Genomic DNA, 120,641 nt, shown 5'->3' with positions numbered 1-120,641 from the left:
CAGTTATTTCTTTATACCCTTACAAAAAATATTGCCTTTTTGAAAATGCAGTAAAAGTGCAGTAACTGCAGTCGACTGTGGTATTTTGGATACAGTGAACTGCAGTTACACTGCAACACTACTGCAGTAAAAAACGGTGTTATTTTGGACGCAGTATTTACAGCATACTGCAGTTATATTACACCCTAACTACAGTAATAATGCAGTTATACTGCACACTGACTGCAATCTTTTTTCGTAAGGGCATTTAGTCAACGGAAGTAGTACATTTTGTTTGGTTTGTTACAGGTTTGTTGTAATAGAGTACCACAGTATGAGTCATGATACCCATAAACCTAGCAGTCTAGCAGGGAAATGGTTCCGGAAGAGCACAAGGTTACAATCTAGGTGCTCTGGAACGCACACTAGGACAGGGAGTCGGAAAGGAGCGGAAGTCTATGGTGGTGTGTTTGTAACTAAGAACAGCTGATACAAGCGTAGTCAAGTTTCAGTTTTTTTTCTATCAAGATATCATTTTGCAGGTCTTGTCAGAGGAGAGTAGTGATGAGGTTCGGTTCGGATCGCAGTGTTGTACTGAGAGAAGTGGAGTTCAAGGTGTTGGTGAAAATAAATGAACAATGTGGAGTCACGGCGGTGAATCCGAATGCGTATTTGTAGAGTAAAGTAGGAGAAGTTGTGTCTGCTAAAGTTCTTTGGGATGGAAGTTTGGTGGTGTGTTTCAGTGCTAAACAGTATGAGAAGGCGCTCAAACTCAAGTAGGTATGTAAACATGTGGCTGATAGTAGCATGCCGGATCAAACAGGACAGAAGTGGGTGAAGGGAGTTATTACAGGAGTTCCAGAAATTGTTAACATAAAAGAAATGAAGGACCACTTGAAAGGAGGCTCTCTTATTGAGGCAAAGTGCCTCCAGATGACACGAGATGGGAAGAAGGTGGATAGCTTGTCAGTGCTACTAAACTTTGATGATCTGGTACTGCCAGAAAAGTTAGTATTGGGTATATGAGTTACTATGTGTGAGCATAAGTTCCGAAGCCATTGCGTTGCTATAACTGTCAAAGGTTTGGGCCTGTGTGTAAAGGCAAAGGGAGATGTGCGGAGATGTGGGGGAGCACGTGGAGAAGGGGTACAGTTAAAGTGTTGTAACTGTAGGGGGCGTATGGGGGTTGTTCAGTGATGAAAAGACAGGTGGAAGTGCAGCAGGTGAGGAGTGAGCGAAAAATCTTGTATGCAGAAGCAGTGAAGGTAGTTCACACAGAAACAATCGGGGCACCTAGAAGAACAGGTATTCCAGGGCAGATCAGTATGCAGGTTGGGCATGATATAGGGAGCTTAATGGGGGAGAACACAAAGAATGGTAGTAGACATGAGGAAGGTTGTTACATTTGTGACAGCAGCAATCAAATGCACAGAAAAATTACAATCAAAGACTAAGAAGATACAGATCATAGTGGAGCAAGCAGTGAGGTATCTTGCGATCACAGGACTGACATGGAAAAATGTACAGGATGACCTCAATAAGATTGAGAATCAGTCCAGCCAGGAATCATATATTGGTTAATTTTCATTATGGTGTTAATCCTTCAATGGAATGCCAGAAGTTTGATGGCTAATGGGCAACAGTTCAAACCGTTTCTTGAGTAGATACCAGCCAAACCTGATTTGATATGTCTCCGCGAGAAATAGCTTAAACTTACTCGACATTTTGTATTACAAGGTGACAAGGCAGTCTGTAGAGATAGGGGGGCAGGGGGAGGGGGAGGGGGAGGAGGGTGTGCTACCTCCATAAAGCAGGGGATCCCATATAGGTGTGTGGGAGAGGGAGTTGAACAGGAATATGTAGTGGTAGAGGTGTGTTTGGGGGGGTACGGTAATAGGGAACTTTTGCAACCCGTGTAAGAGAATAGAGTTGATGGCCCTTGGGAATGTAGAAGGTCAAGATAGGAGACAGGTAATGTTGTTGGGTGATTTTAATGCTCATTGTACTCTCTGGGAAGGGTTACAGACTGATGTAAATGGACAAGTGTTGGAGGAACTCCTGAATGAGAAAGGGCTTGTGAGTCTTAATGACGGCCAGGGAACCAGGATTGACCAGTAACTGGAAATGAATCTGCTCTGGATCTTACTTTGATCTCATGTTCAATGGCAGGCACATATAGTTGGTATGTTTTGGAGGAATCACTATTCAGTAGGAAAATGGATTGAGGAGATGGATATTTAGGAAAGCGGAGTGGGGTAAGTTTCAGGAGTTGAGTGAACAGGAGCTGTCTCAGGTTGATCTCAATTCAGATATAGAAACAGTGAATGAAGAATTAAGAGGAGCAATAGTAGGGGCCGCAAGGAAGGTGATTCCTATGGATACAGGGGGGAGAAAGAGTTACGCAGTTCCCTGGTGGACAATACTATTTATTAAATGTCTATTTTAAGTTTCATATGTAATGCTTTGGAGGGATCGATACGTATTAACTGGGTTGACATTGTCTTAGTCCCCAGTAGATGGCGCGCTCCATCCATAATAAGACTGGCACCTGAGACAGCAAAGACAGGGAAACAGATGCAGTCTCCATTTTGCCTACTCACAAATTGGTTAAGAACGTCATCGTTTGGGATATCAACAAAAACTCCACTGGGAGTACAATAAATTGTCGCCTTTTAAGTTTAGTTAACAGAAAATCATGTTCAACATTCATTAGTTCAGGGTATGAGGTTTATTTCAAAATGCATTACCAGGGTGGAGGAAATCTTCTAAGTGTTTATAGTTTTATTGGTTAGGGGTAAGTCAAGTCCCATACAATGCTCTAACCTTAACATACCTCAAATGATCCATAAAGGAACCACTCTGAACATTTCTCAGAATACTTTTTACACCACTTACGTACGTCTACGTGTGGGTGTGCAAGTTGTATATTATTATATTTTTTCTATTCTTACTTCATCAGATCATCATAATAACCCATGATACTCAATATTATGTTACTTTATCTCTAGTAACCCATTATACATTTGTGTTACATCACAAATTCCTCCTTTAGACTTGTGTTCTATTCATACAGGGGTTTAGATATTTACACTAGTTCTATTTGACAGCATATTCGGAAATAGTTCTCTCTTCTTTGATATCTCTATACATAATAACGTTATACATCAAACTCCACTGTTGAGACATGTTATCGTCATATAATCAAAATGAGCCATGTTACCCTCAGAGATGTTATCTTTGCTATTAATCGAGACATGTAATCTGAACATGTTTTCCTCATTATTAATCGAGACATTCCCTGAGACATCCCCTAAAAAAGTGGTCAGCTACAGGACTATTTTGCTAGCACAGACTGGAATATATTCCGGGATTCTTCCGATGGCATTGAGGAGTACACCACATCAGTCACTGGCTTCATCAATAAGTGCATCGATGATGTCGTCCCCAGAGTGACTGTACGTACATACCCCAACCAGAAGCCATGGATTACAGACAACATCCGCACTGAGCTAATGGTTAGAGCTGCCGCTTTCAAGGAGCAGGACTTAAGCTTATACCCTTAACCCTTAAGCTTATAAGAAATCCCGCTTATGCCCTCCGACGAACCATCAAACAGGCAAAGCATCAATACAGGACTAAGATCGAATCATACTACACTGGCTCAGACGCTCATCGGATGTGGCAGGGCTTGCAAAAAAATTACAGACTACAAAGGGAAGCACAGCCACAAGCTGCACAGTGACACGAGCCTACCAGACGAGCTAAATTACTTCTATGCTCACTTCGAGGCAAGTAACACTGAAACATGCATGAGAGCATCAGCTGTTCCAGATGACCGTGTGATCACGCTCACCATAGCCGATGTGAGTAAAACCTTTAAACAGGTCAACATTCACAAGGCCGCAGGGCCAGACAGATTACCAGGACGTGTACTCAGAGCATGCGCTGACCAACTGGCAAGTGTCTTCACTGACATTTTCAATCTGTCCCTGACTGAGTCTATAATACCAACATGTTTCAAGGAGACCACCATAGTCCCTGTGCCCAAGAACACTAAGGTGTTCAACGATGAGACAGCCTATAGGGAGGAGGTCAGAGACCTGTGGTGCCAGGACAACAACCGCTCCCTCAACGTGATCAAGACAAAGGAGATGATTGTGGACTACAGGAAAAGGTGGACCGAGCACGCACCATTCTCATCATCAGAGCTGTAGTGGAGCAGGTTGAGAGCTTCAAGTTCCTTGGTGTCCACATCAACAACAAACTAACATGGTCCAAACACACCAAGACAGTCGTGAAGAGGGCACAACAAAGCCTATTCCCCCTCAGGAGACTGAAAATATTTGGCATGGGTCCTCAGATCCTCAAAAGGTTCTACAGCTGCACCATCGAGAGCATCCTGACAGGTTGCATCACTACCTGGTATGGCAACTGCTCGGCCTCCGATCGCAAGGCACTACAGAGGGTGGTGCGTACGGCCCAGTACATCACCAGGGCCAAGCTTCCTGCCATCCAGGACCTCTATACCAGACGGTGTCAGAGGAAGGCCATAAAAACAGTGAAAGACTCCAGCCATCTTAGTCATAAACTGTTCTCTCTGCTACCGCACGGCAAGAGGTACCGGATTGCCAAGTCTAGGTCCAAAATACTTCTTAACAGCTTCTACCCCCAAGCCATAAGACTCCTGAACAACCATTCAAATGGCTACTCAGACTATTAGCATAGCCCCCTGTAGCGGGAGAATCAGAATGAGCTTGGTAACGTAGATAATTAAGATGTCTTATCTGTTCAATATGCGTATATGATTAAAACTGTTGAACTCTTGTTATTAGAATATATCCCTTCGGACTCTGGTGTTGACAGATGCACTTCCTCCCTCATATGGGCCTCAGTCACCTGGGGCCCGGAGAGGGGAGAAGTCAGGTTTGTCTATCACATGTCTCTGTTGCTATGCAGAATGTCAGAAAGAAAAGTGGACAGGAGGACCTTTACACATGATGAAACGATAATGTTGAGCAACCTGTCGGTTTCGAGTGGAACAACATCTACTTTATTTTTTCCGATGTAAATAACACCCTTCTCCATGCACTGTAATTTACAAATTTATAAGAGCTATTCATAAGAGCCAGGTAAATGAGTTAGCCGTTTGGATAAGGGGATTGCAAATATAAATGACAATTATTTTAGATCTATTTTACTTTATGATCGCCGGAGACAAATGTGAAAAGTCATACGGCAGCAAACTGAAGCATATCAACATACAGTGGGGCAAAAACGTATTTAGTCAGCCACCAATTGTGCAAGTTCTCCCACTTAAAAAGATGAGAGAGGCCTGTAATTTGCATCATAGGTACACTTCAACTATGACAGACAAAATGAGAAAAGAAAATCCAGAAAATGACATTGTAGGATTTTTAATGGATTTATTTGCAAATTATGGTGGAAAATAAGTATTTGGTCACCTACAAACAAGCAAGATTTCTGGCTCTCACAGACCTGTAACTTCTTCTTTAAGAGGCTCCTCTGTCCTCCACTCGTTACCTGTATTAATGGCACCTGTTTGAACTTGTTATCAGTATAAAAGACACCTGTCCACAACCTCAAACAGTCACACTCCAAACTCCACTATGGCCAAGTCCAAAGAGCTGTCAAAGGACACCAGAAACAAAATTGTAGACCTGCACCAGGCTGGGAAGACTGAATCTGCAATAGGTAAGCAGCTTGGTTTGAAGAAATCAACTGTGGGAGCAATTATTAGGAAATGGAAACGTGGCTGGGTCTTTCAGCATGACAATGATCCCAAACACACCGCCCGGGCAACGAAGGAGTGGCTTCGTAAGAAGCATTTCAAGGTCCTGGAGTGGCCTAGCCAGTCTCCAGATCTCAACCCCATAGAAAATCTTTGGAGGGAGTTGAAAGTCCGTGTTGCCCAGCAACAGCCCCAAAACATCACTGCTCTAGAGGAGATCTGCATGGAGGAATGGGCCAAAATACCAGCAACAGTGTGTGAAAACCTTGTGAAGACTTACAGAAAACGTTTGACCTCTGTCATTGCCAACAAAGGGTATATAACAAAGTATTGAGAAACTTTTGTTATTGACCAAATACTTATTTTCCACCATAATTTGCAAATAAATTCATTAAAAATCCTACAATGTGATTTTCTGGATTTTTTTTTCTCATTTTGTCTGTCATAGTTGAAGTGTACCTATGATGCAAATTACAGGCCTCTCTCATCTTTTTAAGTGGGAGAACTTGCACAATTGGTGGCTGACTAAATACTTTTTTGCCCCACTGTATCATAGTGGAATGCTCTGCCACCAGAGGTTATGCAGACTTAAAGCAAGTTTAGCTTTAAAAAACGATTTAAAAACATATTGTATCACAGCGCCTCTCCTTTCTCTAAAGATATAATTTAACTGTACTGTATATAAGAATATGAATATGTACAGTGCCTTCAGAAAGTATTCACACTTGTTGTTACAAATTGGCATTAAAATGGATTTAATTGAATTGTTTTGTCAACGATCTACACAAAATACTGTAATGTCAAAGCGGCAGAAAAATTCTAACATTTGTAAAAAAAAAAATAATAATAATAATAATAATTTAAAAATAACGAATATCTTGATTATATACTGTAGGTATCAAACCCCTTAAGTTAATACATGTTAGAATCACCTTTGGCAGCGATTGGGATCAGTGCGAGAGAGAGTGGGATCAGAGCGAGAGAGAGACACAGCTGCATGTGAGCACCCACATTTTTCAGCATTTTTTACAAAAATATCAATTTAGGGTTATATGAACTTGGATTTTTCGGCAAGGACATATGGAGGGTATACATATGTATACATATACCCTCCACAACATAACCTACACTCCAAATCAAAACTCCCACCCTACAACCTGATTTTGGATAAAATTACCTGGAAGGATTCCTACTACCAAAGATTCCTATTAGATTCCTATGCTCTGGCAAACAAACAACAGGAACCTGAAAACACCATCCAACCTGGAAGTGAGTGAGCAATGTTTAGTCTGAAGCTATTTTGAAAGCCAAGAAGAAAAATACATTACAATGATATATTTAACTTTATAAGGCTTATAAAGTTAAGGCTACCAAGCTTGCTAGGACAGAACAAATAAAACTTCAATTAGAACTGAGAGGTGTTAAAGCCTTTGAGTCCAACAATGGAAGAGTCTCACAGCCTACCCCATCCAAATCCAGAGGGCTTTGAAGCCCCCTCCCCATGTGTTCAGAGACCATCCCCTGGTATTTTCTACAGGGAATCTGCCTCCAGAAAAAAGCTTCTCCCAAGTGGGTGAGACACCTACTCCCGTTGCCTGCTGCACTGCTGCTTGGATTCCACCTGGCGATCTGTTCACCGTCTCCCCTGTCTGGTACAGGTACCCCCGCCACACTCCCCCCTCTCTCCCGAGCATTCGTTCGCCTCCAGCACACACGCACTGTTGGGGCAAGTGACTCTGAACAAGTCGTTAGATTTTTTTCTGGGTTTTCTGCACGTTAACATTGGAAGCTTATTACCTAAAATGGATCAATTGAAAGTGTGGGTTCACAGCTCCAATTCAGATGTGTTGGTCATTACTGAGACGTGGTTAAGTAAGAGTGTTTTGAACACTGATGTTAACCTTTCTGGTTATAATCCTTTTTGGCAAGACAGATCTTCCAAAGGTGGTGGAGTGACAATCTTTACCAAGGATCACCATCAGTCTGTCCCCAAACAATTTGATTTGCTGGTTTTAAGCATTCAACTTTGAAATAGCTCTTTGTTGACTGTTGCTGGGTGTTATCGTCCTCCATCAGCACCAGCCTAACCCTACCTGCCCTAAGCTCAGTCCTAGCCCCTTACACTAGGTCTGAATTGTCCTGCTAGGTGACCTAAACTGGGACATACTTTAACCACCTGACCAAGTCCTAAAGCAATGGGACTCCCTAAATCTTTCTCAGATTATTACCAATTCCACAAGGTATGACTCCAAACACCCAGAAAAGGCTACTCTAGTTGATGTTATCCTCACAAATAATCCTGATAGGTATCAGTCTGGTGTTTTCTGTAATGACCTTAGTGATCACTGTTTTACAGCCTGTGCTCGTAATGTCTGCTCAATGAAACGACCTATCCTGATTTGTCATAGACACTTGCTAAAAAACTTGAATGAGCATGCCTTCCTTCATGACCTGGCCTCTGTAAATTGGTATAGAATCAGCTTGATCCCCTCTGTCGAATACGCTTGGACCTTCTTTTTTGATATTTTCAGTGGTATTGTTAACAAACACTCCCCATAAAGAAAATGAGAATTGAAAACCGGTTCAGCCCCTGGTTCGATTGTGATCTTGCAGAGTTACTTCACCTAAAGAATATCATTTGGCGAAAGGCTCAGCACACGCATACTCAGGCTGACTGGCTCCCGTTAAGGAAAATTAAAAATAAGTGCACTATCCGGAAGGCCAAAGTTAGTTACTTCAAGGAGCAGTTTTCTCTCTCTGTGTCTAACCCCAAGAGGTTCTGGAAAACGATTAAAGACCTGGAGAAGAAACCCTCTTCCTCACAGCTGCCCATGTCCCTTAATGTTGATGATGTTGTTGTTACTGATAAGGAGCACATGGCTGAGCTCTTTAATCACCTCTTCATTAAGTCAGGATTCCTATTTGACTCAGCCATGCCTCCTTGCCCATCCAACATTTCCTCATCTCCCACCTCTTCTAATGCTCCTCCCTTTTTTTGCCCTGCCCCACTACAAAGTTTCTCCCTGCATGCGGTCACTGAGTCCGAGGTGCTAAAGGAGCTCCTTAAACTTGACGCCAAAATAACATCTGGGTCGATGGTTTAGACCCGCCGGGCACTTCAATCCGGCCAGCGAGACATTTTTTAAATGTATTAAATATTATTATATTTAAGTTATGATTTTTGGCCTAAAATTACTAATTCCATGATATACAAACAACCTCCAATAGATGGCGCTGTAGCCTGGCAGCGCGCTCTGTATTTGGGCCTACTGTCAGATTCAGAATGTGCTGTCATCATAGCCACTTCATTGCTTGACGACTTTTGACGTGAAAAATTAGTGCTGCGAAAATGAGAAAAGTGAACTCTGAATGTTATGTGTTTAAAGAAGAATACTTTTTTACTAATATTGGACATAAGGCGGTATGTCTGATATGCCATGAAAGTGTTGCTGTTTTTAAGGAATGTAATCTCAATTGTAATTTTCCAAGCAAGCATGCTAACTACGTTAGCAATCTGTCCTCTCAGAAAAAGGCAAGGAAGGCCTCAAAAGTTGCCACAAACTTAAAAGCCCAACAAAATACGTTTACTAAATGGTGCTCTACTCAAGACTCTGTAACTAAGGCAAGCTACGTAGTGGCACATAAAATTGCAAAGCATAGCAAGCCCTTTGCTGAAGAGGAGTTTGTGAAAGAGTGTATGGTGGAGACTGCTGGTATACTTTGTCCTGAGAGTAAAAACCAAATTGAGAAAATTTGCTTATCAAGTAGAACCATCACCAGGCGTGTGGAAGTGATAGGTGAGGAGCTAATCTCAGAGTTGAAGTAAAAAGCAGATGGCTTCTATCTTTTTTTCCTATAGCACTGGATGAGAGTACTGACATCAGAGACACCGCTCAACTTTTCATTTTTGTCAGAGGAATAAATGAGAACTTTGAAATAACAGAGCAACTTCTTGCGATGGAATCAATGACGGGAACAACCAGTGGCTCTGACTTATATGACAGGGTGTCTGCCTGCTTGAAAAAAATGAATCTACCGTGGAGCAAACTGACAAACGCCACAACAGATGGATCACCAACGATAAAGTAAAAGAAGACAGCCCTAAGGAATTGATATTTCTTCACTGTATTATTCATCAGGAAGCCCTGTGTAAAAGTGTGTTAAAGCTGGAAAATGTTGTAAAAGTGGTTGTAAAACGTGTCAAATTTATGCAGGCAAGGGGGCTTAACCATCTTCAGTTCATTCAGCTGCTCAATGACAGAGGCAGAGCACCAGGACTTGTTGTACCATTCAAATGTGTGCTGGCTAAGCCTGGGGAAAGTATTTTGCTGTGTGTGGGAACAGAGGGGAGATAGGTATGTTCCTTGATACGGTAGGTAAAGCTGATGACATCTCCGAGTTGAAAGACAGACTGGCTGGGCGACTTTGCTTTCGGTGTGGACATATTGGGGCATCTGAACGATTTAACTGTGAAACTGCAGGAAAATTGTGTATTTGTGCATGAACTGTACTCCAACATAAAAGCATTCAAGGCCAAACTTATGTTGCTCTCCAGACAAATGAGCAGCTGGTCTCACTCCTTTTCTGACTGGCTGCACTGAACGCGCCCACGTCGTAGTGCCGCACTGAGACATACAGTAGCACTTTGATCGACCTGCATGCTGAGTTTTCCCGCCACTTCTTCACCAAGATTGAGACTGAGCTGGAGCTTGTATCCCCCTGCCTTTCAACAGTGAGAAAGCACCACCAGACACACAATTGGAGCTCATCAACATCAAATGTGAGAGTGCTTTGAAGGAGAAGTACAAAACAGCAACAATAGACCAGTTCTATGGCTTACTGAATTCCCAAACATTAAAAAGCACGCCCAAAAGGATGCTTGTTTTATTCGGGTCCACATACGTGTGTGAACAAACGTTCTCAGTCATGAATTACAACAAATCCCATCACGGTTCAAATTTAACAAATGTCAGCTGTTCTGAGAATCTCTACATCAAAGATGACACCAGACTTTGATGCCCTTGCCAAGAGAGGTGACCAGAACCATTGTTCACATTAAGACTCAAATAACCGTGACTGGGGTAAGCAAGAATTATGCTTTTTCATGGTGATGGTTATGCAGTGAGAATTATCCAGCAATGCACTTGGATACAGGTAATTTGTCCCCATACATCTGACAATGAACACTTATTCAGTTAGATTTGGGCTGAGGTGATTGGATAACTGTAAATATTGCTCACAATGGAGATGAGAATGATCCCTTTAATATGCTTTAAGAAACAGACCATTCCAAATTAAACGGATGCTCTTGCCATATGTTTCACTCAAATTTTAGAATAGTTTTTTTTACACATCTGCTCTTACATTTGGCATGTCTCCAGTCATCTAATATATATATATATATATTTTTTTTTAAGTTGGCATATTGTGACTAAGTTTGATTGTACTTTGCAAGGGTAGAGATGCAGGATCTGTGTGTGTGTTTGATTGTGTCTGTGATGTTATAAATTATATCAATTTTGTGACAGTTTTGTGAAACATCTGTTCACAAAAAACAAGGGTAGAGATGGTACAAGGATAGAATTGTTCTGCAAGCATATGTACACCTACAGTACACAAGTAGTTGCATGTCAATGTGAAAATGAATAAAGGCTTCACATATTTGTCACGCATATAGTATGTGGCCCTTCACTTGGTTTCAATAACTCAATGTGGCCCCTGAGCCAAAAGGTTTTCCCACCCCTGGTTTAGACCCTTTCTTCTTTAAGGTTGCTGCCCCTATCATCGCCAAGCTTATCTCTGACATTTTTAACCTGTCTCTCCTCTCTGGGGAGGTTCCCATTGCTTTGAAGGCAGCCACGGGTCTTCCTTTATTTAAAGGGGGAGATCAAGCTGATTTTTAAAATGATTTTTCATTTCACCTTTATTTAACCAGGTAGGCTAGTTGAGAACAAGTTCTCATTTGCAACTGCGACCTGGCCAAGATAAAGCAAAGCAGTTCGACACATACAACAACACAGAGTTACACGTGGAATAAACAAACATACAATCAATAATACAGTAGAAAACTCTATTTACAGCATGCGAAAATGAGGTGGGATAAGGGAAGTAAGGCAATAAATAGGTCATGGTGGCGAAGTAATTACAATATAGCAATTAAACACTGGAATGGTAGAATGTGCAGAAGATGAATGTGCAAGTAGAGATACTGGGATGCAAAGGAGCAAGATAAATAAAAAAATACAGTATGGGGATGAGGTAGATTGGATGGGCTATTTACAGATGGGCTATTTACAGGTGCTGTGAGCTGCTCTGACAGCTGGTGCTTTAAGCTAGTGAGGGAGGTAAGAGTCTCCAGCTTTAGTGATTTTTGCAGTTCGTACAAGTCATTGGCAGCAGAGAACTGGAAGGTGAGGCGGCCAAAGGAAGAATTAGCTTTGGGGGTGACCAGTGAGAAATACCTGCTGGAGCGCGTAATACGGGTCTGTATCATCTCTGTATACCGGTCGCAAGACCCACTGGTTGATGCTTATTTACAAAACCCTCTTAGGCCTCACTCCCCCCTATCTGAGATACCGTTGAAATCAGAAGTTTACATACACCTTAGCCAAATACATTTAAACTACGTTTTTCACAATTCCTGACATTTAACCCTAATAAAAATTCCCTGTCAGTTATGATCCCAACTTTATTTTAAGAATGGGAAATGTCAGAATAATAGTAGAGACAATGATTTATTTCAGCTATTATTTCTTTCATCACATTCCCAGTGGGTCAGAAGTTTACATACATTCAATTAGTATTTGGTAGCATTGCTTTTAAATTGTTTAACTTGGGTCAAACATTTCGAGTAGCCTTCCACAAGCTTCCCACAATAAGGGGTGAATTTTGGCCCATTCCTCCTGACAGAGCTGATGTAACTGAGTCAGGTTTGTAGTCCTCCTTGCTCACACACGCTTTTTCAAATTTTCTATAGGATTGAGGTCAGGGCTTTGTGATGGCCACTCCAATAACTTGACTTTGTTGTCCTTAAGCAATTTTGCCACAACTTTGGAAGTATGCTTGGGGTCATTGTCCATTTGGAAGACCCATTTGTGACCAAGCATTAACTTCCTGACTGATGTCTTGAGATGTTGCTTCAATATATCCACATCATTTTCCTGCCTCATGATATCATCTATTTTGTGAAGTGCACCAGTCCCTCCTGCAGCAAAGCACCCCTACAACATGATGTTGCCACCCCAGTGCTTCACGGTTGGGATGGTGTTCTTCGGCTTGCAAGCCTTGCCCCTTTTCCCTCCAAACATAACGATGGTCCTTATGGCCATTTTTGTTTCATCAGACCAGAGGACATTTCTCCAAAAAGTACAAACTTTGTCCCCATGTGCAGTTGCAAACCACATTCTGGCTTTTTATGGAGGTTTTGGAGCAGTGGCTTCTTCCTTGCTGAGTGGCCTTTCAGGTTGTGTCGATATCGGACTTGCTTTACTGTGGATATAGATACTTTAGTACCTGTTTCCTCCAGCATCTTCACAAGGTCCTTTGCTGTTGCTCTGGGATTGAGTTGCACTTTTTGCACCAAAATACGTTCATCTCTAGGAGACAGAACGCGTCTCCTTCCTGAGCGGTATGATGGCTGCGTGGTCCCATGGTGTTTATACTTGCGTACTATTGTTTGTACAGATGAACAAGGTACCTTGGCTGATTTCTTTTGATTTACCCATGATGTCAAGCAAAGAGGCACTGAGTTTGAAGGTAGGCTTTGAAATACATCCACATGTATACCTCCAATTGACTCAAATGATGTCAATTAGCCTCTCAGAAGCTTCTAAAGCCATGACATCATTTTCTGGACATTTCCATGCTGTTTAAAGGCACAGTCAACTTAGTGTATGTTAACTTCTGACCCACTGGAATTGTGATACAGTGAATTATAAGTGAAATAATCTGTCTGTAAACAATTGTTGAAAAATGACTTAGGACATCTACTTTGTACATGACACAACCCGACTTGCCAAAACTATAGTTAAACAAGAAATTTGTGGAGTGGTTGAAAAACGTGTTTTAATGACTCCAACCTAAGTGTATGTAAACTTCCGACTTCAACTGTACCTACTGCAGCCCTCATCCTCCAACCGTTCTGCCAGTCACATTCTGTTAATGGTCCCCAAAGCAGACACATCCCTGGGTCATTCCTCTTTTCAGTGTGCTGCAGCTGGCAACTGGAACGAGCTGCTACAAACACTCAAACTGGACAGTTTTATCTCCATCTCTTCATTCAAAGACTCAACCAAGGACACTCTTACTGACAGTTGTGGCTGCGTCGCGTGATGTATTGTTGTCTCTACCTTCTTTCCCTTTGTACTGTGTCTGTGCCCAATAATGTTTGTACCGGCGCCCCTGCCCAGTATGGCGCCACTGTGCAGTCATGTAAAATCCATCGATTAGGGCCCAATTGATTTATTTCAATTGACTAATTTCCTTATATGAACTGTAACTCTAAAATCGTTGAAATTGTTTCATGTTGCGTTTATTTTTGTTCAGTATATATGTATCAAAGGTATCAAAACTTTAAAAACTGTCCAGCTGATCAGGAAGGTAAAACCAGAATTTTACAGTAGTTTGGGAGATGCTGGCTGATGGCTCTCCCCTTTGGTACACTACAGTAAATGCTACAGTAAAGGGTTCTACACACACTTCGCAAATAGAGCGTCGGAGCAGATTCAGCCGTACAGATGTACATAGAAATACGCAGAGAGTGACGCAAACGGAGGTCCGTCGCTCAGTTGGCCCCATGCAGTCACATCCATACACTGATTGACATACTGATTACACCATGGCCATGCTTTCTGCAGCACCGGTTGTGTAAAACAGGGATGGTGTTTTTGGACAGCTAACCCTAACAGGATTTTCACTAGCAAAAGAATTGTACGAATGTCCTACGTCTGACTAATTGACCTTGATTAACCTTTTTCATGAGGGTTGAAAAGGAAAACGTCACTAAATGTTAATGTAATTGAACCTTCAAAAATCAAAATGTAGGTTATATGACTAGATTTCCTTAGAATCATGTAAGGACTGACATTTTAATCCAGCACTTAATTACTTGCTCTCCCCTTTGATATACAGGTAGATTTAATTTACCTGGAGAAGCAGCTAGCATCGCTCAGAACAGAGTCTACCGCCACTAACGTGCCCCCGCAGACGTGTGCCCCGTTCTTCTGTAGGGTGGCTATCCAGGGCCACAAGCCTGCTGTCGCCAACGAGCTTCCCCCACCAATACGGGAGTTCAAAGAGGCGCTGACGCTGCCACACACCACAGCTGCAGAGGGAGAGACAGATAAAAGTTTGAGAGACAAATCAAAAAGGGGAGTAATCCAGTAGTCAGATTTGCTACAGAGGTAGAGAGATTCACATCAAGGTTTAGCCATATGCACAAGTTAGACTATAGGTACGTACGTGCGGGTGTGGTAGTAGGGGTGGTGGTGGTTCTGACTGATGACAGACTAGTGCAGGTGACAGAGGTCAGAGTCAGTCCCACTGGATGAGAAAGTGGTGAAGCCGGTCACTGGTGATCTGGCTGTTGATCCAGGTCTGGTACTGGTAAACTCTGGCGTACACACCTGGGAAATTTGCCAGAGCACAGCAGTGGCCAAAACTCACAACGCCAGACTGGATCCAGCGACTACCCTGTTTGCTAACCATCGGACCTCCTGAGTCCCCCTATGCATAGACAGATTTACAGTGTCACTGAGATTTAATTTTCACAGGATTATGAAATATAGTGGGACGGTTTCCCAGATGAAACCATAGTCTGAGAAGAAGAAGCATTTTCAATGGGGAATCTCTATTGAAAATGCTTTTTAGTCTAGGATTAGTTATAACCTGTGTTCGGAGAATCGGCCCAATGTGTAACTGACCGACACAGTAATAAACAAAAAGGATACCCAAGAGATTTTACCTGACAGGAATCCTTTCCTCCTGCTGATAAACCAGCACAGATCATGTTTTCAGTGATGGAGCCAACTCCATAGTTACAGTTACACTGCCTGTTTCCCACTACTGGCACATCCACCTCCTGTAGGATCTGTGATAGAGATGGGATGATAAACCGAAAAATGATCAACACTGACCATACCAATCACTTATCACAGGCATTGCTGGTATTCTTCATTACGATAAGTAGCCTATACTAGACAAATGTAAAGTTTGAAGTTAAATAAGTTTGTTAATATGGGTGATGGTTAATGGTCCCATTAATTGATGGCTATAAAAATCAAACTAGTAGTAGTAGTTTAAAGGGTAATAAAAAAAACGGTGGTGCACACGAATGTTATAAACTTATCGTTCTATTTATCGTTATCGCATCAATTCAGGTAACTTATTGCGGTATACATTTTTGTCTATAATCGCCCAGCTCAGGACACTCAGGAGAGACATTCAACCCATAAAAAAAAGGTCTTCCTCAACATACACAAGACCTCTCAGAATTCCGATCCATCATATGTTGTACTTAAAGCAAGCTATATCTGTGTACTCACTTCCTCCACTGCTGATGGTGCCCCAGCCTGTGACCCAGCTAGTAGTGCCAGCATAGAAGGAGCAACCTGGTGCAGCTAGGCAGACTGGCCAGATGTAGTTGGTAAAATTCACGGGGGAGGAGAGCTTCAGCAGACAGATGTCGTTGTTACTGGTACTACTGATGTAGTTGGGGTGGCAGACGATCTGAGTAACCGTACGGCTCACCTCGTTGAGGTTGGAGCCATGCTAGCTCTGACAACCCACATAGACCACATTTGATGTACTGGTGCTTAGCGAGAGTTTCAAGTTAGAATTGTATTAAATGTTTTGACTGTCTTTATTGGCTATGCCTGTATTCTATAAATAGTCCATTTGGCCCACCACCACCACCACCATTCCATAACCTTACCAACTCCTTGACTCCATTCATCAGTCAATAGAAGAAAAGCAGTGGAATAATGGGAATCTCATCTCTTACCTTTTGAAAGGAGGGCAACTAGTAGTCACCAAACAGAGTGCTTTGTAGACTTCCATCATTTTAATGCCCGCCACAACAGCCTGTCCTGTTTAGTGTTTTTACTCCACCTTGTCTTCACTCCTCCCCTTTATCTACACTGCTCAAAAAAATAAAGGGAACACTTAAACAACACAGAAACATGCACATTTGTGGCCTGCTGGAGGTCATTTTGCAGGGCTCTGGCAGTGCTCCTCCTGCTCAAAGGCGGAGGTAGCGGTCCTGCTGCTGGGTTGTTGCCCTCCTACGGCCTCCTCCACGTCTCCTGATGTACTGGCCTGTCTCCTGGTAGCGCCTCCATGCTCTGGACACTACGCTGACAGACACAGCAAACCTTCTTGCCACAGCTCGCATTGATGTGCCATCCTGGATGAGCTGCACTACCTGAGCCACTTGTGTGGGTTGTAGACTCCGTCTCATGCTACCATTAGAGTGAGAGCACCGCCAGCATTCAAAAGTGACCAAAACATCAGCCAGGAAGCATAGGAACTGAGAAGTGGTCTGTGGTCACCACCTGCAGAATCACTCCTTTATTGGGGGTGTCTTGCTAATTGCCTATAATTTCCACCTTTTGTCTATTCCATTTGCACAACAGCATGTGAAATTTATTGTCAATCAGTGTTGCTTCCTACGTGGACAGTTTGATTTAACAGAAGTGTGATTGACTTGGAGTTACATTGTGTTGTTTAAGTGTTCCCTTTATTTTTTTGAGCAGTGTATATTTCTCCCTCAAACTGAAACAAACCCATACCCTGATACACCTGTTCTCTCTCCTCCCTCTTTCCATGTCAAAAACTCTAGAGCCGCTGAGGAATGTCTTGGTTGTCACAAGGGCAAGGCCATTGGTTTTCCATTGCTGTAATCTGTGATAATTTCTCCCGTCTATCTATAGATATATATCTACACCTATCTAATCTGTAATTTATCCTGTGTATAAGAGAGTCAAAGCCAATAGGTTGCACTGTTAAGTTGAAAGGGCTGTGTGTGAGTTTAGTGTGTGGGAGGAGAAGATTACTGTACAGTAACCTATTCAATAACAGAAATGTATTTGTTTAAAATCTATCACTTGATGGTTTCATTTCAGAGACAAATTAACATGTGAAAAAATATTTGTAAAAAGTATTCAATACAGTAATATGAGATCTGTATGTAAAACATTTACATCTGAAATTGTCATTTAATCACATGCTCTTAACCAGACCCACTTACAGTGAGAGCATTCATCTTAAGATAGCTAGGTTTTGGGCCTCCCGGGTGGCGCAGTGGTCTAGGGCACTGCATCGCAGTGCTAACTGCGCCACCAGAGTCTCTGGGTTCGCGCCCAGGCTCTGTCGCAGCCGGCCGCGACCGGGAGGTCCGTGGGGCGACGCACAATAGCGTCGTCCGGGTTAGGGTGGGTTTGGCCGGTAGGGATATCCTTGTCTCATCGCGCTCCAGCGACTCCTGTGGCGGGCCGGGCGCAGTGCGCGCTAACCAAGGGGGCCAGGTGCACGGTGTTTCCTCCGACACATTGGTGCGGCTGGCTTCCGGGTTGGAGGCGCGCTGTGTTAAAGAAGCAGTGCGGCTTGGTTGGGTTGTGCTTCGGAGGACGCATGGCTTTCGACCTTCGTCTCTCCCGAGCCCGTACGGGAGTTGTAGCGATGAGACAAGATAGTAATTACTAGCGATTGGATACCACGAAAATTGGGGAGAAAAGGGGATAAAATTTTAAAAAAATAAATAAATAAAAAGATAGCTAGGTTTTGCAACAACAACAAAAAACATATATCTAAAATGTATGAATTGAAAATATGAGATAAGTAATAAATTAAACACAAAGTACACATAACCAATGATTTCTGATAAATAAACAATGTTCATTTTTTGGGGATATAGCCTTTTGGAAAAACTCTTCATACACTATACACACACACAAAGTATGTGGACAACCCTTCAAATTAGTGTGTTTGGCTATTTCAGCCACACCCGTTGCTGAAAGGTGTATAAAATCGTAGACACAGCCATGCAAACTCCATAGACAAACATTGGCAGTAGAATGGCCTTCCTGAAGACCTCAGTAACTTTCAACATGGTACTTTCATAGGAGGCCACCTTTCTAACAAGTCAGTTCGTCAAATTTCTGCCCTGCTAGAAGTGCCCGGGTGAACTGTAAGTGCTGTTATTGTGAAGTGGAAAGTCTAAGAGCCACAACGGCTCAGCCACAAAGTGGTAGGCCACACAATCTCACAGAACGGGAGAAGCACTCCTAGGTTGCAACACTCACTACCGAGTTCCAAACTACCTCCGGAAGTAACATCAGCACAAGAACTGTTAGTTGGGAGCTTCATGAAATGGGTTTCCAGGATCGAGCAGCCTCACCCAAGCCTAAGATCACCATGCGCAATGCCAAGCATCGGCTGGAGTGATGTAAAGCTCCATTGGACTCTAAAGCAGTGGAAATGCGTTCTCTGGAATGATGAATCACGTTTCACCATCTGGCAGTCCAACGGACGAATCTGGGTTTGGCAGATGCCAGGAGAACGCTAGTGAAGGGAATACTACAATTACATTCTAGACGATTCTGTGCATCCAACTTTGTGGGGAAAGCTCTTTCCTGTTTCAGCATGACAATGCCCCCCGTGTACAAAGCGAGGTCCATACAGAAATGGTTTGTCGAGATCGGTGTGGAAGAACTTGACTGGCCTGCACAGAGCCCTGACCTCAACCCTATCGAACACCTTTGGGATGAATTGGAACGCCGACTGCGAGCAAAACCTAAAATCGCCCAACATCCGTGCCCAACCTCACTAATGTGCGTAGCTGAATCGAAGCAAGTAGAGGCTGTTATAGCGGCAAAAGGGGGGCCAACTCCATATTAATGCCCATGAATTTGGAATGAGATGTTCGATGAGCAGGTGTCCACCGGCCCCCCATCTGAATGTCCACCTGCCATGGCCATGCTCCTTCTCGAGCTGTGCTTCCTCCCACAATGCGATTCCCCAGGGGAGGCTGTCCACACGCTGAAGGGGACAGAACTTTGGTACAAGGGGTAGGGTGGGATTAGGGGTAACATACCTCTCCCCGCTTGCCCCCCTTTTGTCAAACACAAATACCAATATTCCTTCAACACAGTTTACACAAATGCTAAGAGGAGCCTATAATTTACAAACAGATCAGGGCCGGCTGAGGGTGTACTTCACTCCTCACAACACACCAGTTGCAGTCATAGCACAGTCTGCATACATTATTCAACAGTAATAACAAAGCAACGCCCAGACAGCATTAAGCATAGGGTAACCTGTTCACCTTACTTTGAGCTTTACCTGTCCTCAAACCTGTGGAAGAAAGCAAATGTGAATTTCCCGATGATCACCTCTGTAGTAAAGGGGTTCTTTACCAAGAGACCTTGAAAAAGTAGAACCTTCTTTGATCTTTTTTTATGTGGTTTTAGAGTTGAAGGTGAGGGGATATATAACAGATCAACCTTGCTATTGCACATCAAATAAATGTGTTACAAAATGTATTAGCCCAGCGTTTATCACTTTTTTTTTATATCAAAATGGGGTCACAGGCAAGAAAAGTTTGGGAACCCCTGTATGAGCCTACTGTAATAGCCTATCAGCATCAACAAGCTTAAAAGGCAGTGAAAAAGAATAGGCTTACTGGTGGGTGACAAAACAATCTAGAAATGGTTGCCTGGATTCACCATCCCATTTCAAAATCATTACATTGTTAGGAAAAAACGTTAGGAAAATAGAATTGAGTAAAAGCCTATTCAAATTCCAACTCCGTGATGTTCACATCAAGTCATTGTTCTTCAAAGCGAGCGGAACGGAAGCATTGGTCTTTTGCTGGGTGTATAAAAAGGAAAAATCTGCTGAAAAACAACATATTGGGATAAAAAAATGTTTTAGCTTCTTATAACTAATGCAATACAGTCATAACCGGCACCAACTGAGAAGAGCTGTTGAGGGAATGCGTTGACACCAACAAACGTGAATTATTTCAGAATAACTGAGCACTATCCGTGCCCGGTAGTTGAGTCCGTTTCAGGGTGAATCTCAGAAGAATGTGGTTGAATCAGTACAGGAGGCAGGAAAGGAAGGGATAAAGGGGGAGCATGTGTAATTACCTGCATATTCTAACTGAGCAGAGTTAGCCAATCAGAACGTGCTGCCTCTTAGCTAAGAGCAGAGGTTATCGATAAAACTTGGCCAAAATACAGGCCTAAGGACAACGAAACATGTCATGAAATTTAACTAGTCTCCCTATGTCATCTTCACTTTGATTCTGTGCTAGAGGCTTCTAAATGATGTGCTTTTCCTTTAGGCTGGGAGAGTTGTGTGCAGGCCACACCCGGTTAAAGGGATACTTCGGATAGCGCAATGAGAGGTCTATGGGTAACACTGCCTTCAGAAAGTATTCACACCCCTTAACTTTTTTCCCCACATTGCTGTTACAGCCTGAAAATAAAATGGATTCATTGAGATTGTGTCCCTGGCCTACATACAATACTCCATAATGTCAAATTAATTAAAATTAAAATCTAAAAAAGTCTTGAGTCAATATTTCTTCAACCCTGTCTTATGGCAAGCCTAAAGTTCAGGAGTAAACATGGACTCACTCTGTGTGCAATAATAGGGATTAACATGATTTTTCAATGACTACATCATCTCTGTGCCCCACACAATAGAGATAATTGTAAGGTCCTGCAGTTGAGCAGTGAATTTCAAACACGGATTCAACCACAAAGGTCAGGGAGGTTTGCCAATGCCCCGCAAAGAGCACCTATTGGTAGATAGGGAAAAAAAGCAGACACATCCCTTTGAGCATGGTGACGTTATTCATTACACTTTATCAATACACCCAGTCACTACAAAAGATACAGGTGTCCTTTCTAACTTAAGTTGCCGGAGAGGAAGGAAACCACTCAGAGATTTCACCATGACATTAAAACAATTAGAGTTTAATGGCTCTGATATGAGAACGTCTCAACAACATTGTAGTTACTCCACAATACTAACCTTAAATGACTGAGTGAAAACAAGAAAGCCTGTATAGAATATAAATAATCCAAAACATGCATCTTGTTTGCAATAAGGCACTAAAGTAAAACTGCAAAAAAATGAGGAAAATAAATTAACTTTATGTCCTGAATACAAAGCGTTGTTTGGGGAAAATCCAACACAACACCACTTGGTACCACTCTTCATATTTTCAAGGATGGTGGTGGTTGCATCATGTTATGGGTTTGCTTGTCATCAGCAAGGACTACAGAGTTTTTTTTTTTTAGGGTAAAAATAACAGAAGAGCTAAGTACAGGCAAAATCCTAGAGGAAAACCTAGTGTAGTCTGCTTTCCAACAGACACTGGGAGACAAATTCACCTTTCAGCAGAACAATAACCTAAAACACAAGGCCAAATATACCCTTGAGATGCAAACCAAGATGACATTGAATGTTCTCGAGTGGTCTAGTTACAGTTTCGACTTAAATCAGCGTGAATATATGGCAAGACTTGAAAATATCGTGTGCAAAGCTCTTAAAGACATACCCAGAAATACTAATTGCCAATGGTGATTCTAACATGTATTGACTCAGGGGTGTGTATACTTAAGTAAATTAGATATTTCTGGATATCATTTTTTAATAAATGTACACATTTCTAAAATCATGTTTTCACTTTGTCATTAAAAGGGTAGTGTGTAAATGCGTAAAAACATATATATATTTGGCCGGTAATAAGTCAAGGGGTATGAATACATTGAGGGCAATGTAGTTAGCATTGGCTGCGAAACTACCTCTTAACTTCCTTCATGCTGGACAGAGAAATAAAAATGGTATCCATGAATTCATCTGACTCTGGGGAAGTTGCTAAAGGGCCTCATTGCCAAAATCACTAAGTATTCCTTTAAGACGGTCCTGAAACAGTGCAGCTCAGCTGACTAGTAAGTGTTTGCCTGACGAATCACTCAGACTTAAATTCTGATGCTCTATAGATCGCTACATACATTCAGTCAATCTGAAACAGACTTCAAAATGAGGGGTGGTATACAAAACAAATTCATCAGCTATTGGATCATCTAACAAATCTAACCAATAAGAGTATCAAAGTTGAAAACATCATCATGTAGGCCTGCTTTGGCCAAACCCATCGGTTTCTGGGACCAATCAGAATGTGCTCGCATTCTAGAAATCGTCAAGGAGGCAAATCCAGACTCATCGTGGAGAAGTGTCAGTTGGCCAGAGCGATATGGATGAGTAGCCAGGCAAAGTAAGTCTACCGGTATTCAGGTAGGTGTGCAAGCTTTTGCTCTAACACAAGTTGTACACCCCTGCCTTCCCATTCAATTCCTTTAAAATGTCTTATTATCACCATGACAATATAGACAAAGTCGTCAAGGCAAGAGCCTTATGGAAATTTGTTGAGAAAATACCTAAAGCCGCCATGTGAAATCTAATACCAACTGCCTTCTCTCACTTCATGTCATATCACTTTACACAATTGAGTAACAACTGTGCGCCATATAATACCATTGTTACTTTATTTTTTTAAATCAATAACAATACTGACCGTTTTTTTATTGCATCCCTGATTGTTATTACCAGTATTTTCAAAGCATATAGGAGTAGTCTTCACTCAGTCTTCATAGTAGTTGCTTCAGGTGCCTTTGCACCCCACCAAGGGAAAAATATATCTAGGAGAAACACTGCTATTGAGTCAAGTAGAAATTGTCAGTACAAATCACAAAGTTAAAGGAAAGAAACAAGACCACCCAAGTGAATATCACTATTCTTGTTTATTTAAAAAACAGAAAAAAAGACGCTAGTAATGTACATATTGGTTCCTCTTCACAACAAATAGTATAAACTGGGGACAAAGAACAAGTTGAGGGAAGACGGGAATTGGAGAACAAATACCATGCGTGTGTGGGTTGGGTGGTCTGGCATGATGTCACTAGCACCTTCCCTCACTTCTTGGAGAACTTGGCTTGCTTATGTTTGGGCGGGGCCCACTTCAGACACACGGTGTCAACTGAGGAGACAGAAACATTCTGGTCAGGGTCTCACTCACACACACAAAAGAAAACATACATGTGACGCACATGGACGAGCCCCTCATACACACACACATATTAGTAACACTATGATATCCTCAAGAGCCCACACATGCTGATGTTCCAGATACTCAACTAGTCTAAAGAAGGCCAGTTTTATTGCTTTAATCAGAACAAGTTTTCAGCTGTGCTAACATAATTGCAAAAGGGTTTTCTAATGATCAATTAGCCTTTTAAAATGATTAACTTGGATTAGCTAACATAACATGCCATTGGAACACAGGAGTGATGGTTGCTGATAATGGGCATCTGTACGCCTATGTATATATTCCATTAAAAATCTGCCGTTTCCAGCTACAATAGTCATTTACAACATTAACAATGTCTACACTGTATTTCTGATCAATTTTATGTTATTTTAATGGACACATTTGTTTGCTTTTCTTTCAGAAACAAGGACATTTCTAAGTGACCGCAAACTTTTGAACAGTAGTGTAGGGAATAAGGTGTCATTTGGGATGGAGCCTATGAGACGTCAATAGGAAACATGTCTACCTGTAATTGGCGGCTTCTTGTACTGGGCGCTCTTGAGGTGTTCCTCAACCAGTTTGGGCGTGACACAGATGACGTGCTGGCCTTTCCAGTATTTCACCATGTTGAGGGACTGCAGCGTACTGATGATGTCACCCTGGGTAATACTGGTCATCTGACTGTGGAGGGGGGAGAGCAATGAGAATCTGGGGCTGAGTCTGTGTGAGGTCATATGTGTACAGTTATGATGTGGGAGTACTTGACATATGTACAAGTGAATGCAGGTGTACCTATGTTGTGGATGTGCAAGTGGATGGATATTCACATACAGTACCAGTCAAAAGTTTGGACACATACTCATTTAAGTTTAAAAAAAAATAAAGAATATATAGAATAAATACATTGTAGAATTGTAGAATAAAGACATCAAAACTATGAAATAACACATATGGAATCAGGTAGTAACCAAAGAAAAGTGTTAAACAAATCAAAATATATTTTATACTTGAGATTCTTCAAAGTAGCCACCCTTTTCCTTGACGGCTTTGCACACTGTGGCATTCTCTCAACCAGCTTCACGAGGTAGTCTCCTGGAATGCTTTTCCAACAATCTTGAAGGAATTCCCACAGAGTGGTTCGTCCTTTAAAAGTTGCAGCGTACTGCAGCACAGCACGTTATTTAAGTGCCAGCCACTGGTACCATTAATGCTAGTGTCATGACGTCACCTGCTTGGGTAGTGCAAAACCCATCCCCCTCTCCCTGCCTCTCCCTTTCCTACCACAACCCCTGCGGTGATCACAGAGAGATGTCGTAAATTCCTGAGAATCTCCTCATGGCCAACAGTATTATAGACAGAGGGTAAACTTTCAGGACAAAGGAATTCTCTTCCACCTCACAGAACTTGAGGTACGAACATATTTCATGTTCCTGCAAAAGTAGGAAAGATCGGTGAAGATCCTAGCTATTAACATGTCCATTTGTCCCCATGTGGGAAACTCAGGAGAGACTGTGGGACCACATTACCATACCGCTGTTTATATAATAACCTCAGATATGAGGTTTACACCTGTTTGTTGTATAAAATGAATGAGTGAGTATGATACTGTTTGTATAATTGTGTAATATGATTTTGAACTGTTTAATGAAGGAAAATACAACTCCCTGTTGTATTTGAACTAAATCCAAGGACCGCCCTGAGCCAGTTGGGTCAGAGACCATGGGACCACCCCTCTCTGCTATCTGAATAAAAGCCCACTCTAAGAAATTACCATTTAGACCATGCTTTTCTCCATTAGGAGGAGAACGAAGGTTAAAGTACCATTGCTGAATCTTTAACCATACCACGTGGTTAAACTCTTAAGACGAATGAGAACAAGTCTTTGATATTGACTACTAGTCTGCAGCTAGGAATTCGGTATCATTGAACGCGAAGAAAGACAACCGCCGAAACAATCATTCTATAACGAATGTCACTCTGAACTATCCACAATAGCCAAGACAGAGACCGACGAATCTCCAACAGAAACTAACTTCACTCCAACAGAAACTAACTTCTCTCCAACGATCAAGACACACACACACCGAGCGTAACTATATATATATTGATTGCAATTGTTCCCGAATGAGTGAGCGTTCATGTGTAAGGATTAGCATGTCAATTGTTATAATTATGGACTCTGTAGTGAATTCTTAGTCGAACGCCATTTCCCCTTTGTCTAACAAGCAATGCCGGTTCAGCCCACTAGGGCATATTTCTCCCATCATTTCATGTAACTATTTTAAGTTTGTTTGTTTGTTTATGCATTTCTGTGAATTAATTAGTTAGTAATAAATAAATGATTTAAGACAATTGATGTATGGATGACTCATAGTGAAGACTGGGTTCGTGCAGATAATCAACAATTTATGACGTTTGGAATGAGACTAACGTGAGGTACAGTAAATAAATCATTAATCAGAAGACTATTGACCAGATATGAAAATAATCTGAAAGGTTATATTGGGAAATTATAACTTTGTAATCTAATAACTTTCCCTGGTGCCCTCGAATTCATAGTTAATTAGTTACGTTATTACTCAAGTGATCGCGTAATCCCTAATTACAGGAATCTTTTATAAAAACTATAAGTCTTCAATTTAACGATAGCAAAGACACGACACTAGTTTGACCACAAGAGGGCATCTTTGACTAGCATTTGATGGCCTTCAGTAGTGCCTGTACTAGAGAATATAAAACTTTTTTATTTTATAAGACCATAGTATTTGGGACTGATTTTAAGAAATGTTGCTTAATATTATGGTGTTTTTATTCCAAGAAAAACCCTCTGGGTTTCCGTTGGGATGGAACGGAAAATATGGCGCTGTACAACGTGACGGTCGGGAGTAGACTACAGTACTTGGCTATTTAGCTAAAGAATCCTGTGTCATGCGGGCACGCGGAAGACTGGGACTCAATTCCCCGACGGGGAGGAAGGAGTAGGCCGTCTTTGTAAATAAGAATTTCTTCTTAACGGACTTGCCTTGTTAAATAAAAAGGTTACACTGAGAGCATAACATTTCTACACCATAATTGTAGTCTAACCAATACCCAAACGGAAATGCAGTCAAAATAAAAATCGCATTGATTTATCAAGACCAGTCCCCATGCTTGTCTCAAAGCAGCGTGAAACTGTGCTAAAATAGTTGTAGGCTATTGCTTCAAATCCTATTGCTTCTAACTTCAATATGCTCTTTAAATAAATAAGACCTACACCACTTTTAACAGTACATTTCTCAACACTAGTGAGACTCATATCGTCTACGGTAGGCCTACAGTATATTGAAAAATATGACCTGACTCTCTGCCAATAATTACATATAGAGGATTGGAGGATTCTAAATTTAAACCAAAAGCCACCTCATGGGTCTACCGGTGGCGGCCGGCATGGGTATCTGTAGCAATGCATTTTGCATTGTGATGCGGTGACTGGGGCCACTGGGGAGGGGCCACTGGGGAGGCCCCATCCACAAAGTATCAAAATACAAGAAGCGTTGGTAAAGGTATATTGTCCTGCTAATAGCCCATAATGGGCTGTTATAATACTGTACATGGTGTCCAGGTCAGGATAACCCCCCCAAAAAATTATGAGAAGACTATCAGAAAGAATGTTGGTATTTATTTATTTTGATCCAAAGCCATGAATGAGTGAGTCACTCAGCTTTATGTAGGTGCCGGCTATATGACTATCAACTTGATAATATATAACGATAGTTTTTTTTTAATGAAAGAGCGATTGTAATCTGAATAAAGGCCAAAATAATATTTGTAAAGGCCAAAATATATATTTCTGTTTTAAGAGGGAGAGAAACACTGAGCCAATTGTGCGCCGCCCTATGGGACTCCCAATCACGGTCGGATGTGATAAATAATAATAATACTTTGTTGTATTATTTGTCTCGTCTTTTCTGGTAGATTAAACTGAAATTGCAACCAATCCCGGCCGGTTGTGATACAGCCAACCTAACTAAGAAATACATTTCCCACCTTCTAGGCAAGTCTATTGTCCAGCTACCTGCTAATAGCCATAATGGTGCGGTACAACGTGACCGTGTGTTTTTGAAAGAGTATTTTCCAGTAAGCAACAATTTGTTTAATTTCATTAGACAACTTTGTTCCAATATTTCTGTAATTCAATGATATTTATTCCCATAGTAATTCGTTATGGATCCATAACTAAATAAACATTGGCATTTTGAAAGAGTATTTTTATAATTATTTTATTAACGAAAGCATAAAGATGTCATTATTAGTTACATTGTTTTAGTTTGAACGTGCAGACTGGCACTAAGAACAGAGGGAACGTTTCCCTAGTCAGCGCCATTATTAGTGCAATGCCCCTTAAAGTGTTCCTCTGTGCTACCCAGTGTGGCGGAGTGGGGGTTTACCCCCACTCCCTCCTCCTCCTTTCCCCATGGGCTAGGTCAGTCTCTGTGCGCAGCTCTGCGGCCCATCCCGTGCCCCCTGCCCTCGTGCCTTGAACGCTTTCAGTGGATATAGCTGAAGAACTGCAGGCCAATACACTACTACAGTAAGAGCAAAATAATCCTAACAAAATAAAAACCTTAGTGTGAAGTCGTGCACAATTACACAGTTTCTATTTAGGTTTATGTCACCCATTCATTGTCAGACACAGTAGGACCCAAAAGCATAATCAGTGCTCTAACTCCCCCTTGCGCTGGTCTGGAGCAATGACGTAGGGTACCGTACTAAACCACAAATTACCTCTAAGTACCACAGCATAATCGCAAAACTTTTAGTGGAGCAACCACTGTATGCTGAGCACTTGTTGGCTGCTTTTACTTCACTACGCGGTCCTACTCATCCCAAACCATCTCAATTGAGTTGAGGTTCGGGTGATTGTGGAGGCCAGGTCATCTGATGCAGCACTCCATCCCTCTCCTAACTTGGTCAAATAGCCCTTACTCAGCCTGGAGGTGTGATTTCGGTCATTCTCCCGTTGAAAAACAAATGATAGCGGAACTAAGTGCAAACCAGATGGGATGGCGTATCACTGCAGAATGCTATTGTAGCCATGCAGGTTCAGTGTGCCTTGAATTCAAAATAAATCACTGACAGTTTCACCAGCAAATCACCCCCACACATCCTCCAAGCTTCACGGTGGGAACCACACATACTGAGATCATCGGTTCACCTACTATGCGTCTCACAAAGACACGGTGGTTGGAACCAAAAATCTCAAATTTGGACTCATCAGACCAAAGGACAGATTTCTACCGGTTTAATGTCCATTGCTTGTGTTTCTTGGCCCAAGCAAGTCTCTTCTTTCTATTGGTCTCCTTTAGTAGTGGTTTCTTTGCAGCAATTCGACCATGAAGGCCCGATTCACACAGTCTCCTTTGAACAGTTGATGTTGAGATGTGTCTGTTACTTGAACTCTGAAGCATTTATTTGGGCTGCAATTTATGACGTGGATAACTCTCATGAACTTATCCTCTGCAGCAGAGGTAACTCTGGATCTTCCTTTCCTGTGGCAGTCCTCGTGAGAGCCAGTTTCATCAAAGCGCTTGATGGCTTCTTGAAATTTTCCAAATTGACTGAACTTCATGTCTTAAAGTAATGATGGACTGTCATTTCTTTTTGCTTATTTTAGCCGTTCTTGTCATAATATGGACTTGGTCTTTTATCAAATAGGGCTATCTTCTGTATACCACCCCTACCTTGTCACAACACAACTGATTGGCTCAAACGCATTAAGAATGAAAGAAATTCCACAAAATAACTTTTAACATGATTACATATGTGTTATTTCATAGTTTTGATGTATTCACTGCTAGTCTACAATGTAGAAAATAGTAAAAAACAAAAAACCCTGGAATGAGTAGGTGTGTCCAAACTTTTGACTGGTACTGTACATGAGAATGTATTTATGGTGAGGTGAAAATAGTCACTTGTCTGTGTGTACCTGAGGTCCTTGATGGAGAGTGTGCCCCTGAAGTCCCTGAGGATCTCTAGCAACACCCAGGACCAGTAGCTCCTGTAGCTCAGCTTGCCCAGGTCTGACAGGGGCTTCTCTGGAGAACCCACCGTACTCTCCAATTTAGACAGCTCATAACCTGGGGGGGGAGAGAAAGAGAGAACATGTGTGATAGTGTGTGTTAGAGCTGGGACGATAAACCAAAAATGATTGTCACCAACCAAACCGGCCATTTATAAACAACATTTTACTGATATTGACAATAATGATAAGTAGCCTTTACTAGAAATGTGAAGTTTGAAATGGAATAGGCCTAAGCCGGCTAATATGAGCTATTGCTAACGGGAAAATTGGTAACATTCAAAGTAGAAGTTTAAGGGGTATAATAAAATAAATGGTGCTTAATAATTGTATTAACTTAACGCACAATTTATCGTTGACCTGATAATTGTCAATTTAGCATAATATTTGTCCATATTTCCCAGCTCTAGTGTGTGTGTGTGTGTGTGTGTGTAACCCACTCACTGAAGGCTATGAGGAACTTTCCGTATCCTCTGCGCTGGTAGGGTGGGAGGGTGAGGATACACGCCACGTTATTCCCATCTGGAGACTCTTTCTCCTGTGGAACACACAACAAGATCAGTTTTTATAGGCCTACACTATACCAGTTATCCGTTCACCTAAAACAATGAACAATTTCCTTCAGATTTGGGACTTTCCTCAAGACATGAGACATTTTTAGGTCCAAAAGGATTCTTAACAGCTTCTACCCTCAAGCCATAAGACTTCTGAACAGATAACCAAATGGCTACCCGGACTATTTGAATTACATGTACACATTACCTCAATTACCTCGACTAACCCTTAGCACATTGATTCTGTACCGGTACCCCCTGTATATAGCCTCGTTACTGTTATTTTATTGCTGCTCTTTAAATTGTTATTTTCTATTTTCAAATTGTTTTTTTTTATTGTTTACTTCAGTTTATTTAATAAATATTTTCTTTGCATGTATTTTTTTCTTAAAAACGACATTGTTGGTTAAGGGCTTGTAAGTAAGCATTACACTGTAAGGTCTACACCGGTTGTATTGGGCGCATGTGAAAAATAACATTTGATTTAAATTACAACCATTTATGAAATCTGTTTCTAACCCCCCCCCCCCCCCCCAAAAAATAAACAGCTACATTACAGATAAACTCAGCAAAAAAAGAAACGTCCTCTCACTGTAAATAAACTGCATTTATTTTCAGCAAACTTACATGTGTAAATATTTGTATGAACATAATTCAACAACTGAGACAAACTGAACAAGTTCCACAGAAATGTGACTAACAGAAATGGAATAATCTGTCCCTGAACAAAGGGGGGTCAAAATCAAAAGTAACAGTCAGTATCTGGTGTGGCCACCAGCTACATTAAGTACTGCAGTGCATCTCCACCTCATGGACTGCACCAGATTTGCCGGTCCTTGCTGTGAGATGTAACCCCACTCTTCCACCAAGGCAACTGCAAGTTCCCGGACATTTCTGGGGGGGGAATGGCCCTAGCCCTAACCCTCCGATCCAACAGGTCCCAGACGTGCTCAATGGGATTGAGATCCGGGCACTTCGCTGGCCATGGCAGAACACTGACTTTCCTGTCTTGCAGGAAATCACATACAGAACGAGCAGTATGGCTGGTGGCATTGTCATGCAGGAGGATCATGTCCGGAAGAGCCTGCAGGAAGAGTACCACATGAGGGAGGAGGATGTCTTCCCTGTAACGCACAGCGTTGAGATTGACTGCAATGACAACAAGCTCAGTCCGATGATGCTGTGACACACCGACCCAGAACATGATGGACCCTCCACCTCCAAATCGATCCCGCTCCAGAGTACAGGCCTCGGTGTAATGCTCATTCCTTCAACGATAAACGCGAATCCGACCATCACCCCTGGTGAGACAAAACCGCGACTCGTCAGTGAAGAGCCCTTTTTGACAGTCCTGTCTGGTCCAGCGACGGTGGGTTTGTGCCCGTTGTTGCCGGTGATGTCTGGTGAGGACCTGCCTTACAACAGGCCTATAAGCCCTCAGTCCAACCTCTCTCAGCCTATTGCGGACAGTCAGCACTGATGGAGGGATTGTGCGTTCCTGGTGTAACTCGGGCAGTTGTTGTTGCCGCCATCCTGTACCTGTCCCGCAGGTGTGATGTTCGGATGTACCGATCCTGTGCAGGTGTTGTTACACGTGGTCTGCCACTGCGAGGAAGATCAGCTGTCCGTCCTGTCTCCCTGTAGCGCTGTCTTAGGCGTCTCACAGTACAGACATTGCAATTTATTGCCCTGGCCACATCTGCAGTCCTCATGCCTACTTGCAGCATGCGTAAGGCACGTTCACGCAGATGAGCAGGGACCCTGGGCATCTTTCTTTTGGTGTTTTTCAGAGTCAGTAGAAAGGCCTCTTTAGTGTTCTAAGTTTTCATAACTGTGAACTTAATTGCCTAACGTCTGTAAGCTGTTAGTGTCTTAACGACCGTTCCATAGGTGCATGTTCATTAATTGTCCATGGTTAATTGAACAAGCATGGTAAACAGTGTTTAAACCCTTTACAATGAAGATCTATGAAGTTATTTGGATTTTCACAAATTATCTTTGAAAGACAGGGTCCTGAAAAAGAGCCGTTTATTTTTTTGCTGAGTTTATACATTTATACTTTGGACAAGCAGCCACAGATATCCCCATCCCTGTACTGGGACCAGTACTTACTTTGGAGAAGTATCCCACTATGTGTGCTCCCTGCCTGTTGACTTCAGTCAGAATGTAAAATACAAAAGGCTCCACGTCAAAGTACAGCGTCTTGTGGTCCAGGAAGAGCTTGGCCAGTAGACACAGGTTCTGGCAGTAGATCTACAGAAAGAGACGAGGGTCAGTATTACCGTCAGTGGGTTTGTTCATTTTAATACACCTTGCAGATACTCAATGAAGAGGAGTCAGTTATGTTAGTGCTGGGCTGGAACAAACATATGCAAATTGGGCCTCCCGGGTGGCGCAGTGGTCTAGGGCACTGCATCGCAGTGCTAACTGCGCCACCAGAGTCTCTGGGTTCGCGCCCAGGCTCTGTCGCAGCCGGCCGCGACCGGGAGGTCCGTGGGGCGACGCACAATTGGCATAGCGTCGTCCGGGTTAGGGAGGGTTTGGCCGGTAGGGATATCCTTGTCTCATCGCGCTCCAGCGACTCCTGTGGCGGGCCGGGCGCAGTGCGCGCTAACCAAGGGGGCCAGGTACACGGTGTTTCCTCCGACACATTGGTGCGGCTGGCTTCCGGGTTGGAGGCGCGCTGTGTTAAGAAGCAGTTGGTTGGGTTGTGCTTCGGAGGACGCATGGCTTTCGACCTTCGTCTCTCCCGAGCCCGTACGGGAGTTGTAGCGATGAGACAAGATAGTAATTACTAGCGATTGGATACCACGAAAATTGGGGAGAAAATGGGATAAAATGTATTTATTAAAAAAAGAAAAGAAAAAAAAGAAAACATATGCAAAGGGGTACCCCCAAGACTTAAGTTGAAAGGTCTAGGTTGTTCTTGTTCCCAGTTAACTAAGACCTGTTTAAATTGCTTTCAGGGCATTTTGGGGTAATTCTCTGTGGTTTGGTCCTGCCTCCTGTGTTCTTACCTTGTGGTCGCGTCCATCCACTTCGTACACAGAGATGTTGCTCCGCCTGTAGATCTCTTTCCCAAGAGGCTGCCTCCACTGACATTGGGACTGGAGGAACAGATAGAGTGAGAAGGAAAGGTAGAGAGGAAATAGAGGTGGAGAAGGATGAAACATAAGTATGTGGTCCAAAGCTTTTCAACTGTATATTGGTCAAATAGAAGTGCTAGTCTCAAATGCTAGATGGTAATGAAAGACAACAGCAATGCTGAAGCTAACAGTGCTTTTAAACTGATGAAGCTGACAGTCACTGACCAAGTGGTATCTGAAGGTCTTCTCGTACTTCATGTACTTGAGGCAGTACTCGCAGATCCACAGCTTGGGCTGCTTGCCGTAGTCCTCTGGGAATGGGGAGAAGTACCAGGCGTCAATCTCGAAGTTTCCAATCTGGATCTTGTCCACGTACTTCACTTTAGTGATCTGGGAGAGGCACGGACACATTTTTTACTTTCCCCCCTTCTCTAGGAATTGTATTGTCTTACAACTACATACAGTATGAGTCAAAAGTTTGGCACACCTACTTATTCAAGGGTTTTTCTTTATTTTTACTATTTTCTACATTGTAGAATAATAGTGAAGACATCACTATTATTTTCAATTGTCCTGTTGAAAAACAAATGATGTCCCACTAAAAACAAACCAGATGGGATGGCGTATTGCCTGACCAGATTAAGACATGAAGGTCAGTCAAGGTAATGATGGACTGTTGTTTCTCTTTGCTTATTTGAGCTGTTCTTGCCATAATATGGACTTGGTCTTTTACCAAATAGGGCTATATTCTGTATACCACCACTACCTTGTCACAACACAACTGATTGGCTCAAACGCATTAAGAAGGAAAGAAATTCCACTAAATTAACTTTTAACAAGGTACAACTGTTAATTGAAATGCATTCCAGGTGACTACCTTATGAAGCTGGTTGAGAGAATGCCAACAGGGAGCGAAGCTGTCATCAAGGCATAGGGTGGCTACTTTGAAGAATCTCAAATATAAAATAAATGTTCATTTGTTTAACACTTTTTTGGTTACTACATGATTCCATGCGTGTTATTTCATAGTTTTGATGTCTTCACTATTATTGTACAATGTAGAAAAAAATACAAATAAAGAAAAACCCTGGAATGAATAGGTGTCCAAACTTTCGACTGGTACTGTATATCAAAAAGTGCATGACATTATAGCTACACACGCTTACCGCCTCATGCTCCTTTTCCAGGGCAGCTGTGGTGGGGTCCATCTCTGCGTACGTCTGGCGGGAAAGAGCAGTTCGATTAGAAAACAGAACAAAGAGGGAGCCCATTTAATAACTGAATCTAACTGACAGAAGAACAGTTTAGAAATTGACAATGGGGATATGATCCACCGCTGTTGGGGTATGTAGTCTAGAACCTCCTGCACTAGCCTACCTTCTGCACGTGGTTGATCTCATCATGTTTGCGTTTCTGGTTGCGGGTGATCTTCCTCTCGGGCTGCTCCCCCAGCTCGCCCCCTCCACCACCCTCAGTGATTTTTGTCACTGCGTCCTTCGCCGTCTTGGTCAGTGCCAGACGAGCCTTGCCCACCCACTCATCCAGACGTCTGTTAACTACAAGACCATGGGAGAGTTAGAGAGAGGGTTGGCGGAGAAGGAAGAAATGATAAAGGGAGGTGGAGGAAAGTAGAAGAAGTGCTGTGTGTGTCCCACTCACATCCAACATAGTGTACGTAGAACTCCTCTCTGCCCTCCTGTTCGTTCAGCCTGGACTGGATAACCTCAGCAGAATCTGGAGGGAAAAAATGAAAAAAGTTGCATTTTACTGATTTAACTTTAGCCATCTCTGTAAAAAAGCACATCTAGCTAGCTATAGTAGGGCAGGACACATTACATTTTTAACAATGCTTTTTTTTTTTTTTTTTTTTAAACCTAGTACATTGCATCTGCCGCGGAACCCAGTTTCATAAGATTACCATATGTCCCAGCTGTTTGCTGTAGTTTTGAAGTAATCACAAAAAAACAGGCCGTATTTTAGGGAATTTTTCATCGTGCCAGCTCCTATTAGTTCTATTGAGCACCGTGGCACCAACTCGCTTTCAGAACGTTCTATTCCCAGCTTATTGTGCTTTGCTATTGTTGGCAATGAGACCTGCCCACGTTGCTGGTAGTTCAAATGTAAACAAAAAATGTATCATGGAACTCTGAGGTCATCCCATTGTTTACTATAAGGAAGTATACAGTTGAAGTCGGGAGTTTACATGCACTTAGGTTGGAGTCATTAAAACTCGTTTTTCAACCAGTCCACAAATTTCTTGTTAACTTCTCTAGGATAGGGGGCAGCATTTTCACGTTTGGATGAAAAGCATACCCAAATTCAACTGCCAGCTACTCATCCACAGAAGATAAGATATGCATATTATTAGCAGATTTCGATAGAAAACACTGAAGTTTCTAAAACTGTTTGAATCATGTCTGAGTATAACAGAACTTATTTAGCAGGCAAAACCCTGACGACAAACCATTCAGATTTGTTTTTTGTTTTTTTGAGGTCACTCTCTTTTCAATGGGTTTTCATTGGGAATCCAGATTTCTAATTGACCTTCTTGCAGTTCCTACCGCTTCCACTGGATGTCAACAGTCTTTAGAAATTGGTTGAGGTTTTTTCCTTTGTGTAATGAAGCAGAACGGCCATCCAGAACGAGGGTAACTTGAAGTGTACTGTTAGATAGAGGCGCATGACCAGAACGCTAGCTACAGTTTGTTTTAATCTTGTATTGAACACAGATCATCCCGTCTCCAATTTTATCGATTATTTACGTAAAAAAATACCTAAAGTTGTATTACAAAAGTAGTTTGAAATGTTTTGGCAAAGTTTACAGGTAACTTTTGAGATATTTTGTAGTCACGTTGCACAAGTTGGAACCGGTGTTTTTCTGGATCAAACGCGCAAAATAAATGGACATTTTGGATATATATCGACGGAATTAATCGAACAAAAGGACCATTTGTGATGTTATGGGACATATTGGAGTGCCAACAACAGAAGCTTGTCAAAGGTAAGGCATGAATTATATTTTTATTTCTGCGTTTTGTGTCGCGCCTGCAGGGTTGAAATATGCTTCTCCCTCTTTGTTTACTGTGGTGCTATCCTCAGATAATAGCATCGTTTGCTTTCGCCGAAAAGCCTATTTGAAATCTGACATGTTGGCTGGATTCACAAGTGTAGCTTTAATTTGGTGTATTGCATGTGTGATTTCATGAAAGTTAGATTTTTATAGTAATTTATTTGAATTTGGCGCTCTGCATTTTTACTGGCTTTTGGCCAAGTGGGACGTTAACTTCTCTGGGATATGTGGGACGCTAACAAACAATAGTTTTGGCAAGTCGGTTAGGACATCTACTTTGTGCATGACAAGTACATTTTCCAACAATTGTTTACAGACAGATTATTTCACTGTATCACAATTCCAGTGGGTCAGAAGTAAACATACACTAAGTTGACTGTGCCTTTAAACAGCTTGGAAAATTCCAGAAAATGATGTCCAGGCTTTAGAACCTTCTGAGAGGCTAATTGACATCATTTGAGTCAATTGGAGGTGTACCTGTGCATGTATTTCAAGGCCTACCTTCAAAATCAGTGCCTCTTTGCTTGACATCATGGGAAAATCCAAAGAAATCCGCAAAGACCTCAGTAAAAAAATTGTAGACCTCCACAAGTCTGGTTCATCCTTGGGAGCAATTTCCAAACGCCTGGAGGTACCACTTTCATCTGTTCAAACAATAGTACGCAAGTATAAACACCATGGGACCACGCAGCCGTCATACCGCTCAGCAAGGAGAAGCGTTCTGTCTCCTAGAGACAGATGCGAAAAGTGCAAATCAATCCCAGAACAACAGAAAATGACCTTGTGAAGATGCTGGAGGAAACAGGTACAAAAGTATCTATATCCACAGTAAAGCAAGTCCTATATCGACATAACCTGAAAGGACGCTCAGCAAGATGGAAGCCATTGCTCCAAAACCACCATAAAAAAGCCAGACTACGGTTTGCAACTGCACATGGGGACAAAGATCATACTTTTTGGAGAAATGTCCTCTGGTCTGATGAAACAAAAATAGAACTGTTTGGACATAATGACCATCGTTACGTTTGGAGGGAAAAGGGGGAGGCTGCAAGCCGAAGAACACCATCCCAACTATGAAGCACGGGGGTGGCAGCATCATGTTGTGGGGGTGCTTTGCTGCAGGATGGACTGGTGCACTACACAAAATAGATGACATCATGATGGAAAATTATGCAGATATATTGAAGCAACATCTCAAGACATCAGTCAGGAAGTTAAAGCTCGGTCACAAATGGGTCTTCCAAATGGACAACGATCACAACCATACTTCCAAAGTTGTGACAAAACGGCTTAAGGACAACAAAGTCAAGGTATTGGAGGGGCCATCACAAAGCCCTGACCTCAATCCTATAGAAAATCTGTGAGCAGAACTGAAAAAGTGTGTGTGAGCAAGGAGGCCTACAAACCTGACACATTTACACCAGCTCTGTCTGGAGGAATAGGCCAAAATTCACCCAACTTATTGTGGGAAGCTTGTGGAAGGCTACCTGAAACATTTGACCTAAGTTAAACAATTTAAAGGCAATGCTACCAAATACTAATTGAGTGTATGTAAACTTCTGACACACTGGGAATGTGATGAAAGAAATAAAAGCTGTAATAAATAATTCTCTACTATTATTCTGACATTTCACAATCTTAAAATAAAGTGGTGATCCTAACTGACCTAAGACGGAGAATTTTTATTAGGGTTAAATGTCAGGAATTGTGAAAAACTGAGTTTAAATGTATTTGGCTAAGGTGTATATACATTTCTGATTTCAACTGTATCTCAGATAGGGGGGAGTGAGGCCTAAGAGGGTTTTGTAAATAAGCATCAACCAGTGGGTCTTGCGACCGGTATACAGAGATGACCAGTTTACAGAGGAGTATAGAGTGCAGTGATGTGTCCTATAAGGAGCATTGGTGGCAAATCTGATGGCCGAATGGTAAAGAACATCTAGACGCTCGATCACCCTTAGGTATATGTAAACTTCCGACTTCAACTGTTTGTTTGTTTGTATGTATGCACAGTGGGGAGAACAAGTATTTGATACACTGCAGATTTTGCAGGTTTTCCTACTTACAAAGCATGTAGAGGTCTGTAATTTTTTATCATAGGTACACTTCAACTGTGAGAGACAGAATCTAAAACAAAAATCCAGAAAATCACATTGTATGATTTTTAAGTAATTAATTTGCATTTTATTGCATGACATAAGTATTTGATCACCTACCAACCAGTAAGAATTCCGGCTCTCACAGACCTGTTAGTTTTTCTTTAAGAAGCACTCCTGTTCTCCACTCATTACCTGTATTAACTGCACCTGTTTGAACTTGTTACCTGTATAAAAGACACCTGTCCACACACTCAATCAAACAGACTCCAACCTATCCACAATGGCCAAGACCAGAGAGCTGTGTAAAAACATCAGGGATAAAATTGTAGACCTGCACAAGGCTGGGATGGGCTACAGGACAATAGGCAAGCAGCTTGGTGAGAAGGCAACAACTGTTGGCGCAATTATTAGAAAATGGAAGAAGTTCAAGATGACGGTCAATCACCCTCGGTCTGGGGCTCCATGCAAGGTCTCACCTCGTGCGGCATCAATGATCATGAGGAAGGTGAGGGACCAGCCCAGAACTACACGGCAGGACCTGGTCAATGACCTGAAGAGAGCTGGGACCACAGTCTCAAAGAAAACCATTAGTAACACACTATGCCGTCATGGATTAAAATCCAGCAAATGTCCAGGCCTGTCTGAAGTTTGCCAATGACCATCTGGATGATCCAGAGGAGGAATGGGAGAAGGTCATGTGGTCTGATGAGACAAAAATAGAGCTCCGTAAGAAGCATCTCAATGTCCTGGAGTGGCCTAGCCAGTCTCCAAACCTGAACCCAATAGAAAATCTTTGGAGGGAGCTGAAAATCCGTATTGCCCAGCGACAGCCCCGAAACCTGAAGGATCTGGAGAAGGTCTGTATGGAGGAGTAGGCCAAAATAGGCCAAAATCCCTGCTGCAGTGTGTGCAAACCTGGTCAAGAACTACAGGAAACGTATGATCTCTGTAATTGCAAACAAAGGTTTCTGTACCAAATATTAAGTTCTGCTTTTCTGATGTATCAAATACTTATGTCATGAATAAAAAGCAAATCATACGATGTGATTTTCTGGATTTTTGTTTTAGATTCCGTCTCTCACAGTTGAAGTGTACCTATGATAAAAATTACAGACCTCTACATGCTTTGTAAGTAGGAAAACCTGCAAAATCTGCAGTGTATCAAATACTTCTTCTTCCCACTGTATATATACACACACCTGTTCCGAAAGGCCTCAGAGTCTGCAACACCACTAAGCAAGGGGCAATATGAAGACCATGGAGCTCTCCAAACAGGTCAGGGACAAAGTTGTGGAGAAGTACAGATCAGGGTTGGGTTATAAAAAGATATTTGAAACTTTGAACATCCCACAGAGCACCATTAAATCCATTATTTAAAAATTGAAAGAATATGGCACCACTACAAACCTGCCAAGAGGAGAGGGCAGCCCACCAAAATTCACAGACCAGGAAAGGAGGGCATTAATCAGAAAGGCAACAAAGAGACCAAAGATAACCCTGAAGGAGCTGCAAAGCTCTACAGCAGAGATGTGAGTATCTGTCCATAGTACCACTTTAAACCGTACATTCCACAGAGCTGGGATTTACGGAAGAGTGGCCAGAAAAAAGCCATTGCTTAAAGAAGAAAATAAGCAAACATATTTGGTGTTCGCCAAGGTACTCCAAATGGAAGAAGGTACTCTGGTCAGATGAGACTAAAATGTAGCTTTCTGGCCATCAAGGATATCGCTATGTCTGGCGCAAACCCAACACCTCCCATCACCCCGAGAACACCATCCCAATAGTTAAGCATGGTGGTGGCAGCATCATGCTGTGAGGATGTTTTTCCATCGGCAGGGACTGGGAAACTGGACAGAATTGCAGGAATGATGGATGGCGCTAAATACAGGGAAATTCTTGAGGGAAACCTGTTTCAGTCTTCCAGAGATTTGAGACGGACGGGGGTTCACCTTCCAGCAGGACAATGACCCTAAGCATATTGCTAAAGCAACACTCGACTGGTTTAAGGGGAAACATTTAAATGTCCTGGAATGGCCTAGTCACAAAGCCAGACCTCAATCCAATTGAGAATCTGTGGTATGACTAAGATTGCTGTACACCAGCGGAACCCATCCAACTTGAAGGAGCTGGAGCAGGTTTTCCTTGAATAAGCAAAAATCACAGTGGCTAGATGTGCTAAGCTTTTGAGACACACCAAGAGACTTGCAGCTGTAATTGCTGCAAAAGATGGCTCTACAAAGTATTGACTTTGGGGGGGGGGGGGGTGACTAGTTAAGCACACTCAAGTTCAGTTCTTTTGTCTTATTTCTTGTTTCACAATAAAACATATTTTGCATCTTCAAAGTGGTAGGCATGTTGTGTACATCAAATGATACAAACTGCACAAAATTAATTGTAATTCCAGGTTAGGAAAAATCCCAAGGGGGTGAATACTTTCGCAAGCCACTGTTGGTATGCACGTCAGCTTTGACATCGGTTTTGCACATCGGTGTTAAACTGGACATCGGGCCGATACAGATAATGTCATTTTTAGCTAATATTCTCCAATTCCGATATGTTCACCGATATATCGTACATCCCTAATTGTTTCCCTACTTCCTCGTTATGCAGACATAAGCACACCTGGCACCATCGAGGTGCGGATGTTTCCTTTCTACACAAGTTTTTTTTCTTTCAGTTTCATCCAAAGAACAGATTGTAGTTGTAAAATAAAAAGGGATACATTTTTTGGTGCCATTTTGGCGAAATGGAATTCTAATCGTCACTCCAGCCAAAACAGGCTCTGCGAACGTTCGTTTCCATTCAGTTGATATGGGCTCACGCTAGTGTTCCAGCTTAGCCAACGCTCCTTTGCCATTTTTCAGCCTTGGGTGAATTTTGACTCGTTCTATTGTCCAGCCTAGCTATAGCTTACAGCTAATAGAGCTTGATGGCCTTGAATGTAAACAATAAACAAAACCACAATTTCACATATCTAATGTTCAAGAAGCAAACTTGATCTTGAGATCACCAACAACAAGTCCATAAAAAAACCTGCATAGTTAAACATTGTGACTATCTCTATCAGTAAGCTGGACAATAGAACGAGTCAAAATTCACCCAAGGCTGAAAAACGTCCAAAGAAGGTTGGTTGAGCTGGAACAGTAGCGCGAGGCCATAGCAAATGGATTGGAACAAACCTTCGCTGAGTTTCTTCTGACTGCAATGATCCTGAGAATTCCATGTTCCTTAAATGGCACCAAAAAAGGTATACCTTTTTTATTTTACCCCTACAATCTGTTCTTAGGACGAAACTGAAAAATAACTTTTGTAGAAAGTAAACATCCGCACCTCAATGGTGCCAAGTGTGCTTATGTATGCATAACGAGGAAGGGGGAAAAATGGCAACTTGTGACTATTTCTGGTCTTTATCTATCAATGACAGCAGAATACACTGCCCAGCCTTATATAATTAGAAAGAAGAGATTATCCTGATTAAAATGGTGTCCAACTTGAAAAAAACAACAATATGACGACCTCAGTTCTATGAGTAATTTTGTTGATGTCTGCCAAAACTTACATCATTAGAAACTAGGCCTCAATGTGAAAGCGTGGCAAAAATGTATTAAATTTCATTATTCACAGATCTACTCCTCTGATGACATGGCAGGCAGCACACACATGAAAACGAACTGCTCAGCAAAGTACAGGCTCTTTTGAGAGCTACCAGATTTATAATTTAAAAAAGCTCATTTTAGTGTGTGTCCAGTGTCGGTAGTTTTTTGTTAAGGGGGTATTACTTTCGCAGATAATGGCACCCATCTAAATCAACAACAAAAAATATTAACTAAATGTATGGTGTTTGTCAGTTTCATTTAAATAGTTATTTTATGGTTGTACGTTATAAAATTAACTAGAAAAGTGTATATTTTGCAATTCTGAATAATTACTACTTTAGTAAAGATATACAATTTATTCAGTACTACTGCAGTTGCTAAATAATTCCAATAGATGGCCGTATAAGACCACAAATTAAATTTCAGAAGATTAGTTCTCTCCCTGGATACACCACTACCCTCACAGGAAAACTCATGTGCGCACTTTCTGTCCCTTTCCACACTGCTAATGCAAGTGGAAGGGCTGAAAAGGCATTTAACAGATTGATGTGAAGAAATATAATGATGATTCATGTTTATTATTACTTGTTTATGTGCTCATGTTTTGAAATTATACTTCATTACCATAACAATTATCAATAAGCCTGAACATTAATTCAGTCACCTCTGGTCGACAAAATCGTATTTTCCTAGTACATTCATTGTCAAATTCGTCAACCATCATCGACCCGCTCTGCCTTCATGCAAAAGTAGCCAACTCAACAAGCCCCACCAAAAACGTGGGCCTTCAGCGAGCACTCTGCCTTCTCGCGCAAGCGAGGGGCATGTTGGAGGTAAGTTTGCTAACCGTGAGGGTGCATGATGTAATTTGTTGGCGGGCTGGAAGAAGCAGTCATCTTTTCTATTCGAGGCTGTGTACTCATAATATGATATACGTTAACAGAGCTTTTTATTATGCATGTCTACTAGGGTTGAGGTTAGCGCACCTGACTAGTGATTATTTGGCCGGGGTTCAATACCTGCTATAGTCACTATTTTTTTTGCTCTCCCAAAAGCAACACAGGCCTAATATGAGATAAATAGCTACCTGTAAATTAATGAGTGACCATTTTAGAAAATCATGGGACATATAGTCTTTGGTTGCATGCTATTTTATGTCAATCTTATTACTGCTATAGCCTATAATTGATGCTTTGTGGTTTTATGCTGCCATCTATTGGAAATATTTAGCAATTTAAAGTTATTAATTCACATAATGTCACTGGTGAGGCAGCTGAGAAATAAAGTGTATTTTTCTTATTAATTCCTGAGATCAGTCTCAAACCTGCCCCACCTATCCCATCCAATTGTTGGACTTTCACATATAGGTCACACCCAGTTCAAACCACATTTGAAAAATAAAATGTGGCTTGTTTATCAAGTTTTCTGCCTTACAATAATAAATACAAGAATAAATATCATAAAAGAACAAAAACAGCAGCTAAATGCTTGCATAGGTTTTGAATAAAAAACAACAATCAAAATGCTATTTAGTACTATAATGGTATTTACTAACAATATTATCACACAAATAGTTTTAAAAAGTATTCTAGGGTACCCTACCCAAGGTTTAGGGTTAAGGGCTAAAACAGGTTATACCTACGGTTAGAAAAAAAGGCAAAACACAGTATGGGTTTATAGCTCTCTTGCTCCACCCTGTGGCCTTCTGTGGATACTAAATAACTAATTCGTGACACTTTCTAGGCTAATAATCTGAGGTAGCATTTCCACAGATCTACATTAACATGGTTATTTCTTAATTAAAAAATGTCCTCTGGCTGTTTAAATCGGCCACATCTTGAAAAAGATGACAGGGACATGCGTTTTTTTTTAGGTTTACACCCTCCATGAGCAGAAAATGTTTAACGTTTGATGGCTATGCGCCAGCCATCGTTAGCTCTGCGGGTCACAACAACGTGTAACCTTACACAGGCGAACAGCGAGTTTGCTCACCAAGTAGCCACAACCTTGTTAATTATAATAAATTACTGAGGTAAGCCTACGAGTTAAATATGGGCAGGTCTTATTGCCAACAATAGCCAGGCTAGAATTGTGACCTAGATCAATAATGCTGGGAATTGAACGTTCGGAAGCGAGTTGGTGCCACTGCGCTCAATAGAACTAATAGGAGCTGGCAGGGTGAAAAATGCCCTAAAATGTTTTTTCGTGATTAATTCAACACTACGCCAAGCAGTTTGGACAGATGGTAATATTAAGAAACTGGGCTCCACGGTGGATGCAATGAACTAGTTTTAGTTTTTAAAAAGCGTTGTTATAAATGTCACGTGTCCAGCCTACTATCAATCTGAAGATATATGCAGAACCAGTCGGGACGCACAGATGATAAATAGTATTCTGCCTCACAGTCTTTCAAACGTAGCTAACTATTTTTGGCTTATAAACAAATACTTACGCCATGTCTTGTCGGCTCGCTGACATAAATACGTCTCTCCGATTTCGACTGACACCTCTTGCTCCCTGCCCAACAACACTCCTTCCCCGTTGCGCTGAGAAATCGAGCCCCCGGCTTCTCTTTCCCGATCAATGGCCTCCGACTCATCCTCCTCCCCGCCACTGCCGTTAGATGAACAAGTGGCTTGTATTCCAGTGTCCAAGTCTTCCCGGTCCGTTACGTTGTGTCCTGTGTCAAGTTCAATGTCCATTCGGTCCTCTGGAAGATTGTTGTTGTAGTTATTGTCTCGAATATGACGCTCGTTCGTCGTTAGCGCTATTCCGGCAGACATCTTGTGTTATTTCAAAACACTGCCTTCCCCGGATGATGTGAGTTTGCGCAGTGCAGAGGGGGGCGTTCTCGACTCTTCTAAACAAGTTGTTATTCTAACAGATCTAGGATCAGATTATATACCCCCTGGGTTGGGTAGGTTATTTTCTTAATGTTATCCGTTACAGTTACTAGTTACCTGTCCAAAATTGTCATCAGTAACGTAATTTTGGGATTACCCTAATTCAGTAACGTAATCTGATTACATTCCGTTACTAATGCCTCTTACTTTCCCCATAAGAGGCATTAGAAGACAAACATGTATGTTACCAATTGAAGGACATCTATTGCAGGATAAATAAATGTTAAAGTTTACACAGCTGGCCATATATGGATGTTAAATTTTACTTCATGAGTTGGTTATGTAGGCTTCTTCTAACCCATCGCTTTCTACTACATATAATGCAATTAAATTATATCTTTACCTTAACAACCAAAGTCTATCAGAATTCCAGTCATTCCATTAAATGTTATACCCCTTGATCTTCAAGAATAGGACTTTGAAATATGGAAGTATTGATTTGCCAAATTGTTTTACCTGAGCATGACCCCCAAAAAAACTTATTAGCCACCCCTCGTAATTTATGATTTTGTTGTCATAGAGGACTGATTGGGCTCATTGATTCGAGTTGAAAAATAAATGCTGCGCTCATGGAATGGAATTCTTTGAGCACTACTGAAAAGTCCTATTTACATGTGAATTTTTTTTATGCCATATGCTGCATTTGCTGTAGGCCTATTGTTTACCTTTTTGTTGGTGACACTTTAATAATATGCAGCTTTTTAAAGGGCAAATCCACAGATGAAACAATAACAAAACGGTCGCCCCACCTCTGTTTTGGTAAAAAGCTGAGGGATGGGTCTGGAGAAATGAAACCACTCTCAGACTAATAGACAGAGCTATGGATGCAAGGACTGACCGTCCATGATATACAAGTATTGTTTTAACCATGTTATGAGGCAATACCGTGTTTGTTTATATTTACAATGTTTACAAACATGGAATAAAACAAGCGTATATTTTGGGTTCTCATGGAGTGTGACAGTTGAACGAAGCTCATGAGGGATTTATAAGTTATATTCTTCAAGAATCAATGGATATAGATATATATCTATCTAATTTATATATATATATCTAAGTCCAAAAATGGATGTAGAAACTACAGATTGCCCCTTTAAGTCTATCAAAAGTGTGCAAGTTTGAGCATGTGTCCATTAGGCCCATGGATTTATTTATTTTATCAGAATGAATTAGATTGAGCAATAAAAGCCCCACTTTTATTCCATAGGCTTGGATCTGCATTATGCAGCTGATGCAAGAGCGCATTTTTCACTGGCTGTCGACTGGTTTGAAAAACAATGATTGATAGGCAGCTTAAACTTCTTGAATTCAACCATTATTGGGTTCAAATAAACATTTAGATTTGTGAACAGCCATCCACAACAACCACAATCCGTAAGGCGCAAATAGCTCAAATGAGAGAGCAGCACTGTGATTCACAATGCGCTATGTAGATATCAATAATCAACGATGTCTGTATCGCCGTAGACTACACCACTACTGTCATCCTTACTTCCAAAAGCAAAAGCCTATTCCTGCTCTTTTCATGCAATCCAGCAAACTCATTTGGTGTGTCATCATAGTGGTCTCTGACTTGTGGTCAGACTCGTTCAGGTGGAACAAATTTAAAGTTGCGCCTTTTTTCAATGCTGATTTGAATGTCATTAAGAAAACAGAGAAGTGTCAAAGATTTTTTTTCGCAAACACCCTTTCTGATTTTAAAAGTAATCCTAGAAGTAATCTAGTTTTTCAAAAGTATTTGTAATCTGATTACAATATTTTAGTTGGTAACGGATTATAGTTACCTTTTTTTTGTAATCCCATACTCCCTAACCCTGTCTACCCCCATTCGCCGTGCTTAGACCAGTGGCAATTTTAGCATTTAAATCTTGGTGGGGAAAACTCAACAACAAAAAAATTGGGATTTATGCCAGCAAAAACACTACACAACACCAAACAAAACATTAATTGCACTGTAACGACGACAAGCGGTGCCCACAAACTGTTATAGGGCCTATATAAAGCTGTCCCAACAGCAGTGCTTTCTTTCCAGCACAATGGAGTGAATCCTTACCACCGCTACACCTGGCTATCAGTGTGAGCCTTATCTGGCAGCGAAACAATTAATTCAGCCTCGTTTACGGCCTTTTTTTTTTTTTAACATAGCTGATATGGCTGACTTACTTAAACAAAATGTGGTTTCTACTGACAATTGAGGTGTACAAACTATGGCATAAAGGAACGATGAGCGGATGAGGCATTCCGATTAAGACATTAATGAGCAAGCGACGACGGAGGTATTCAATATAACTATGTGTTCAGCACTTTTGAAATGTACAGCGACAGAATGCAGAACATGGGCTCTTAAGTATTGTCCCTGTACACCAAGTCAGAACCGTAGGATAAATAGTGGTTAGAGCGTTAGGCCAGTAACCGACAATGAAACCTCTTACAATATTAGATGATGACATTTCTCAAAAACAGGTTATAGGCTACATGTGCAGCACCACCGAGTCAGAAGAGTAATATTAGGTGAAATTAAGAGGTGAAAATAGACCAAATTATTAGGGTGAGGCACATGGGCTACTAACAGCTTATTACACAACATACACTTAGTATTACTTTCTTAGCTACAGTATACATATCTCCCTTGCATATTACATCATTTATGCAGCAGCAAACAATACATGTTTGGACTCACCTTGGCTTGTGATGTGCTCACTTAAATATGAATGTGGCGCGGTGGTTTTGTCATCAAACAGAGAGTGTGTGTCACGCCCTGGCCTTAGTTTTCTTTGTTTCATTTATTATTTTAGTTAGGTCAGGGTGTGACATGGGGAAGGTATGTGTTTTTTGTATTGTCTAGGGTGGTTGTATGGTTTAGGGGGTTAAGTAGAGTAGATGGGTTAGTGTTCAGTGTAGGTGTCTAGGAAAGTCTGTGGTTGCCTGAATTGGTTCTCAATCAGAGACAGCTGGTTATTGTTGTCTCTGATTGGGAGCCATATTTAAGGCAGCCATGGGCTTTAGCTGTTTGTGGGTAATTGTCTATGTTGAACGTTTGTTGCTTGTCTGTGCACTTACGTTATTTAGCCTCACGGTCGTTTGTTGTTTTGTGTATAGTGTTCGTTTTGTGTTTTCTCTCTCTTCTCAATAAAAGAAGATGTATTTTCCACACGCTGCGCCTTGGTCCACTGTCTATCAAGAAGACGATCGTGACAGTGTGAGTACTAATATAGGATTACATTCTTTAAAAAAAGTCACGTGATTACCATAATGTTGTGATTCTACGACATTCCCCCATCTTGAAACCTAGTCTCAATTTAAAATAGGATTACAACTTAAAAAAACATTAGTACAAATAAAACAAACCGCTTCCAACTCAAACTTACAGGAAAAGAAACTTCCTTGCACTAGTATATTACCATTGTAAATAACCATTCGTTGGTTCATTGAGGTTTTACTTCCACATAGTGGTGCATACATTCTTCATAAAACAAGAAACATAAAAACAATAATTCATTGCATTGGTTGCTGCATGTGACAGCTATATCTGTAACGCTCGTCTAAGTCGTCCTCCTCCTCGGACGAGGAGAGGCGAGAAGGATCGGACCAAAATGCAGCGTAGGTGGAATACATGATGTAATTTATTTAAACAAGACGAATACCTAACACACTTGAGAAATTACAAAACAAAAAACGACGTAGACCGACCTGAACATATGAACTTACATAAACACGAAGAACGCACGAACAGGTACAGACTAGAACAAACGAAACAGTCCCGAGTGGTGCGACATACACAGACACAGGAACAAACACCCACAAACAAACAGTGAGAACAGCCTACCTTAATATGGTTCTCAATCAGAGGAAACGTCAAACACCTGCCCCTAATTGAGAACCATATCAGGCAACACATTGAACCCAACATAGAAACACATAACATAGACTACCCACCCAGTTCACGTCCTGACCAACTAAACAAAGTTAAACAAAGGAAAATAAGGTCAGGAACGTGACAATATCACAGACTCAACGTCCTCCCAAAAAACCTTAGCACTGTCTCCCATTTCAACCTCCAACACATATAAGCATTCTACCAATTTGTCTATGATACAGCATGAACCATGAAGAAAAACAAAAGATACATACAGTTTATACGATTTAAGCCTATATCTTCATAGAGAGTGAAAAGCAAATATTCAATGCATAATGCAGTATATGCAACAATTGAGTTTAATAAAAAATAACTTCAGTTATAAAAACACGTTTACTATTATTCTAAACAGGTGAGCATTCTTCATCATCATCACCTTCACCATGAGATAAATAGTTTGGCAACTCATTCAAATTAGGGTCCTCATCCTCTGTTCTATCATCCTTTGTTAGCAGAGGCATCATTCAGGATTTGTCAGGGCCCAGAGCAACCCCACCCCATTTCAGCAATAAAGCCCTCATACATGTTATCAAAATAGAACAGGCACAAAACATAAGGCATAGCACAATTGCTACTGGGAGGAAAACTTGTAACATCAGAGTACCCCGTGGGCCTAACATATCATAGAACCACGACGATGCTGAACTACAGTTGAACTATGCTGAACTACAGCCTTCCACAAGCTTCCCACAATAAGTTGGGTGAATTTTGGCTCATTCATCCTGACAGAGCTGGTGTAACTGAGTCAGGTTTGTAGGCCTCCTTGCTCGCACACTCTTTTTCAGTTCTGCCCACAAATTTTCTATAGGATTGAGGTAAGGGCTTTTGTGATGACCAATCCAATACCTTGACTTTGTTGTCTTAAGCCATTTTGCCACAACTTTGGAAGTATGCTTGGGGTCATTGTCCATTTGGAAGACCCATTTGCAACGAAGCTTTAACTTCCTGACTGATGTCTTGAGATGTTGCTTCAATATATCCACATAATTTTTATTCCTCATGACGCCATCTATTTTGTGAAGTGCACCAGTCCCTCCTGCAGCAAAGCACCCCCACAACATGATGCTGCCACCCCCGTGCTTCACGGTTGGGATGGTGTTCTTCGGCTTGCAAGCCTCCCCCTTTTTCCTCCAAACATAACGATGGTCATTACGGCCAAACAGTTCTATTTTTGTTTCATCAGACCAGAGGACATTTCTCCAAAAAGTACGATCTTTGTCCCCATGTGCAGTTGCAAACCGTAGTCTGGCTTTTTTATGGTGGTTTTGCAGCAGTGGCTTCTTCCTTGCTGAGCGGCCTTTCAGGTTATGTCGATATAGGACTCGTTTTACTGTGGATATAGATACTTTTGTACCTGTTTCCTCCAGCATCTTTACAAGGTCCTTTTCTGTTGTTCTGGGATTGATTTGCACTTTTCAGACCAAAGTACGTTAATCTCTAGGAGACAGAACGCTTCTCCTTCCTGAGCAATATGACGGCTGCGTGGTCCCATGGTGTTTGCACAGATGAACACAGTATGTCATTAGTAGCACTTCACTTTATAGGTTTTCATACAGAGTGAACATAGAAATTGAACTAGTAGGGGTGGGAAGGCATGCTATACAAGTCCCATTTTTCCGTTGTCTGACGTGAAACGTCAGCATATCATACCATACATTGTCTTTCCATGGTGTTGAAATGTTCAGCTTCTCTTGGAGATACCACCAAGGGGCTGAACGTTTATTTCTGTTTGAGCGGCTGTTATTTAAGTCCCGCCGTGGGACTGCACTGGAATTGGTCAGACTGGTAGCATTCCTGTCATCACCTCCTCTGGTCTACTCTGATCCCTTCAGAGTCAATACAGCAGTTGCAATAAAGAGGCTAGCCAGAAAAGCTACAAACAGGATACGCAGAATCTGGTCCTGATCCTCCCATGGCCAGCTAGGTCCTTTGCAGCGATTCATCCTCTGGTACAGCTTGGACTGGGTCGTATGGCACCTTCCTGCAGTGGCTGGCGTGAACCCACGTAGATCTCTCAGCAACCTTCACAGACTCTCAGAAATATTTTGAATAACACTATTTACAAAATGTGTGCCATTGTCCGACCTTAATTTGGATGCCAGACCCCACCTAGGAATAATTTCCATCTGTAGGTTTTGTTTGCAAGAACAGCTCAAATAAGCAAAGAGAATCATTACTTTAAGACAAAGGACAGTCAATGCGGAGAATTTCAAGTACTTTGAAAGTTTCTTGAAGTGCAGTCGCAAGAACTATCAAGCGCTATGATGAAACTGTCTCTCATGAGGAATGTCACAGGAAAGGAAGACCCAGAGTTACCTCTGCTGCAGAGGATAAGTTCATTAGAGTTACCAGCCTCAGAAATCGGCAATTACCTGCACCTCAGATTGCAGCCCAAATAAATGCTTCACAGAGGTCAAGTAACAGACACATCTCAACATCAACTGTTCAGAGGAGACTGGGTGAATCAGGCCTTCATGGTTGAATTTCTGCAAAGTAACCACTACTAAAGGACACCAATAAGAAGAAGACTTGCTTGGGCCAAGAAATACGAGCAATGGACATTAGACTGGTGGAAATCTGTCCTTTGGTCTGATGAGTCCAAATTTGAGATTTGGTTCCAACCGCCGTGTGAGATGCTCTGCAGGAGTGTCTGCCCTATAATGATGAGTGTGTGAGGTTTTCATCCCGACATTGACTGACACTGAATTTATTATGACCTAGCTGGGGGGTGACTGACACTGAATTTATTATGACCTAGCTGAATTTATTATGACCTAGCAGTCACAGCTGGGGGGTGGGGGGGGGGGGTCTGGAGACAACCTCAGTGTCCAGTGTGCATAGTTTGGGAGAGAATACTCCCTTACCTGGTTCAACAAAGGCCTATGCAGGGAAGTTTGTGCCACCTCATCGCCAAAAGGTTAGTGAACAGAGTTGAGGGCCTGGGCAACATGTTCATCTGCCTCGGGGCAACTGCTATGATGTTCCTTTACTTCCTCCACCAATCTACATTCACCAAATGGACATACCCATATTGGTCAATATGTATCAAGTACCCAGTGCTCGTTTGGAATGTGCCATGCTGACTTGCTGTCACATGTCCAATAGTTTGGGTAGTGTGTGTGTTTAAGGGGGGTGTTTAGAAATACTGAACTGTAAGGATTTCAGTTGAATGGAAAATGAACACTGCTACGTCCTGAAAATGTTTGAGGTTACTGCTTATTTGTGAGGAACATGTCTCAAGCATAATTTAAAATGTCGAGACCAGAATAAGGGGAGGGTTGTGTGGCGACTCCCGCCAATTCGTGCACACTATTTATTTAATTGTGTCAATGTTTATCAATGCCCCGTGAAATATATATTAATCAGTTTAGTTACTGTTAATCCCAACATATTCCCTCATTAATTTAAAATGTTTGGTGACAGAAATGTTGATAATTCATTAAATATAATATACATTCATATCATTCTTCAAGTGGAAACATTGTTTGGAGAGCTCAAACTGCACAACAGTTGTGGTAAAAACTTTTGGTTTATTTAATTGCAATTACCAGTTTACTGTCAATTTCTTCTTGTCTTTGTCTGGTTTCTGTCATGTTTTATTTTGCATGAAAGCACATGCTTTAGCGTGCACAGATATACCTGGCCTGCGCTCCAAGTATAGGTATGGCCAAATGTATTTAAGTGCTGGTTTGGGGATGTTCTAGTTAGTTCACTTTTGGGTAACTCAAGGGGAGGCTGTATCTGAGGCTGGTAGACCCCACCTGTGCTTTAATGGTAAGACAAGTTTTGCCTAATGAGAGGCTTTTTCTTTTGAATGCTGACATTGAAGTCAGAACTTTGTATACAGTGTATTTGTAAATATCACTGTCATCTTTGAAACAACCGCGCTGTGTAAATAAATCCAACACTGTCTGCCTCCTGCTGAATCTTTGTCCTTACAACTGATAGGACCCTATTTTACGCTGATACAGCGCAGCGGAGATGGGCTACAGATTTCGCATCAACCTGTCACTGCAAAAGCACTCAGTGGTCTCAGTCTCTGCATTTGAACTTTGTTTGTGGTATAGCATGATATAAGAAGAATTCATTATAATTCTGATGCAAGAACCCCCTCAAACAAAGTCACTTTATCCTGGCACCGGGCTGATCATGCGGTGAGCTATGCACGCCTAGTTTGTTAATTTAGTCTAGCAGACACTCATATTCCCATGCCCTTATCAATTATTTTGTAACAATATCAAGGAATAAAATTGTATTAGAAAATTATAGTTTCCCAAATGAACTTTAAGTTACAGGTGCGTATAGGCCTAACTGATGATATGCGGCTGCTGTGTTAAAACACAATTGTAATTCTCATTCATTGATGATCAGATACTTCAGTTGTAACTGGTTCTGTTCCGCTACATTTTTACTGTTGACAACGTTAGCACTGTTCCAAACTTAGACTATCCTATTTTTTAAAGTTTAAAAAAAAAACATTTAGCCTGTATAGAAATCTAAACATCTCAGGTGCTGTAGCATGCATTCATTCATTCGCTGTCATGCTCGGTTGTGGATTAAAAAAATATGTGTGTCTCCAGTCATGTAAAATGACGTAGAACGTTTATAAAAGGCAATGTTCCAACATCGATCTAGTGGAAAGCCTTCCTAGAAGAGTGGAGGCTGTTACAGCAGCAAAGGGGGGACCAACTCCATATTCATGCCCATGATTTTGGAATGAGATGTTTGACAAGCAGGTGTCCACATACTTTTGTTCATGTAGTGTATATTTCACAGGGGTTTAGACAGTACTCATTCTCTACATTGCTTGCGTCGTTACTGAAATTAGGCGACTATTAGCATTTTTGCAACCAGGAAATGGCGGAGCGATTTCTGCATAATGCACCTTTTAATTATTATTTGGGGTATAGGGGAGGGTCACTTTTTTCAAGCGATCAGGGAGGGTCAAGTAAAACATAGATTTTACTGAAAGGAGGGCCATACATTTTTATTTCAGAGGTCCGATTTTCTCCAGGTATCCCTCATAAATAATGTACAGTGCCGGCCTCCCGGGTGGCGCAGTGGTCTAGGGCACTGCATCGCAGTGCTAACTGCGCCACCAGAGTCTCTGGGTTCGCGCCCAGGCTCTGTCGCAGCCGGCCGCGACCGGGAGGTCCGTGGGGCGACGCACAATTGGCATAGCGTCGTCCGGGTTAGGGAGGGTTTGGCCGGTAGGGATATCCTTGTCTCATCGCGCTCCAGCGACTCCTGTGGCGGGCCGGGCGCAGTGCGCGCTAACCAAGGGGGCCAGGTACACGGTGTTTCCTCCGACACATTGGTGCGGCTGGCTTCCAGGTTGGAGGCGCGCTGTGTTAAGAAGCAGTGCGGCTTGGTTGGGTTGTGCCTCGGAGGACGCATGGCTTTCGACCTTCGTCTCTCCCGAGCCCGTACGGGAGTTGTAGCGATGAGACAAGATAGTAATTACTAGCGATTGGATACCACGAAAATTGGGGAGAAAATGGGATAAAAAAAAAATAAAATAAAAAAATTATAATAATGTACTTAAGCTTATCCTTTCATACCCCTGTCCCACTCTCAGGTGGAGCTGTTTCCTAAAACCCTGAAGTACAGAGACATCTACCGGCTAGTGCAGCGCTTCCCCCGGGGTGTCAGTGTCCCCACTGGGCCGTGTTTGCAGAGGCCAGACTTCCAGCAGGGGGGCTCTCATCCGGCCTACAACTACTACTACTACTGGGCTGGGGGTGAGGCTGGACGCCCAGGGGGAGGGGTTGTTATGCAGAAATAAGGGGTGGAGTGAAAGCAAGTGGAAAAAGGAAGGGGGAGGGTGGGGGAAAATAAGTTGAAGTGTGTGATGTTCAAGGCAGGTCAATTTCAGCTGATTTCTGTCAATAATAAATATACTGTATGTTCCCTCAGACAAATGTGGCCCGTCATTTCTTTATCTTATGCAGTAAAAAGAATGCTTCAGCATAAACTAAACAACTGCCCACTGACAACAATTCAAACAGCAATAGGAAAGAAGGCAGGACACACCGGTTCATTTAGGTGCCAGACAGTGCAAAGCTTTATTTTAGGTGTGTCGAGAATGTAAATGGAGGTACAGACATAGTTGTTCTTAGTTCCTCCTTTGTCCCTTTGTCATAGAGCAGCAGCATCTCTCCCCACATCTCCCTCTACCACACTCTGATGGAAGCCCCTCCCACCAGCCATGTGAGCTCTGCCTTCTCTGCTACGGGGGTAGTTGGCAACTCCCCTGCTTCGCTGACCTCGCCCGTCCCAGTAGCGATGGTACCCGCTCCCCCGAGCATCCCATTGGTCTGTTCCTCTGAAATGCCTCTCTTGCCATTGGTCAGGCTGTTGCACTGAACCGCGAGGGACCCTCCTCCTTCCTCTCTCCCTATGGCCTCGCCCAGGCTCCATTTCAATGCCGTTGCTAGGTGGGATGTCTATTTTAGAAGTGTCCAGGCTTGATTTGCTTATTGGCTGACCGTCTTTAGGAACTGGAGCCTCTTGTAGGCCTAGCTCCGTACGTCCCTCCCCTTCTTCCTTCTCCAATTGGCTTAACTGTGCTTGTCCCAGGTCTGGGTGGCTAGAGTTCTCCTGAAGTCTGGCTTTGATTGGTGCGTTGTGAAAGTTGGCAGGAGGAGCACTGTAAAGGTTGTCATGTTTCTCTGAGGACAGAGAGAGTTTGTCCAGATGGTCAGTGGGGGGGACAGGTGTCCCTGGGTGGGTGTGGGGCCTGCCTCGCCCCGCCTCTGGCCTGCCTCTCCCTCCCCTCCTGGGGCCCCTGAAGTGGCCCTGCGGCACTTGGTGACGGTACTGGTGACCTAGCCCTCCCCTGCGATGTGAGTGGCCAGCGTGTTGCAGCTTTGGTGCTGTGATCCGATTGGTGGAGGCAGGGGGAAGGGAGGGCAGTGATTGGCTGGGAGAGGCATTCCCATCAGCGCTGACATTGTCTGAGTCAGGAGGTGGCTATGAAAAACAAGTCGCAACGTTATTTAATTAAGATACATTATCAGGAAAGTGCACGCTCACACACAGACACTTCAGCAAATATTTTTTCTAAGACCCTCCTTGCTTCCTTACCTCATTAATATGTATGAGGAAGCGGTTAGACTCCGCCTCTGTGTCGATAATCCCGCCTTTTGCTTTCTGACGCTCCAAAAGGTTCTGGAGCTCAGCCCACTTCTGCCGAAACTCCACCCCCATCACCGCTCCCTCCAGCTGAGTGAAGTAGAGGTCAGCACAAATGCATGGATGTATTTGCAATAGTAGCCACTATAATTTAAGGGGTTGTGTGTCCCTCAAGTGGTTTAGTTAAAATTGCAAGCTATGAAAAAAATATGTGCTGTAGAGAAAAAAGAACAGCTACATAGCAGTACAGTGTGTTGTCAGTGTGTGCAATTGTGTCTTTACCTTTGGAAAGCTAGGGGCGGGATTGGACAGGAGCTGGTCAACGTTGTAAGTCAGAGGTTCTCTACACACGGGACACACAACCGTTAGCTCCTACAGGGGGAGGGAGAAAGAAAGAACCACCAGTCAAACTGACCACAAAGTGAATCATCACTGTAAAATATCCAGTAATATAGCTAAAAAAAAAAAATTGACACCCCCCCCTCCCCAAAAAATTCAGTTTCACTTCAGGAATTCCCAGGCGCTCCCCCTCAATTCCACCGCTGCATATGGACACTTGATCTCACCTCATCGGTCCTCTCCCGTGTCTTGTCCTGCTCCAGCTCCTTCTCCCTCTCCTGGAGCTCAGTCTCAGAGTGGGTGATGTAGCGGCCTAGGCAGTGGGAGTGGAAATAATGGTAGCATCTGGTCTTGGTGAACGCCTCCCCATCCTGGGACATACCAGAAAGACACAGGGGAGGACAATGCTGCGGTCCCATTTTGTGTCCACTTGCTCACTCCCCCTCATAGATTTCAAAAGCATTGGATTGGTGTAAACATTGTCTACAGAGTTTCAAACAGGAAGACTAGTTTAAACTTTCATCTTGTGTGGACTAATGGAAATACAAATTAAACAGCTCACCTTAAACCCGTAAAGGCAGATGACGCAGTTCCCATGGGGAATATTGCTCTCTGTCAGGATCTCTTTGGCTTTCTGAGAGAGACAGAGAAGAGGGACTGAGTCAGGTACTTGATATTCATCTCTATTTCTAAATTTCTAAATAAAATAAAATCAGGTCAAAGGGCATCCTCGAGCCACAGTTCTAATTTTAATATCACAAATACAGTACTTAAATTACTGTGGTCTCCAACTAAGAGATTTCAAATAAGGACAGAGGGAGTGAGAGAAAGAGAAAATGAGGGAAACGGGGAGAGGGGGGTAAATAAAGGGAGAGAAAGAGAACTGGCCTCAATGAGCTGGTACAACACAGCGGAACCCAGGCAGGACACCGCCTCTTTCTGCAGACATTTCTGCACACTGGGAGAGAGAGAGAAATCTGGGAGCAATACAAGTAACAGGGGACACAAAAATGTTTTTAACTACCCTTCATCAGAGCAGTGGATAAGACTACAATGAACCTAAGATGGACAACAGATTTCCTCTAGTTACCTGCACAGCTTGTCATCAGAAAGACCCCGAGGGTTGTGGATGGAAATGGAGGGAGGAGAGCAGGGATACTTAGGAAGAGAGAGAGATCAGTGTATAACATTGGAAGTGGCATGTCCTGAGAATGAAAGGGACAGGGCAGGGTCCTAAGGACAGGAAATTCTGAAAGCATAGGAAAAACTTTCACATGATTCAGAAACAATATTACAGGAAGTGTTGTTGCTACATGGAGGGTTGTCTCAAAACTCACATAGGACCCCTCAACTCCGGTCCTACAGTGCTACTGGGTAAGCAAGCTTTTGTTACATCCCTGCACCAATACACAAAAGTGTACACACACTGTAGGTAGCTCTCCAGGAGCAGGGAAGGCCAGTATATTTAGGCGGGTACACAAATCTTTTTTTTTTTACACAAGTAACCTAAATACATGCCCTAAGCCAGGGAATGGGGAATATTTTTGGGGGATTGCAAAGGACAAGGAAGAAGGGAATATGAGCATACCTGCAAGTCGAGAGTCAAAGTCAGGGTGAGTCGCACAAACTGAGAGAAGGAATCTTCACCCGTGGAGGGATATAGAACCAGACTCACCTCCCATCCCCTATAAGAGAGAGCAACAGAGAATGTCAATTAAACACACTTCAAAGCCCGAAGTCTATCAGCTATTCATCTAGTCTTATCTATTGTCCGGGGGAGGCTAATCAGTCATGCGCTATAGCAAAACACCCAGGGATAGAAAAGAGAGCAGAAAGAGATGTCTGTTTAAGTGTGCTCTTCAAAGAGCAGCTGGGAGGACAGGATGTTGAATACAGAGGGAACGCAACAATCAGCTGAGTATGATGCAACAGACCTGCAATATCCCTCGATTTGGCCCATCCTCGTGATGCAACATAAAACATAGCTAACCAGCACACTGCACTTCTGATACAATGGTGTGTGTGTGTGTGTGTGTGTGTGTGGTGTTTGTGTGCCTATAGTATTATAGTTTGGTCACAGATCTGTACTGTATGTGCTTAAGGTGAACCAAGTTGTTTTGTCATTTGTTGCTATGCCACACCAGCACAAACAGATCTGCAAATCAGGCTACAGCTGGTATTTATATAGATTCATGAGTCAGCAAAATCCTAAGTGAGGTCTTAGCCCAGGCCCCAGAACACCACTATCATCAAATAGAATGGCTCACCCATCATCTCTCCTGTTAATCTGCAGCTCATCCAGATAGATGGACTGGAGAACCTCAATCTCAGACAGCACACTGTAGAGAGATGTAGCCAATGTCAATGAATGATGCAACAATCTGGATGTTACAGCAGAAATGGCTTGAACTGTAACTTATTAACTTACTGCAGAGCAGGATCATTAGCTAGCTAAACCAGATGTAAAATGTAGAGCCTGCATAGCTCAGATAATCATGTGTGGCAAATTATCAAGCTAGTTATAAATGACAGCGGGGTCGTTCAACCTCAAAAAGCACAAAGGATTGACACCCACCATCTTAGATTATTCAGAAATGATTTTGTCTTAATATAATTTGATCTCTGAGAAACTAAACTAATTGATTGCACCTAAATTGTCTATTTTCATTAATAGGATTCATATAATATTCAATAAATATAGTACCGAGCACCTGATTTGGACCCAACTTTTTTCCAACAATGAGTTAGACATGAGGAATCCAAAGAAGTGGTCAAAAGCCACCCACAGACCCCCCCCCCCCCCCCATGCCAATCCCACTCCAACAATGAGCATATAGTATTAGTTCTCTATGTCTGACAAGCTGCGGTTCATCCTGTGTAATGTATTCCCAGTGAATTTGGTGATGGTTTTCAAACCCCTGTTCAGAGAAATGAGTAATTAAAGTTGTTTGGTTTATGTCCCATCCTACATCCTGATATTACCAGGTTCTGACCACTAGATGGTGCGGTTCCAGGCTTTGGTTTTGTTGTCCACTAACTTTTTTTGCATCTAATGCAAGTCAATGGTGCCTATATTTGCATTTTCATGCTTTATGTCCAAATCATCCTTAAGTATCTAAAAATAGATTGTGTAACTCAATGATGTTACTTATAGATTATTTGGATATGAAGTTCGAAAATTATCATATAGATACAGTGCCTAAAGAAAGTCTAAACCCCCTTGAACTTTTTTTCACATTTTGTTGCTTTACAAAGTGGGATTGAAATAGATTTATTGTAATTTATTGTCATTGCTCTACATAAAATACTCCATGAAGTCAAAGTGAAAAGACAATTCTACAAATTAATAAAATAGTAATAACTCAAATAGTTGTTGCATAAGTATTCACCCAAATTGTTCATACAAGCCTAAATTAGTTCAGAAGTTAAATTTTGCTTAACAAATCACATAAGTTATATGGACTCACTGTGTATGAAATAATAGGGTTTGACATGATTTTTGAATAACTACCCCTTCCTCTGTCCCCCATACATACATACAGTGGGGAGAACAAGTATTTGATACACTGACGATTTTGCAGGTTTTCCTACTTACAAAGCATGTAGAGGTCTGTAATTTTTATCATAGGTACACTTCCACTGTGAGAGACGGAATCTAAAACAAAAATCCAGAAAATCATATTGTATGATTTTTAAGTAATTAATTAGCATTTTATTGCATGACATAAGTATTTGATCACCTACCAACCAGTAAGAATTCCAGCTCTCACAGACCTGTTAGTTTTTCTTTAAGAAGCCCTCCTGTTCTCCACTCATTACCTGTATTAACTGCACCTGTTTGAACTCGTTACCTTTATAAAAGACACCTGTCCACACACTCAATCAAACAGACTCCAACCTCTCCACAATGGCCAAGACCAGAGAGCTGTGTAAGGAACTCAGGGATAAAATTGTAGACCTGCACAAGGCTGGGATGGGCTACAGGACAATAGGCAAGCAGCTTGGTGAGAAGGCAACAACTGTTGGCGCAATTATTAGAAAATGGAAGAAGTTCAAGATGACGGGCAATCACCCTCGGTCTGGGGCTCCATGCAAGATCTCACCTCGTGGGGCATCAATGATAATGAGGAAGGTGAGGGATCAGCCCAGAACTACACGGCAGGACCTGGTCAATGACCTGAAGAGAGCTGGGACCACAGTCTCAAAGAAATCCATTAGTAACACACTACGCCGTCATGGATTAAAATCCTGCAGCGCACGCAAGGTCCCCCTGCTCAAGCCAGCGCATGTCCAGGCCCGTCTGAAGTTTGCCAATGACCATCTGGATGATCCAGAGGAGGAATGGGAGAAGGTCATGTGGTCTGATGAGACAAAAATAGAGCTTTTTGGTCTAAACTCCACTCGCCGTGTTTGGAGGAAGAAGAAGGATGAGTACAACCCCAAGAACACCATCCCAACTGTGAAGCATGGAGGTGGGAACATCATTCTTTGGGGATGCTTTTCTGCAAAGGGGACAGGACGACTGCACCATATTGAGGGGAGGATGGATGGGGCCATGTATCGCGAGATCTTGGCCAACAACCTCCTTCCCTCAGTAAGAGCATTGAAGATGGGTCGTGGCTGGGTCTTACAGCATGACAACGACCCGAAACACACAGCCAGGGCAACTAAGGAGTGGCTCCGTAAGAAGCATCTCAAGGTCCTGGAGTGGCCTAGCCAGTCTCCAGACCTGAACCCAATAGAAAATCTTTGGAGGGAGCTGAAAGTCCGTATTGCCCAGCGACAGCCCCAAAACCTGAAGGATCTGGAGAAGGTCTGTATGGAGGAGTGGGCCAAAATCCCTGCTGCAGTATGTGCAAACCTGGGCAAGAACTTCAGGAAACGTATGATCTCTGTAATTGCAAACAAAGGTTTCCGTACCAAATATTAAGTTCTGCTTTTCTGATGTATCAAATACTTATGTCATGCAATAAAATGCAAATTAATTACTTAAAAATCATACAATGTGATTTTCTGGATTTTTAGATTCCGTCTCTCACAGTTGAAGTGTACCTATGATACAAATTACAGACCTCTACATGCTTTGTAAGTAGGAAAACCTGCAAAATCGGCAGTGTATCAAATACTTGTTCTCCCCACTGTACATACATACATACATACATACATCTCCCTCAGCCAAGTATTGAATTTCAAGCACAGATTCAACTAAAGACCAGGGAGCTTTTCAAAAGCCTCATAAAAAAGGGCAATGATTGGAAGATGGGTAACAATAACAACATCAGACATTGAATATATCCTTAAGCATGGTCAAGTTAATAATTATGTTGTGGATGATGTATTAAACCACCCAGACACAAAGATGCAGTCGTACTTCTGAACTGAGCTGCAGGTCAGGAAAGAAACTGCTTAGGGATGTCACCATGAAGCCATTGGTGATTTTAAAACAGCTACAGAGTTCAATGGCCGTGATGGGAGAAAACTGAGAATGGATCAACAACATTGTAGTGACTCCACTAGAGCCGCCCCCAACAAAAACAAATATTGGTCGATCAAGAGTCACCTGTTCTTTCGACCAATTGATTGGTCAAAATGTTTAAACGTGTATTTTTCCATATATAGACACACCCTATGTGTTTTATTCAAATCAACTATATTCACTGAGCTTGTCTGATGCTTTAAGCGAACTGTTTGATTAAATAATTAAGACACACAAATGTCTAGAGGGAGTCCGACCGCAATTGATTTGATTGTGCCGCCAGGCTCAGACTTGCTGCGGTGTGTTAAAAAAAACAGCGAGTGACTGTGCCTAGCACCCGTTATCTCCCCCTTTTCTCTGCTGCAGCGACAACACTGTCCGTGTTGTTGAAGCTGCAACATAATTACAACCATTTATGACTGAAAAGTTGTTACCAAAATCCCTCATCTGTTTAGGAAAAACATTCCCTATTCCCTCAACCCTTGCTCTCTTTATGTGACATGTAAGTGAAGGTGACAATAGGGCCTGACATATAGCATATCATAATCACATCAATAAATTGGTTATAACAAACTCTGAACACCTTAACACGTGACAGCAAAATGGATGCAGAGGACATGACAAATAAACTCGAAACGGTGGAATTTTTATGGTTGGTTGCACAGGCGGTAAAGAGGAAGTCAGATAGGTGGAATAAATTTGACTAGTTATGGAAAATACTGTAGATAAAGAAAAATGATGTATGGAGCAAGCACTGCGTGCATTTTAGGCCTACAGTTGAAGTCGGAAGTTTACATACACCTTAGCCAAATGCATTTAAACTCAGTTTATCACATTTCCTGACATTTAATCCTCGTAAAAATGTCCTGTCCTAGGTCAGTTAGGATCACCACTTTACTTTAAGAATGTGAAATGTCAGAATAATAGTAGAGAGAATTATTTATTTCAGCTTTTATTTCTTTCATCACATTCCCAGTGGGTCAGAAGTTTACATACACTCAATTAGTATTTGGTAGCATTGCCTTTAAATTGTTTAACTTGGGTCAAACATTTCAGGTAGCCTTCCACAAGATTCCAACAATAAGTTGGGTGAATTTTGGCCCATTCCTCCTGACAGAGCTGGTGTAACTGAGTCAGGTTTGTAAGGCCTCCTTGCTCGTACATGCTTTTTCAGTTCTGCACACAAATTTTCTATAGGATTGAGGTCAGGGCTTTGTGATTGCCACTCCAATAACTTGACTTTGTTGTCCTTAAGTCATTTTGCCACAACTTTGGAAGTATGCTTGGGGTCATTGTCCATTTGGAAGACCCATTTGTGACCAAGCTTTAACTTCCTGACTGATGTCTTGAGATGTTGCTTCAATATATCCACATAATTTTTATTCCTCATGATGCCATCTATTTTGTGAAGTGCACCAGTCCCTCCTGCAGCAAAGCACCCCCACAACATGATGCTACCACCCATGTGCTTCACGGTTGGGATGGTGTTCTTCGGCTTGCAAGCCTCCCCCTTTCCCCTCCAAACATAACAATGGTCATTACGGCCAAACAGTTCTATTTTTGTTTCATCAGACCAGAGGACATTTCTCCAAAAAGTACAATCTTTGTCCCCATGTGCAGTTGCAAACCGTAGTCTGGCTTTTTTTATGGTGGTTTTGGAGCAGTGGCTTCTTTCTTGCTGAGCGGCCTTTCAGGTTGTGTCGATATATGACTCGTTTTACTGAGGATATAAATACTTTTGTATCGGTTTCCTCCAGCATCTTCACAAGGTCCTTTGCTGTTGTTCTGGGATTGATTTGCACTTTTCAGACCAAAGTACATTCACCTCTAGGAGACAGAACGCGTCTCCTTCCTGAGCGGTATGACGGCTGCGTGGTCTCATGGTGTATATACTTGTGTGCTACTGTTTGTACAGATGAACGTGGTACCTTCAGGCGTTTGGAAATTGCTCCAAAGAATGAACCAGACTTGTGGAGGTCTACAAGTTTTTATCTGAGGTCTTGGCTGATTTCTTTTGATTTTCCCATGATGTCAAGCAAAGAGGCACTGAGGTTGAAGGTAGTCCTTGAAGTACATCCACAGATACACCTCCAATTGACTCAAATGATGTCAATTAGCCTATCAGAAGCTTCTAAAGCCATGACATCATTTTCTGGAATTTTACAAGCTGTTTAAAGGCACAGTCAACTTAGTGTATGTAAACTTCTGACCCACTGGAATTGTTATACAGTGAATTACAAGTGAAATAATGTAAACAATTGTTGGAAAAATTACTTGTGTCATTTACAAAGTAGATGTCCTAAACGACTTGCCAAAACTATAATTTGTTAACAAGAAATTTGTGGACTGGTTGAAAAACGAGTTTTAATGACTCCAACCTAAGTGTAAATAAACTTCCGACCAAACAGATTACAATATACATTTTTCTGACCGTTTGGACAATGTAAACACCAAATAAATTATAAGCGTACCAGAGAGTCTGTTGTAATGCCTTTATTACAGTAAACACTAAAAACTAGGGATGCACAATATAATGGTGAACATATTGGAATCAGACGATATTAGCTAAAAATGCCAACATCGGTATCGGCTCGATATCTAGTTTAACGCCGATGTTAAAAAACGATGTCAAAGCTACCGTGCATACCAATAAAACGTAGGTACATGACGTAATGACGCCACGTAAAATGTTGCGCTACATAGCATTCCTAACCCACACAATTTTCTGCTGTGTGGATCGAGCAGTTAACAAGTCTAGCAGGCATTTGAAAGAGTAAGAACATTTTTACGAGACAACTCAAAGTTAACGGCAAGATAATGGAATTCATTGCCCTTGACAATCAACCGTTTTCTGTCGTGGGTGATGTTGGCTTTCGCCGACTGGTCGAGCACCGGTCCACACTACCAAGTGCCCTATTTTTCAGATGTTGCCCTACTGGATTTACATAGTAATAGTGTCACTGCTACTAGCTTCACGACATACTATGGAACGCAGTTTGGGTCTTTGCGTGTCAAAAAAATACAGTAGCACTGTCAAAGCTGTACAAAAAAAGTCTGCAAACAAGCAATAACTGGCCACAGACGATGTGTTAACAATACCGCATTGGTAATAAAGCATAATCTGTTCGACCGCAACTTCTAAGGGGGTAGCTAGTTTTTGCTTGGTACCTAGCTAGCACCAATAAAACCAACCTGAAAACAATGACCAGTAGAAAGTGCAGTTATTTTCATTATTCTTAGCAATGATTCAGGAATCCTTGTGAGAGAGTATTAGCTAGGTAGCCACTTGTTGTTCGCCTATTGAAATTGAACTTCAGTTCATGAAAATAAATAGCTAGCCAGCTACTTAACTTTGTTGCCCAAAGCTAACGTTATTAGCAGCCAGCTAGCTTCATCTGTCTAGTGAGGCTGAACCGGACCAGGTTATGGGTTGTGAAGCTAGCCACAATAAGGATTAGGCACAATAGTGGAATTTGCCATTTGCCTTCAAAATAAAAGTATGTAATTGACAGTGATGCAAATCATACAAATAGTAGAATTATGCCCTACTTTTATTCTGAAGGCTAACCGCAAAGTCCACTATTGTGGCTAATCCTTATTATGCCTAGCTTCACATAGATGGTTCTGACCACTATTAATCAAATAAGAACTGTCTTATAAATTAGGGTTATTTTAGATGATGACACCTAGCTAACTATAGCTACTGAAACAGATTGTCGTGTTATTTGACATGTCAAATAGAGTTATTTGACGTGCAAAGACCCAAACGGCGTTCCATAGAAATCCTGGTTGAGAATGAAACGACTGAACAACGAAACAGCACAGCAAGTAAGTGAAAGAAATAGGTTTTGATTATGTTTTACTAGTAATGGGGACATAGGTAAATGCCAACAAAATAACTTTTTGTTCAGTGTGGTGTGTAACCTTTATTTAACTAGGCAAGTCAGTTAAGAACAAATTCTTATTTACAATTACAGCCTACCCCGGCCAATTGTGCGCCGCCCTATGGAACTCCTAATCACGGCCGGATGTGATACAGCCTGGATTCGAACAAGGGACAGTAGTGACGCCTCTTGCACTGAGATGCAATGCCTTAGACCGCTGCGTCTGTGTGTGTGTTAACTATTTAACTGTACTAGAATGCTTAAAAGGCCGCAAAAATGTTAAATATCAGTTATCGGTATCGGGGGTTTTTTGGCAAGGAAAATATCGGATATCGATAAATCACTACTAAAAACTGTCACATTCGTGAATGCAATTTCCGAAAATAAAATGGTTTAGGCCTATTTAATGCTTACGCTAACTATTCAATGGTCGCTTTTTTATTTTTAAACTAAAATGCTGGATTGCATTTCACATTATGAATGACTCATATGTTGTCTGATGACATGAATTAATTAATGACTGATTGATACAGTAGCCTATATAAGTATTGAAATATAGACCTAAATAAGTTACGGTATGAAGACTAAACACGATGCGCTCTTAGGCCTACAGCTCGATGGTGGTTTTACAAGGCTATACTAAGCCTACTAATGATAATGACATTCATTATTATGATGATAATAACAATAAGGAGATTAAGGAAAAAGGAGGGTTATTATTCTAAATCATGTCTGACAATTTGGAACAGTGTAAACACTAAATAAATTACAAATAATACCAGATTCTGGTCTAATGAAAAAAAAGTGTAACGCCTTTATTACAGCATAGCAAAAATTAAAACCGCCAAATTTGTGAAATTGTTGAGACTTGGTGCTCATGGAATCAGTAGGCTATCAACCAAACAGGCAACAGACACAATATCTGTCTTATTTCAGTTGATATATGATTGATTTATAAAGCCAGGCACATTTAATAGTTAGGCTATTGATTATTGGGCTCCCGAGTGGCGCAGCGATCTAAGGCACTGCATCTCAGTGCTAGATGCGTCACTACAGACGCTACGACGCACAATTGGCCCAGCATCATTCGGGTTTGGCCGGTGTAGGCCGTCATTGTAAATAAAAATGTGTTCTTCCCTGACCTGCCTTGTAAAAAAAATACAAAAATAAATACAAAAAATACCTAAATGACAGTTAAAATAATAAAAATACAAAGAATATTCCAAAACATGCATTGTATGCAACAAGGCAAAAAAATAATAGTGCAAAAAAATATTTTTGCCTATATGCAAAGCCTTATGTTTGGGGCAAATCCAACACATCACTGAGTAACTCAAGTTTATTTTTTTTATATAGCCCTTCGTACATCAGCTAATAATAACTGCCTCCTTATTTTCAAGCATGGTGGTGGCTGCATCATGGTAAGGGTATGCTTAACATCAGCAGAGACTGGTGAGTTTGTCAGGATGAAAAGAAATGGAGCTAAGCAAAGGCAAAATCATAGAGGTAAACATGATTCAGTCTGCTTTAACGCCAGACACTTGGACAGGAATTCACCTTTCAGCGGGACAACACCCTACACACAAAGCCAAATGAATGTTCCTGAATGGACAGTTTTGACTTATTCAGTAGTTGCTTGAAAATCTATGGCAAGACTTGAAAATTGATGTCAAGCCATGATCCAACACCTTGACAGAGCATGAACAATTTTGAAAAGAATAATGGGAAAATATTGCACAATAGAGGTGTGCAAAGCTCTTATGAGACTAACCAAGGAAGACTCACAGCTGTAATCGCTGCCAAAGTTGCATTGACTCATGGTGGTGAATACCTATCTAATCAAGGAAAAAAATATATTTTAAAAATGTAACCTTTATTTAACTAGGCAAGTCAGTTAAGAACAAATTCTTATTTACAATGACGGCCTACCGGGGAACAGTAGGTAGAACAACAGATTTTTACCTTGTCAGCTCAGGGATTCGATACAGCAACTTTTCGGTTACTGGCCCAACGCTCTAACCACTAGGCTACCTGCCGCCCGTTTTATTTTTCATTCATCTTTAAAAAATATATTATTACTTTTCTTCCGCTCTGACAGAGTATGACAATTAAACCATTTTAATTCTACTTTGTAACAAAATAAAATATGAAGAAATCAAAGGGGGTGTAGACTTTCTATTAAGCACTGTACCATTGACTTGCATTGGATTTGTGTCACAAATGCTAAAACGTTAGCATTTGAAACAGTGGCCAGGTAAACAAAACCAAAGCATGGGTTGCTGTCATATCTTGTCCATAAACCACTTACAGGGTAAGGAAACAAATTTCGTGATTTTGGTTAACTATCCCTTTAATATTGAGGGGCTGTTCTTTTTTGATCACCTCCTAGCAGGAACAACACTGTTTAGTGGTCAGAACCTTGTAATTTCAGAATGTAGGATAGGACATAAACCTAACAACTTCAATGACTAATTTCTATGAAGGGGGGGGGGGGGGGGGGGGGGGGGGGGGGGGGGGGGGGGGAATCAACAAATTAGATGAGAATCCATTACATAAGACAAAGAAACAATAATCAGAGCCGCAGCTTCATACTACTTGTCACACTCCTTCTTGTGGTGGGTTTGGTGCGAGGGGTCCATGGCTGGCGTTTTACCATTTCCTTGTATTCTTCATGCCTTACTCAATGTTATAAAAAAGTTTGGTCAAAATCAGAGTGTTAGGTACTATATTTATTGGGTATTATGAATTCTATACATTTAAATTGCCAATTTGGGTGTAATCAATTCGCTTATTAATTTATCAGAGATCAAATTACATTTCATCAAAATAACGTGTCAAAAATGCTAATGTTATAGGTTTCTAACTATGGAAATTATTTCAGAACAATCTGAGATGGTTGGTGTCATGGTTTGCTGAAATGCCATGGAACGACCCAGCACTGAACCATAATCTGGCTTTACAGGAGACGTTGAACATGGAAAATCTCCTGCCACGTTCAACGTCTCCTTTAAAGCCAGATTCTGGTTCAATCAGATATAAACTTCGTGTATTTTCCTATATGTATGTCAGCTAACTAGCATTGTATGTAATATCTTTAGTAAATTACAATGTTGAACAAACAGCTTGCTTGCAAGATTATGCTTGGCTGCATCATCCCCTGCACCCAGCTGTGTTGTTGGTTAATTTGGGTGTAGCTAACGTTAGTAAACTAGCTGCTGGAGCTAGCAAGCTAGCGACCCATAGCTAGCTAACCACAATCTACAACGTACATATCATTTGAAGATACATTTAAGTAAATGGTATTGAATATGAATTAACGTATTATACAGGCATTTGACACATTTTCTCCACCTACACGCTCTCATCAACAAACTCACTCGCTTTCAGCGGCCATCTTCGTTCCACCGACCGGTGTTGTGCCCGAAAATCTCCCCCTCCCCACCTTGTAATTTCTTTAATTTTGTGGCTAGTCAAATACTTTCTATAGAACAACATGTATGTGTGTTATATTAAACATAGAGGGAGTAAAACGTTGGCAAGCAATACATATTTCAGAACAACTATGGCTGAATTATTATCCTTACACTTTCAAAAATACTAGTCGAATAAGACATGGGAGAGATGACGAATTTTGGCAAAGATATTTATTTATAGACTAATACAAATCAGTAGCGGATTTATGTACGGGCGACATGGGCGGCGGCACGGGGCGCCATCGGATGCGGGCGCTATACAAGCTAGAACCGCCACATACACTTGAAACAAATAGCCAAACCGAAAACTGAGTGAAGAGCAGAAATCCCAACTGGCAGGCAAGTCGCAGCAATGAAGAACGCGAAGGGAAGGAGAATTCTAGCAGGGGGGAGATTTTCAGCACAACGCCTGTTCTACTTCGTCTATGGTATATTGGCGATCGCACAATTTAATGTGCATCCTGCCAACTACTATGCGGGATGGAAACAGGATTACCAAAAATGGAACTAAATACCCCTGCATACCCCTGCAAAAAACAACAAAATGACCAAAACATTTATAATTTAACTAAACTAAATCAAACAACTTTTCTGTTCAAAATAAATAAAACAGATCTGATCACTACACAGGCTCAAGGGGAACCTGGGAGGGCGGGTCTTCCGGCGCCAGTACCCCTTGCAAGTCTTCAGATGTAAAATCCTTAAGTCCCAAAAACGTTTTTGCTGCAGCCACAAAAAATGTCCAGTTTCTCAGACTTCTTTGACACTTGTGCCGTACAGTTTATAACTGTGGTAATGAACGCCACAAAATCCACTTTTGTAACACACGGGTGTCTTTTGACTGGCAGCAAACATTTATTACAGGCTGTGGTGCATCCACTACCATATCTTCACTAGCATCACTTGTTTTCTCAATTATTTTAATCGCCTCTGCATAGGAGATTCGATTGACTGCTCTAACTTTTGCCACCCCAATCTCCTTCACCCTTACAGGGCACTCCAGGAACTCGGGATCCTGATTCCTACCACAATTGCAACACCGTCGTCCTTCTACACACCGTTCAATATACTCTGTCCATCTGCGCACACTTGAAACATGGCCAAATCCTTTAAAATTCTTACACTGCAGTGGTTTGGGGACGAAAGCTCTTACGGTATACCTTTTATAACCAAGCTTCACATGCGTAGGTATTTGCTCTTAGTCAAAAAACAAAAGGACCTACAGACTTTCTTCTTTTTCTCCAATTACCTAACGGGTCAGACGCCGGGCACCAACCACACCAGGAATTCTCTTCAGGTATTCAACCTGAACATCAGTCGTCACCCCTGAGATGACTCCTTTGATGGGAGGGACGACTCTCTTCTATGATATAATGGTGTTCACAACAATTGTATTTCATCACCTACTGTGCAGGTGGATAATAAGGATCCCAAAAATGAAGACCAAAAAATATGGGTAAAAAATATATCAATATCATACAAACTATCAAAAAATAAATTAACTAAACAAAATCAACGTGCTTTTCTGTTAAAAAAAAAAGAAAGAATTCTAATCAGGTTCCTACACAGGCTCAGAAGACTCCTGTGAGGGTGGGACATTTCCTAGCGACAATAGTCCTTGCAGTGCTTCTGCCGTAAAGTCTTGGAACCCCAAAAACTTCTCGGCTGCAGATATAATGATATCCAGCTTCTTGGACTGCTTAGACACTGCCGCTGAAAAACATCACCACAGCATGATGCTGCCACCACCATGGTTCGGGCTAGGCCACTTAGTACATGTTGACTGCATGATCTTTACAAATATCATGTGATCAAAGGTCATCAAGTTTTGACTGCAAATTATGGATGTACTGACAAGATACATGCCTTTCCGCCCTAACAATGGGAGTCGTTGTCCACAAAGCGGCATGGCGGCCTGTCTAGCTCCCGCCTATCCTTTCTTATATCAGTACACTCATAACAACTTTACGAATTTACGCATTACAAAACTTCTATTAGATCAAATAAACCTCATGTAGTAAATATGCCATACTTTTTTTCTGTTGACCAAATTCAACACTCTCTCATTGACCTCCATAAAAAAACTCCTTGCTTGGTGGGCGAAACAATGAAAAGGGAGACAGATTTTCCGCTGAGTTCAGCCTCTCTCTTCCTCTTCCTCTCTGCTGCAGTATGTTTCTAAAGTTGCTCTTCACCAATTGTCACGTCCTGACCATAGAAAGCCTGTATTTTCTATGGTAGAGTAGGTCAGGGCGTGACTAGGGGTGTTTAGTCTAGTTTATTATTTCTACGTGGGGTTCTAGGTTTATTTTTCTATGTTGGTGTTTGTGTATGATTCCCAATTAGAGGCAGCTGGTAATCGTTGTCTCTAATTGGGGATCATACTTAAGTTGCATTTTTTCCACCTGTGGGTTATGGGATATTGTTTATGTTTAGTTGCCTGTTCGCACTGAATTGTCGTCACGGTTTGTTTATTCTTTATTTGTTTTTGTATTTACTTAAGTTTCACTTTCATTAAAGTATGTGGAACTCAACATATGCTGCACCTTGGTCCGACCTTCATTATTATGAACGACGTGACACCAACTTCATCGTGTAGGGGTTCCAAGAAGATGGCGGCGAGTGCAGATGTGATTTTATCTTGCTCTGAATAACCTTAACTTTTATCCCTCTCAAATGTAACAAAACTTGATTTATAGTAAACACAACAGAGAACAACGCTCAGTAGACCGCTAACTTGATCTGAAACTTGGCAAAATGGAAGAAAAAAATGTGTGAAACAGCAAAGGAAGAAGGCAGTTGCTAACTGACCACTCATACACTGGAGAGAAACAGCCACCTGACTCCTCAGGAGAAGAAATGGAGAAATCTGGACATTCTGTTGATTCAGAAACTAGTCATATGATATGTGCATTTGTATTTTTTAAATTTGTGTAATCCCTCTAGCTGTTCTATTTTTTGTGTTTTGCATGTTAATGTTTAATAAAACATGTATAACACAAATAACATTTTTTTTAAAGAAAAATCTAAAAGAAAACCAACTTCATCCGGCAGCTATAGCCTGCATTGTGAGTGCATAAGCCTACAGTACTGTAGGTCTCATGAGTAGTAGCCTACAACTGCAAAGGTTTTTTTAGGACATTACATTTACTGATGCCCAGGACATTATACACTGCAAAAAAATATTAACGAACAATGTAAAGTATTGGCCCCATGTTTCATGAGCTGAAATAAAATGTTCCATACGCACAAAAAGCTTATTCCTCTAGAATTTTGTGCACAAATTTGTTTACATCCTTGTTAGTGAGCATTGCTCCTTTGCCAAGATACAGGTGCACCTTGTGCTGGGGACAATAAAATGCCACTTCAAAATGTGCAGTTTTGTCACAGAACACCACAGATGTCTCAAGTTTTGAGGGAGCCTGCAACTTGCATGGTGACTGCAGGAATGTTCACCAGAGCTGTTGCCATAACCCGCCTCCAATGTCGTTTTACAGAATTTGGTAGTACGTCCAACTGGCCTCACAACTACAGACCATGTGTAACTCCACCAGCCTAGGACCTCCACATCCGGCTTCTTCACGTGCGGGATCGTTTGAGACCAGCCACCCAGACAGCTGATGAAACTGGGTTTGCACAACCGAAGAATTTCTATACAAACTTTTAGGAAACCGTTCAAGGGAAGCTCATCTGTGTGCTCATCGTCCTCACCAGGGTCTTGACCTGACTGGAGTTCTGCGTCGTAACCGACTACTTGTGGGCAAATGCTCACCTTCGATGGCCACTAGCACGCTGGAGAAGTGTGCTCTACACTGATTAATTCCAGTTTCAACTGTACCGGGCAGATTCATGACGTTGTGTGGGCAAGCCGTTTGCTGCCCCATTGTGGCAGTGGGGTTATGGTATGGGCAGGCATAAGCTACGGACAACAAACACAAATGCATTTTATCGATGGCAATTTGAATGCACAGAGATACCATGATGCCATCACCTCATGTTTCAGCATGAAAATGAACAGCCCCATTGAGCACGTTTGGGATGCTCTGGATCAACGTGTACGACAGCGTGTTTCAGTTCCCGCCAATATTCAGCAACTTCGCACAGCCATTGAAGAGGAGTGGGACAACATTTCACAGGTCACAATCAAGAGCCTGATAAACTCTATGTGAAGGGGATGTGTTGTGCTGCATGAGGTAAATGGTGGTCACACCAGATACTGACTGGTATTCTGTTCCATGCCTCTACATTTTTTTAAAGGTATCTGTGACCAACAGATGCATATCTGTATTCCCAGTCATGTGAAATACATAGATTATGGCCTAATGCAATTATTTCAATTGACTGATTTCCTTATATGAACCGTAACTCAGTAAAGTCTTTGAAATTGTTGCATGATGCGTTTATATTTTTGTTCAGTGTAGTTACAGTTAACGATCTAGTTAATGTGTTTTGAGTTTTCCACATCCTCTTCCCCAAATTAATTAGCCTATGATATTAGATCCATATAAAGATGTATGTAATTCATCTTCACTCAAAAAATATATATCTGGTTAATTCTGGTCCTATTTTGACAGTAAAATAGCAACTATAGTCTAATTGTCAATCCAAAATTACTTTCTAAGATAATTACTCATGATTTGAGTCTGACTAAATCATGGGCTGGTGCAACCAACTGTAAAAGTTAGTGGGACAAGTGACACCAGGGGGAAATGTAGAGCCCTGTAATAGTAATGAACACTTATAGTGGGTGTTGATTCAGGGGAACACATATGACAGGCACTAATTTGCAATATAGCCTAAGTCATTAGCTTGGCTTTTATAACGTATAAGGCTTAAGCAGACAGAGAACAAGAAGCACAGAGTGACAGCAGAGAAGATGCTGAGACAGATCGACAGCACAACAGGGAGGCAAACAAAATGGCTAGAGCAGAGGCACAGTTAAAGTGGTGAGTTGTATCTCGTGGTGCTTTTACATATTGTATTTGTTTTAAACATGGGCTGGTTAAAAAAAGAGGAGGACCATGTCTCATCAGTCACTGGTACAGAAATGGTTGAGAAACGCTGTACTGTACTGCCGATGTTGTGTCAGCACTTCTGCCTGTGTCTAAGTAGGGTGTATATGGGGGGTGAGTTGGCGGCACTCGCAGTGATGTGGGCTGGTGTGGGTAAAATGCCAGTCCGCCCTAGCCCAATTTACTAGTATGGCTATCTCTGGCCTCTCCATGCTCGCAAAACCTTCGTAGCAGGTTAGGAGAGCGTTTTCACTTACACAAACCCTTTTCCTAACCTTAACCTCCGTCTCCAAACCTGCATGTTAATTCTCCTAACCTGCTGCATAAAAGTCATTTCCGTACCAAAGTGGAGTGAAGAGTGTTTCTCAAACCGCTTGAGCAGCATTCAAGATAATTGAGTAAATAGTTACTGAACATTGGTGTTACAGAGGCACAAAATGCATAGTTGTGTAAAAAAAGAAACCAATTACCATAGTCTTGCATTACAATAGATCTGTCTATTTTGCATCACCTATGGTTTTGCAAATAAACTACTGGTATAGTAGCCCAAAGGCCTGCAGACGGTGATATTGAGTCGTTTCATCTTACCGTCCATAGGGAATGTATTCAGGCTGCAAAAGTGTCGACTACCCTCCATAACTCGATTTAATGGTGATAAGGCGGGGGAAAAAACAGAAAATATGCGTACTTTCTTCATGAAACAGAATTTTCCACCTCCATTCAAGGGTGGCTAATGCTACTTCCTGACACTGTGTACACCATTCAGACCAAGAGTAAATAACAGACTGCTGCAACTTGATTGGCTGAACGTGATACGCAACATCCGGGACTAGCATTTAGCCACTCTAATATGGTGGTGGAAAATGGTGTTTCATAAAGTATGCATATTTCCTGTGTTGCCATTACATTGAGTTAATGTCCACGGGGGAGACAAGTGTAGAGCCGGCTGCATTCATACCCTTTGGACAGTGAGATGAAACGACTCAATATCGCCATCTGCCGGCCTGGTATAGTGTATGTTGATGTCTTAAATACATTAAGTTTGGAGCATAGGTTTGGAGATACCAAAGTAATAATACATTTATCTTTCTGGAGCTAAGCCTCTCCCATGGAATATATGGGCCCTTTAAAAACAAATTCAAAGTGTTGTGATATTGGACATAACCCAAGTTTGTCTTTACATGGTTTTATGCCTTTTACATTTTTTCCCGTAAGTAGGCAAGTGCCCTAATTGTCAACATTGAAGCACTGGCACAAACGGACTTTAAGGGATGGATATACTAGACAATGTGTATCATACACACTTGGGAATCTTGTGTTAATTTACCACAAAAAAAGGTAAACAAGAGGGTAATGGGGTTCAGCATTGAAATACTGAATAGGTTTTAGTAATGCTATATTGCATATAAAAAGGCACACACAGTTTGACTTTATTGCTCACTGTTTATTTAGACGTTATATTTGTCACATGACAGTCTTTTTCATTACAAATAAGACATATGCATCACACTCTAATCACTTTTGAAGTCATTAGTGTATTTCCTAAATTAAGGGTTTTAATAACAGTTTGGCACGATGGGGATCCAGTTTCCTTTTTAATGATAAAATGACATTAATATACATTCATAAAAAATAACTGCTAGGGTAAAAATTCGGCACGTAACAGTGGTTCTCTGTCCTTAACCTCGTGTAATCTTGTCTCAGTGCAATGTCAACATGTAATGTCCTGGCTCTTTCACATGAGCGCAGACAGACTTTGGATGCTCGACTCTCCATTGGTCTGTCCTGTTCTTAGAAAATCTCCACTCTTTCTCCCTCAGCAACACTTCTTCCCCCTCTTCCTCCTCTCTCTGTGTCTGTGAGAGTTGATGTCAACCGTTTCCTTCTCTCGTTCCCGCTCCCTCTCTGCACGACTCTGACTCTGCTTCTTTGTCCGAAGGACCATGTGAGTGAAAGCCATAAACATCTGAGGGAAGGAGATGGGAAGAAAGAGAGGGGAGGAGCGGGAGAGGTAGAAGGCAAAGGAGCGAGACAGGGCAATGACTGTAAAATGCATACACACCCTGATACATACGGTTATGTTGGAGTCATTAAAACTCGTTTTTGAACCACTCCACAAATGTCCTGTTAACAAACTATAATTTTGGCAAGTTGGTTAGGACATCTACTTTGTGCATGACAAGTAATTTTTCCAACAATTGTTTAGAGACAGATTATTTCACTGTATCACAATTCCAGTGGGTCAGAAGTTTACATACACTAAATTAAGTGCCTTTAAACAGCTTGGAAAATTCCAGAAAATAATGTCATGGCTTTAGAAGCATCTAATAGGCTAATTGACATCCTTTGAGTCAATTGGAGGTGGATGTTTTTCAAGGCCTACCTTCAAACTCAGTGCCTCTTTGCTTGACATCATGGGAAAATCAAAAGAAATCAGCCAAGACCTCAGGAAAAAAAATTGTAGACCTCCACAAGTCATATTGTAGACCTCCACAAGTCTGGTTCATCCTTGGGAGCAATTTCCAAACGCCTGAAGGTACCACGTTCATCTGTACAAACAATAGTACGCAAGTATAAACACCATGGGACCACGCAGACGTCATACCGCTCAGGGAGGAGACGCGTTCTGTCTCCTAGAGATTAATGTACTTTGGTGCGAAAAGTGCAAATCAATCCCAGAACAACAGCAAAGGACCTTGTGAAGATGCTGGAGGAAACAGGTACAAAAGTATCTATGTCCACAGTAAAACGAGTCCTATATCGACATAACCTGAAAGGCCGCTCAGCAAGGAAGAAGACACTGCTCCAAAACCACCATAAAAAAGCCAGACTACGGTTTGCAACTGCACATTGGGACAAAGATCGTACTTTTTGGAGAAATGTCCTCTGGTCTGATGAATCAAAAATAGAACTGTTTGGCCATAATGACCATCGTTATGTTTGGAGGAAAAGGGAGGAAGCTTGCAAGCCGAAGAACACCATCCCAACCGTGAAGCACAGGGGTGGCAGCATCATGTTGTGGGGGTGCTTTGCTACAGGAGGGACTTGTGCACTTCACAAAATAGATGGCATCACAAGGAAGGAAAGTTATGTGGATATATTGAAGCAACATCTCAAGACATCACTCAGGAAGTTAATGCTTGGCAGCAAATGGGTCTTCCAAATGGACAATGACCCCAAGCATACTTCCAAAGTTTTGGCAAAATGGCTTAAGGACAACAAAGTCAAGTTATTGGAGTGGCCATCACAAAGCCCTGACCTCAAGCCTATAGAAAATCTGTGGGCAGAACTGAAAAAGTGTGTGCGAGCAAGGAGGCCTACAAACCTGACTCAGTTACACCAGCTCTGTCAGGAGGAATGGGCCAAAATTCACCCAACGTATTGTGGGAAGGTTGTGGAAGGCTACCCGAAAACGTTTGAACCAAGTTAAACAATTTAAAAGGCAATGCTACCAAATACTAATTGAGTGTATGTAAACTTCTGACCCACTGGGAATGTGATGAAAAAAATAAAATCTGAAATAAATCATTCTCTCTACTATTATTCTGACATTTCACATTCTTAAAGTAAAGTGGTGATCCTAACTGACCTAAGACAGGGAATTTTTACGAGGATTAAATGTCAGGAATTGTGAAAAACTGAGTTTAAATGTATTTGGCTAATGTGTATGCACACTTCCGACTTCAACTGTACCAGTACACACGGAAGTGCTATTCCTTGGAAAAGGAGTGGCCGCCATGACTAAGGTGAAATAAGATAACCGTTTTAGAGATATGAGAGATGACCATAGTCACACTTCTTATAACACCACAGCCCATAATTCCCTGTGAGAGACATATCAAGTCTCAAGCTGAGCTTTCCCAAAAACATCCGGGATATTTGAGGCTTAATTTTATTTTTGACGGAGCTGACTATTTTTATTTTACTATTATTACTAGGAGGAAGTGAATGAGTACACCCTGGGTTTAGAACATGGCTGCTAGGCTCACCTCTTCCACATTGATATTTTCTTTGGCACTCGTCTCAAATACCCGGACGCCCACCGACTCCCCGAAACGCATTGCATCATGGGAGTCCACCTGCTTCTTTGAGGGGTCGTCATTCTTGTTCCCCACTGAGGGAGGGCGAGAGAGAGAGGTGGGGATGAATGAAAGATGTTGTTTTGGACAGCACAGTACACTACATGACCAAAAGTATGTGGACACCTGCACGTCAAATATCTCATTACAAAATCATGCCAAATCTGCTATAACAGCCTCCACTCTTCTGGGAAGTCTTTCCACTAGATGTTGGAATATTGCTGCGGGGACTTGCTTCCATTCAGCCACAATAGCATTAGTGAGGTCGGGCACTGATGTTGGGCGATTAGGCCTGGCTCGCAGTTGGTGTTCCAATTCATCCCAAAGGTTTTCTATGGGGTTGAGGTCAGGGCTCTGTGCAGGCCAGTCAAGTTCTTCCACACCAATCTCGACAAACCATTTCTGTATGTACCTAGCTTTGTGCACGGGGGAATTGTCATGATGAAACAGGAAAGGGCCTTCCCCAAACTGTTGCCACAAAGTTGGAAGCACAGAATCGTCTAGAATGTCATTGTATGCTGTAGCATTAAGATCTCATTTCACTGGAACTAAGGGGCCTAGCCCAAACCATGAAAAACAGCCCCAGACCATTATTCCTCCTCCACCAAACTTTACAGTTTGCACTATGCATTGGGGCAGGTAGCGTTATCCTGGCATCCCCCAAACCCAGATTCGTCTGTCGGACTACCAGATGGTGAAGCGTAATTCAGCACTCCAGAGAACGAGTTTCAACTGCTCCACAGTCCAATGGTGGCGAGCTTTACACCACTTGGCATTGCACATCGTGATCTTAGGCTTGTGTGTGGCTGCACGGCCATGGAAACACATTTCATGAAGCTCCCGACGAACAGTTATTCTGCTGACGTTGCTTCCAGAGGCAATTTGGAACTCGGTAGTGAGTGTTGCAACCGAGGACAGATGATTTTTACGGGGTCCAGAACTTGGTGGTCGCATTCTGTGAGCTTGTGTGGCCTACCACTTCGCGGCTGAGCCGTTGTTGCTCCTAGACGTTTCTACTTCACAATAACAGCACTTACAGTTGACCGGGGCAGCTCTAGCAGGGCAGAAATTTGACGAAGTGACTTGTTGGAAAGGTGGCATCCTATGATGGTGCCACATTGAAAGTCACTGAGCACTTCAGTAAGGCCATTCTACTGCCAAGGTTTGTCTATGGAGATTGCATGGCTGTGTGCTCAATGTTATACACCTGTCAGCAATGGGTGTGGCTGAAATAGCCGAATCCACTAATTTGAAAGGGTGTCCACATATTTTTGGGATATATAGTGTGTGTCTATCAGTTCACAATCAGCCATAGCATTAACACACTGGACTGGAAGTCAAAAGTCATTCCTCAGTGATTTTCCTCCTTACTAATTTTCTATCCATTCGTCCAATCTACTCTATCTTGCCATCTACTTTACTCTTCATCCATCCATCATCTCAGCACACCAAACTCACCTAGGATCTTACAGACGTTGTCACAGTTCTGAGTGATCTCATTAAGCCACCTCTTCACATTCACAAACGACTCTGGGTTGGTGACGTCATAAACAATAATCACACCGTGGGTATTTCTGTAATACCTGGTAGGAGAAACAGGGAGAAAGGGGAAAATAGCAAAGGACTGTAAAGAGTACTGTATAAAACAGGAAATCGCTACATTGTTTTTCGGGAGATAGTTATTGTTGGTTGGCTGGCTGGCACTCTGCCCAGGCTGGTATCAATTAGAGGTCGACCGATTATGATTTTTCAACGCCGATACCGATTATTGGAGGACCCCAAAAAAGCTGATACCGATTAGTCGGACGATTTTTATATATGTAATAATGACATATACAACAATACTGAATGAACAATGAACACTTGTATTTTAACTTAATACATAAATAAAATCTATTTAGTCTCAAATAAATAATGAAACATGCTCAATTTTGTTTAATTAATGCAAAAACTCAGTGTTGGAGAAGAAAGTAAAATTGCAATATGTGCCATGTAAAAAAGCAAAAGTTTAAGTTCCTTGCTCAGAACATATGAAAGCTGGTGGTTCAATATTCCCAGTTAAGGAGTTTTAGGTTGTAGTTATTATAGGAATTATGACGCGTCGACTATTTCTCTCTATACCATTTGTATTTCATATACCTAAGACTATTGGATATTCTAATAGGCACTTTAGTATTGCCAGCCTAATCTCAGGAGTTGATAGGCTTGCAGTCATAAACAGCGCTGTGTTTCAAGCATTGCTAAGAGCTGCTGTCAAACACAGCACAGTTTGAATGAATGCTTATGAACCTGCTGCTGCCTACCACCGCTCAATCAAATATCAAATCATAGACTTAATTATAATAAACACAGAAATACGAGCCTTAGGTCATTAACATGGTCGAATCCGGAAACTATCATTTCGAAAACAAAACGTTTATTCTTTCAGTGAAATAAGGAACCGTTCCTAATGGGTGCCAACCCAAAGTCTAAATATTGCTGTCACATTAAACAACCTTCAATGTTATGTCATAATTATGTAAAATTCTGGCAAATTAGTTCGCAACGAGCCAGGCGGCCCAAACTGTTGCATATACCCTGACTCTGCGTGCAATGAACGCAAGAGAAGTGACACAATTTCCCTAGTTAATATTGCCTGCTAACATGAATTTATTTTAACTAAATATGCAGGTTTAAAAAAAATACTTCTGTGTATCGATTTTAAGAAAGGCATTGATGTTTATGGTTAGGTACATTCATGCAACGATTGTGCTTTTTTCGTGAATGCACTTTTGTTAAAACATAACCCATTTGGTGAAGCAGGCTGTGATTCGATGATAAATTAACAGGCACTGCATTGACTAAATGCAACGCAGGACAAGCTAGTTAACCTAGTAATATCAACCATGTGTAGTGATTATGTTAAGATTGATTGTTTTTTATAAGATAAGTTAAATGCTAGCTAGCAACTTACCTTGGTTCCTTGCTGCACTCGCGTAACAGGTGATCATCCTGCCACACAGTTTCCTCGTGGAATGCAATGTAATCGGCCATAATCGGCGTAACAAAAATGCAGATTACCGAATGTTAAGAAAACTTGAAAAATCGGCCCTAATTAATCGGCCATGCCGATTAATCGTCGACCTCTAGTATTAATAGCACTTAACTGAGTTAATGACTAAGCTAAAGACCCTGGGACTAAACACCTCCCTCTGCAACTGGATCCTGGGCTTCCTGACAGGCCGCCCCCAGGCGGTAAGGGTAGGCAACAACACGTTTGTCACGCTGATCCTCAACACTGGGGCCCCTCAGGGGTGTGTACTTAGACCCCTCCTGTACTCCCTGTTCACCCACAACTGCGTGGCCAAACACGACTCCAACACCATCATCAAGTTCTGACGACAACAGTGGTAGGCCTGATCACCGACAACAATGAGACAGCCTATAGGGAGGAGGTCAGAGAACTGGCAGTGGGGTGCCAAGACAACCTCCTCTCCCTCAATGTGAGCAAGACAAAGGAGCTCATCGTGGACTACAGGAAAAGGCGGTCCAAACAGACCCCTATTCTCATCAACTGGGCTGTAGTAGAGCAGGTCGAGAGTTTCAAGTTCCTTGGTGTCCACATCACCAAAGAACTATCATGGTCCAAACACACCAAGACAGTCATGAAGAGGGCACAACAAAACATTTTCCCCCTCAAGAGACTGAAAAGATTTGGCATGGGTCCCCAGATCCTCAAAAAGTTATACAACTGCACCCTCGAGAGCATCCTGACTGGTTGCATAACCACCTGGTATGGCAACTGCTCGGCATCTGACAGTAAGGCGCTACAGAGTGTAGTGCGTACGGCCCAGTGGAGGAAAGCCCATAAAATTGTCAGAGACTCCAGTCACTCAAGTCATGGACTGTTCTCTCTGCTACTGCACGGCAAGCGGTACCAGAGAGCCAAATATAGGACCAAAAAGCTCCTTAACAGCTTCTACCCCCAAGCCATAAGAATGCTGAATAATTAATCAAATGGCCACCGGACTATTTACATTGACCCCCCCATTTGTTTTGTACACTGCTGCTACTCACTGTTTATTGTCTATTCATAGTCACTTCACCCCTACCTACATGTACAAATTACCTCAACCAACCTGTACCCTCGCACATTGACTCTGTACCGGTACCCCCTGTATATAGCCTCGTTATTATTACTTTTTACTTTAGTTAATTTGGTAAATATTTTCTTAACTCGTCTTGAACTGCACTGTTGGTTAACTTCTTTGATATAGGGGGCAGCATTTTCACTTTTGGATGAATTGCGTGCCCATAGTGAAATGCCTCCTACTCTGTCCCAGATGCTAATATATGCATACTATTATTACTATTGGATAGAAAACACTCTGAAGTTTCTAAAACTGTTTGAATGATGTCTGTGAGTATAACAGAACTCATATGGCAGGCAAAAACCTGAGAAAAAATCCAAACAAGAAGTGAGAATTCTGAGAAGGGTCGATGTTAAAGTAATCGCCTATTCAATTCCCTGTAATATATGGATCTGTTTGCACTTCCTACGCCTTCCACTAGATGTCAACAGTCTGTAGAACGCTGAATGAAGCCTCTAGTGTGATGTGGGACCGGATGGGAGGTGTTTCAGTCACTGGTCTGGCAGATTGCCAGTTCTTGCTCACACGCTTTCCTCATGATATCGCCTTGCGTTCCATTACTTATACAGACATGAAGAAATGCTCCGGTTGGAACGTTATTGGATATATATGATAACAACATCCTGAAGATTGATTCTCTACTAAGTTTGACAAGTTTATTCGACTTGTGATATAACTTTTTGAAGTTTTCGTCCGACGTTTGCCTGCATCTGCACGAGCACTTGGACACGCAAAAGTAGCTAAGTAGCAAAAGTAGCTAATTGGACATAAGTAATGCACATTATCGAACAAAATAACGATTTATTGTGGAACTAGGATTCCTGGCAGTGCATTCTGATGAACATAATCAAAGGTAAGGGAATATTTATGATGTAATTTTGTATTTCTGTTGACTCCAACATGGCGGAGAAATGTTGTTAAATCTGAGCGCTGTCTCAGATTATAGCATGGTGTGCTTTTAAAAAAATCTGACACAGCGGTTGCATTAAGAACAAGTGTATCTTTAATTCTGTGTAAAACATGTATCTTTCATCAAAGTTTATGATGAGTATTTCTGTTATTTGACGTGGCTCTCTGCAATTACTCCGGATATTTTAGAGGCATTTCTGAACATGGCGCCAATGTAAACCGAGATTTGTGGATATAAATATGCACATTATCGAACAAAACATAAATGTATTGTGTAACATGATGTCCTATGAGTGTCATCTGATGAAGATCATCAAAGGTTAGTGATTAATTTTATCTCTATTTCTGCTTTTTGATACTACTATCTTTTGCTAGGAAAATGGCTGTTTTTCTGTGGCTATGTACTGAGCTAACATAATTGTTTGGTGTGCTTTCCCCGTAAATCCTTTTTGAAATCAGACATGTTGGCTGGATTCACATGTGTAGCTTTAATTTGGTGTCTTTCATGTGTGATTTCATGAAAGATTGATTTTTATAGTAATATATTTGAATTTGGCGCGCTACATTTTTTCTGGATTTTGGCCAAGTGGGACGCTACCGTCCCACCTATCCCAGAGAAGTTAAGGGCTTGTAAGTAAGCATTTCACGGTAAGGTCTTCACTTGTTGTATTCGGCGCATGTGACAAATAAAGTCTCATTGATTTGACTATAAAACTGAAAAAATCTGAAATTAAATCTTACAGTAACCAACTGTGGTGATAAACAGTGTTGATATATTGACGTACAGTCGTGGCCAAAAGTTGAGAATGACACAAATATTAATTTTCACAGTCTGCTGCCTCAGTTTGCCATCATACAATTTGCATATACTCCTGAATGTTATGAAGAGTGATCAGATGAATTGCAATTAATTGCAAAGTCCCTCTTTGCCATGCAAATGAACTGAATCCCCCAAAAAACATTTCCACTGCATTTCAGCCCTGCCACAAAAGGACCAGCTGACATGTCAGTGATTCTTTCGTTGACACAGGTGTGAGTGTTGACGAGGACAAAGCTGAAGATCACTCTGTCATGCTGATTGAGTTCGAATAACAGACTGGAAGCTTCAAAAGGAGGGTGATGCTTGGAATCATTGTTCTTCCTCTGTCAACCATGGTTACCTGCAAGGAAACACGTGCCGTCATCATTGCTTTGCACATAAAGGACTTCACAGGCAAGGATATTGCTGCTAGTAAGTTTGCACCTAAATCAAACATTTATCGGATCATCAAGAACTTCAAGGAGAGCGGTTCAATTGTTGTGAAGAAGGCTTCAGGGCGCCCAAGAAAGTCCAGCAAGCGCCAGGACCGTCTCCTAAAGTTGATTCAGCTGCGGGATCGGGGCACCACCAGTACAGAGCTTGCTCAGGAATGGCAGCAGGCAGGTGTGAGTACATCTACACGCACAGTGTAGAGAAGACTTTTGGAGGATGGCCTGGTGTCAAGAAGAGCAGCAAAGAAGCCACTTCTCTCCAGGAAAAACATCAGGGACAGACTGATATTCTGCCAAATTACAGGGATAGGACTGCTGAGGACTGGGGTAAAGTCCATAGCCAGGAAATTCCCGACATTAATCCCATTGAAAACTTGTTGTCAATCCTCAAGAGGCGGGTGGACAAACAAAACCCCACAAATTCTGACAAACTCCCAGCATTGATTATGCAAGTATGGGCTGCCATCAGTCAGGATGTGGCTCAGAAGTTAATTGACAGCATGCCAGGGCAGATTGCAGAGGTCTTGAAAAAGAAGGGTCAACACTGCAAATATTGACTCTTTGCATCAACTTCATGTAATTGTCAATAAAAGCCTTTGACACTTATGAAATGCTTGTAATTATACTTCAGTATTCCATAGTAACATCTGACAAAAATATCTAAAGACACTGAAGCAGCAAACTTTGTGGAAATTAATATTTGTGTCATTCTCAAAACTTTTGGCCACGACTGTATAGCTTCTATACGTGTAGATAGATCATTGATATAGATGATAGATTACGTTGAAGTGATGGTCCTGAAGCGTTCCTGGCCCGCCGTGTCCCAGATCTGCAGTTTCACTCGCTCCCCGTCTATGTCCACTGTACGGATCTTAAAGTCCACACCAATTGTAGTGATGTAGCTGCCTGCAGGCCAAAGCAGAGAGGTTAGAAACACACATGCACACACCACATGCTAGGCACACATTCACAATCTTGAAAAAAAATATAGAAAACACAGTTCCTAACCACTCACACATTCATATCGTTTAATAGTATATACTGACCAAATAGAGAACAGCAACTCACCAGAGAAGGAGTTATCTGCAAATCGTAGTAGTAGACTGCTTTTCCCTACATCTTGAACAGAGAGGTTAGACAGGTATGAGAGGTTAGGTGATTAGGCCTTTCTTCATTTACTTCTGAGTACACAGTATCAGGCTACTTATTGTCCTATTACAAGTAGCCAACATACAGCAAGCTATATCACTACATCATGGGTAAATGTTTTAAAATCTATCATATTGTCTGAAGAGTTAGCGACAAATAAGTCTACTTCGTCAATCATCAGAGCTGTAAGCTTGGTGAGTAAGTGAGGCATGTTCATCATAATCACCCAATAATTAAGCAGATTGACTGATATTTGCTGTATTACTAAGGAGATTAAAACAGTAACATTAGCCTAATCCTTTAAATCACAACTCAGAAAATATGACCTGCCTGCTAAACATCAGTGTCACAGCACAGCTGCCAGCTACACTTGAATTACACTACTATTTTAACACAGACAGAGTAAGCACTAAGGGACCACATGAACATTGTATGAAGATGGAAGTTAAGATGCACTGACTGGAGTCTCCAATGATGAGCAGTTTGAAGAGATGGTTGTAGTCCTTTCCCGGGCCCGCCATTTCTGCAGACAGTGCTGTTGGTTTCAGTAATCCTCTCCCAATAAATGCAGTTCCACAGGAACAGTTTCCAGTCTTCCCAAATCCCAGGATGAAACAGTCTCCCCCCTATGCTACCAGTTCAGAATGGAAGATGTACAGAAAACATCCTCAAAACACTTCCATTGCAATTTCATTTCCTGTTGATTTCCCAGATCAGTTCCAGTCCACTCCAGAATTCTTATTCAATATTACAAACTAGTTCTGTTACCAGTTAAATCAAGCATTCCGTTGTCGTGCTAAGGCCTCGGTTAGTTCTGGTTCCACCTCAGTTCCAGTTCCTCCCACTAACTCCAGTAGGGGATTCCTAGTTCATTGCAGCACCACATTCCAACTCATCACAGGTTCACCTAAGTTTTCTTTCCACCAGTCCAGTGCAGAAATGTGTTTTTCCCCCTTAGTTGGGCTGCAGTGACAGATGTCGAAGGACTTCTGACACTTTAAACTCTACACAAGGGCAAAGAGACTATCCTCATCAAATTGCGGTCTGGCAGTCAGTCACTTCCTCCATGAGCGTCTGAAAGTGCTCATAGTTGTTGGTCTGTGTCCAAGGTAGATCGATTGTTGTTGCTTGATTAGCTAATACTTAGATTCCAGTGGGTAGCCCATGGATGTAAGGATTCACGTCACTGCGCTTCTCAGTTACCACTCTTGCAAATCCCACAGTCTTGCTGTCATCTCTGCGTCAAGTTATCACGCACCTCTTACAAGAAACAAAATAACAGGCAGAGGGGCCTGAAGGGCAGGACAAGCAGAGACCAAAAGCAAAAATCTGAGAGGGTGAAGTACGTAAATCTACAGTCCATGCAACGTTTTCATCCATTGAACTGCTTTGGTCTCAATCCCTTGGTTTCACTTCCTCTCTGAGCTATGGGAAGAGAAATGTTGGGCACCTTCACAGTATTTGGTTTGTTTCAGGCTTTCCTCAGCTCCCTTGTTTAGACCATACCCTGAAAAAGAACATCTGTATGGCACATTTATCAATGACAATATACAGGGACAGAGTGAGGAGACAACCTGTAGTCTGTCAATTCCCTGTGACCGCATGCCAACCCAGTCCCTGTATGCACCCTCCCTTCCCTGTTCACTAGCACAGCTGTCTCTCTAACTGTAACGTTTCCAACCTTTTGCCCTCTCTCCACACACATTAAACATAGACCTATATGAACCACACCTATATGAAACAGCCTGCATATATGGTTGAAGGCGTAATGGATTGGGAAGAGGTTATTAAAACAAAATGTCGGGTGAAAGGTTATAGTGTGAAATAGTAGAAAGCGTGTATCAGAAACATAATTTTTCTTTGATATTCACTAAGTGACCAAAGTATTTTTAGGGACAGCAAAAGAATCCCTCATGTCTGTCCGCGTCGCCGATTTAGGGCGAAAGAATGGCAAGAACTGAGGACAGTTTTCGCCCCATAATAAACACATAAAAAAAAAAAAAGAGTACATGTGGCGAAAGTTAGTTCTTGAAAATAATTCCTGACACATTCGTACAAAGTTACAATATTTTCTATGGCTTCTTCATCGTGATTATCAATAAAAACATTACTGAAAACCCTGGGAAAGTGTCCCTCCCTAGTCCCTACCGAAACCCACAATCGTCAGCTGTCTGAGGAAAAACAAGCTGGCTAGGTCGCAACAATAACACACTTCGTAAATTAGCTACAATCGCAAACTACTCAAAAACAGTTGATGACAAACCACAATGTTTGATTTAATTTAAACCATAGACATGTGGGTTTAACACACTTACCTACCATGTAACCAGAGAACATTATCAGCCGCTAGGATCAGTAGTGACTGCCTGAGCTGAGGCTAGATTCGTTTGTATCCGGGATCTTTGGGGATCGCTATTTGCTAGCCGCTCACCCACATACGAAGTTAAAAGTTACTTTGTCATAAAAATGTAATGAGCGCAAAACACAACTCAGCTAGATAACGGTATAGGAATAATTCCTCGAGAGTAGCTAAGTTTCTATGCGTCGTGCTACAAAATGATCAATAGCGATGACTTGTGCAGGTCAGTCGGAAAGAGAAATACGAGAATCTGTTGACCGTTCCGGGGGGATGACTCAGGAAAGGTCGGAGCCTTAGACTAGTCAACGGCCCGACGTCTTCAGGCCACACATGAGTGTTGTTGAGTCACTCGCATCCAAATCATGTGCTTCTCCCTCCTCTCTGTTCACCCCATCTCCCATCTTGCTCAATGTGCTTTATCTTGTCTCATCAATACATACAAAAAAAATAGGTCTGTTTGTACTATACTTGTTTAATGTGATTATAGCAGTAGGCTGGGTTACTTACACTATCTCTACAAATATGAAATATAAACACTGGGGAGGGAACCCAATATTCTAGAAATCTAAATGGAATAATCCAAGGCTTTATGTAGACAAGATATACAGATTTTTCAGACAATGTATTCCTTCAGAGCATAAGGCCGGGGTTAATTTATCATCAAGACTGATGCACAGATATGGAAAAGTGATCAAAATATTTTATTATCATAAAACACATCAGGATGAATCCTGGAATGGAAGTCCTTTGGACAAGAGAGGCATGAGTTATGTACACAATAGTATAGTACAATTAATCAAGAAATAGCACATTATGAGCTCAAATCAGGTTATGTGTGTGTCCTCAGAAAGACAGCGAGAAGGTTCTGTAGGACAGGTTGGTGAATACGTCCATCTGGTGACTGCCTCCACCTACTGTCAGCACCTGGAAAAGCAAAGACATCACAACCACTTCCTTCATACACCAAAAACCACCACAGTCCCTGCTCAACAAAACTCAACCATATCAACACTGAGACCATATCAAAACTGAAACCATATCAAAACTGAATATCAATAATATCATCCAGACTGTATCACATCCGGCCGTGATTAGGAGTCCCATAGGGCGGCGCACAATTAGCCCAGCGTCGTCCGGGTTTGGCCAGGGTAGGGCGTCATTGTAAATAAGAATTTGTTCTTAACTGACTTGACTAATTAAATAAAGGTTTAATAAAAAATGTTTTAAAAAATTTACTGAAGCTTTGATGTGGACAAAAATGTAATCATTAGTAATGCTCTTATCCACAGCGACTTACAGTAGTGAGTGCATAATTACTTTACTTTTTTCCCGTACTGGTACCCCATGGGAATCGAACCTACAACCATGGCGTTGCAAGTGACATGCTCTACAACTGAGCCACACAGGACTTTTGACCGAGAACAGGAAGAAAACAAGCGGGACGAGCAAAGAAGGACATTTAACCTGAGGGGTTGGATGAGTAATGTGGAGTGTTCAGATGGTCTGTCTAATGACTCTCACCCTGTGTTCAGTGCTGTTGAGGTTCAGTGCCAGCGTGTTGAGGGAGTGGGGGTTGCAGGGGATCTGAGCCTTTATACCTCTCCCCCGCGGAGACAGTGGGACACACACTGGCCCTCACCCACCGACAAGATCTACAGGCGGGGGAGAGGTCACACACACATGGACTGTCTGCAGTTAGAGAAAGACAAACACATAAACTTTCTTTCACCCTTCCCACACACAGTCTGACCCACACACACGTCTCACCATGTCCTGGTAAAAGTTGGCTTGTCGCTGGCATCCGGAGAGATGGAAGATGGAGGTGGGTGACATGGAGCGGAGGTGCCATAGGTAAAGGGATGGGCCTCCTCCACAGAGCTGGTGGGGAAAAATAAGGGACAGGGGTTAGGGAGAATTATTTAACTACATTAAAAGGAGATCAAATTGTAGGAGGAAACGCTGAGTAATGTTACAGTATCTGCATTGCAAAAAACATTTCAGGCATCTCGACTTTTCATCCTGAAGGACTAAAAGATAACAGCGCGAGACATTCCACAGGTGGAGTCGACCTTCGCGACTGTTCTAATGTATCGCCACGGCAACCACACTGATAACATAAGTGCCGCATTTCAGACTGAGGTACTGAACAAGTCAGGACAATTTCTAGAAAAAGAGTACTCATCCTATGGGGGAAGGGACTGTTGATTTATGGGGAAAAAACTAAATTGCAAGGGCTGCCCTTTCCTCACCATCCAATCAGAGTCGGTTGTCAGGCAGCTGATCCACTTGCCATATTGGGGGCGGGCACATTCCTAGAAAGAGAGGGAGTGAGAGAAGAGAGAAAGAGTAGAAGCATTAGGATTTTGTTTGTAGTATGATGTGTATTTTGTTACGCAATCTGCAGAAAGGGGTGGTGGACTATGTATTTTCATAAATAACAGCTGGTGCACAACATCTAAGGAGGTCTCGAGCTATTGCTCGCCTGAGGTAGAGTATCTCATGATAAACTGTAGACCACACTACCTACCTAGAGAGTTTTCATCTGTATTTTTCATAGCTGTTTACATACCACCACAGTCAGAGGCTGGCACTAAGACAGCATTGAATGAGCTGTATTCCGCCATAAGCAAACAGGGAAACGCTCACCCAGAGGCGGCGCTCCTAGTAGCCGGGGAATTTAACGCAGGGCAACTTAAATCCATTATACCAAATTTCTATCAGCATGTTAAATGTGCAACCAGAGGAAAGAAAACTATGGACCACGTTTACTCCATACACAGAGACACATACAAAGCTCTCCCTCGCCCTCCATTTGGCAAATCTGACCATAATTCTATCCTCCTAATTCCTGCTTACAAGCAAACATTAAAGCAGGAAGCACAAGTGACTAGATCAATAAGAAAGTGGTCCGATGAAGCAGATGCTAAGCTACAGGACTGTTTTACTAGCACAGACTGGAAAATGTTCCGCGATTCCTCCGATGGCATTGAGGAGAACACCACATCAGCCATTGGCTTCATCAATAAGTGCATCGATGATGTCGTCCCCACAGTGACCGTACGTACATACCCCAACCAGAAGCCATGGATTACAGGCAACATCCCACTGAGCTAAAGGCTAGAGCTGCCGCCTTCAAGGAGCGGGAATCTAACCTGGAAGCTTATACGAAATCCCGCTATGCACTCCGACAAACCATCAAACAGGTAAAGCGTCAATACAGGACTAAGATCGAATCACACTACACCGGCTCTGACGCTTGTCGGCTGTGGCAAGGCTTGCAAACAATTAGACTACAAACAGAAGCATAGCCGAGAGCTGCCCAGTGACACGAGCCTACCAGACGACCTAAACTACTTCTATGCTCGCTTCGAGGCAAAAAACATTGAAACATGCATGAGAGCACCAGCTGTTCTGGAAGACTGATCACGCTCTCTGCAGCCGATGTGAGTTAGACCTTTAAACAGGTCATCATTCACAAGGCTGCAGGGCCAGATGGATTACCAGGACGTGTACTGCGAGCATACGCTGACCAACTGGCAAGTGTCTTAACTGACATTTTCAACCTCTCCCTGTCCGAGTCTATAATACCAACATGTTTTAAGCAGACCACCATAGTGCCTGTGCCCAAGAACACTATGGTAACCTGCCTAAACAACTACCGACCCGTAGCACTCACATCTGTAGCCATAAAGTGCTTTGAAAGGCTGGTCATGGCTCACATCAACACCATTAGCCCAGAAACCCTAGACCCAATCCAATTTGCATACCACCCCAACAGATCCACAGATGATGCAATCTCTATTGCACTCCACACTGCCCTTTCCCACCTAAAGGAACACCTATGTGAGAATGCTATTCATTGACTACAACTCAGCGTTCAACACCATAGTGCACTCAAAGCTCTTCCATAAGCTAAGGACCCTGGAACTAAACACCTCCCTCTGCAACTGGATCCTGGACTTCCAGACGGGCCGCACCCAGGTGGTAAGGGTAGGTAACAACACATCCACCACGCTGATCCTCAACACAGGGGCCCCTCAGGGGTGCGTGCTCAGTACCCTCCTGCACTCCCTGTTCACTCATGACTGCACGGCCAGGCACGACTCCGACACCATCGTTAAGTTTGCCGATGACACAACAGTGGTAGGCCTGATCACCGACAACGACGAGACAGCCTATAGGGAGGAGGTCAGAGACCTGGCCGTGTGGTGCCAGGACAACAACCTCTCCCTCAAAATGATCAAGACAAAGGAGAGGATTGTGGACTACAGAAAAAGAGGACCGAGCAGGCCCCCATTGTCATCGACGAGGCTGCAGTGGAGCAGGTTGAGAGCTTCAAATTCCTTGGTCTCCACATCAACAACAAACTATCATGGTCCAAACACACTAAGACAGTTGTGAAGAAGGCACGACAAAGCCTATTCCCCTTTAGGAGACTGAAAAGATTTGGCATGGGTCCTCAGATCCTCAAAAGGTTCTACAGCTGCACCATTGAAAGCATCCTGACTGGTTGCATCACTGCCTGGTATGGCAATTGTTCGGCCTCCGACCGCAAGGCACTACAGAGGGTAGTGCGAACGGCCCAGTACATCACCGGGGCCAAGCTTCCTGCCATCCACGACCTCTATAGCAGGCGGTGTCAGAGAAAGGCCCTAAAAATGTGTCAAAGCCTCCAGCCACCCTAGTCATAGACTGTTCTCTCTGCTACCGCTCGGCAAGCGGTACCGGAGCGCCAAGTCTATGTCCAAGAGGATTCTAAACAGCATCTACTCCCAAGCCATAAGACTCCTGAACATCTAATCAAATGGCTACCCAGACTATTTGCATTGTCCCTCCCTCTTTTACACTGCTGCTACTCTCTGTTGTTATCATCATCTATGCATAGTCACTTTAATAACTCTACCTACATGTACATATTACCTCAACTAACCGGTGCCCCTGCACATTGACTCTGTACCGGTACTTACCCTGTATATAGGTCTCGCTATTGTTATTTTACTGCTGCTCTTTAATTACTTGTTACTTTTATTTCTTATTCTTATCTGTATTTTGTTTTAAACTCCATTGTTGGTTAGGGGCTCGTAAGTAAGCTGTATGGTCTACACCTTTTGTATTCGGCGCATGTGACTAATACAATTTGATTTGACAGGGATGTCAAACATGCAGCCTGCTGCACAGGCCCTATGCAGGTTCTAGTGTAGACCGCCTTTCCGGTTAAATTATGTTAAGGAGTGTTTTGTCAACACTAAATGATTAAACTAGTGAGAAATCTATGATAGTTGAAAAAAATAATTTAGTTTGCTTGATTTACTATCATCCTAAATTAAGATTATTATTTTGCCTTATCTAATTCCAATGTATATTACCCAACTACACAAGCTAATGTTTTAACCACATCGAATTGGGGGGGCGGGGGGGGGGGGGGGGGATTACACATCGTTTTACCTCAGACTGATGATGTTAGTATAAAAGGTTTATAATCAACACAATGACACAAGATCAATAGCTTAAAACAGATCAATATGTTTGGTTTTGTACTGTTGATTTTGTCATACGCGCTGAGGTTCGCAAGATTTACACTGCAAAAATTAAAATCTAAGTAAGATTAAATATCTTAAATCAAGGCAATATATGCTTGTTTTTTGTCTGACAAGATATTTCTTCTTATCAGCCAGTTTATATGTTGGAGCATTACAAGCTTTTTTTGTCCTTAATTATCTTAATAAGATAATATAACTTGTTACTGAGATTGTATTACTGGTTCTGAGTAACTTAATGCTCCAAACTAGAATTACCAGAATAATAAAGCTGTTTGATCAACACTGACAAGTACAAAACTGCTTTGTCAAAGTCAGAATTTCTTATTTCAAGCATCTTATCGTTTTCATCTCTTCACACATTAAGAACAGATGATGACCAAATGGAATTCACTGTTTTATTGTCAATCTTACACACAGCAATCATGTAGACAAAATACAGTACAGAACAAAGACAGTACACTTTTCATATCTGGGGAACACACTATGAGTCATTTGAACTGTTGTACAATTCTATTACATCCCCAAGATGGTATTTGACTTGATGGAGATGGAGTTTGGCTCTTGTTGCTAATTGTGTAATAAGAGGTCAAATCAACCAGCTTTTCAGCATCCACTAACTCAGTGGCCTGTGCAAGGTGTGGGACCTCAACTTGATAAGCCATGACGTTTCTAACAAAGCGTATAGTTTGAAATGGTTGATATTCCAAACAATAAAGCCTAGAATCAAGAAGAAATATGTTTTTGACCAGTCCAAATTCTGGCATATTACCATTCAGTACTTTGGCAAAGATCATGGACTTCTGAGTTCTGAATTTATTAGAATTTATTACAAGCCATTTGACTGATACAGCATGGTTTACTTCATTGAAACCTAGGAAGTCCCTCAATTTTCCACATAAATATTGTAGATCTTTAACCTCTGATACAGGTCCCATCTCCCTTTCATTTGAAAAAATTGGGTGCATTGAACTGTCAACATTTTGGCAGCTTTCATATATTTGGTTCTGATTGATCCAAGACATGCAAATATTTTTACAATTGAGCTTGGAAGCCCATTGTTTAAAGAAACAATGTTAAGACTCAAACCGCATACACATATGTCTAACCATTGGACCCAATGGAGGCCTATAACTAAAAAGTCAAAGACGGTTCAAATCTTTGAGTCATCTAACAACACCATGAATGAAGATGGAATGGATGACACATATCCAGGCATGGATCATATATCAACCGCAGTATTAAAAGGTAATGTTCATTTGTTTATACCCGTCTACCTTTCTCCTTAGCAAGCTAACATTAGCTAACGTTCATTTGAATTGGAAAGTTGGCAAACCAAGTTAGCATGCTAATTTTAACTAGGTAACGTAAACGCACTCACTTTTGTACATCGCCTTGGTCCGTACAATTGACCTTATTTTAGCGCCCAAAAAACGTAATACTTCCAGATCAACTTTAATGTCAATACCATTGTAAAGCACAAAATCAATTACATGACCTCCACGCTGCACGTTTCTGCATGATTCAAGAAGTCAACGAGCTCCGTCGGGTCTTTTTAAAAATGGCGGGTGGGGAAGCGAAACTAATGCGTGGTAGTGAGAAGGAGAGATATGTGTGGCAAAACTGCTTTTTTTCACTCGATCTGTCCAACTTATCACCTTATCGCCTCTAAAGTGTAAATAAAACACTATAAAGAGTTTATATAATGTGTCATTACATACCTATTTGAAGGTTTGTGTCGATTTTGAATCGGGTTTTTAGGGCAGTGCTAAAGTGATCTTCAGAAGTAAACAGCGGCTTTGAGAGTCATGATGCGTGCAGTGATGACGCAAAAAATGACTAGGTATCCCCCTTACCCCCGTCACTGTCAATTTCTTGTTTTTAAACGATGAGAGAAGTGCTACACCTGGTGGAGAGAGATTGTAAAGACAGAAATAGTTTCTTTATGCGTGCTGTACGTTACGGCATGACACGTCACGATGTAACGGAGGGTCAGTTTTTTCAACTTTTCTCCAATACTATAGAGCCATTACCATGTCGATCAATACTTGAATAGAAACGTAGTTCACACCCCAGATTTTGAAGTCAACACAGTCCCATTTGTTTTCTTTGCAGCTTCGTTTGAATGTCGCGGTTGCGCACATTTGTAGGGAATGGGGTGAGTTTTACGTTAACTGTTAGCAGTTAACTGCACGAACGGCCATTCGTTGAAAAAACTTGAACTTTGGTTAGATTGAGAGTGCTTTATTGCCAGAAATAGTGTTAATGAGGTGTAAATGTGCCCTAATGACTGACACCTTAGATTATTTAGCATCGCCGTCTTTGGCGCCCTTTCTATTGACAATAGAAAAGAAAAAAAAATCATTAGCTTGCACTATCTTTTGGTTTAAAGTAATTGACGTCAACGTTAATGATATACTGGTAGTCTAATTTTGTTGCATAACATTAGCTAGCTTGGTAAATCATTCCTGCATTAACTGGAAAGGGAACAGTATGCTAATCTCTCATAACCTATATCAACCTGACACTTTGCGTCTATAAACTATGATTTAGTTGCTAATTACTCAACTATTTACCATGTGGTTAAATTTGTTTTTCAGCTGCTAATATAAGCACAGACATGCTGCCCAGTCTCTCTTTCCCGGGCCAGAGCACTTCTTCAGAAGGAGAACCATTTGGAGATTTACTCATGGGGAAAATTAGGTAATGTTAGATTTTGACATTTGGGAGACATTTAATCTAATCATGCAGACAGTGTTTCCTGTTATCAAAGTAGAATTTCCTGGCCATCATTACAATACATGTATCTAAAGATGTAGTTTTGGTGTTTGCTGTTAGAATGTTGTTACAGTGTGTTTTTTTTTCTTTATAATTACCATTGAATAAAAATGTATGTCTGATACAGGGTGAAGAATCAGACCTGTGTAGACCAGACACCTCCTCTGGGACCTGTGATTTCAGGCACAGGTCCCAGAGGCACAGTTTTAAGGCACAGTTTTATGTAGTGTTCAAAAAGGTCATGAAGCCACCGCTGCTGGACAAAGGTAATTACTGGCTCTGTTGAAAATGGAGAATTACATGAACGGATTAATTTTTGTTTAAATAACTGGTTGCAGTAAATCAAATGAAACTATTTTCGTTTTTAACAGTGAAGCACTCAATCGCCATGATGAAGGCTGTACCAGATATGTTCCCATCACCTGTGGCTTCACCGAAGAAGTTAGGACATGCAAGTGAGGCTATGCTTCACATCCTTGAGGTAAGAAATGTGTGCATGTATTAGAATGTATTACTTAACCATAACATACAAAGAGTGTGAATTGTCTTTGTGGTCATATGTTTTTCTCTTTGTGTTTGTGTCAGTCTGCAGAAGACCTCAACACCTTTCTTCAGGCGAGACCACTCTTCAGCCCTGTCGTGATTGTCTGCGAAACCAACTGCGTACTGGCCATTGGAACCATGCCTGTGGTGATCTTCCCAAAAGAGGACATCTATGCCAGCGTGACGTATCTCATGGCGTGTTATTACGCCTTTCACCTCACATATCCCAAGTGCAATGCGACACTCTTCTCTGTGCTGCAGACAGAAGCCCTCTCGGACACCATCCATGACCGGGACATGACTTCTTCATAAAAAAAGGCTATGGCCGAGTGGAAAAAGTTCATTACTGACTAGGGTTGCACAATACCATTTTTTCATTTCCGGTCCCGATAACAGAACTGTGTGTATTGGCCCATCCGAGAACCGATCCGATAACCTTTAATAAATAGGCAGGGCATTTGTTGTTTATTATAAGAAGGTTTAAAGTACTGTTATGTTTTATATTCCCATTGGTCTTACATTTTCACCTTAACCACCAATGGCCTTTGTTGTTGTTTTTGCATCCTTTGTTCTGCCCATATCAGCCTCTGGATATACTAAGTCCTTAATAAAGAAGTGAAAAGAAATTAGATTCATTCATTCTTTAAGCAAGCCAATCTCATTTCTAGTAGTAATACATTTATCTTTGTCAGGATTACTTATTTTAAGCACAATATGCTATTTTTCTGTAAATTCCTGGGCATATTGCATTATTCCAAGATTATTTCAATAGCATTGGATTCTAAATTTAACCCCTTTTTACTACATATTGAGAAAATAATTCTTAAATCTTTTCTTTGTATCCAGACAAATTACTCGTTTTTAGTCTGAACACACTAGGTTTAAGATATCTGCGTTCTTTGAGACTAGATATTTTTACGTGTTTAAAAAATCTTGGCAAGTAAAATTTTCCTGTTCTGTTGGCAGATAATTTAGCTTATTTTAGGTAATATTTCCCTCATTTTATTGCTTTTTTTCTTGTTTTTGAGGGCTGACTTTTTGCAGTGTAGAAGGCAGCCATCATTTTCTTTCTGAAATGGCATGGATAATTTGGTAGTTCCCTATAAAGGACACTAGCCACACACAAATGCACAAACTTGACAGTCAAACGATCACTTAAATAGCAGCCAACAGTTGTCACTGTTGATATCCTATGGAGGGTTGTGATTAGTTGAAGTTAACAGAAAGCTCCCCCCCCCATACTATAGGTCATTCCAAAACATAGATAGAAGCCTTCTACACATTCTCATCTAAACAGCAATGTATAGGTTATTGCAAATTTCCATGTGGCCTTTGAATAGTGTCAGTTTAAACACCGCGACACCCAAATGTTTGCCCCCTGTTCTATTGATTTTCAGAGGGATCAATGGAATTAACAAAAAGTGTTGCGTTATACTTACCACGTTGGCGACCCACTTGAATCAAAATACAACTTCAAAATGTAGCTAGCTGTCTTCTACAAATTGTCCTCTAACCAGTGATGTACACATCATTCTTAGATTCCGTGTGGTTTTTGAGCGGTGTTAGTTTTAACAGGACATACAACATTACCATTACATTTGTCATTTAGCAGACGCTCTTATCCAGAATGGCTTACAGTAGTGAGTGGATACATTTTCTTACTGGTCCCCTGTGGGAATTGAACCCACAACCCTGGCGTTGCAAGTGTCATGCTTTACCAACAACCTCATGAGACCTCATATCCCTCTCGCGCAACAATTGATTTCAATGTGATAATCGATAGGAGTGATTGACAAAACAGTGTTGAGTTTGTCTTTCTGTTTTGGTGAACCCTGTACCAAATTGCAACATTCCAAAATGTAGCCGACTGTTATATATCCAGTTTACATGTTTTTTGAGCTGTGGTAGTTTCAACAGAGCATACATGTGCAACAAAAGTAATCATATGTGTCACGACTCCGACCGAGGCAGGCTCTCCTTCTCGTTCGGGTGGTGCTCGGCGGTCGTCGTCACCGGCCTATTAGCTGCCACTGATCCTTTTCTCCCCCTCCTTATGTGTTCATTGGTTACACCTGTTTTGTGTTTGTTCTTAATTAGTTGTGCTTTATCAGTCAGCCGGCCCACCCGTTTCTTTGTGTGGGATCGTTAGTTTGTAAGCGTGGTGTTTGTTTCGGACTATACGTGTTTGTGTATGTTCGAGTTTGTTACTGGACTGTTTTCGTTCCCCGTGTCTGGGGCAGTTTACGTAGAGCACCCAGTGGGGTGGCCGAAGTTCTCCGTGTTTCATTAAAGGAACATTGTTATTGAATCCTCTGTTTTTCCTGCGCCTGACTTCGCACTCCGACACCCAGTCCTTACAATATGGTTGTGTATATGTAGATTGGGCTATTTATCAACATGTCTTGTCAACAGGAAGGAACAGCATCATTTAACTTAGTTTTAGCAATATATAAATTGAACTTTCAACATTAATTTCCAATGGTATTGTACTTAAATCAGGTAACAACTGCTTGATAAATACAAAAACAGGCTGTGATTTATTTATTTTTGATGATATACCAGAAATCAACAAAACAGGTTTGCCCTGCCTACATATAAAACATGTTTTTGGTTAAACAAAAAATTACTTAAATATACTTTTGTATGTAAGAAAGATGCTACATTATAACTTCTGTACATATGGAGGGTAGGGGCAGGCAACCACCCATCCCAATATCTTACCTCATATTTGTAGACCTCAATGCAGTGCATGGATTGGCCAGTCCTGTAGTCTGGAGGCGGAGTTCAGAGAGTGAGATACATGACAACACTACAGTATAATGTAATACAGCCATGCATTGATTCCAGATGTGTCAATGACAGATAGAGTAACCTGAAGCAGTGATAGGTTGATGCATCCGTCACTCACCCCATATCCTGACAGCGCCGTCCTCACCCCCAGAGAGGATCTCCCCCTCCCTCTCTCTCACACTCAGACAGTGGATGTAGTCTGTATGACTCTGCAGAACTGACTGGGGAAGGGAGAGAGAGCAATAAAGAGAACGAGCAAAGGTTAAGTGTGGGATAGCGAGAGAGGAAAGGATGAAGAGAGAAGATATTAAAAGATGTAGCAACGAAGAATATTTATTTAAAATGTTCAACGAAGAATATTTATTTACAATGTTCAACATCAGATTGCTGAATCTTGAGACCGAATCGAAGCAATGAATATTTCTCAAACCTTAAAGACGCCACTTTCCAGATCCATTATGTGGATGTTATTGTCCCCTCTACCAATCACTAGACTGTTCTCCTGAGCGAGAGAGAGAGAGAGAGAGAGAGAGAGAGAGAGAGAGAAAGAGAGAGAGAACACTTGTCTCAGTACAGTGAGGTACTTAATGAATCTGACAAGTGTCTGTGTACTCACAGTGGGATTGATAGACATGGTATTGATCTCTGGGATCTCCAGGCTGGATCTGCAAAGAGGGGCATTTATGAACAAACACTTTTTGGCTACAAACATCAGACAGCAAAGAGAAACATCTGGAGATAAAATAACCAACACAAATGTACACAGTCTACACACAGACACACTTTCTTGTGTTTTCTCAAAACAAATTTACGGCTGATTGGTGCCTTACTTGTAATTCGGCCTCTTTGTCCAAGCAGCCTTGGTATTCTGGGAGAGAGACACAGCGACTTGGTCGATTTCACATACTGTCATAGACTGGACCAGTAAATGTGAGGATGGGTTTCTGGCTCAGATCTGTAGCATCTGGGCTAAACGCTGAGGAGAGACTGGGTGAAATGATAAAAAATAGCATTTTACTGTAAAGAACTAAGTAAATAAGATACATTGGACTTGGGCACCTCAAAAATGTGCTTTACCCATTCAAACATTTAAATGATACATTTGTATTGCAGGGACAGTCTGATTACATAATCTCTGTTCATATCATGAAATTTCTCACTACTCAAACTGCAAGCAGCCAGTAAACTGCATGTCCTCGACCTAGCTCGGTCTCACCTGAACACCGCTATCTCGCCGTAGTTGTTGCCGGCGGCTAGGAAACGACCACAGGGAGAGAAACTCTGGGAGAACACGGACATGTGGAGGTGCTGGACGAAGAACACATTGACACATAGCTAATGTAATTAAGATATCAGATTTATAAAAGCAATAGCAGCATTTTAAAACATATTGAATGGGCATGATACAAGTATTGCTAGCTAGATGTTCAACGTTACAGTAACATTACCTAACTAATGTTGCTAGTTAAATGACTAATAACATGTCTGTAAGCGTTCATGTGGCTAGTGCAAACTAACTTAGCTACATTGCTAGCAATCGTGTTATCTGAGCAGGCGACTTGAGTGCCGTTGATTGCATGACTATTCCTGATATGCTCAGAAGAAAACAGTATAGATGGTAGACACTGTTACCTCGACAGGACCCATTGTGAAGACGAATATACAGTTTTAAGCGTCAGAAAATATAAATATTGTTGAGCTCAACTTCTGTTTACGAATTTTGTGTTTCCAATTTAAACCAAAAAGTCGCCAAAATATACAATGAGACAGATATTTCACCAGATGTGTTAATGTGAAGCATCTGGTTGGCGTTTCCGTTCACTACCAAATATGGTGATGAGAGGAAGCCCAGTGGCCGGACTTGGTGACGTGTGGTTGTTTCATCAGAGTTCCCGAGTTTGAATATCCCGTATGCACATTCCATGATCAAACGTTCTAAACACACTTCCTACCGGTGGCGCATACTATAGAACGGAAGTCAGTCTAGTTGTTATCGACGATATGTCTTACTACCACTATGTCGCAGATTTTTACTAGGTATCTTCAGGACTTGCCTCAAATTATGCCTCAAATTATTACTAATGATGTACATTGAGTTGTTAAATCAGCCTCCGAGACTCCAGCTAGTAAGAATTAAAAGGGGTTCAAGATGTATATAGGTAGCTACATTGACAACTATGAAGGTGAGTACTAGAGGTCGACCGATTAATCGGAATGGCCGATTAATTAGGGCCGATTTCAAGTTTTCATAACAATCTGTAATCTGCATTTTTGGACACCGATCATGGCCGATTACATTGCACTCCACGAGGAGACAGTGTGGTAGGCTGACTACCTGTTATGCGAGTGCAGCAAGGAGCCAAGGTAAGGTGCTAGCTAGCATTAAACGTATCTTATAAAAAACAATCAATCTTAACATAATCACTAGGTAACTACACATGGTTGATTATATTACTAGTTTATCTAGCTTGTCCTGCGTTGCATATAATCGATGCGGTGCCTGTTAATTTATCATTGAATCACAGCCTACTTCGCCAAACGGGTGATTTAACAAGCACATTCGCGAAAAAAGCACTGTCGTTGCACCAATGTGTACCTAACCATAAACATCAACGCCTTTCTTAAAATCAATACACAAGAATATATTTTTTAATCTGCATATTTAGTTAATATTGCCTGCTAACATGAATTTCTTTTAACTAGGGAAATTGTGTCACTTTCTTGCATTCTGTGCAACAGAGTCAGGGTATATGCAGCAATTTGGGCCGCCTGGCTCGTTGCGAACTGTGTGAAGACTATTTCTTCCTAACAAAGACAGCCAACTTCGCCAAACGGGGGATGAAATAACAAAAGCGCATTTGAGAAGAAAAAAAAACAATAGTTGCACGAATGTACCTAACCATAAAACATCAATGCCTTTCTTAAAATCAATACACAGAAGTATATTTTTTTAAACCTGCATATTTAGTTAAAAGAAATTCATGTTAGCAGGCGATTCTTATGGCTGCATGTCACGCCCTGGCCTTAGTTATCTTTGTTCTCTTTATTATTTTGGTTAGGTCAGGGTGTGACACGGGTGGTTTGTGTGTTTTTGTCTCGTCTAGGGAGTTTGTACTGTCTAGGTTTTTTTTGTAGAGTTATGGGGTTGTGTTCATTATAGGTGTTTATGTAAGTCTATGGTTGCCTAGATTGGTTCTCAATTAGAGGCAGGTGTTTATCGTTGTCTCTGATTGGGAACCATATTTAGGCAGCCATGTTCTTTGGGTATTTTGTGGGTGATTGTTTCCTGTGTCAGTGTTTGTGCCACACGGGACTGTTACGGTTTGTTCACGTTTATTGTTTTGTATTGGTGTTCATAGTTCAGTTTTCTATATTAAAACATGGATACCTACCACGCTGTGTATTGGTCCGATCCTTGTTACACCTCTTCAGAGGAAGAAGAGGAAGACAGCCGTGACACTGCATCCCGCTACCGGGATCGATATGACAGCAGATAGATAAAGTGCAGGGCGCCAAATTCAAAAAACAGAAATCTCATAATTAAAATTCCTCAAACATACATGTGTCTTATATCATTTTAAAGGTATTCTTGTTGTTAATCCCACCAAAGTGTCCGATTTCAAATATGCTTTTCAGCGAAAGCACTACAAACGATTATGTTAGGTCACCATCAAACCACAATAAGCACAGCCATTTTTCCAGCGAAAGATAGCAGTCAGAAAAAGCAGAAATAGAGATAAAATGAATCACTAACCTTTGATTATCTTCATCAGATGACGCTCATAGGACTTCATGTTACACAATACATGCATGTTTTGTTTGATAAAGTTCATATTTATAACAAAAAATCTGAGTTTACATTGGCGCGTTACATTCACTAGTTCCAAAAACATCCAGTGATAGTGCATAGCCACATTGTTTCAACAGAAATACTCATCATAAATGTAGATGATAATACAAGTTATACACATGGAATTATAGATATACCTCTCCTTAATGCAACCGCTGTGTCAGATTTAAAAAAAACTTTACGGAAAATGCAAATCATGCAATAATCTGAGACGGAGCTCAGAACAATAGCCAAATTAGCCGCCATGTTGGACTCAACAGAAATCAGAAAATACATGATAAATGTTTCCTTACCTTTGATGAACTTCATCAGAATGCAGTCCTAGGCATCCCAGGTCCACAATAAATGCTTGATTTGTTCGATAATGTCCGTTATTTATGTCCAATTAGCTACTTTGGTTCGCGCCTTCGGTAAACAATTCCAAAGTCAGAAAGCGCCTCCACTATAACGTGACAAAATGTCCAAAAGTTCCGTAACAGTCAGTAGAAACATGTCAAACGATGTACTGAATCGATCTTTAGAATGTTGTTAACATACATCTTGAATAACGTTCCAACCGGAGAATTAGATTGACTTCAGAAGAGCGATGGAACGGACGTCCTACTCATGTGAAGGCGCATGGTGAATGCGTGATCAGCTCGTGGAAGTGATTACTCATTCCTGTCTCCTTCGGCCCCCCTTCACATTAGAGTCATCAGACAAAGTTCTGTTGACTGTTGACATCTAGTGGAAGCCGTAGGAAGTGAAAACTCATCTATATCTCGCTGTCATTTCAATTGAGAGCTTGGTTGAAAATCTGACACCTCAGAAACAATTCAAACAGGAAGTGGAACTTCTCAGGTTTTTGCCTGCCATATGAGTTCTGTTATACTCACAGACATAATTCAAACAGTTTTAGAAACTTCAGAGTGTTTTCTATCCAATATGAATAATAATATGCATATATTAGCAACTGGGACTAAGGAGCAGGCCGTTAAATATGGGCAGCTCTGTGCACCTTTCATCCAAGCTACTCAATACTGCCCCTGCAGCCATAAGAAGTTAAACTAGGGAAATTGTGTCACTTCTCTTGCGTTCTTTGCACGCAGAGTCAGGGTATATGCAACAGTTTGGGCCGCCTGGCTCGTTGCGAACTAATTTGCCAGAATTTTACGTAATTATGACATAACATTGAAGGTTTTGCAATGTAACAGCAATATTTAGACTTATGGATGCCACCCGTTAGATAAAATACGGAACGGTTCCTTATTTCACTGAAAGAATAAACGTTTTGTTTTTGAAATGATAGTTTCTGGATTTGACCATATTAATGACCTAAGGCTCGTATTTCTGTGTGTTATTATATTATAATTAAGTCTATGATTTGAGAGAGCAGTCTGACTGAGCGGTGGTAGGCAGCAGCAGGCTCGTAAGCATTCATTCAAACAGCACTTTACTGCGTTTGCCAGCAGCTCTTCGCAATGCTTCAAGCATTGCGCTGTTTATGACTTCAAGCCTATCAACTCCCGAGATTAGGCTGGCAATACTAAAGTCCCTATTAGAACATCCAATAGTCAAAGGTATATGAAATACAAATGGTATAGAGAGAAATAGTCCTATAATAACTACAACCTAAAACTTCTTACCTGGGAATATTGAAGACTCATGTTAAAAGGAACCACCAGCTTTCATATGTTCCCATGTTCTGAGCAAGGAACTTAAACGTTAGCTTTCTTACATGGCACATATTGCACTTTTACTTTCTTCTCCAACACTTTGTTTTTGCATTATTTAAACCGAATTGAACATGTTTCATTATTTATTTGAGACTAAATTGATTTTATTGATGTCACGTTCTGACCATAGTTCTTGTGTGTTTTGCTTGTTTTAGTGTTGGTCAGGACGTGAGCTGGGTGGGCATTCTATGTTGTGTGTCTAGTTTGTCTGTTTCTATGTTTGGCCTAATATGGTTCTCAATCAGAGGCAGGTGTTTTGTGTTGTCTCTGATTGGGAATCATATATAGGTGGCTTGTTTTGTGTTGGGGTTTGTGGGTGGTTGTTTCCTGTCTTTGTGTTTTCTCTGCACCAGATAGGGCTGTATCGGTTTGCCACATTTGTTATTTTGTATCGTGTTCACTGTTTATCGTTTTATTAAACATGTTGAGCACTGGCTACGCTGCGTGTTGGTCTGATCCCTGTTACACCCTCTCTTGTCGTGAAGAGAGGGAAGGCTGCCGTTACAATTGATGTATTATATTAAGTTAAAAATACTAGTGTTCATTGTTCTTTCAGTATTGTTGTAATTGTCATTATTACAAATATATATAAAAAAATCGGCCGATTAATCGGCATCGGCTTTTTTGGTCCTCCAATAATCGGTGTCGGTATCGGTGTTGAAAAATCATAATCGGTCGACCTCTAGTGAGTACCAAGTCAGTGACAGATATTACGTCAGCTAGCTACAATCATATTAGCTAGCTAATTTAACTATTAACTGTAGCTAGCTAGTTACTTCGTAAAATGATGTAACGTTGACAGAATCTACCTGAGAATGTGTGTATTTGTTTTCTTGGTTAAGTTATGCTTGCTAGCTAAAAATAATTGTTATTCATTTTTTCTACACAGTATCTAACAAAGATACATTGACAGGGGAGATCACTGTGAGGGCTGCCTGTCACCGGTCCATGAGGAAGAGTGAAAAGCCGCACAGCATGAGTAGGGAAAGGTTATAGATAGCTACTAGGGACCTTGTTAAACATCTCCTGTGAGACACTGTCATCATGGTCAAAATGTGTTGGAGACAGTGTCAACGTTTAATCTTATCAATAGATAGATATTAATGATGGGTCCCAATCATAATTTAGAATTGCCCACTTAAAACCTCTAACGCCTCACAAACCCGGATCCGGGATCCCCCCCATCAAAAAAGCTGACTAGCATAGCCTAGCCTAAAGCCACAGGGATATCATATAATAAAATGTTCATGAAATCACAAGTCCAAGACACCAAATGAAAGATACACATCTTGTGAATCCAGCCATCATTTCTGATTTTTAAAATGTTTTACAGGGAAGACACAATATGTAAATCTATTAGCTAACCACGTTAGCAAAAGACACCACTTTTTTTACTCCACCAGTTTTTTACTCCATCAGTAGCTATCACAAATTCGACCAAATAAAGATATAAATAGCCACTAACCAAGAAACAACTTCATCAGATGACAGTCTGATAACATATTTATTGTATAGCATATGTTTTGTTAGAAAAATGTGCATATTTCAGGTATAAATCATAGTTTACCATTGCAGCCACCATCACAACTCTCACCAAAGCGACTAGAATAACTACAGAGAGCAACGTGTATTACCTAATTACTCATCATAAAACATTTCTTAAAAATACACAGCGTACAGCAAATGAAAGACACAGATCTTGTGAATCCAGACAATATTTCAGATTTTCTAAGTGTTTTACAGCGAAAACACAATATAGCGTTATATTAGCTTACCACAATAGCAAACATCACAACAGCATTGATTCAAGCCAAACATAGCGATAACGTATAAACCACCAAAATATATACATTTTTTCACTAACCTTCTCAGAATTCTTCAGATGACAGTCCTATAACATCATATTACACAATGCATATAGAGTTTGTTCGAAAATGTGCATATTTAGCGGCACAAATCGTGGTTATACAATGTGATTAGTGGCCAAAACTTCAAGCAATCTGTCCGGCGCCATCTTGGAGAGGCACCTAATCTAATCGAAAACTATTCATAAACTTGACAAAAAAATACAGATTGGACAGCAAATGAAAGATAAATTAGTTCTTAATGCAATCGCTGTGTTAGATTTTTAAAATTAACGTTACTGCGCAATACAGCGTGCGCTAAAGCGAGACCGCACCATAATTCATGGCGGAATTATTATTTGACATTTGTCAACATAAGTACGAATTAACAGCATAAAGACTGCTTACTATTTGCTGAGCTTCCATCAGAATCTTGGGCAAGGTGTCCTTTCTCCAGAACAATCGTCTTTTGGTTGAAAGATGTCCTCTTGTCCTGTCGAAATAGCCGCTAACGTTAGCCACCCACTGGAGAGGTGTCCAACTCGTGAAAGCGCATCACAAAGAAATCCAGGAAAATCGCAATAAACTGATATAAACTGCTATAAGTCGGTTTAAATTAACTACCTTATGATGTCTTTAACAACTATAACGAATAAAAACATGACCGGAGATACAGAACTGCTAAAACGAACGCTTTGCAGGAGGCCATTGTGATGTCCCTGATGCGCCAGGCGCACCGTTGAAAAGAACGGTACTTCCGTTCCACGGTCTTATATAGGGCCCCAGATTGCGCAATCCACTCCATTCAAATTCTCCCCGCTTACTGACATCTAGAGGAAGGCGTATGCAGTGCATGTAGCCCGATGGCTTACATGGGGACTTATAAACTGACCTCAGAACAGGGACCTCGATTTCTGAAATCTCACTCCCTGACAGGAAATGTGCTGCAGAATGAGTTCTGTTTCACTCAGAGAAATAATTCAAACGGTTTTAGAAACTAGAGAGTGTTTTCTATCCAATAGTAATAATAATATGCATATTGTACGAGCAAGAATTGAGTACGAGGCAGTTTAATTTGGGAACGCATTTTTACAAAGTCGAAATGGCGCCCCCTAGTGTCAAGAAGTTAACAGGTTATTTGGTAAAGATCTGTTGATGCAGTGCTTTGTAATTGTGTTACTGAGACAGTGTATTCATGTATAGTTTAATAAGCCCCTAGTTAAGAAGACTAGACACTACTATGTTTGTTATTTATGGGCCGCATCATTCTTGTTTCTCACTTCAGTCTTTCATCACACTTATCTTCACAGATGGTGTTAAAGCACTCCATACCAGTGATAGTGGTCCAAAGCCACTGCACCTGTGTTGCAGGAAGTGCTATGTGTTGTTGTGTGTCGAGCTGCTTTGCTTTATCTTGGCCAGGTCGCAGTTGTATATGAGAACTTGTTCTCAACTAGCCTACCTGGTTGAATAAAGGTGAGGAGAAAAAATAAGTGCAATCATCTGGTGGCCCTTCTTTACCAGACAGCGCACTACTCTCAACTAAACATTCCTGCTGCACCACCAGTTCACAGCTGCACAGACACAGAACAGCGTTGGCACAAGCCAAGAACACATGTGAGTCTATCAATATCCATAAAAAAATGCACCTGAAAAGTTTTTCAGCCTATGTAACAGTAAATCCTTGTTAATTAGGGTGTGAAGCCAGGTCCGGTTGATGGGATAGAGTTCCGTAAACCTACTAACTCGTGTGCTGATGGAATAAGGTAAGTTGGAGGTTCCTAGAATGGAAACATTTTAGAAAACATTTTCTTGTGTGGATCCAGATGATAATCCTAAACAGTTGCGTCTTTACGTTGTAATGACAAATGTTTGGGACAAAGACTGGGGGGGAAATATATCATCTATAAATCTGAATATTTTCATCTATTTTATTTGAACTGCTGTTTCTGGAGAAGTTACTTTAGTCTTTGTCATAGTAATCTCTCCAACCTGATGTTAAGGTTTTAAAATGTTTTGCAGAAGTTCTCTCTACAAAGCACTCAATGGATACATGCCTGACATGGACCTTCTCCGCATCTCAGAAACGTATGCCAACTTTTCTCCACTTACTGCCCCTCTTGTCAGCTGACGTGCCTCTGGTTGAGTCCGCCTTTGGGCCAGTGCAAGCTGACAGTGTGCTGCCCTATCAACTTCCACAGCCAAAGACCCGTGAAATTGTGAAGATTGCCGATGCACCTTCTCCACCAATACTTCCATTAGATGGCTACAGGCTTCAGTCTTCCCAGTGTGCTTACGTCCTTAGCCATCAAGAGCAATTCCACGTCAAGGCATTAGAGACAACCTACGAGATGTCACACAAAGTTGAGGTTGCTACAAGGGAGCAGAGCAGCAGCCCGGAATGGCATCAGCTAAAGAAAATGAGAATAACATCCTCTCCTTTCCGAGAGGTTTGCCATGTCAGGGGGAGAGACCTCAGCTGACCACCTAGCTGAGCGGGTGTTCAAGGGATCTGGTATGCAGACCATGGAGATGAAGAGGGGGCTAGCCATGGCTACAGTGGCTGTACAGGACTACTGCACACTGAAGAATGTTAACTTCTTTCCGTGTGGCTTTGTAGTGCACCCAGATGCTCTGTGGTTAGGATCCTCTCCAGATGGCATCATATTTGATCCCAGTGTGAGACCACACTTTGGACTCTTAGAGGTCAAGTGCCCAAATGTACCAAGTTATGTTGACTGGCCTTACCTGAAGATACAGAATGGAGAGCTGAAGTTGAAAAGATCTCATGCTTACTACTGGCAGGTGCAAGGTCAAGTTCTTCTCACAGGTTGTAGCTGGTGTGACTTTGTCATCTGTACACAGGAGGATATCCTAGTTGAAAGGATATATAAAGATCTACAGGTTTCAAAAACTATAGGAGAGAAGGTTGACCACTTTTATTTTTACCACTACTTGCAGAAGTGTCTATCTCGCACCTGAATGGATCCCCTGCATGGGTGCCAAGTTTAGTGGTTTCGTGAAAAATAAGTATTGATGTTCGTGAAGAAATCTACAGTAGAATAGATTTGTTTAAAAAAAAATATTTCAGCAAATGTTCAACAGTTCAGTTAATCAATTACACATCTCTAACATTGTATTCAATCTTGCATTCTGGCTATTCTGTGTTTACTTGATTTCTTTCCCCCACCCGTTACTCATTCCCTAATTAAAGCCAATACAAGCTCCACACAAACTGATTTTCACTACAACACAAATGATTGATGCATGTCGTAGATAAACACTATTATTTTGCTGCTAGCAAATAAACATATGTACATTTACACTGGCTTGGCCCATGCTCTGACCAAAGGTCAGTTTTGATAGTTGACCAACAGGCACGCCACAGCAAATAATTGGTTGATGCTGCCTGAGATGGTCAGGGGGATGACTGTGTCAAACAGCTTGTGCTCCTTTACTCTGCGGATCATTCTTTCAACATGCACTCTCAGCCTGGCAATGGATTGGGTCTCCCTAACCTCATGCGCTGGCATCTGTGTGCGTCTTGACAGAAAGGCTGGCCGGTAGACCTTGCACGGAATAATGTAATCTACGAGAAAGCCTTTATCCACCATAGTGGCCATGTCAGAGGTGAGTAAGGAAATAATTCCAGACTGCTTGAAGATCTCCTTGTCACTCACAGACCCAGCATACAACGATGACACAAAAGTGACAGCTCCATGTGGTGACATTCCCAACATGCCCTTAAAGGTACAGTGTGACTTGTAGGAAGAAAACACCTCACTCTGCAGTAGTAGTGAAGATGGTGTCTGGCAGCGGAGTTCAGTGCAGTCGATCACTACCTGGGTGTCTGGATAGTCCTTGAACTCAGGTGGCAGGTGGGCTTTGATGGTTTCCTTGGGGATCCATATCCGTGCTGATCCAAGCAGACAGTAGAGGAAGTTGGCCCAAGAGATGATAATCCGGCTCGCTGTCGATTGGTGGATGCTGAACCGATTTGACAAATCCTTCTGCTTCAGACCCAGCGACAGGTGAGTCATAAACAGAGAGGGAGAGGAGGTCTAAGAGAGAGGGAAGAAGAGGGTGAGCTTGAGTCGGATGAAAATGGTGGAAAAAAGGGAGATGGTTTGTTAAAAGTAGAATGTAAGAAAGTGTAAGCAGAGGGAGCTGAAGACATGAGGAGAAATGGAAGTGAATGAGAGTGAAGTATAGGAGGTGGTAGGTTTGGTGAAGTTATCAGAGACCGAGGTATGCACAGAGGATCAGGAAAAAGATAAGTCTTTGACAGTAGGAGTGAAGTTAATGGAAAAGTGGACTCTGCCTTTTGGCTGATCCATTTGTGGTTTCATGGTGGGTGAAAAAATAGTTTTGTAATGTGGAATTGGTGATAGTAACAAGAAGTGGTCTTGTGATAATTGTTTGTGCTTCTGTTGGTCAGAGGGAGAATGCGCTCGGAATAAAACGAATGGGAGCAAGAAAAGTGAATTGTTTCATTCTCAAGAAAAGGGCACCAATGAATAGAGTGATACCTTGGGTAGCAGTAAATATAAAAGTTGACGAGCTGAGGGGAAAGATTCCCGGTGTATGTGATGCTCGTCGTTTGATGCGACGCAGACAGGGTGGCGAGAGTGGGGAATCAGAAGAGTCATTGTCTGTTCTTCTGAGTTTTGAAGATGAGTCTTTGCCCGACAACGTGAAATTAGGATATATAAGCTATCCTGTACGAGCGTATGTGCCGAATACTTTACGATGTTACAGGTGTCAAGTTTATGGGCATGTGGCAGCAGTGTGTAGGAGGGAGTGTCCAAGGTGTTAGAAATGTGCGAGAGAGACAGGTTGAGGTTTCCAGGGTTAGATTAGTGCAGAAGTTGTCATATGCTGAGGCAGTGAATAAAGTAGAGGAAGATGGGTTAAGGGGGAGGAGTGGTGAGAGTAGTAAAGATATACCAGCAGGTAACCTAGTGGTTAGAGCGTTGGGCCAGTAACCGAAAGGTTGCTAGATCGAATCCCCGAGCTGACTAGGTAAACATCTGTTGTTCTGCCCCTGAACAAAGCAGTTAACCCACTGTTCCAAGGTCGTCATTGTTAATAAGAATTTGTTCTTAACTGACTTACTTGCCTAGTTAAATAAAGGTTAAGTAAAAAAAAATAAAAACAGTACAGAAGGATAGGACAAAAAGTGATGTAAGATTGGATTTTTAGCAATTATAGCAATGCTTATCAACTGTACTGCAGGGATGGAACGGAAGTTGCAAAAAATTGAGGTTGTGGTGGCAGCTGCAGAGGTAATTAGGTCTGCAAGACTTGACATCAGAAGAGTTACAGGGTGTGTTAAGTGGTGATGTCCCATCCTTTCAGGATGACGGCATGAGGTAGGAATGAATACATTTAATTAGTGGAGTAGGGTGGTGTTAATTTTATTTTATATAATTTTGAAATTAGTGAGTGTAGTGTTAGATGGTAGGGTATTTATTTAGCAGATTTTTATTTTTCAGGAAAAGTACAAGGGAGTTGTACTCCAGTCTAGTAGGTGGCGGTAATGCAACAAATTGGATGCCAACCACCGTTAAACCCCATAGAAGAAGGAGCAGCAGCCAGTGTTGCCAATTTAGCGACTCTGTCGCTATATTTAGCGAGTATTCAGACCCCTGTTGCGACAAATTATTCAAAAATGTGACTAGCGACAAATCTAGCGACTTTTTCTGGTGTTATTGGGGACTTTTGGAGACTCTGACGTGAAAGCACGTATCGTTCTTACTCTTCTCAACGAGCAGCGGGTGCTGCCGTGGGCCCCACCCCTGTCCCAAAGCACTCACAGGCGGCCCAGTCCTTAGAGCTAGAGTAGTTACCATAATTTTCTCACATTGCCATTGACAGTTTTTTCTATTGTCTCTTTTTGGTCCATTTAGATTGTTAATGTAGATTGTATACAAAAAAATAAATAAAAATGTTATGGTTAAAAATGTTCATGTTTTACTGTGACTTGTTGTAGGCTCCTAAGTGGACCATAAGGTTAAAAACCAAACCAAATTAAGAAAACTAAACAAAAAACAAAAACATTTAATAAAAAACTAAGTAACTCCGCCAGAGTGTCTCTTTTGGGTCACTTTTGCCAGTCCCAAGCCCGGATAAAGGAGGAGGGTTGGAATTGTGAAATAAAAAAAACAAGAATCGACAGAAGAAAGTTAATTTGTAGTTCTAAACATATATTTATTTATTTTTTACTCACTTTTTGTCTCTCCCAAGATGTTATTCCTCTCTCCTACAGCATCCATCACAATTACATATACATGGCAAATTATGCAATTTAGCGATTTCTAGCGACTTTTAGGACAGCCAATAGCTACTTTCCTTACTGAGGAGTTGGCAAAACTGGCAGCAGCAGCCGCCGCCGCCCAGTGGCCGGCAGTGTGAGAAGATGGAGCGAGATGGATTTTGGCCGACATTCTGCAAATTATCTCATCGATTTAACATTTTAATCTCCATACAGTTTTCAGTTTCCAAAACTATAATCTGTATCAGAGTGGACTGCGTTTTGTAGACTTTACCCTCAGCCAAAGTAAATACTGTAGCGACCCGCACAGACAGCTGTGTGTTATGTGTTAGGCTAGTAGGTGGTTGTGTTGTACTGACCAGTACCCAGTGTTCGCGGGGTCCGACATGTCAATCAACCTGCTATCTGCCAATCACGGGAATGCCTGGAATGTTCTGATGCCGGGCATCCTGGCGGTTGGCGGAGTGGCGTGGAGGGGGGTTGGGCAGGGGGATGGAGCATTGGAAGTTAAGACCAGGTTTCGCCTTTGTTCTCTCTCTTACGTCTGGGCTTCACAAGAGAAGGTCACGATTGGCTTGTGGGTTATTTGTAATTTATTTGGCGTGTGCTACGGCCCAAACAGTAGCCTGTGTAAAGTTGGTTTAATAAACCGTCAATTCGCAAACTCAAGCCTCTGTCTGGACAATTGTTAATTTATGATCTAGTCAGGTCATTACATTGGTGTCAGAAGTAAAAACGTTGATAAAAGTTAGCCAGCTAGCTAGCTGACTTATGTGGCTAGCTACCGTAGGTGAGAACGGGGGTTGAAAATGCTTCGAGGGTATCCGAAAGTGAAGGTGGAGGTAGGGGACGATTATAGCCAAGGAGGTGCTTGTGCATGGACGTCGGAGGTTCTGGCTGAGGAGATCGCCAGGGCGTCGGAGCGCGGAGGCCGCTTGAGGGAGGACGCTAGAGTGATGGCGGCTGAAGCGGGCATGAGCGCCTCGTCGACTGTGTTTCGCGCGGATTCTGGTGGGCGGGCCGAAGTGGTGACGTCGACGCGGCGGGACGAGGAATCTGGGGCTCAGGATGTAAACAAACATGGCGGCGCCCAGTTCCCGGCTGCGTCCGTATCTGTTAAGACCCCGAAGTATTCCGGTAAGGCGGATTGGGAAGCTTTTCATGCTCAGTTTGAACTGTTAGCTCATTTTAGGGGGTGGTCGGATGAAGAAAGGGCACTGCAGTTGGCTTTATGCCTCACGGATGAAGCTCTGGCCTGTTTGATATTGATTAGCCCCGAGGACAGACATGATTATGGGGCTTTAGTGGGAGCACTGAGGAGGCGCTATGGACAGTGTGTACAGCCCGGGCTACTGCGCTCCGAACTGAGTAATAGACGCAGGCAGCCTGGAGAGCCTCTACGGGTGCTAGCTAATGACATTGAGAGCCTCTCTCGGCGGGCATATGCTCACATGCCCCCCTCCGTGCAGAGCGAGCTAGCATGGGACCAGTTCATACAGGCGCTCTCTCCTACGGAGCTGCGCATACAGACCCAGCTGGCTCATCCTGAGTCATTGCAGATAGCCTTGGAGATGGCTTTGGAGAGGGAGCTGGTGTGGGCTGGGGCTTCAGCTGGGGCTTTGGTGGGGGTGCAGGGAGACACACCCTCTGTGCGAGCTGGGGGGCAGAGCAGCCCGGAGCCGGAAAAGCCTGCATGGGTGGCTGAAATGACAGAACTCATTCGTGCTGTGTCGCTACAGGCGGCACGAAACACACACCCTGGTCCCAGGGTCTGCTGGGGTTGTGGCCAGCCAGGCCATCTGCGCCGAAATTGCCCCATGTCCCCCAGAGCTCAGGGAAACGGCTCGGGGTCCGCATAGACCGGGTAGTGCGGACCCCTGGCTTTCTATCCCAACCACCATCTTCTTCAGGAGGAGCCCACCGGCACAGACGGGGAAGCAAGGCTCCACTTCCCCCAGAAGCAGACGAGAGCAAGCGGATGGAGCCTGTTGTTGTGGTGGGCCGGACCTGTGTTGGGGACTTTTGTCATGTCCCTGTCACTGTGGAGGGGGTGCCCTGCTCCGCCCTGGTGGACACTGGGTCCACAGTAACCCTGGTGAGGCCAGATATTGTGCCAGGTTGGACTCAGTGTGAGCCTACAACTGTGCAGCTCCGCACAGTCACAGGTGAGCTGGCACCCATGAAAGGGAAGGGAATAATGACTCTGACAGTAGGGGGCAGGACTGTGCGTCATCCTGTGTGGGTGGCGGCTGTGCAGGACCCTTGTATCCTGGGGTTGGACTTTCTTAGGAGCACAGGCTGCCAGTTAGACCTAAATAGGGGCACACTGAGCTTCCGGGGAGGGCCGGAAGTCACCATGGCCCCCCCTAATGTCACATTCACTCAACCCAACAAACCCTTTACTCCAACAGTTAAAGCAGCAGAGACTCATGGCTGCCCCCCCTCCCCCACAGCTGTGTGTGACTTTTCCCCAGCCCCCCTGTCACCTACGGCGGTGTGTTACATTCCCCCAGCTACCTCCATGACACAGCCCTCTGTGAGCCCAGGCCGCGCCCCCCCAGCCCAGCTACCCCAGATGGGAAAGGAGAGGACACTGTCTGCAGTGAGGGAGATATGGGGGAGGAACTGTGTTGGTCTTGACCCCGAGCAGCAGGAACGGTTGTGGCAGTTGCTGTTTGAATTCAGAGACAGCTTTGCGCTGAGTGAGGAAGAGGTGGGTCAGACTCATCTGGTGCAGCATGAGATCGACACAGGTGATGCTCGACCCATCAAGATGCGTCCCCGCCGTATCCCGCTGGCACGCCAGGAGGCGGCAGACAAGGCTGTGTTGGAGATGCAGCGGGCAGACTTCATTGAGCCCTCAGACAGCCCCTGGGCGGCGCCAGTCGTCATGGTTCCGAAGAAGGGGGGCAAGCTGAGGTTCTGTGCGGACTACAGGCGGCTGAATGAGGTAACCAGGAAGGACTCATACCCCATACCACGTATCGATGAGTCGCTGGACCTGGTTAGGGGGTCCTCCTGGTTCTCCTCACTAGACCTCCGCAGTGGCTACTGGCAGGTGCCCCTCTCCCCAGAGGCCAGAGCCAAAACTGCATTCTCCACTAACAGAGGACACTGGCAGTTCAAGGTCCTGTGCTTTGGCCTGTGCAACGCTCCAGCTACTTTTGAGCGTTTGATGGACAGGGTGCTGGATGGCATCCCCAGACAGCAGTGTCTGGTATACCTCGATGACATCCTGGCCCATGGCAGCTCCTTCCAGTCAGCCCTGGGGGCGCTACGGCGTGTGCTGGAGAGGGTGGCTGCCGCAGGTCTGAAGCTCCACCCCGAGAAGTGCCACTTCATGAGGAGAGAGGTGTCCTTCTTGGGCCACCGAGTGGGGAAGGAGGGGATCAGCACCATGGAGGACAAGGTAGGGGCTGTCAGAGACTGGCCCACCCCCACCGACCAGCGTCAGCTGAAGAGCTTCCTGGGCCTGGCCTCGTACTACAGGAGGTTTGTACGGGGCTTCTCAAGCGTTGCTGCTCCACTGAACCGCCTGCTGCCGAAGGACAAGGCTTTCACTTGGACAGTGGAGTGTGAGGAGGCGTTCAACACCCTCAAACGTGCACTGATCGAGGCCCCCGTGCTCGCCCCCCCTGACCTCACCTTGCCCTTTATCCTGGACACAGACACGAGCAATGTGGGCATGGGTGGGGTGCTGGCCCAGGTGGGGCCAGAGGGGGAGAGAGTGGTGGCGTACTTCAGCAAAACATTTGACAAACATGAGCGCCGCTACTGTGTCACCCGGCGGGAGCTCTTGGCTGTTGTGGCTTCCGTCAAACACTTCAAGTACTACCTGGGTGGTCTGCCCTTTACTGTAAGGACTGACCACTCTGCTCTCCAGTGGCTCATGTCTTTCAGAGAGCCAGAGGGGCAGGTGGCACGTTGGTTGGAGGAGCTTCAGCCGTATGACTTCACGGTGGTGCACAGGGCAGGGGCACGCCACTCCAACGCCGACGCCATGTCCCGTCGGCCCTGTACTGCAGACGGCTGCCGCCACTGTGAACGGAGAGAGGGACGGGAGAGAGAGCTGTGTGCAAAGGGGGTCTGTGCCACAGTGTGTCAGGCGAGCGGGCCTGTCTGCTGTGAGCTGCAGACTGTCGACGTGGCTGAATGGCGGCAGCAGCAGGGACGGGACACAGACCTACAGCCAGTGCTACAGTGGGTAGAGGCGCAGGTGAGGCCACCATGGGAAGAGGTGACAGCGCTCTCACTCGCGACCAAAGGGTTGTGGTCAAAGTTTGAGAGACTGCGGCTGGCTGATGGCGTGCTACAGCGGGCATGGAAGGAGTCAGCTACGGGAGAGGAGAGGTGGCAGGTGGTGGTCCCAAAAGCATTGCGGGAGGCTGTGCTCCAGAGTACTCATGGCGGGGTGGGGACTGGACACTTTGGGGTCACAAAAACACTGCGCCGTCTCCGTCAGGGCTTCTACTGGGGGCAGCACAAGAGGGATGTGGAGGACTTTTGTCGCCGCTGTGACAACTGCACAGCGAGAAAGGGCCCCCCAGGCCGCTCTCATGCTCAGCTCCAACAGTTCCCAGTGGGGGCTCCCATGGAGAGGGTGGGAGTGGATGTAGTTGGGCCGTTCCCCACCACAGACAGTGGAAACCGCTGGGTGCTCACGGCCATGGACTATTTCACAAAATGGCCCGAGGCCTATGCTCTGCCTGACCAGGAGGCAGAGACCATCGTCGACGCCCTGACAGCGGGGATGTTCAGCAGGTTTGGAGCTGCAGAGTCCATCCACAGCGACCAGGGCAGAAACTTTGAGTCCCGTGTGTTCACCACCATGTGTGAGAGGCTGGGTATGCACAAGACCCGCACTACTCCTCTCCATCCTCAAAGTGATGGCCTTGTGGAGCGCTTCAACAAAACGCTTGGCCAGCAGCTGGCCATCGTCTCTTCCAAACACCAGCGTAACTGGGACAAGCACCTGCCTATGGTCCTCATGGCATGCCGCTCCGCTGTCCAAGACTCCACCTCCTGCACGCCTGCCCTCCTCATGCTGGGGAGAGAGATCCGCACCCCTGCGGAGATGGCGTTTGGTCGGCCCCTGGATAGCCCTCATGTTCCCCCGGGGCCGGAGTATGCCCGGAGACTCCAGGACCGCCTGGAGACAGCCCACACCTTCGCCAGAGAGCAGCTGGTGAATGCAGGTGTGAGGCAGAAGAGCAACTATGACGTGCACACCCGGGGAAGGCACTTTGTGGCTGGGGAGCTGGTCTGGGTCTACAGCCCGCTATGGAAAAAAGGCAGATGCCCCAAGTTGGACAGTCACTGGGTGGGACCCTGCAGTGTCCTGGAGAGGGTAGGGGAGGTTGTTTACCGGGTGCAGCTTCCTCCCAGGGGGAGAAAGGTGGCACTGCACCGGGACAGGTTAGCCCCATACAGAGGGGCCTCTTCTCCCCAAACCCCAGGAACCCCCACAATTCCCCTCTCTGGCAATGACATTCTCCAGGCACCCACCCCCAGGTGCCGCAGACAAGGCTCCAGACAGCCCACTCCCCCTGTCTCCCCCCCTGTGTCACCGCGTGGTTCCCCAGAGCCACGGACTGTATTACCCGTTCCCGCTTCCTTGTCCCCCATATCCCTGCCTTCATCCCCTGGTTCCCAGAGGGGCACTCTGCGACCATCACGGCCACGCAGGCAAAGGAGACCTCCGGGTCGCTTCAGAGACTTTGTTTGTTCCCTCGGGGACGAGGGACTTTGTGGTGGGGGGGCTGTGTAGCGACCCGCACAGACAGCTGTGTGTTATGTGTTAGGCTAGTAGGTGGTTGTGTTGTACTGACCAGTACCCAGTGTTCGCGGGGTCCGACATGTCAATCAACCTGCTATCTGCCAATCACGGGAATGCCTGGAATGTTCTGATGCCGGGCATCCTGGCGGTTGGCGGAGTGGCGTGGAGGGGGGTTGGGCAGGGGGATGGAGCATTGGAAGTTAAGACCAGGTTTCGCCTTTGTTCTCTCTCTTACGTCTGGGCTTCACAAGAGAAGGTCACGATTGGCTTGTGGGTTATTTGTCATTTATTTGGCGTGTGCTACGGCCCAAACAGTAGCCTGTGTAAAGTTGGTTTAATAAACCGTCAATTCGCAAACTCAAGCCTCTGTCTGGACAATTGTTCATTTATGATCTAGTCAGGTCATTACAATACATTTTTTAAAAGTGCGTTATTTAGGAGTGCAAGTGGAAACGACAGGCTCTGCACTATCTTGGATAAACAAAATATTTGTAGAGGCTGTGGTTGCACCAGAAATACTATAAGAAGTTGCATTTACTCTTTTACCATCAGTAGCTAGGTTTCCTTCGAATTGGTGACAGATTGTTCAAAAATCCACATAAAAACAATATGCACATTTTCCCAGAAGAGATGTTTCCATGAAATTGACTTGATGCAGATTAAAAACTGTGCGTGATGACATAGTGCACATAAAAACACTTTTCCCGGTTAAATTCCCGAGTACCGAACAAACAATACAAGTGAAATGGGTTTCCATAGCATTTTCAACTCTACTGGTTTTCTCATAAAAAATGTTGCGTTATATATTAAGTGTGCCCACTCGGGTATTGGCACGTGGGCTCTTGCCAACAGCTCACAGATAAATGCGGGTAAACCAGACTACATGAGATTATTATGGACAAAAGAGCTAGATAAAAAAACATTTGTCCAACGACAGCAAAGCATCGATGATCATATCCCCAGAAGGCCCTCAATATTTATTGGAAAGGAGCATAATTTGAGTTCATCACCTTGTACTTTCACCACCCTGTGAAGTTCATCCTTTATTTAACCTGAAGCCTAATAAACTGTATGCTTTTCCAAGTGTGCAACTGCAGCCTGCAATTCGGGGTGTTCCTGCATGTGGACATTCCTGCATCTGCAGGAAGGCCCCCCCTCAAGCATCCCATTGGTTCCTGCATGAACACCCCTCAGTCGAAATGAGCAGTTCATAGACTTTCCGAGAGGGT

General features: G+C 42.4%; 3 protein-coding genes and 2 pseudogenes across 5 annotated transcripts; all 5 read right to left on the bottom strand.

Moving 5' to 3' along the window:
- Positions 1 to 14,868: 14,868 nt before the first annotated feature.
- Positions 14,869 to 16,783, bottom strand: LOC120052146 (annotated as a pseudogene).
- Positions 16,784 to 23,522: 6,739 nt separating this feature from the next.
- Positions 23,523 to 45,112, bottom strand: LOC120052729 (histone acetyltransferase KAT8-like). Its single transcript, XM_038999810.1, has 11 exons — positions 44,744 to 45,112; positions 35,186 to 35,260; positions 34,904 to 35,082; positions 34,693 to 34,746; positions 33,752 to 33,916; positions 33,458 to 33,547; positions 32,553 to 32,693; positions 30,331 to 30,424; positions 29,794 to 29,944; positions 24,355 to 24,509; positions 23,523 to 23,777 (listed from the first exon to the last, which is right to left on the bottom strand). Exons 1-11 carry the CDS (start codon positions 45,072 to 45,074, stop codon positions 23,713 to 23,715), a joined length of 1,500 nt encoding a protein of 499 aa, XP_038855738.1. The 5' UTR covers positions 45,075 to 45,112; the 3' UTR covers positions 23,523 to 23,712.
- A 10,034-nt stretch (positions 45,113 to 55,146) lies between these two features.
- Positions 55,147 to 69,343, bottom strand: LOC120051930 (E3 ubiquitin-protein ligase RNF25-like). 2 transcript variants are annotated; one of them, XM_038998813.1, is made up of 10 exons: positions 69,321 to 69,343; positions 58,851 to 58,922; positions 58,172 to 58,268; positions 57,674 to 57,741; positions 57,472 to 57,541; positions 57,146 to 57,217; positions 56,811 to 56,954; positions 56,527 to 56,616; positions 56,197 to 56,334; positions 55,147 to 56,082 (listed from the first exon to the last, which is right to left on the bottom strand). In XM_038998813.1, exons 1-10 carry the CDS (start codon positions 69,335 to 69,337, stop codon positions 55,249 to 55,251), a joined length of 1,602 nt encoding a protein of 533 aa, XP_038854741.1. In that variant the 5' UTR covers positions 69,338 to 69,343; the 3' UTR covers positions 55,147 to 55,248. The 2 variants fall into 2 exon arrangements, with proteins under 2 accessions (XP_038854741.1, XP_038854742.1); XM_038998814.1 differs by lacking the exons at positions 58,851 to 58,922; positions 69,321 to 69,343 and having other exon boundaries at positions 57,472 to 57,560; positions 58,172 to 58,446.
- Positions 69,344 to 75,851: 6,508 nt separating this feature from the next.
- LOC120052728 (ras-related protein Rab-35-like) lies at positions 75,852 to 88,884 on the bottom strand. 2 transcript variants are annotated; one of them, XM_038999809.1, is made up of 6 exons: positions 88,262 to 88,884; positions 85,866 to 85,916; positions 85,580 to 85,703; positions 79,966 to 80,090; positions 78,418 to 78,542; positions 75,852 to 76,394 (listed from the first exon to the last, which is right to left on the bottom strand). In XM_038999809.1, exons 1-6 carry the CDS (start codon positions 88,281 to 88,283, stop codon positions 76,245 to 76,247), a joined length of 597 nt encoding a protein of 198 aa, XP_038855737.1. In that variant the 5' UTR covers positions 88,284 to 88,884; the 3' UTR covers positions 75,852 to 76,244. The 2 variants fall into 2 exon arrangements, with proteins under 2 accessions (XP_038855737.1, XP_038855736.1); XM_038999808.1 differs by lacking the exon at positions 88,262 to 88,884 and adding an exon at positions 86,407 to 88,255.
- A 99-nt stretch (positions 88,885 to 88,983) lies between these two features.
- LOC120052727 lies at positions 88,984 to 101,287 on the bottom strand (annotated as a pseudogene).
- Between the last annotated feature and the right edge of the window lie 19,354 nt (positions 101,288 to 120,641).

Source organism: Salvelinus namaycush, chromosome 8 (genome assembly GCF_016432855.1).
Source record: "Salvelinus namaycush isolate Seneca chromosome 8, SaNama_1.0, whole genome shotgun sequence".
In the NCBI taxonomy this organism is placed as follows: domain Eukaryota; kingdom Metazoa; phylum Chordata; class Actinopteri; order Salmoniformes; family Salmonidae; genus Salvelinus; species Salvelinus namaycush.
The sequence above is the reverse complement of the archived record's forward strand: the minus strand, read 5'-3'. Positions and strand labels throughout refer to the sequence as shown.

What these genes read in the sequence shown, in the direction of transcription:
- LOC120052729 (XM_038999810.1), bottom strand. Translation starts at nt 45,074, where the DNA reads ATGTCTGCCGGAATAGCGCTAACGACGAACGAGCGTCATATTCGAGAC. An exon ending in AAAGTTCCTCATAGCCTTCA is followed by an intron (nt 29,945 to 30,330) that starts GTGAGTGGGTTA and finishes CTCCCCCCCCAG; the next exon opens with GTTATGAGCTGTCTAAATTG. An exon ending in CAAGAAGCCGCCAATTACAG is followed by an intron (nt 23,778 to 24,354) that starts GTAGACATGTTT and finishes CTGTCTCCTCAG; the next exon opens with TTGACACCGTGTGTCTGAAG.
- LOC120051930 (XM_038998813.1), bottom strand. An exon ending in TCTGCCTTTACGGGTTTAAG is followed by an intron (nt 56,955 to 57,145) that starts GTGAGCTGTTTA and finishes GGTATGTCCCAG; the next exon opens with GATGGGGAGGCGTTCACCAA. An exon ending in CACGGGAGAGGACCGATGAG is followed by an intron (nt 56,617 to 56,810) that starts GTGAGATCAAGT and finishes CTCCCCCTGTAG; the next exon opens with GAGCTAACGGTTGTGTGTCC.
- LOC120052728 (XM_038999808.1), bottom strand. Translation starts at nt 86,467, where the DNA reads ATGGCGGGCCCGGGAAAGGACTACAACCATCTCTTCAAACTGCTCATC. An exon ending in TGCAGATAACTCCTTCTCTG is followed by an intron (nt 85,704 to 85,865) that starts GTGAGTTGCTGT and finishes TTTGGCCTGCAG; the next exon opens with GCAGCTACATCACTACAATT. An exon ending in CAACGTCTGTAAGATCCTAG is followed by an intron (nt 78,543 to 79,965) that starts GTGAGTTTGGTG and finishes GCCCTCCCTCAG; the next exon opens with TGGGGAACAAGAATGACGAC.